Here is a 144,179-nt window from a genome sequence, read left to right on the forward strand (position 1 = left end):
ATGCGGGTTTGCCTTCAAGCCCCAAGGCCTTTTCGGCTAGCCGTCGGCAAGGGGAAAGATTTCCAGAGATTTCCCGTCCGAACGAGTCCGGTCCCCACAGATCAGCAGTGATTTACAGTGCGCCGCGACATCTGCAAAGCCTTTCCACATTGCTCTCTCTCCCCTTCCCTCTTTCTTTCTTTCTCTCTCTCTCTCTCATTCACTCATGTCTGTCTGTCTGTCTGTCTGTCTATCTGTCTCGTCCTCTCGCTCCCCCTCTCCCCCCCACCCTTTTGTGCCCATGGCTGTATGAGCCTGCCGTCAGCTTTGACCACAGATGCAGCCTTTCACTCTCCCGTCCTGCCTGTCCCTCAGCAGTGTGGCTCATGCCGTCTCCTCGTTGTCGTTACGCACTCTTTGTCTCTCTGTCTGACTGTCTGTCGGCTCCCACTGACCGCAGACGCCTCGCTCTTTCTCTCCCTCCTTCTATCTCTCTCTTTCTTTCTTTCTTTCTTTCTTTTTCTCTCTCTTTCTCTACCCTCGTCTTCAGCATGTTCATTCTATTTATCTGTCTTTCATGGTTTTCTCTCTAACTCTCTTACGTATTCTGCATACTATTTTGTGTATGTCTCCCTCTAAAAATTCTAGTGTCTTTCTAACTAAATTCTCACTCTAGTCATTAAATCATACTTGCTGTCTGTATTAATAGGTACTGGATATCGTTAAATGCATGTTTTTGAAATGCAGTAACCATGTACTTGGCTGGGCTCCCCACAATGGCTTTTCCCTTTTCTTCCCCTTAGCCCCAATTGCTCTTGCATGCCTTAGTCTCTCTGTCTCTCTGTCTCTCCCCTTCCACTGGAGTCTTTCTGTTTTCTCTGAGGCAACATCACATTAAAACAGATGAAGAATGAGTCACCTCCAAGCTACACTTTCTTCTTCTTTCTAAGTGCTCAGGAAATATACCTACAATGTATTATTTCTCTCTGTTACTGTCTCTCACACACTCTTTCATTCTCTCGTTCTGTCGTTCTTTCCCATCTCCACCCGGTTTTCTGGCTTCCCCAGTTCATTCCTTATTTATTCTCCCTCCTGGGTTTCCACCAACTCCTCCGTCATCCCTCCTTCTTTTCTCCAGCCTTCTTTTTGCTTTTTTAACATCCCATCTTCCCTCTCTCAGTCGCTTCTTCTCCTTCCAGCTGGACTCGTCAATCTCCGTGACAGCTGGCAGGACTTCATCAGTATTTTGGGAGTTTGGCTGTGGTTCAGGGGCACAGCCAAGGAGAGGGATATCTGTATTTATTGATTTTTGGGCTTTCTAATGGAATCCCTCTGGGTGCTTTAAACCCTCGGCCCAATTCATCAGTACATGACTCCTTCAGGATGTCTGTCTGTCTGTCTCTCTTCGTGTGTGTGTGTGTGGTGGGGGTGGTTGTGATTCCTTAACATCCACCAGCTTTGGTTTGTTTGTTTGTTACACCATAGCCTTTACTAGAGAGCATGCAGTTATTCATGCACAGGCATGAGAGAGCATGATTATAAAGGCTAGGTTGGGGTGAGGTGGGGGGACTTTGACTAGTAAAAGCTTATTTGGCTTCAGTGTATGACCACATGAACTTGTAGCAGCCTAATAAATTGTTGCTTGACCAAATGAGTTAAAGTGCATCCAATGCAGTATTACACGATAAGCAATTCAGACTACGCATTCAGCCTGCTGGCCTTTAATAGTGTAGATTTATCAAATTGTGATAAAAAAAAAAACAGGCCCACAGTATAGGCACAAAACTACTATTACACTATCATTTTAAAACCACCATTTTACCACCACACAATTTTCAGTGATAGTCGTCATTTATGTATTTGTAATAAAGTGATGAGAAATGGCAGGGCATTCCCATGACTGTCGTATGATGTCTAACTTGGGCTTGGTTGTCTTAATAGCCTCTGTGGATATCCCACTGGTTTGATGTTCTTGCCAGTTGCATGGGGGTTTGCAGTTTGCTGTGCTATATTGAGGATACAGTAGACCCTTTTAAGTTGCTGTAGTTTAAGTATATACAGTTTGCGTGCTACCTTCTTGCACAGAAAATGGGACCAGATTAGATTCGATTTTGCCTGGATAAAATGCTGCCCTTAACTAGCTCCGCTATGGATGAGAAATAAAACAACAAAAACAATGATTAAAAAAGAAGGATCCCTTAAAGTTTATAGACTAATTAATGTAAACCGTCTAGGACAAATAAATGAAATACAAGCAGTCCGTTCACAGCCGATGCCGCTCTCCTCCTTGTGTTTTCACATCACCACAGACCAAAACCAAAACCTACAAAATGTTTGTAACTGGAGCGATGACTTAAAGGCACATCACCCATTTCACAACAAGGTAGACTGAGAAGCTAGGTTCCACATGTGCAAATAGAGAGCTTTATTTTAACATAGGTGAACCCTACATCTTTTCCACAGTATTTGTCATACAGATTTGATGAGAATAGCAGCAAAGGGACTACAATGGTCATATTGGTTAAATCATTGATATACTTGAGTTTCTTGAAGGTGTCGTCTTTTTCATATGTCGGCAAGCATCATATATTTTGAATAAAATCATTTAAAGTTGAAACAAAACTTTAGCTCTTTCGTCTTTATACTTGAATTTGTATTTGTTTTGTATTTATTAATCTAACTTCCTGTAGAGAAGACCATTTCTGAACTCTAAATCCCATCTGCCTCCTTGGACATTTTGACATCATGATAATGTAGGCTGGTGGATACTCTTATATTCTTTGTTCACTGTTTTCATGGTCATTAGAAGAATGTGTTGTCATGAGCGTCATAAATACTGTGATTATATTATATAATTAAATAAATGTTAAAATGCAGTTCACCAGTCTGCATGTCATTGTTACCCAATCCAATTCTATAGGTTTCTCCCTTGCTTCAACAGAATAGAACAAACAGAAATCTCAAAAGTACAAATCTCTAAATATGTAGGGCCCCTTCTGATCTGTGAGTGTCCTGACTACCACTATGCTGGACACGGTCTTCGCTTTGCTGTTAATTTATTGCTATTAATCCTATTTATTCTTCATGACATTGCGTATGCAGACTCCGATCTTAATCTTATTGCACTTGTGTAATGAAAGTAAAACTATTCTGTTCTGTTCTGTTCTGTTCTGTTCTGTTCTGTTCTGTTCTATCCTATTCTATCCTATTCTATTCTATTCTATTCTATTCTATTCTATTCTTTGTTATTCTGACTGACTTAATGAGGCAAACCGTTTTTAATTTTCCTAAAATACTTCAATGTTTTTTCATATTGGAATATTGCGATGTTTTTTCAATCAATGTTCAGTATTTTAATAAGTGTGTTTTATAGGGAGAGCTGTTAGAAAATGTAATCATGCTGGGGAGACGTGTTAGTTGTGAGCATGCGTGGCTGTGGCCTACACCAGAGCAGTGTGTACAACGAGCCACATTCTTTCCAGGTTTGAGGGACTATTAGCTTACCCCTGAAATAATTGTGAATAAGCTTTATAGTCTACTGTATTTCTCCTGTCCTTGTCCTATGCAAGCATCCTTTGTTTATCCTTGAATTCAATGAAAGCCTGTCTAGAGGCCTTTTGCCAGGCCTCTGAGGAACTTCCCAGGAAAGGGGGTAGTTTTAATTAAAAGACAATAGAAGCTGACCAGACCTGATGAAGGCCTAATCCTCATCCTCCCTTTCTATTGCATATTCAAACTGGGTTGGACCTAGAGGTCACTCCTTCTTTTGTTTGTAACATAAAGTTAGTATACACCTCTGTAGTTGAATACTGGTGAAACTCATGATGGGGTGACACAAACATGCCATCTCTCCCTTGAGGGGCACTGGCCCCTCATTGAAAAGAATAAAGCCTGGATCCTGATTTTCCATCGTCCTGACTGAGTCTTAAGAGAAATATGGTAGTAAAAATATCACCCCTCATCTCATCTGTAATTGCCATAATATCAAAATGTCCATCTATATATATGAAACTTTAAGAGTTTCAAAAACGTTGTTGCATAATCATTGCACAGGCTTCATGAGTAATAAACGAGTTTTGGTATGTGTGAAGTTTACATGGCTCATTGCCTTAGATTTTCCCCACAATTCTTAACTCGGAGAGATTCAGAGAAAAACATTGGAAGATTGGAGCAATGATCACAAGCTGATCAATGTCTTCTCAAAATGTTATATATAGAACAATCAAAGAAATAATGGTCATCATACACTGATAAGAATTTACCAGGTCATAATTTGAAACTTTCTTGAACCGACCAATAATTTGAAGGCAGAGGATATTGGACCAGATCCTGACAGATTCTGGCAAACATGTTTTATTATCCTACTAGGAATGAGTCCAAGAAGTCACTCCATTTGAACAAACCAAATAAAATGTAAAATGCTTATATGGTCGCTTAAAGTTGCACCATGTTGTTTGACCTACTACAAGATACTGTACTACTGTAATGCTCTGAATCAGGGGTCCCCAACCTTTTATTTACCATGGACCGGTTTGATTCCTATTTTTTTTTCACGGACCGGCGGGGGGGGGGGGGTTTCCATGTTCCATATGTGTTGTGCATGCATTACTTGAAAAGAACTAGCTTTAGTTATGTATGAACAGTGAAGGTAACGATCTCTTGTGAAAAACGTGAACTTGAAGAAGTGAAAATTGAACAATATGAACTATGAATATTGAACAACTTGAAGCTACATCTATAAGTGTGAACATGCTTAACAAAATATGGGAACAAAACATGGGAACTAAACGTGCATTACGAATATAATCAGTGGGAGCCCTGCTTGTTTCCCTACAACAAGAAGCTTCCATCTGGGGGTGATGGAAGACAGTGACACCCTCAGTGTTTTTTAAATGTCCAGTCGATTGCGCAATTTGGTCTTAGTTGCAGTCATTGCCCAAAACCCGGCCTCGCATAGATACGTGGTGGGAAACGTTTTCAGCGCTTTTACGGCTATCTCGGGATATTCTGCTTTGGTTTTGATCCAAAAACCCGCCAGAGAGGTTTCCTTATACACACTCTTAAGACCACAGTCATTTGCAATTTCGATCAACTGCTCTTCCTCCTGCGCTGACAAGTTAGGACTATTCGGGATCTTGACAAATGGGTTGCGGACCCACTCATTGGTTTGCTGTGGATCTTTGGAGGATGGGAAGTAACGCTCAAACTCATTTGAAAGCGCAACAAGGTGATCGCGCACCAGCTGCGAGAGAAAGGGCCCTGCCTCAGTCTCTCCCAAAACCCCCAATACTGTTTGGAACTTATCTGGTCCACTCGTCGTCCCCACAAATCAAGCTTGGCTTTAAATGCAGCGACTTTATCTGCCAGTTTAAAGACAGTCGTCATTGAGTGACAGGTTGAGGTCATTAAGCAACCCGAATATGTCACACAGGTAAGCGAGTTTTGACACCCAGTCCTCATCACTAAAATGTGCAGCTAACGGTGACTTTTTTTCTGTAAGAAATCTCTGCAGCGGCTCTCGCAACTCAAACACTCTGGCCAGTGACCTGCTAAAGATGCTTGTTTTTTGTTGCTGTTTTTGTTCGCCAAGAGCTGATCAAGTGAAGTGAGCTGACCTGAGGCTGCGCAGCGCTGAAGGCAATATGTAAAAGTGTTGAAGGCGGGACAGACAGACGTAAGAAAATAGACCTTGCAAAATGCAAACATGCGTGCAATCAAACAACTGCATATAGGCCTATGCCATGTAAAAACGTGACATTATTGCGAATTAAATTTAGTTTAGTTTGCATGCATTTTTTTTAAACTCATGTCGTAGGCTACGGCCCGGTTAGGAATGTCCTGCGGCCCGGTGGTTGGGGACCGCTGCTCTAAATCACACTGTAATACCAAAAAAAACACTCAGACGGTTCAGGTCAGATTTGGTGAATATTTAGCATGGTTTATCATACCTCCATATGGATTGACAAACAAAGTTTAATGCAACTGGGAACATTCTGTGTTGGCACAGAATACTGAGAAATGGCACAAAACTGTCATTCAAGGCCAAAAGCAAATTGCCCACATTGTGTAACATGAAATCAGTGTGTGTGACATGAAATCAATGGTCAAATTTCAGGTAGCGATATGCAGTGTTTCCCACAGTACTGAATTCTATTTGTGGGGGTATTAGCATAGCGTGGTTATGATGAACCAGATTTAAGCACAATTTAGTACAACCTGGAAAATCATTGTGTGGTGGTCAATGTTGATATAGTGGTGGGCCGCCACAAATAAGTCAATGTGTGGGAAACACTGGATATGGCTATGTTATCTGAGACTACAAGTCAAGTCAAGTCAAGTCAAGTCAAGTTTATTTATATAGCGCATTTCATACACAGAGGTCATTCAATGTGCTTTACATAAACAAAACCAAACAATAATAACAAATAAAAGCATAGAAGGGCAATATAGTCAAAGAATAGTTAGAAGGTAAAGATCATAATAAAAAGAAAACATAAAACACAAGGTAAAATCATTTAAAAATTAAGAATAATTAGGAAGCAAAAACAAAGGCAAAAGTAGTAAAAAAAAAAGTAATAAAAGACAAGGTAGAATAATTATCAAGGCAGATTCAGAATTTGTAACTCGGCGCAGAAAGCATCTGAGAACAGTTTGGTCCTAAGTCTAGATTTAAAACTGGCTACAGTTGGGGCCTTTTTGATGTCATCTGAAAGTTGGTTCCAGAGCTGAGCCGCATAGCAGCTAAAAGCTGCTTCACCATTTTTAGTTCTAACAGTAGGTTTTACCAAAGTCCTTTTAGGCAAGTCCCTCCACTCGGCGGCCATATACCAACGTTTTATGGGCACTCATCGGGCACAGTCTTTGGGTTGAACTGCGTGTGCTCAAGGCTTCACGACACCAATCTTGCTCCAGCGGCATGATTCAACACATAATTGGCACGATGTCTTCACAACACACCATATGATTGGCTCAATGTATTCACATGTCAACGTTTTGCCGAGGAAGGGGTGGGATATGTGTAGACAACGGCCATATTGGCGTGACAAACAAGCCCCATGCATTTCTATGGAGTATTTTTTGAGTGCTGTGTCTCCACATTAGAAAGTCTCTGGTTTTACTAATAGATTTTTTCACCTGGGACCTGAGAGGACGAGAAGGTGTGTACTGCTGAAGCATGTCTGACAGGTATTTAGGTCCTGCTCCATTTACTGATTTATAAACAAGCAATAGTGCTCAATTCTATGACTTACTGGAAGCCAATGCATGGACTTAAGAATTGGAGTAATGTGGTCAGTTCTTTTAGTTTTTGTTAGAATCCTAGCTACTGCATTTTGGATCACCTGAAGCTGTTTAATAGTCTTCTTAGGAAGGCCTGTGAACAGTCCATTGCAGTAATCAACCCTGCTGGAGATAAATGCATGAATACGTTTTTCTAAGTCATGTTTTGACATCAGCCCTCTGAGTTTGGCACTATTTTTGAGGTGGTAAAAAGCTGATTTAGTTATCGCTTTCATGTGGCTGTTGAAATTGACACCAAGATTTTTAACAGTATCCTTTGCCTTCAACCCTTTGTGTCAAGGAGAGTGGCAACCCTACGTCTTTCCTCCTTTTTACCAAATATAATTACTTCAGTTTTTTCTTTGTTCAGCTCAAGAAAATTTGGAGACATCCAGGTGTTGATTTGTTCTATACCAGGGTTTCCATTGGCCGGAAAAAAAATGAAATGTCCGACAAAATTAAATCTCTCCGGTCAAATTGTCCGATTGAAATTGGCTAATAATCCCGTCCCCTAACGCAATCTGAATTTGAGAATAAGCCTTAATACGTAAGCCTATATTATACGTCCTCTGTCTATGTTTTTAAATGAACAGGCTCTACCGTTTGAAAAGTAAGCTATTAAACAACACGCATAGCTATATGCTGCATTTCAAATAGGAAGCGCACGCTTAAATCGTCCATGTTAAACAACGAACAAATGAGTGAGGGGGTTCAAACATGGCCAGGCCCAGGCAGACTAGCCTTAAAAGTTTTTTCAGAGACCAGACGCGATGGATGATGATAAATTGGTAACGTCTGGAGCCTCAGGTGTCCGGTCAACTCCACCACCACCAGATAAAAAGCAGAAGTGTCGGGCGTATCTGTCGGAATCAGTGATTGGAAGTGGAGTTGCGGGGGATGCGGCCGCTCCAAGACACTGTCATTCTCCGTGTAGCCTACACTGGACATGCAAAGTGTTCTTTACCCAAAGCATACAGTAGGCCTATGCGTTCTCTGTCTATGATCTGCAGGGTTAGGGCCTCCTCAACGAGGAGATTAGGCTACTGGTCCGCGGATAATTTCTGGCACAATTAAACGGTATCATTGAACCGCGGCCGAAAGAAAAAGAAACTAAACATTTCCCAGAATAGGAAACATTTCTTAATTTATTGTTATCAAATAAAGAGGCATAGTATTAGGGGGTAGTGGTGTGAGCGCTCATTCTTGTATTTGCGCATCTGTGTAAGTTAAACAGTCACCACTGGAGATGTGGAGAACGTGGGTAGCAGCAACAAACAACGTAGCCTTTTTAAAACAACGAACGAAGCGGACTCTTGCTGTCCATGAAAAGATACTGGCTAGATCTTGTTAGGCATGTTTAAGTTAGGCTAATAAACATGTTGCATTCTAGCTTGATTATGTCATTCTTTAAGTAGCCTGTCTCCAGTTTTCCTCAATTTGACTAATTAAGAAGCGATAATATATTTGACCGGCATATCATAAAAATGTCCGGAAAACGAAACCTCTGCCGGTCACTTTGACCAGCACCATTTTTTTCTAGCGGAAACTCTGTTCTATACACTGACACATAGATTCAAGAGGACCATAGTCGTTTGGTGACAGAGCTACAGTAAGTAAATTTGTGTGTCATCTACATAGCTATGATAGATCAAATTATTTTGGATGATTTGTCCAAGTGGGAGCATATGAATAATAGTGGCCCCAAGATCGACCCCTGGGGAACACCACAGGTCAAGGACGCTGGTGTTGAGGTACAGTGTACGATGGCAACAAAGAAGCTCCTTTCTTGTAGATATGATTTTAGCCAGCTGATAACTATGCCTGTAAATCAAACCCAGTGTTCTAGTCTGTGTAGTAAAATATTGTGATCAACAGTGTCAAATGCTGCACTAAGGTCCAGTAGCACTAGGACTGATGTTTTACCTGAATCTGTGTTGAGGCGTATGTCATTGGAAACTTTAATGAGAGCTGTTTCAGTGCTGTGATTTGCCCGAAAACCAGACTGAAAGTAATCAAAATACCCATTTGACGTTAGGAAGGTGGTTAATTGATTAACTCATTGAGTGCCAAAAACGTAATATTACGTTTTTCCCTCCCATGCGTTGAGTGCCAAAAACGTAATATTACGTTTTTAGCTTTTTTTTTTTAAATTACGAAACTAGACACTCTAACACACCTTATATGTGATTTTGGGAACTCTGTGATGAATGGAAATGAAATATGTGACGATCGTGAAACTCATGAAAACGCACAATCTGGACATTTTATCTGGACATTTTATCATAACTCGGTTGCCGCTTTGGGTCGAATCAGTGACGCATGCACGTCAGGTCAAAACCAGGCCATTTCCGTGGGTCTATCACTAGGTGGCAGTCTCGCCAGGTCTCGCTGATCACTTCCCGGAAAGTTTACACAAGTAAGTAACAGGCAACACTTCATATTTCATGAAAGACGTTATATCTCCATTTCTAGAAAAAAACAGCGATTTTGATGAAAACTAGCCACTGTTTAGCTTGGGATTTCTCAGGAATAGAGGCGTGTAGAAATACACGGTTTGCACCCACCGAGAGCTTAAAGTCTTTTAATCAAGCTATTGTATGTGTTCATAGCTATAACACAGAATATGCCGTGGCTGTACAAAAATCATCAACAATGGTCTAGATTGCTGGCACTCTAGGACAAAGCTCCCAAAAACAGCTTGGCATTCAATGAGTTAAAGACTACTTTTTTAATAATTTTGCCAATAAAAGGTAGATTGGATATGGAACAGCTGTTTTCAGTGACTTAGGAAAAGTGCCAGACAGCAGTGATACATTTACAAATTCAAGGACATCTGCCGCTATGAGGTGAAAAACAGTTTTGAAGAAATTGGTAGGCAGAGTGTCTAAAACACATGTGGAAGAGCTGAGATTCTGTACCGTTTTTTCAAGTGTTTCGTAGTCTATCAAGCTGAACTCTGACATCAAGTTAAGTTTCAGTTCAGTTGGAAGTTCAGGTTGTTGAATTATTTATTGAGCAGATATGTTGAGTCTGATTTTGTCAATTTTACCTTTAAAAAAAGATGAAAACTCATTGCATTTATTAGTTGAGAGAAGTTCAGGCGCTAATTGTGAGGGGGGATTTGTTAACTTATCAACAGTTGAAAATAGAATACGAGTGTTATTTGAACTTCTATTGATAATGTTAGAAATGAAAGACTGTCTTGCTTTGCATATTTCAGAGTTATATGTGCGGAGCATCTCTTTATGGATTTGATAGTGGATCTGAAGTATGTATTTACGCCATTTTCTTTCAGTCTTCCTACACTCTCTCTTTTTAGAAGTTTAACTGCTGGATTTTGCCTCCATGGTGCTTTCTGTTTGTACTTAACTTTCTTGAATTGTAATGGAGCAATGTCATCCATAATGTTTGCCATTTTTGCATTAAAGTGATCAAATAAGTCTTCTACAGAGTCTGACTGTTGACTTGACTTTAGTGAAAGTGCTTGCTCAAAGAGAGCACTTGTCTGATCATTTATGATTCTCCTTTTTACCATCATAGCCGTGTTTTGAGTGTGTGGGGACATAGACACATCAAAGAACACGCAGAAATTATCAGAAAAGGCCAGGTCTTTAACAGCTGTAGAGACGTCGAGACCCTTTGTGATAACAAGGTCGAGGGTATGGCCGAGAGTGTGTTGGCCCCTGTACATGCTGTGTTAGGGAGAAAGTATCGACTCACTAATGCAGACACACTCACACACTCACTCACTCACTCACACACACACATACGTAGACAAACACACACACACGCAGGCACTCACTCACTCTCTCTGTCTCTTACACACACACACTCACTCACTCACTCACTCACTCACTCACTCACTCACTCAGTCACTCAGTCACTCACTCACTCAATCACTCACGCAGACACACTCTCTCACTCACTCACTCAGACTCAGACACTCATTCACTCACTCACACGCACACACACTCATTCATTCACTCACTCACGCAGACACACTCACTCACTCACTCAGACTCACACACTCACTCACTCACACACACACACTTACTTACTCACTCATTCACTCAAACGCAGACTCACTCACGCAGACACACTCACGCAGACACACTCACTCACTCACTCAGACTTACACACTCACTCACTCACTCACACACACACCCACACTCACTCACTCACATGCACACACACTTACTCACTCACTCACTCATTCACTCAAACGCAGACTCACTCACTCAGTCACTCACACACACACATGCACACACATACACACATACTCATACACACATACACGCAGACATACTCACACAGACATACTCATACACACTCACACACTCACTCACACACATGCACACACACTCATTCACTCACAAGCACACTCACTCACTCACTCACTCATACACGTCGCACACACATACTCATGCACACATACACACAGACATACTCACACACATAGACATACTCACACGCAGATGCAGACATACTGGTACTCATACACACACACGCACACTCACACATACGCAGACATACTCACGCACACAGACGCACAAAGACACACACACACAAACATACTCACGTCACGCCCACAAACACATGCAAACATACTCACACACACGCAGACATACTCACGCACACAGACGCACACACAGACATACTCACACACATAGGGCTGCAGCTATCAATTCTTTTTGTAATCGATTAATCTAGCACTTTATCGATCGATTAATCGGATAATTATTTTTTTGCATTTTCAAACAACCAAAACACATAATGCATAACGAAAATGACATTGCTGTAAAATGATCAAGCAATTGGCACAGAGGTATTTATTCTAACTCCAAGATTAGGCTACAAAACTAAGCCCATTTATTGCAATTTACCCATTTAGTGTTTTTAAGTGCCAGTGCCATCAATTAAATAATGTTCAAAATGCTCTCTGTAAAATTGCAGCCTCTTGTGCATGACTTAGCTGGGCGAACAAAACTGTCCATACTATGTTGTGAAGTGCTGGGAGTATGGAAGCATATGGGTAGCTTTATTCAAATGAGAATGCAATCTGCAATATGCAATTCAAAAAGACATTACATTATGCAATTGACAATTCATTATGCAATTTAATATTGCAATTTGCAATAATATCCAACAAATTGTATTTTAATCTGCAAAGTGACAATGAAATCCTAAAATCAATTCCAATAATTTTGGTTAAAAAATAGAATAAACATGGATTGAATTGCATTCCATTTTGCCATGGTACTTCAGTCTCAAAATTCAAATGGCAATTCATTTTGTATTTTTTAATTTTCAATATTCAGTTTCATCATTTAACTGTCAATTCGTTTTGCAATTTAATATTTAAAGTGCAATGTAGGATTGCATTTTAAAAACATAATTGGCAAAACTGTCAATGCCAGCCTGAAAAGATTTTGGATTATTTTGGGCAAAACGTTTTGCCATCGTTTTGAGGCATTTTATTCAAATGGAAAAGAAATAGCGCCCCCCGTGATTGAATTGCACTTTAGTCACGCTCTTTGTGTTGCAAAATTCAAATGGCCATTCAATCTGCCAAACGCATTGGAATCTGTCAAGTCACTCGTCAAGGCGGGAACTACGTCACTTCCGTGTTAACGTCTTCTTACCCAGTTAGCGTTTGCAATGGAGGAGTTTGCAGTCTCTGGCCGACAGACCCGGCTGTAGAGTACAGTGACAGAGGGGGCATTTGCGATTTTCAAGGGGGCAAATTTTTTTTATTGGGGTGGGGGGGTGTTGGCGGCACAAACATATCTTGTCACAGTTGATGAATAATGTTAACCGTGACCGCGTAGGCCTAGTGTCTGCGAGACCCAGCTGTGTTCTTACATTATTAAGGCTCTTATGTTGCTGCTGATAACTTTGCCAACCAGCGGCATCTTTAGTAGCACCCCCTCCCCCCAGCAATCACCCCCAGCAATCAGTAGCCTACAAATAAGCATCGTATACAACAATTCAGCGAGATAGATTTGGCCAAACGTGGGCCCGGAGCAACCGCACCCCCCGGTCCGCTTATGAGGCTAGCCAGACCACGGAGGGGAGTCTCCGTTGTGTGTGTGTGTGTGTGTGAGAGAGAGAGAGAGCAGGGCAAGGAAAGGCTGTGTGAGTTTTAGCCTAACTAACGACAATGGACGACAGAATGGGCGATCTAGCCCTACTTGTCCTGTGAACTCCAAAGAGCTCCGCGATCTCCCTAATAGGAGAGGTAACCCTCTATTCCCTCCAGTGATATCCACAGAAGGTCTCCCCACCGGCTAGCGCCCATTAGCTGTAAGGCCTCAGAAATCTTTGAACAGACCAGGTTGACATCAAATCGTACAAGTAGGGCTAGATAGCCCACTCTGTCGTCCATTTTCAGTAATCTGTCCGTTGAGTCAGACTCGTTGACACGGTGGTGTTCTACATAATCAGCCAGAGACCTTAGTGCAGCTGCAAACTCCTCCATTGCAAGCGCTAACTGGGTAAGACGTAAACACGGAAGTGACGTAGCCTAGTTCCCGCCTTGACGAGTGACTTGACAGATTCCAATGCGTTTGAATAAAATGCCTCAAAACGATGGCAAAACGTTTTGCCCAAAATAATCCAAAATCTTTTCAGGCTGGCATTGACAGTTTTGCCAAATATGTTTTTAAAATGCAATCCTACATTGCACTTTAAATATTAAATTGCAAAACGAATTGACAGTTAAATGATGAAACTGAATATTGAAAATTGAAATGCAAAATGAATTGCCATTTGAATTTCCATGGCAAAATGGAATGCAATTCAATCCATGTTTATTCTATTTTTTAACCAAAATTATTGGAATTGATTTTAGGATTTCATTGTAGTTGTTTCATTGCAGATTAAAATACAATTTGTTGGATATTATTGCAAATTGCAATATTAAATTGCATAATGAATTGTCAATGGCATAATGTAATGTCTTTTTGAATTGCATATTGCAGATTGCATTCTCATTTGAATAAAGCTACTCATATGCTTCCATACTGGGAGGGAGAAGAGGTAAAGCAATTTAATGTATTAATATGTAGCCTACAAGTTTCATGCTGTAATCTAGACCTGATCAACATAAATATCTGTTTTATGTAGATTTCTACACCTGCAGCATTTACCATTAGGCTACTAACAAATAATTTTATCATTAGGCCACTAAAACATAGCCTACCATTAGGCTACTAACAAATAATTTTACCATTAGGCTACTAAAAAATCATTTCTGGGGTGAGCCTATTTGCTATGGTAACCTAGCAACCTGTGTGTGTGTGTGTGCACGCGTGCGGTGCGTGAGGAAAGATGAGGGTGCATGTGTGTGAGGGGTTCTTTTTTAGGCATACTGTCTTGCAATTGAACGTGAATAAGTTTACTTACTTAAAAACATCAAAGCTAAACAAGCCATCACGACATCGCTACAAATACAGTATGTGATTAAAATCAGCCAACATCAATGTAGGTAGATAGATGATAGATAGGCTAGATAGATTGATAAATAGCCTAGCCTACTTTATTGACGCTTGGTGAAACAGCATGGAGTGGATATTTAGGTTCAGATGCTTGTTCTTTTCCTTTTTGAGTATGTAATGATCCCAAAACTTTACTTGAAAACTTTAGACATTCTCTGCCATTTATGGATATCTTGACTCCGCCATCGCGCCAGCTATATTCAGAATGTATCACCAGAGAATGTCTAATAAGGGTAGACGGGCTCTGGTATCACGATTCACGCGCTAGTGGTGTGCTTCCTGAACAACGGTCCGTGTGGAACAATCAGATCCCTGCGCGTATAGTGCGCGTCATAGGAATTTAACGAGGCCTCGAGGCAGGGTTTTTGCCTCGAGTAATTTTTGTAATCGAGTTATTCGAGTAACTCGATGAATCGTTTCAGCCCTACACACACACACGCATACAGACACACACACACATAATCGTCTACACAGACAGATATATTGCATGTGTACACACACACACACAGGGACAATGGGATTTTATACAAGTTTTTAAAGATACATACACACACAAATGCACACGAACATACGCATACAGGTGCTCTAACGGACTGGCACAATGTAAGTGCACAAATGTTTGTACAGATGGACACAGGCACGCTTGCAGTGCACACAAGTTTGTACACACTGGCGTGCATGCACAGACAGACACACACAAACTCACTCACTGACACTCATATGAACACTGCTATATGAACACACACACACACACACACACACACACACACACACACACACACACACACACACACCATGTAAAAGTCTAGAGGTGCAGCGCTGCATTATGGCAGCAGTGTACTTGTGCAATGCAGATACAGAAGAATAATTGGAAGTATACTTTGCCTTTGCACTATGCGACAGTCATATGATGTACCGCTATGCATTACATCTAGGTTTAAGGGTGATGACGAAAGATCAGCCATTTCCATGTGTTCTGATTGGACAATCATGAGAATTTGCCTAATGATAATTGAAATTTTCTGGAAAATAATGGTTGGCCAAATTCAACAGGAACTCTCTGAAGTAGCTAGTGACTATTACTCAACCGCTATAGGCAGCTAGTGACCGTGGCTATAGTGACCCCCCCCCCCCCCAATCAACTTCCTGAATTTTTGGTCAACGATTCCCGGAACACCGAAACACTGGGGCACATGAAACTTGGTGGGCATGTTGCCCCACTTTTCGCTTTTAAATTCAGTAAAGGTAAACCGCATATTGATCCTGCATTTCCAGTAGGCCTATTGGCGTTATGTGATTTGTCCAGCAGATTGCACAGTGTTTTGCTGCAAGACACACATGCTTGACTTTGTTTAGGAAGTGAAGAGGAACAATCAACAATGGTAGCTTATGGTTTCACAGCTTCATGGCTTGTGTGTGTATTCATGGTAGGATCCTTTTCACATGAAATGTAATTCCTTTTTTTTCTTGAAGCTGAAATAAACTGGAGAATGTTCATTAGACATGCTTGTTTTTTACTGCAGTAATGTTAATCTTAGAGCCGTTTGTCACCAGCTTGATGTTATGTCCAAAGGTAAAATAACGTTAACGTTAGCATTGGTGGAGTGATGGAAGCTAGTTTCATTGTTATTTGTGAAACATAAACACGGTTATACCGAGTAACTTGATAACAGCACTGTTTTTGTTTCTTTCGACTGTCATCCCATTCATTTTCTGACCATATACTGACAAGTTGGTTAGCCACAACGCTAATGTTCGCTAATGCCATGGTTTGCTGATGGAGATGGCAGGAAATAGATGCCTGTCTATAATGGATCCTAAACACCCGTCTAGGACAGTTCTGTTTGCTGAAAATGTTTTTCCGCTGTTGACTTGCTCATACTGACCACCTAAAGTGCACACAGTTCTGAGCTTACATTAATTTCCAAACACCCTCAACTCCACCATTTCAGTCTTCAATTTCTTGCATTTCAGCAAAGGTGTTTACACCAACTAAGGAAGTGCATGGTTTACAAAGGCTAAAAATAAAGTACAGATCATACTTGTAATATGTTTTGCTTGCATAAAGGGATAGTTAAAGCATAAACTGCTCAGAATGTAGATTGTGGCAATGTGTTTATGGTATGCTGTTCTCAAGGGCCCGCATCAAACTAGCCTATAAACACTCATTTGTGATTTGCACCCCGTTAAAAAAATGAAAATTTAAGCGCCCCTATCTTCAGTTGAGATGTTCTGAACTGCACCAAATTTCATGTATATGATTAACCTGACATCCACTGGGGGTATGCCAAGTTTCGTGGAATTTCATCCATGGGGTGGGGCATAAAATAAATTCATTTATGTGTACATTTAGTGACTAGACCAATCGGCCTGTAAATGTGCTGGTAGAGCATGATGAGGAGTGGAGCTATAAAGCAGGACTGTCACACACACATATAAACACACACACACACACACACATGCATGCACGCACACACACACACACACATCCACACGCACCGACACACAGGCATGCACACATGTGCACGCACACAAACACACACAGGCACGCACACACTCACACACGCAATCACGCACGCATGCACACACACACACATTCACACGCGCAGACACACATGAAAAACATGACCAGATACAGAGTCAGTGTGGCAAAACGTGATGTCACTTATACCAGAGTCAAGTCAGCATCAAGTCACACCAGTGCAAATGTCATGACCATGCATCATTCGACAAAATGGTCTTTGTCTTCTCTATAATAAAGTTATTCAATTGGGCTAAACATATCTTTAACTCAAAACAGATGTTAAGCCTACTGTTTGACATTTTGATCTGTAAAAAATGTCACATGCAGCCATGCTTCATTTCTGCTTACTGCACGTTTATCATAATAACCCTATCATCCTATTTAAAGCAGACCTACCTACGGGCATATAATTGGTTTTCTACAGGAATAGCATATTTTGAACAGGCACTGCATTAGTTATCCAAATGTTCAACTGGTAATACCATTTCCTGTTTGATAATATTCTAAACCACCTACTCCCCGCTGTACTGGGGAGTTACAAGTGGATGGACAAACACAGAGAAACTCAAGGACGTCCCAAGACAAAAGTGGCATCAGTGAGTGTGTGTGCGCACATGTGACTGACTATGGAATGAGCAGGCAGAGTTAGAGGAAAAGCGTTAAAATATTGGTGCAGTGGTTTGATAAATAGTTGTATGTCCATTTAACACTCAACCACTAGGCACACTTTTTTTTCCTCACTATTTCCCCACTAGCAGCTTGCAAGGTACACTTCAAGAATATATTTCAGTTTCAGCACCAATGTGTTGTGCTGAAGAATTTTTCTTATTCTCATTTGGTGCCATCTTAATTTAGCATGAGCAAATTAAGTTTTAAGAGACTAAACTTTCTTTTCTGATGAGTTTTAGAATGGCATAATTTCCAGAAGCATACAGGTCATATTCACTGGTGCTACACATTTATGAGAAGTGTTACAGAAAATGCCCGAGTATATTGGGAAACCTTGCATGCATGCATTTATAAGTGGGTGTATTTCTAATGATCTTTGTGTGCTTGCGTGTCTGTATTTCATATGCACTCATGTGCTTTTGAGTATGAGTGTACGTCACTGTGTGTGTGTGTGTGTGTGTGTGTGTGTGTGTGTGTGTGTGTGTGTGTGTGTGTGTTTGTGTGTGTGTGTTACTTTGCCAATGACTGCAGCAGCGCTGACATTTGCTGTCTCTGCCTCGGCAGGCTGAAGCGCTCCCCAGGGCTGTGTACGGCATAAAACCCAATTACTGGTGTATGCGACAGAATCAAAGCCCAGAGCCAGGGAACCACATGGAACAGACGCACGGAGCGTCCAGGGAGTGGGTAAGCAGAAGAACGCTGGACTGCGGTCCAAACCCAAGAGCCGTGTGTAAAAAACACAACACAACACCATGACATGACGTGACTCATCCAGCCTGGCACTGTATGTAAATATTGCCCTGCGTCTGCCCACAAGGAGGTTTCTGGAAGAAAACGAAGGCCTTTGTGAGAGGCTTTCTTTTCTTCTTTCTTCCAGCTCCCTCCGGCCAATTAGACTATACTTAATCAGAGAGTGTGCTGTGTGGCTGTGTTTTCCAGCTAAAACTGGCTTTTTATGAGTCTTTTTTCCCCCCCAACACAACAATCCAGGCCTTGGACTCGAAGTGGGGTTTCATCCTGACCAGCCTTGGTAGCGGTAGCCATTATGTTTAGATTCCTATACAAATATGATGTCTTGAAGATATAAATATCATATAGATCTCATACTTAAGACATACTGTATAATATATATAAGATATCTGTGTAATATATTGCCATCTATATAACATCTGTCACAGTACTCCATGTCAAGTCATGAAATTGCGCATTCTTCTGCAGTGAGCACTAGTAAGTTAGAATCGTAGCGTACTGAAGATACTCACAGGGAAACTGCCTGAGCACTTGTGAGGACCAAAAAGTAAGACAATGAAGCCTCTCGGTTTAATGTGTCATTTATAAAGAAGTAATAACTGGTTAATAAATGTTTAAGGGTTTCATATTTACATAGTAAAAGTAATATTGCTTTTTTTATTGGGCATGCACAGTAATAATCACAGTTGGTATAAAACATTACTCTGAGTTGAACCGCATGTTATTTCATGTTAATATTTATTAGTAGTCCAAGGATTTAAAACAGTCTTTTATAGTTTATGAAATATTTTATCAACATTTTACAAATGACTGTTTGAGTTATACTGGCTCAAAAGTTCACGGGTCAGTATACCGACTTCTGGCTTCGTAAAATACCATGGCCGGCCAGGTGTTGAGAGACAAACTTGACAGCAAGTGGTTCCTCTGACCAGGGTAATTTGACTATTATGGTTTGACTTTGCAACCTAGAGTAAACTTCCTGGGTTGCACAATAACCACCGGTCCTCCCTGTGCTTTGGTAAATGGTCAGATCAGACTCTGGCCATACAGGGTTGTGGTGGCGTTCCTATTGTGTTTTCGGAGGCAGGTGGAGATCACCTAATAGCACTGAACATGTGGCAAGTGACTCATTCAAATGCCAACTTAGCCTGATATTTTAACAAACAGATGGTATTACTTGAATACGGTTGCGGAACACAAAGACCAGTCTGTTATAGTTGTTGGAGAAAGCGAAGTGGCATCATAAAAACTGATGTGTTTGGAAACCATTCTACAGATGTTTGGCAGCATCAGTGGCAGACAGACAAACCCCTGAATATTTTTGATGCACTGGTGTCTATCTATTTTTTTATTTACATTTTTTTTTGCAGATGGAACAAATTGACATTTAGTATAGAAAACAACCCAATCTGTATGGCTTTTCCTACATGTGTAGATGTGCTGTCACTTTTGAAGCTAAAACATTCGTTTTAAAAATATATAAGGTCTTCCTGTTATTTAACAAGATATGTGGCACCTGGGTGGACACACACATTTAACCAACCATCTTTTTAGTCAATGGGTGAACTCATTTTGGTGTCATTTTCACTCCATTTTCATTCCACTCTAAAGCTCAATACTCTGATAGTAAATGTATTTCTTAAGTGTCTGACCAATCTGGCACATTCATAGTTGTATGTCAGGTTTCACAGAGAAAACCTTAGTATTGTTTAGGTTTTTTTTTTTAGTTTTATTTATTTATTATTATTTTTATTTATTTATTTATTTATTCTTGCCATGACAAGAGGTCATTAATTCTCCCATTTTTTGGATGTGAGATAATTAAAGCTGACATTTTTGTAGTGTTTTAATGATGCGGTTATTTTTGAGAATATACTGGAACTACATGCAAGGCTGTAATTGAATGGAGAGTGTGTTTTTAATGGAAAAAATGCATTTTCTTATATTTATTGACGGAGTTAAGTATTTGGGAAGGATTCATTTCCATAACTATATACAGCTTTGTATTAAAGAGTATGTTGTGACTTTTTACTGTGCCCAAATGGCAATGGATGCTTTTTGCCCTGTATGTCTATGCCAAGTTTTCCTAGAGGGTAAATAGGGTATCATTTTGTAAGCACTAAATGGATTTGAGCTTAGATAGGCAAGGATGCTAAGAAGTGTGTGAGAGAGACTGGGGGGAGGGGGTGCTTAAAGGTTGGCAAAGGTGTTAAATTCTTGCACAGTTTTGTCATGGAGGGAATTCAACAAGATATGACCATGAACGTCACTTTTGTGGCCCTGGCTGGAAAAACAACATTGGGTTGCTATGGGCGCTCCACCCCACCGAAGCTCAATTACCATGAAGAGTTCCTTTTTGTCAGTGGGATGAAAGCGAACCAAGACCTCCACTCAACACAAACAGATGTCATTTTTGCCCTTGACTTAATGGATTCATGTCTTGCAAAACCTTTTCACACACACACACACACAGGCACATACACATGCGGCAAGGAAGTGTACCTAGAGTGACCGAGAAGACAGAATTGAGTGTAGAACCTGTGTGATGAGGGTGCCACTATTGATGGCACCTATTTTGTGCTTTTTGATCTGGATCCTTGGTCATGTCAGACCTACAGCAGTCTTTCCAGACACGCAGGCAGATGACTGGATCAGATATGGTGTGGATCAAAACCAGATTAGTTTGAGACCACTTTTTGTTGCTGTTTCCACCACTTTCTTATACATTCTCTGGAGCATAATTTCTCCAGCAGGATGTGTAGACATTGGATTGTGGGGCTCACCTTCTGATGCATAAAATCAATTGATCACTTGATGTCCTGATTCATTGTTTTGTCCTGTTTAAACATGGTGGCATGGACATGTTTCTATACCAAGTGTTTTTACCATTCTTTATATTTCTAATGAAAGGCCTCAATGCACATGTACTGGTCTGTAGTCCTGGCCCATTGAAAAGTCTAGCTCAGCAGAATATATTCCCATTAGAGCAACAAAACAGAAATATGTCAATATGGAACTTTAGATATCAAACGATCAGCAATAGTCAAACTGAGTTGTGCTGCTCCTAGCATTTTTAATCTAACCGCAGCATTCGCACAAATCATTGCGCTGCCTGCTGTTTCAAACGATCGTGAGTGATGTGAAACAGCAGGGCATGCGACACTGTCGTGAAGTACACATGGTTTGTGAACACCCAGTGAATATCCATCTCAATAATTTAACCCGTTTTTAAAACTCCAACTTTAACACATGTTCGGCCGTTTAATTAGCCACTGCACTCAGATGCGTTTCACTTGTGCGCTGGAGATCTTCGAGGAGAATATTATTTATATTCCGTTGTGGCTCTTTAAGTTCCCTGGGCAATAACTTGTATACAGTGCGGTTTCCCTGCTCATAAACTTTAAGTGTGATGGCATAAAGCTTTTGCTTCAGTTTACCTTTGTTTTAAATTTACTATATAAAAAAGCAGTGTGGGTAGCATCGCTTTTAACCATGCAATAGACTCGCTCGTCATGCACATTACGCAAGCTGTTAAACAAAAACTTGTTGGTGAATGTTGCCATCGTACTGGCAGAGAAAACAATTTAAGAAGTCTTTTATTTCGGATTTCATTGAGGACCTGTTTTGATGGTTTCTTCGGAGCAACAATAATCTATGCTCGCACTGCGGCGTTTCAATTAAAGCGCCAACCGAGACAAATACGAGCAATAAAATGCATTTTTTTAATTGGCTAATAGTAGCAGCATGGTACGAGAACCCTATTTGCAGATTATATCAAATTACTCAGTCACTATTTACTTTGGTTTGACACAAGCACTTTTCCACCCCTGTAAGCAAAGAGAGACGCAAGCGTAAATCAATGTTTTCAAGGGAGTCGCAGCAGACAGGCTCAACCCTTTGCGCAGCATAATTGACACTGCGTCGCCTGCCTTATATTACTTAAGTGTTTTTACATGCCAGTCGGGGTAAAATAGCTTAATTGGTGCGTGCTTATTGATAGTACTCTCTTGATACTAATGTCACAGGCACGAGATATATGAAAGGGATCACATGTTGGTAATATCTACAGCTTAAGGCCTGTACATTTCGAGGCTTCTTCAGGGACCATCTAAACATTTAATTTATTTTATGTTAAGGTAATGGGGAACACAGTTCCCGTACCTGCATCCGGGACACCACTTACAGCATACTTGAAGTTGCGCCTTTTGCACCATATTCCATGTTCTATCGCATAGATAAAGGTGTAGTGATTGTAATGTCCCCTATGTCTTAGTATGTTTGGGTATCATGAAGTTACTATTCATTGCGCTTATGCCCACTTCGGCTGCGTATCGGCCTTGGTATTTAAACACTGATAATAAAATTGAGTCACTATAGCAATACAGCTCAATGTGTATGTTATTCGCATATTTTATTGTTCCATCTTGCACCACGGATCCTTGCCTCTTATTAGACGTGTCGGGGTGTTTGCTACCACATACTTGCACACATAATTTTGCAGCGTAAAGAAGCCATAACATATTTTACCAGTTCAGTTTTCATCCGTAATGTTTTTATTAAACTTCAATTGTTTTGTCTCTACGACCTTGGCCTGCTTGAGTGAGTTTTAGATTGAGTCTTATTCAACGCTATTTCCATATTCGCTTTTTGTTGTATGAACACAGCCTATGTCTGAATGGTGGACGACTCTACTTCGTTGGTGTGCTTGACGATTTAGATGGGAACAGTAATTTTTGTTTGTGTGTGTGGTGGGGGTTGTCTTGTGGCGGTGTTCTTATGACTTCTAGGGAGTGAATCGTCTAGGTTCTTGTAAGGTAGACAGATGTGATGGATGGAGAGCAAGGAGCGATAGATTAAAAATAGCTGATTTGTCATAGTTTTGTATTCAACTAGGCATAAACTTCAACATTAAATAGCTTGTGTCGATGGTTGACATTGAGGTGTTTAAAACATCTAAACATTTTGTTTCTTTTCTGTTAAAGTAATGGGGAACACAGTTCCCGTACCTGCATCCGGGACACCACTTGCAGCATACTTGATGGGCAGTGATTGTAATACCCCCTATGTCTCAGTATGTTTGGTTGTCATGGAGTTACTGTTCATTGCGCGTATGCCCACTTCGGCTGCGTAACGGCCTTGGTATATGAGTCACTGGCATTGCAGTGGTATGTGTATATTCTGCGCATTCACAATGGTTCCATCTTATAAGCACCACAGATCTTTGCCTCTTATTAAACGTGCCGGGGTGTTGCTACCACAAACGGCAACAATAACTTGCATTTTATATAGCGCTTTATCAATGAACAAAAACACTTTACAGTGACGGAGGAACTCGCCAACCATACATATAATTACATTTTGTCATACAGCTTCACGATAATCTATTGACATTGTCTTTGAGAATGTGACATCCATAGCTCCCTTTGAGAATATGCTCGCTATTTCGCAGTATTCGCGCGGTGCATTTAGCTAGGCTATAGAAATGTCCACGTTATAATTAATGCATAAATTAGATTGGTATTGGATTCAACTTTGATGTACAGAGACAACGAAATCCAGTTTACCAGAAATGCAATAAAGCAGAACAGTGCAATGTGATATAGGCCTACACATAGGTGGCGCATACAGTCTAAGGTATAGTGTGTAGACATTAGTAGCCTATACAGTTAAGATGGTGGGATGGTTTACAGTAATATAAATTAACTATTAATATGTGCAGTGTATTAGCAGTAACCTTATAAGAGCAGAATAGATAGACAACATGCGCAGTGTAGTAGCAGTAACATAAGAGTAGTAAGAATAATATCGATATATGCAGTGTATTAACAGTAATATATTATAAGAAAAACAATAAATATAGATATTCAGTATGAACCGTAGACAGATATGTACAGTATGTACAGATATGTGCAGTGTAGTAACAGTACCGTTGCAGTGTAGTAATAGTAACATTATACGAGTAGTAAAAATAAGTGTATGTGCAGGATGAATAGTACAAAGATCAGTAGAATATGACTATGTATAAGTGTAATTACAGTGTGTACATGTATAAATAGAAATAGAACACTATAGGTTTTCTATGGTGCAAGTCCTTATTTTGTATCATTCGATACGACACATGTCTTACAGACATCCATTTACGATGAGGAACAATGCACAGAAGTACACCTTTCTGTGCTTTTCTCCTAGTCGAAAAGTTGTCCTTAAATTGTTTCGCAATACTTCGGATTATAATATAATAACTATATAATGTTAAACAAGTGACTCCAGGTTATCAATACAGAATATGTCAAGTACTGTTTTAAATATAGCTTGTTGAATAGATATTCCATGTTTGTTTAAGGCAAAGTAATATTATTCAAAATATCTTGAGAAAAAATGCCACACTGATGCCAAACATGCTAATGTGGTCAGTTAAAGAATCGGTCAAGTTGTTGTAGCCTATTCCATCTAGTGTTTAGTTGTGAAGAATTCTATAGGTTGTGTAGGCTACTTGGTGTCAAGAAAAAAAAAATACAGACACGATTCATTCGGTTTATTTGCCAAAAGAGACTGATCTCAGCAGCTCCATAGAACGCTTTACATGATTGAAATATGCAATATATATACGTTTATCATCACCTGTTTTTTTTATAAAAATGTTATGATTATAATGGCTTTTATTTGTAACAACGCATACGTGCGCATTAATGAAACAATAGGCTGCTACTTATTTTTTTAGCCCAAATATAGGCTGATTTGCACTCGATGGTCGAGGCAGACTTGTCAAAAATAATCGGGAATACTCAATGATTTTGAAGTGTTTTGATGACGTCCTGGATATTCGTGGTAATTCTTTAATTAACTTTCCTTCGATGATTGCAAGAAAATCCTTGTTTTACAGGCTACTGTAGTTGTTAAATTAGGCTATAGGTGATGTGACACTTTGTCAATGAATATGATGAACATTCGTGACGATATCAATTCAGTATTAAAAATGTAGACTGCAGTACGAGATTACAAATTTCAGTCTACATTTTTAATACTGAATTGATATCGTCAGGAATGTTCATCATATTCATTGACAAATTAGGCTACCGAATGATTTAATATTCAGTTTGGACTGCATCCGTCATATAGACTTGCAAAGATCGATAAAGCATAGCGTTTGTAGTGATGGAATAATGCTGCGGAATAGAAACTAGGACTCCGTTCTTTTATTTCGCCTTGTATGTGCTCTGTATAGTTTATAGTAGTTTTATCGAAAGAAGGGCTGGATTTTTAGTCGGCTAACAGCGACTGTTTTTTTCCCCTACCCTGTGCCGCATGCGCCTTTAGCTCTGTCTGGAATGGATCAATCTTGAACTTGAACTTTGATCCCTGAGAACTCTAATTTGAATATTTAGCAGGCGCCTGAGACGCCTGTAGACCGCAATACTGAATCTCTATGCCATGATATCCTTATTTACATGTTAACTTGCCTCCGTAGGACAAAAAGGGAGAAGAAGGAAATTTGTTTTATTCTTTATCTTTTTTGGGGTGTTTTCAGCTATGTTTGATTGTTAGTCGGGTAAGGTGTAAGCGGTTAATTCTACTACATTATATATGTTTTACTAAAGCGGTTAAATCTTTGGGCATATCCCAAATTGCTCGATTTATCAGATGTCATGGTCCTGTTTCGATTCTGACTATCAATCTGAAATCTGACATGTTTTAATCTTTTATCTGCATCTTTTATATCACATTTAAATACAATTCAGTTTCATCGTCAGTCTTGAGCTAATGCTTAGGCTGCTAGCTCTGCTGTATGACCTTGTTGGGAATGTTGAAGGTGAAAATGGGCTCTTCTCTTCAAACAGCTGAAATCTCAACATACCAACAACACTAGCCTCAAGACATTTGCAATGGCCCCAAGTCAACAGCATGTTTGAGTCTTCACAGTGGACAGCATTCGACTTCATATATAGTGATTAAAGCCGAACATTCTGCAGTCAAATAAGGTGATGAATGATTCAAATCAAAGTGAGAAAGATGATGAGATTATCAAATTACCCAAAGTCCAAGGCAATAAGGACATATGAATAAATGATAAAAAGGGAGTGATAGCGTGGGGAGGGAGAGTTGACAGGATGAAACCATTGTGCTAAAACAGCACTGTGAAACAAAACCACAAGAAAGCTGCAGTCACCACAGTAACTCCCACTTCATCTTTATCACCATTATCAGCTCCAGCAGTATTGGGCTTAATCCCAACTCTCCAAACTGCCTTACCACCCCTTTTTTAAAATATAAATATTCTTTGGGCTTTTCACTGGTGTTTCACCAGTGATTCATCTAATTGAAGTTAGAAGCCAGCCTTTGCTCATTAGTGTAATTACTTGAGGTAAAGCGTTTGGCTTGATCAGGAGGGAAACAAAATGGGAGGGTATAAGGCAGGGTACAACAAAGAGCTTTAATCCTGTGGACTATTGCTAACAGATTTTCAGTGCACGTTTTCATGAGCTGGATTCGTAGAGTTCCTATCCCTGTCTGTCAGTAAGACAGAATCAGGGCCCTTGGGAGCCTGACTCTGGATTTTTCCATGATGGAAGTCTTGCTCTCTAAGGCCTTAACCATCTCAGTTTGAAATGCCTATTCCCGTTTAGGTATATGTGCCAGGGTTTCATATTACGTTACTTAGTAATGTTGCTGTCCTGCAGTGCTTTTTTGTAGGGTGTAAGCAGCTTTCTAGAGATTCACCGTATCGCCCATTTCTTTTGTGCGCCCTGCATAACATTTACTATGCCCTGGTACATTTATGTGTAGCCTAAAGTCATTTTTACTTCCCCCCTTTCACATGAAGGTTTGGTGTCATGGACAGTAATAATAGCATGTTTTTGAACAAAAGCCAGTGATCTTCTCACACACACACACATTTGCACTGCAGCACCCTTGTAGTCCCCATCCTTCTTCAACTTTTTTATCAGATGACTGCTTAAGATGAGCCTTGGTCCACTTTAATTATTGTGCTCTCTTGGACTTGGAGGCCACGCTTTGCGAGCGATCAATTGACACACTTGGATCAGGCGCGTCACTCGGATCCTTAAAGTCAAACTACACCCTGACATTAACTTCCAATTCACTTCCCTAAGCGGCTCCTAAAAAATAACCATAAGCCTACTTTTAAATGTTTAACAAGCTTCCATTGCAGGTTAGAAGTGAAGCTCTGGGCCAGGGCTTCGCCACTTAAACAAATGTATCCTCGCGTTTTATGAAATCTGTTTCTTTCCACAAGCGTGGAGCGGTACGACTCCAAACATACCCCTTAGGAAATGTTTTATATCGCTTTAATGTTGACATGGGTTGTAATGATATCGTCCCATTGGCTGTTTTTTTACACACCAGGGTTACACTGTGGATCTTCCGCATTCCTGTGCAGTTTAAGCGTCCTTGCACACCGTTATTGCATCACTGATTTCCCGATAGTTTATTCATGTTTTCGTAATTATATTATACTAGACCAGACCATACCTTGTTCATTTTTAGATCATTTGAAAAGCGCTCTGTCCTTCACGGGCGTGACTTAGAAACAATATTGTTAAGAATAGGGAAAATGCTAACCACCAGAGAACTTTTCATCCTTGACGTAACTTTAAGTCTGTTAGATATTTGTGTGTATTGATGTATGACAATTTGATAAATGTTAACCATATTCGAGTCTGCCATTCTGTGTGCATTAGGCTACATATAACTTCGTAAAGGATATTTGCAGGCCCGAGAATAATTCATGATTAAAGGAGATGGGACAGAACCTAATTTGTTTTTTGCTGCAGTGTTTGCAAACCCTGTCTTCAAATGTGACGAAACGTATATCAAATTCAAATGTTGTTTTGTAGGGTATTATTGCTCATTGCGTCCCTCTGCAACTGCTCTTCCTTGTCGTGTATTACCGGTGGAATTGCTAGATTCTATCGGTTAGATATATTGTTTACAAAAGGCAAATATGTTATCAAAAACTCATAATCTCCGCAATCTCTCCTGTAGCCTGCGATGTTCATTAACGAATTCAGTATTATGCAATTACCTCAATGGTCTGGAGTCTCCGCGTTCCATCTCGGTCAAATAACAATTAATTATAAAGATTCAAAAATAAAAACAGGATTATAGCTATGTGCAACCTATGGACTATTTGCCAGTAGCGAGAGTTGCTTGTATTCAGTGCAATTCATAGAACTGGAATGGGTCTATGCAGGCGATGGACTAATTGAAAAGGGCTGGCGAGTGCCCAAGCGTCTGGACAGACGGCCGCTTTAACTTGAACTTGGACTTCTGCTGTTGAGACAGGTCTGCAGGCGAGACGACGCGCCATTTTCACCAATGCACCATTAAAGCCGACAGTCAAGACCCTGAATAAACCGTTCGGTGTTTTATATTCAATATGTGTAAACTCCTATTTCAGTCCACAGAAATCAGCAAATCACTTAAGAAACGTCAATTTCATTTATTTCGCAATTTGACTCATATTTTGTTTATATGTAGACTATATAGATAGCTACATCTTCAGTCTGGCGATATGGAAATTATTCAGCCTTGCTCACCTTGTAATTGGCATTCTTTTTTCTCCATGAGTAGCTGTTTTTAACAAAAGCGTCTACTAAGCAAATACATGCAAATAGGCTATTTGTGGAAGGATGTCCTTGGATGCAAAGCACATCACACACAGGGTTGCTGTACTGCTAATGGTGTCATACAGATGTTTAATACGTTTGATTAAAGTGTACATTACTGTAATGGTTGATATGAAGTGACATTATTATTATTATTATTATTATTATTATTATTATTATTAGCCTATTATGCATTGATTGTATCCCCGTGCTCAAGATACAGTTGAATTCCATGTCGCATCTGCCGAACATATTCAGTCTCTCCATTCAACTGTGGTATGTGGCAAGGAATAGTGAGTTAAGGCAGAGTTATCGAATACCATAACCCGCCTGTATGCCTTCAGCTATATTTAACTGAATGCGTATCAAGTAGGCTACTACTAAGTAAACTAGCATCTTCCATGATGTTTGTGCTCTATCCTTGTATCCCCTTGCGTGGCGGGATGGAGTGAAATGCGCTATATCTGTGTGTATATTAGGCTCGCCAGGTTTTTGGCACTATTCTGATTGAAGTAATACCTGCTCATGTTTTAATGGGCCTATATATTACACATATGTGGAGTGGCCCCCTGAACTGCCATGTTACCCAAGTGCATACCAACAACTTGATCCTTCTGCTACCACTGCTGCCGTTTCTGCTGTTTTCACGACGCCAGACGTTCCTTCATTTATAGAGTATTTACTTTATAACAGTCACGGTAAATATGAGCGTATCCGCACTATGACAATATTCTTGGAGAAAAAAACAGTGTACAGTGGTATCATTATTGCACTTTTAATTGTCCTTGACCAAATTAAAACACAGCCCTTATGTCTACACAGTAGGCTACTCGATACACATTTAGATTGACAAAATCACTTGCAGGGTTAAAGGCACTACTATTATGCTAAATGGCATTCTAAAGATTCCCCAAACGTGTAATGTGTTTATCGGAATTATACAACGATTTGAGATGACTGATAGAACGGAACAACAATTTGGTTTACAAAATTATTCGCTATATTTTGCTGATGTGTGCATTGCGCAATTAATTGACTACAGTTGGGTTTTCTATTATACTTAGTCTTACTTAGTCCAAAGGTGCAAACAATTAAGATTGACTAGGTTCTGTCACCACGCACCAGCACTAGATCAGTACTAGATTTGGCTCTGTGTGTGACCCATTTCGCACTTGCATTTGTTTTAGCTCTGTTTTGAGTACCCTGCCCATTGTCGCTCAAGGATGTGGTCATGCTTACGGTTGAGAATTTACCATTCTAAATTCACTTGCTGTAATTCCCAACAATAGTTCCCCATGCAAATGGCAGACTACAGTAATAAGATTTTGTGTATTGATTGATTTTGTGTATTAACTTCTCATTGTTTATGGTTGTCAGTATGTTTATTCAATGCCTCAAGTTCGAACCAGAGTTATATCAAGGCAAAATTAGACTAGGCATACAAACGTCCTAACCCACACATATTATACGTCTTTCTTATACAGGTAGAGTGTCTTGCATTCAGGAAAATGCTAGTCACGCTCACGATATGAACATAAGGTATTCATATCCCGTTCCTCATTCTCTCTTAAAAGTTACTTTTCTTGTGCGTCAAGGCTTTTGACAGCATGACTAGCTTGTAGTCATATATTCACTCCCATGCTAAGAGCGGTTGGCTGATAAATTGGAATGCAAAATTTGGTGGGTTGGAGCCTACTTATGGAGCCGCAGAACTATGAACGCCCAACTAACTGAGCTCCGGGAAAAAATCTCTCATGAGATGAGGAGCCTGGTCCATTCCTGCCGCCCACGTGTTATTTGCAGTGTTGGCATTAAACGTGCGTCTTTGCTTTTCTCGTGTTTCGATGGAAAACTAGACTGCACTTTCTTCTTCTCCAACCACAAGACAAGCCCCCCCTGAAAATGTCCATTGTGCCAGACAGCTTCTTGCACCTTGACCTTGAAGAGACCCACAGACGGCCTACCCCACAACAAAACGCAAGCCAACAACAGTGTATGTTGTTGCATTCATCGGTATTAGTGTCTGAAGCGGTCAACATCTCATCCCAATGTCAAATCACAAGTGCATGGTCCAATAGATAGGCTACGTGAACCTATTGCATCCAAAATGACAAATTACGGTTGATGGGGTTGTAGCAAAAGGGGGGGGGGGGGGTGGGGGTTGCTATATGACTGGATAGCACTAACGAAGTGTCATGGCTTTCTGCCATGACCTGAAATCTAACTAAACTAAATGTTTGCTCAGTGGCCACAGTGCTCTTAGGTGCGTCTTCCCATTTTATATGGATGTTTTTCGACTACTGTTGAATATTTAAAGAAAATTCAACTCCTTTTGATGTCGGCATTTAGTGTTATTTATACCTCTTGTGTCAGCCGGATAATATTTAGGTAGATATACACGCGCATACTGAAATATGTAGCCTACAGAGAGAGGGGGCACCCTTCTATTAGGGTTCCATAGCCTACTGTTGCGCACAGATATAGGTGCACCTGAGCTGATTCTGTACAGCAAATAACAGCAGCGTCCCTTGTACACAACTAAAATACGTTCTGTGTCCTCTGAGTTACTTGATCCAAACATTTGGCAGATCGTACAACTATCCTGAATTGGAACAAAAAAAAAACTATTATAATGGATCTTATATACAAATATATATCTATGAATAGTAATATGGATATGAATATGGTTTTCACTAGAAGCTGAATGTCATCTGAGGCCCAATGGATTTTGTTTGCATCTAAAGGATCTATACACATGTCGATGAATGCAAATATGCTAAAGTGTCAAATGAGGGTTCTTACCACAGATCAATTCAGCGTGCGTTATAAACACTGCTGTATTTAGTGTTGTACCATTCCGAATGTTTGCTTTTAGCGACGGACAGACACAAGTAGGCAATTTATAAAGAGTGTTCTTAATTACGTTAATCCCAGCACTGGAGTATGCAGTCGTGTGGTGTCAGTGCATAGCAGCAAGATGAAGTGCCAGGTATGCAGTCTGAATCTGAGTTTTTATACAGCAATTGACAGCCGCTTTATCTGAACACAAACAAAAACGTTCTCCCCTTTAGTAATTTATTCTCAACATGTTGATCTTACAACAAGCCTGAATTGGGAAAACACCAACTTTGGTAGAAATGTTGGAATCTATCTTACCAGTTGTAATTTTCACTATGAATAATGGGATCTGAACTGCAGTTGATGATTTTAGACATTTGGATAAATGTAAATGCACGCTAAAGAGCAAAGTGGGATATTCAAATAGAGGATTTTTTTTTTGCCACAGATCAATACAAGTTATAAATACTACTGCACGTAATATCTGCATAGAATATTCAGAATTCGATTTGTTTTGCATCGGACAGACGCGAGGTTATATACCGGTTATATTTCGAGTGTCCCTAATAATATTAATCTTGTCATGCAAATATGCAGCCTTGTTATGTCTAATGTAGCCTGTAGCACAAAATGATACATTATTAGGTATGCATTCTGAACCTGTGCAGAGTCCTTCTAACCCTAAATCAGAATTGTTGTTGGTGTGGGAGGGGGATGGTCATTACTGCAATGGTCCAAGTACTAAGTCTGATTATGGAAATAGTTTAGTTATTGTAAGTTGTCTTCTGTTTGCTTTTTTTGAGACATGAACATGCATTTGGTTATAGTATATATTTATATAGACTACTACATTGCACACGTAGGCCTATTTCAAATATGCTATGGGAAGTGCTAAATAGGAGAGCTTATGTTGCACAGTTTGGGCCCAAATCTACTGGACCCTTTGGATTTATGATTTATTTTCAGGTGTCATTGTAATATTTTTGACGGTGAAAAACAAAACTTGTGTGTTTGTTGGTTGGTCTGGGCGAGTCAGCAAAAAAATATTTCCGTGAATATTCTTACAGTGAGGGTCTTAAAGTGAAAGTTAGTTTGGATGGTGTCATTGTCAGAGATCTGTAGGCTATGCTGAATACTTTTCATCAAACCTGTTTTAACATTAGTTATGACTGGCATCTCTTTTTGGCGTTATACCCCACACTATGAGGCGCTTTTCTGTGCTCTGAGTCAGTATATTATTACTATCGCCAAAGAATGCGTTTTTAACAATGGACATTGCTACTTAGACGCCATTAAAATATAGTACAAAAACGTAACTTCTCACATAGATGGTCTTGTAGCAGTATAAGATATTCTAAAAACTAGACGACGATATACACACGATATACGAATAGTCATTGTTGGTTATTAACTTTTTTAGGTAGCAAACACATTTTGTTTTAGTCAAGTTTTCTCTCTCTTGCTCTCGGAAGCACAATTGAAAGCCCTCTCTAATTACACTGAGTTTGCACGTAAACTCGACAATGCGAGTGTGAAGTTCATTCTTGTCTGTCTAGACTGATTACGACCCTGTTTGTCTGCGTTTCTACCTTGACCTTGGACTTCCTGGCAGATGCCATTTGGGCGAATGGTCAATATTTGTGAGCTGTTTACACTACTGGCCGAAAATGGCTGCTTTTCCTTTGGTCGTACAAGTGCGATCCTAGTTAATAGTTATAGTGCATTATTGTATTTTTATATCCAGTAGTTAGAGAAATATTCAAAAGCGGCGGGGCTACTCAACCTACGCCCTGCATTTATCCTAAGATGACTAAAATGGCCTGTAATTTTACTCATGAAGTGATTAGAAAACGTAGCCTACTAAGGTTTACGAAATTATAAATGAGCAGAATGTGTGTTCCATATGATAATCTGTAGGCTACGCATTGTAGTTTTAACTTAATTTGATGAAGAAAATGTCCCAATCTTCTAGTAGTCTATTTCTGACCTCGAATTATTGTTCCATTATTGTAATGTGTTTCCTCAAACCTATATTTCTCCTCGGCCTATATTTTTACGTACCAAACTATGCCAGTATGTCAGGCAGCCTTAGGTCTATCCGCAAGTTTCAGACATGTAGCCTATCTGATGATTCTGAAATCAAGTTTTTAAATATGGTATTTCACAGATTTCCACCGACGCAGTGTCACCTGAAAATTACTGTATTTCATATGCTCCCAGTTTGATATAAGCTGCATTTTTACTCATTCTTGTGCATACATATATAGATATTTATCTTGCCCCACATCGAAGCAATGGGCGTCTAACGTTATGGTTGTTTCCGATAACAATTGCATTTGCCTACATACATTTCTCTCTCGTTTTAGTTAAAAAATATTGATGCAATTGCCGTTCATCTGAAAAATATGTTTGTATCATCACTGAAAAGGGCATAACAGCCTACCTTGTATCAAACAGGATCATAGTGCCTTTACAAGGAATTCTTGCGGGACTGAACACGTTTCACCTGATTTTGTAGAGAGCATTTTGAGAAGTCGCCCCATTTTCTTGTAGGCTATGTGTTTATTGGAGCAACTTGGATTTAATTTAATCCCAAATCACGTTCGAGCTTGTTTAAAATGTCATGTATTATTATCTTATAATTACTTGGTAATTAAGACGAATGAAGTCCATAGGCCCATCAAGGCGATTTTAATGAAAACCTATATCAAACATTCGTATGTTTTTGTTTTTAACTTTCCCTCAGATTCGACAAATGTGACGAGCACTTGGCCTCCTTCCGCAGGCTATTGCAGGTTTTACACGTTCCCTTTAAGGACATACGCGTCTTTATACCTTAGCCAATGAATGGGCTCACAACACTTGGAAGTGCAGTTGCTAATGTGGTTCTAAATGTGATTTAAAGGGATGATTCGCTGCCCTGGCCCCCACCCCCTAACGTAGGCTCACGTTGGTCTTGTTATCTCACATGTCGGCCGAATACCTAGTCTTAATAATGAACTGGACACTTCCAAGAGCTTCGGCTGCGCATGCGTGTAGCGTGAAAAAATGAGCTTGGAAGTGAGGTGTCCGTCTTGGAGTAGTCGACTTTTAAAAAGCATCGGCAGCCCGTGATATGACGACTTCGCTGGTCCTGCATCCATGCTGGGCGGACACCTTGATGTACGTGTATGAAAAAAGTCCGAATGAAAATAATCCACATAAAAACCAATCCATGGAGGGACTGAGCGGGAATTGCCCTGCGACCCACTGCAGGGATCTCATCTCGCACCCGGCACTTGGCCGTCACTCCGGGAGCATTGCTACCCACCAGGGCTCCGTGTACCCCGACCTACCTTCGCAAGACGCCGGGCGACAGTGCCCTGCCCCACAAACTTCGTCGAGCGCCTCGCTGGGCTATGGCTATCCATTTGGAAGCCCTTACTACGGGTGCCGATTGTCTCACTCGCACAACGTCAACCTGCAGCAGAAGCCATGCTCTTATCACCCTGCCGAAAAGTACACGGAGCCGAGCGCAGCACTGCCCACAGAGGAGCTCTCCAGCCGAGCCAAGGAATTCGCCTTTTACCCGAGCTTCGCCAGCTCTTACCAAACTGTCCCGGGTTATTTGGACGTGTCAGTTGTTCCGGGAATCAGCACGCACCCAGAGCCGAGACATGAAACTTTGATTCCTATGGACGGTTACCAACATTGGGCTCTGTCGAACGGATGGGATGGCCAGGTGTATTGTTCCAAGGAGCAAACTCAGTCGACCCATCTCTGGAAGTCTCCATTTCCAGGTAGGCAACAAAAGCTAAATATTCAGTGTTCAATGTTACATACACACTATAATTGCTAGTTTGTTGTTGTCAAATAATGTTATCGATAGAGTACTGAGTAAACAAATAATATGGGTGGATATGTGTGCGTAAATGCATCATACTAACGCGTTTTCATGCATTTGTGTACATGTATATTCATGCATCACAAATTCTCGGGCGGCCTCGGTAACGTCACTTTATCTTTAACGCCAGTAATTTATGTAATTGTAGAGATTCATGTTAAGTTAATAGTGCAAAGTCTCTTTTCTATATGATCTTTAGTTGTCAGTTACAGAATGTGTGCCAAAATACAGTATTGGCCATTATCATTTGTACACGCATTTTTCTTATTTATGTCGCGAGCAGGGAAGGGTAACAGTGTTTTCCGTGGCCTAATACGCATGGAAGGGGTATCGACCACAACAGTTCCAGCTGAATGTTACAAAACTGTATTTTAATAGAGAGCCCTCGTGGTCAGACTAACTTAGCAAAAAAGGGGACTTTGTATAAAGGTGGACAGCTGAGTTCTCGTATTTGTTTAATCACAAGCCCATTGTAATAAACAAGAGGATCAGTTGGTCAATAATCTGTCACTGTAGTACTGAAATGTAATACCATATTCACAGCCTCGTCATTATATTGATAATAACCTTCTGGTATTTGGACAGCCCGTGAGAATACGATGGCATAGCGTTGCCCTAGCAGGTAATATTGCGAGCACTGTTTGCTCAGGCTCAGTAAATCTCTGTGTGCGGACTGTCATGTCTCTGGGAGTGGTGGCAGAAAGCCATCCACAGTCCCTTCAGCTCTCAGCTGCAGATGTAATCGTTCAGCGGAGGCCACAGATCTCCTTTGATGCATTTTACGTAATTTTATCATTTGTTTTTGTTCAACGTCACCACCAGTCTCCGTGCGTATGGCAAGATTTGTCCACATGCCCATGGCTATTGGGGTAGCCTATTATTGAAACTGCAGTATATGCGAGTCTTCTCTGTAGAGGTACATATGTGAATTGTGTGTGCGCGTGTACGCGAGCGCGTGCATGTGTGCGTGTCCCTATACGACTGTGTGTGTATGTGCGCGTATGAGCGCGCGCGCATACAGTGTAAATGCATAGGTTGTCACAGAATGAAAGTATTTTGCATAGGTCTTCAGTCAGTCACCCACATCAGCTGAATGTTTCCACCATGCGGCTAACGCAGGAGCTTCCCATGCAATGAATGCAAAGGCCATTTGGTCCTATTGGATGACAAATTCTATTTCAGAATATCGGTTTCACGTTCCATCTTGTTAAGAATAGCTCCCAGATTCCAGGGTTGATTGGCTTATCACTCATGATCTAGTTAACGTTTAAGACACGTCAGCTTTGCTCCTGTTAGTCGTCTTCAGTTCCACAAGGAATAATAATGCACATATTAATAGTAATAAACACATTCAATAATTGTCCGTTTAATAACGTTTCATATCAACACGTATCACACAAATAATATCCTGGATAACATTCTTGATAGATGTTGAAAGTAATCAAATCTCAGTTTTTTAAATTGGACCCTTTCCAAATACTAGAGCATTCCCCGCGGTCGGTCGTCATTTTAATAGGCTATAGTTTTCTTCTCCATTGTCTTCAGTAAGACTGTCCTATTAACGGTTGTACATGCCCTCATAAACAATGCCAGTTAATTTCCCCTGCTCCGCTGATCCACTCTTTAACTGACTGAAATATATACTTTTAATGATTGCAGTAAGGATAGCAAATAAAGAAGAATCAGTAGTTCTTGCACATAATAAGCATTGTTTTATAAACACTGGTGATAATCGTGACCTTAGTTTGTTCAAAATAACGTGATGGTGCGTAATAGCAACTAGGTATATTAATGTATAGGAACTCAATACTCTTAGCATGTACACCCATATTTATTAGAATAAGCGGAATTTAGATTAGAACCGATTTCTGTCAACTGTAGGCCATAGATGTAGGTAGGTCTATGGTGTGTAGGCCTGGAAGTCCTATTGCGACCTATTTGTGTATTCAAATGAATGCATGATTTCCATTGATTGGCGTCAGCAAGGCTAAGAAAATACCCCTCAGTGAAATATTTTTGGATGATGAAGGCGGCACGTTGAATAACTGTATAACCCGTGTGTAGGCCTGCTGCCTTGTAACCTGTGAATCCATATCTTGAGACCAAATTTAGTAGATTATTTGAATGATACCACACAAAGGATAATTTGTTGATCTTATGATCTAAGTAATTATATGGTTAGTATGTCTGCGTCAAACTTTAGTATTGACGTCAACTAGTTTACCGCCACCTGCCTCCACCCTCCTCGTCTCGACATCACCCCAAAAGCGTTGTGCGTTTTCAACATCGCTATCAATCATAGAAGTTCACAGTGAATCACTTCCATACTCCCTGTTTGCTTCGAGGCACATTATTAGCCTAGTTTAAAACGTTAATGTAAGGAATATATATACAGCCGTTCTTTTGATAAATACTGACTTCATACCAATGTCAGGCCAAATAGTGATTTTGCCTTCATTTGATAATCATTAAATTGGCCAATGCCAGCCACATAATATAAGAACCTTTCAGATGGCCTTAATAGTGAGGTATTCTGTCTATTTATCGTTATATCACATACATTGTTAGTTGTTTATTTATTGTGGTTAAGTAGATGGTTATTTCACTTGTTTTTTTTGTTTGTTCACTTGTTTAATGGCCAAACATGCATTAATATCTCTTGCGCTTTCCTCCTGCAGACGTGGTGCCACTTCAGCCTGAAGTCAGCAGCTACCGCCGAGGCCGCAAGAAGCGAGTCCCCTACACCAAACTCCAGCTAAAGGAGCTGGAGAAAGAGTATGCGGCCAGCAAGTTCATTACCAAAGACAAACGACGGCGGATCTCTGCAACCACCAACCTCTCTGAGCGACAGGTTACCATCTGGTTCCAAAACCGTCGCGTCAAAGAGAAGAAATTCATCTGTAAATCCAAGACAAATGCCCACATGCATGCCACCTGATCATTCTTTACCAGCGGCCATGACGACTCACGCCCATGTTTATTACCCACACGAACTAAATATTTATATTTTATCCGAAATCTGATGCGCATCAGTCGCTTGCGTCAGTTAATCATCTGGATTTCATGTTCATAATCGAAGTGTGTTGATAACAAGGACAAAACTAGAGAAGGTTGACTGTATGACGCAGCGTTGGATGCCCCCAAACCCTCTGGTGCTTCGAATTAATATTTTCCCCAGAAAGAAGAGTTTGAGAATTATGTAGCCTACTGGATTTCTTCTCAGATCCGGGAATAGAACTGCCAGTGTTTGTGTGGAGAATTCTAGTGCTGTTCTCGATATTGTGCAAGCCATTTCTGGTTACAGGACACTTCAACTTTAAACAGACCTTCTCTTCAGTGATCGTCTTTTGTTTGGTACCAAGGGTGGAGGGAGGCTGCTAATGTGGAATTGTACAGTTACGTGCATTTATTATTTAAATAAGATTCTCGAATGGCAGGGGTTGTAAATTGCTTATATTTTATGGTTCTCATAATTTGTTCTTTGTCAGTGAAGGATATGTCTGTCATGCAACTGGAATGATTATCAATTAATGAATATTAAAAGAGAACTACGTATTAATGCACAATCTCTTAGTTGGTTTATATATAGCGAGTTCGCTCCCATTGCATTCGAGCCGACGACTTTCATTGTACGCGTTTTTCATTGGTTCAGTACAGTATGTGAACAGTGATGTGGTGTGTGTTAAAAAGTTAACCTAATGGAAATGTTTCATAAATAAAAAGCAATGACTACATAGTAATAGTGGTACTGTTTTTCTTATTTTGATTGCTTCCCTCTCTATCTCTCTCTCTCTCTCTCTCTCTCTCTCTCTCTCTCTCTCTCTCTCTCTCTCTCTCTGTGTGTGTGTATGTGTATTTATTTCTCAGACCAGAACTGCAAATATACATTTGCCTTAATTTTGCTTATGCTATTGAGTGGCATTAATAGCCTACCTCGTTTAAACCGTTTATACAGCATGATCGCTGCGCAATTATAGTCCGTGATCTCCATCTCCTGGAGTCTTAGCTGTGAAGTCGCATTAGAAAGTTACTGTAACTCACCATTGGTATATCAATTTCTTCTTTCACAAATACGTCTGAATTATGCCTGGCTGTCATAGTTAGATGTTAGGCAAAGAGGCATAACGACAAGACAACTTTGAGTATACAATCTGGGAATTATATGAACTCAGATTTAGCCTACTGTATGTTGAAATGAACACTGATTTACGCTAAACATTCATTTGTAGACGCATTTACAAATGGCGCCTTAGTGTCGTGTCATGCGTCAAGAGAGATGGGATATGAATGCGATTATTATTTTCGCCCCAGGCAAAGGCATACGCATAGTCATTCAAAATACCATCCATGAAAGCCAGACATGTGAAAAATAAACAAAGGATTTTATTCATGGGTGAAACTGGAAGCTGAAGTGTCACTTTAGGCTATGCCAATGCCACCAATATAACTGTCTTATCACCGGAAACAACTTATTGTTTTGATCCAGTTTTGAAACAATTACTCATCTGCGCGCCATTGTGTAAGGTTAGTCACGAATAGTAGTTGTACACAAGTAATTATTTTTGTTGTCTATTTACTCAATTTATCACACAATCTATTTTGGTTAACTGAATCAGTCACCAGCAACGCTTAAGACTGTTTCACAATTCTTGTGATATAGGCTACGAGTAATACCATCTAGGCTACATGAACGTTTTCGCCCTTTGATGGACGTTGAGGACGAGAATTAGCTACACTCTTGTAAACAAGACAGGGTTTATGTTTTTGTTTATATCTCTTATGACTGCGAAGAAGACGATATGTAGACCTGTTTTTGTAAATGAACATTAAGCTATAGACAATGTTGGCGATTTAGCAAATACAGTGCTCTGCAATGTAAAAAAAATTCCAAAAAGGTGGAATGAATGTACCCCGACTACCTCGCATTTGTCCCACTTCTCTTACATCTGGCCTTCAATCTGAGTCCTCTAGACTGCCAGATAAACACTAAACGAATTAAGAACGTAAAATTGCACACAAGTTTCCGCAGTAAGGTACAATGCAAATCAATGCGAAAATGGACTTTGAACAAAAATGGTGTTTTTCGTTTCTCACTTTGTGTTGATGTGCGAAAACAAACTAAAATATGATTACCAGCATATAGCAACAAGTTTGTCGTGCTTGTTTCCTTTGCTTTATTTTTGTTTACTTTATTTGCCAAAATGTAGTAAAATGATAGCGTGGTTCGAAATGTGAGGGCTTCTGGTGCTTTCCAAGACCACAGGTGTCTGCGATAATCTATGTAGCATACCTCATCCAGATTACGTTATTTTGAGATATTTTGGACATTTCTATAGAAATACAAAAACTCATACTGTTGTATGTGATGCATAGTGCGTAGGCCGAACATATAAGTAATTTGGAGTATAGCAGAGGCCTAATGCATATGCAATATAGAGTATACTGTAGAGGCCTAATATAGGCTATAAGCTATATAGTATGTGGTATATACGCAGTGTACGCCTGTGTATCTTAAAGTTCAACATATTTTATATGGCTGGGTTATACATCTGTCATAATTACACCACTAATGAGTCATAGCTTGAACGCTGTATACAGTCTTTCCAGGGTGAGCGGTAGAAAGTCTATACGGTGTCTATACGGACACTTTTGGGGAGCAGTAGAAGGGAATGTCAGGGCTAAAATGCATCTTTGATCCAGCATTATTTACAGAACGGATATTTACATAAGATCGGTCCCTACCTCCGAAACCACTCTGGTTTTAGGCCTTCACTATCGTTTCTGGAAAAAGAGGGAATTGATAAAAGGTAAGGATAGGATAATTATGTAACTCAATCTTTCTTTTACCTTTGCAATTATGCCTCTGATGCAGAGGGCTGTGGGTAATTTCACAAATATTGGCGAGTATACTCGCAATTGTTTGTTTCCCTCGTCTGCTGTATCGCCTAGCAGTCTGAGTTGCACAGAAAATCTATTGTGTCCTTACGTCACTTCTTGGCTACCCTTGACCATGACTATGCAGTCGCTTTGACCTTGACACAACGGCAGCTCGTGCATAGCAAACAAGGAAAGGGTGGGCTTCCTCCCAGAGATGGCGCGAGGGACTGAGGGGGGTCACTATCTGCAGACGAGGCAGTGCTTTTTTTTTAGTTTAGAGGCAATGTGAGTAGGTAAATTATATACATGTAATTATATAATATATGATCATCGATATGATCATCCCCCATACTGTCAATGTTGTGGTAGTCAACAAACTAGGCCTATATCCCCACAAACTCGTATTTTTCATTCTAAACTTTGGACATTCGTATTTCCATAATATCCTGTCTTCTGACTGACATCCAGAGTATTTTCTCTCCAGCTTGCGAAACCTTAAATTATCTCGCACACTTACACAGTCATCAGTGGAGTTGTGTGGTATTTGGACCGTGGATAACAGGTAGACCATTGACGTCTCTGCATAGCCCGTCACGTTGACACGGACAAGTTGGAGCCATGTAGCGCTCTTTTTCATGTCGAGATTTAAGGTGCATCCTGGCAGATGAGCGGTGAAGCTGCCTTTAGGAAAACAGACGTCGGCAATAAAATCATTTTCAAGGTATGTAAGCTGTTTTTTATGTTGTGTGCGAGTTGACGGCGGCGTGAGGATACGGCGATGCCATATATCAATAACTTGGAGCGGGTGCCTCATTGATGAGTTACGGCAACTTGCCTTCATTATGATGCACAAGTCTGGACATTAGGGATGATCTGAAGCTGCGACGTCATGTGATGTTAGCCACTAACCTTGAGATTGATGCGGAGCCATGTCTTGAATTCTTACAGATCCGAGAGTTAGTATTTCTGAATCAATTTTCGGATTATCATTAATTAAAGTCACTGATTTTTAATGCAATACGCTGTTTTCTTTTCTGCACCTTAATATGGTGGGCTATAGCCTATTGTACGAATGCTCCCCATAGTCCTTAACGTTTTGCGCCGTAACATGAAAATAAATTCAATGTTTCAGAATAAATAGGGCGAAGTTTAGTAATGCGACTTACATGAATGCAAACAACATGCCTCCAGACTTTCTTTAGAATTAATTATTGATTTCTAAATTACTTTAGTTGTTTTAGGTAAACAATTTTATGAAGTCTGCAGCTGTTTAAAATGTAAGATCGTCTAGAAATTAGAAATGTTAGATCGTTTATAAAATATATTTTTAAACATAAACATGCATACGTTCATATTACACACAATAGTCTACATGCATAGGGCCTCCATCAAGGACTAAATTTATATTTTTTGTCTTTACGATGTGAAGTAATTCACAGCATTCGAAAAGACAATGTTCTGAACCGCTGAACTTTTAAGAAAGGCCTGCTGTGGCGTGTGTAATTTATTTAAAATGTGTGTGTGTGTTTTAAAGTTTTAAAAGAATTGAACAGGTTTAATAATTTGAACCTATCTCCACATTTTCTGCTGACTACATATTTAAACCTAAAGTGCTGAAATATGCCTTAAAGTATACCAAATTATTTTATTTTATTTTTATTTGTTTTATTCCCTCTAGAAAGCAATGTATGGCTTCCTATATAGTAGATTAATGATGTAAGCATTGCATTCTTTTTTTAACAATGCACTTTAATTCAGATTGTACTAACTGGTGACAATTGGGTAATGGAAGTACAATTAATTCTGCTTGTAGTCTTTACTCAAAATTCTTTACTCAGAAATACTACAGAATTTTAGGATATGGGGAAATAATTATTGCAATTAGGCTAATATTATTTTTGTTACTTTCATTGCATTCATTTCTATTCGTAGGCTACCTTATAATGCAGGGAAGCATGTTGGCCTATACCTACTTGCAACCTGGCAGCACAGTCGGAATGTGAACACTTGTCAAAACAATCAAACGGTCAGGGACTGTGTGTGTGTGTGTGTGTGTGTGTGTGTGTGTGTGTGTGTGTGTGTGTGTGTATGCGTGTGAGCGCGCGCTCGTGTGTGTGAGCGCGTGGTAAAAGTGATAAGAAGGCGCCTGACAGCCTCTGGTGGTGAATCAATGTAACACCAGGCAACATTGTGAAAAGGGATGGATTATTCCAAATCTAGCACACTGCAACTTGAATATATGTGAAATTATTCATTTGAGATTGATATCTTAATTATCTTTCATATTATGACTTCCCATAACATATTAAGCATTGGTAGCCCTCAAGATGGAATGTTAAGTCTGTATAATATGAAGCAGCCTTTCTGTTGCATTTACTTGCATACAACCGATGGCTTGCTTCTGATCTGTAACAGCTGAGAATGAGTGTGTGTGGAGTTGACATGGCATAAAGAAATAATTGCTGCCATACTTTCCTGGTGATGTCAGACGCGGTAAGATTCAGAGGATATTGCATATGCTTTACATGGTTCAGACTCCAGGCGCATGTTGCATACATGCAAACCAGTAAAAAAAAGGTCTTGCACAAAATTCGTCTGCAGGTAATTGACTGGTTTGACTTTCTCTATGGGTTGACGCCAAAACATTAAGTCAAAATCATATGGCAATTGATACACTTTTTAATACACACTAATGGAATATACTAAAACGCATGTCCACGTGCGCACTCTCTCTCTCACACACACACACACACACACACACACACACACACACACACACACACTTGTGAGCTGTATTAATTTTGTTAGACTCAGGGTAAATGAGATTTAGCTAACCGCTATTTTTATCGGTTATTGATCAGTCATCAGCCTACATTACGTGTATTTGTTCCTAAACACTTCTGTTCAATTTACTGGAGTTTGGAGAACGCATTTATTGTTCCAGCACGTTTAAAAGTATTATTACTTGTATTTAACAATGCCAATACATCTCAAATTGATATGTCTTTTCTCCAGACATAACGGGCTAGGCATAGATGACGGTAACTCGTAGGCTACTCGATTATTTCCTTCGTTTTCTAAATGGAGAATTTCTAAAGATTTCTCAATTATATATTTCACCTCTTTACTTTGCGTAAGACGTAGCACACATTCTTATGTGTTTGGCACATTTGTATGCTTGGTGTTTGGTACTTTTTTATTCTTGTTTTATTAAATGTGATTTTGAAAATTCTGCATTGTGGCTATATATGCTGGACATTTTCTTATAGCCTAGGAACCAGCTTATCTGTTTCAAGACGAATAACTCGTTGTTCACATTGTATGTCATTGATTAGGGCATATCGTAGACTTGAGTGTTTGTATTGAAGGCAACGTACTACTTAGACAAACACATGAAGACATTACCGCTACTTTTGCACACCTTCGCAGTTTTCGTTGTATATTGTGAGCAGGCCTAACATTGTTTTCCATCCTAATGTTTTTATTGCAGTGAATAAAATAATAGAGATTCAAATTATCCATCTTCAATTCTTCACGAGAATTTCACAACTGGGAAGTGAGTCTGACAACATGTTGTAACAAAGCCTACGGAAGGGAAGACTCTTTGTTTACGTTATTGCCCTGTCTGGACAGGGAGCAGAATTCCAAGACGGTCGTTTCGATTCGCCGCAAACATCAATGCACTAGACAGTGACCTTGAACTGCAGAGCGCCAATTGGTAGCGCCCTTCTCCAAAAACATAGCCAGGAAGAAGTTTGGTGAGGTTAGGAAGAGCCCACGTTTCTCTACATAATTGCAACTTCATGTTACAATTGGGTTCTCTGAGTTATTTGACTGGCCCACAATTTGCAGTCTACATTCAAAAGAGTCACTTGGACGAGTAATGATGCATGTTTACGGCGTCATGGAGGAACAGGAGCCCACTTACGTCCCCTGCTCTCGGAGAATGTTGGTGCGCCGCCTGTAAGATATGTTTTATTTTTGTTTTTGTTGTCAATGTGTTCTGATGACTCTCATGCCGATTGGGAGTACATATCTGTTTCAGTGACGTGGACCCATACTGTCTCATATGCTGTTAAAGAGAGTTATGAAGAGGCCCGTTTTTCCAGTCATTGTGACACAAAGATAATAACTGTGTGCCTGAAAATACTCCATATATCACCACTTAGATTATTGACTGTTTGGCAAGAGGTTGGCACGGTAGCATTTGAGTATTTCGAATTTTGCATGTCTATATTTTGTAGCGTCATTTATATGATTCCTAAATACACCAAAGACGTTCATTGGTTTATACCTTTTAAAATGAACATGTTATGTTTACGGATAGTGCAAGGTCCACGTTGCTATTCTTGTTCCAAATCCTAAAAGACTTAAAACAATTTAAGTTTGTCTCATATGGTCAGCGCTAACTAGTGTGTTTTGGCGCTCGGCGTCATTTTTGCCCCACAACCTACTTCAAACGCTCTAGATTAGCATATTTGTGGTAATGTCAAGCAAGTCACATTTGCAAACTTTTGTGTAGCTATGTCACAATGTGCCGCAATGCGATCGCGTGATCCAGCAGCTAAGTGTGGGTTAATTCTATTACTACATTGAGGATGTTGGAATGGAGGACTTGATAGGAGGAGCGTAGCAATCCATTTAAGAGATTAGCTTTTAACTTTGCCACCTTTCTTTTTTTTTGAGGCCGAGAAAGCAGTTATCCTAAAGCTAGAATTCTTCAAACCCACTTGTTCTTAGCAAGGACGTATTTATTAGTTACAAATTCCTCTTTCCAAACCTTGATTATGAAGAAACGACGTATTTTGTTATAAATTCCTCTTTCCAAACCTTGATTATGAATAAGTATTTATGATTTGAATACTTGTAAAGGTATTTGAGAAAGTGCCTCTCCATGCGCACCTGCAAACATGGGAATTTTTTTGAAGAGATATTAATGAAAGTGTCAGAGCTTTTGGTGTGAGACAGTATTTCTATCACTAATCTAGTTAGTGGATTCGCAGTTCAGCATTAAATTCCAATAATGATCTTTGCCATCATTATCGAGGAGAATGGAATGCTATTGCTAATCAAGCATTCATTTAGTCGTGGTATCACACCCCATAGACAAAAATGAGATTTGTAGCTTCATTTACGCATATCTTCAGAGAAGGAGAAGTGATTACGCACATTTATTCACAAATTTGAATACCCATATTCATATTGAAACTACATATTACACATATTTAAACACATGGGCAGTAGGTATGGACACATTCTTACATATATGCATGTACTATACATACATAGGTCTAGAATATACAGGGAAACTGGGCAACCCTCTGCAATTACAAACTTTCCTAAAGAAATGTCCGTTTTTCACCCTTTTTCGCAAACCCCTCATTATTGACATGTTTAATAATACATATTGCTTTGCATGTTATGCATTTTTGTCCCTGGTAGCCAACAAAGCCTCATAGTAATGTAGGTGTAATATCAGTTGAATTGGTGTCGTATATCAAAAATCCAATTTAGGGGACATGTTCTTCACCTCTCTTTCCATCTTCCTCAGGAAGAATTAGAGATGAAATAGAAAGACGAAATACATTACAGCATGGCCGTGCCATCCTACTATTTTGACGTCCACTATAAAACTGGTGTTATATATTGCCCAGAAGGGCACCCCCTCGCTCCCACCGTGGCTGGAAGGGCACCCTCCATCGTTCATCTCCCTGTCTCTCGTCTGTAGTCGAATATGAATACCTCCATCCTTTTTTACCATCATTCCCTTTTGCCGCATAGCAGCAGAGAGGGTTGATGGTGAAAGTGGTGCGAAGGAACAGCTAGTCCCACTCCAAATTAACATAGCAACACCCTGTACAGCATATAACCTGGTATGAATTTAACCTTGGCCTGCATGCGTGTGTGTACGTATCAAACCACAACCAAGGTTAACATGCCCAATAGTATACATGGCGATAATGTACAATAGTATGTGTTGAATTGTTAATTTGGCTAATATTGTAATGCTTCAGACTCAGAGTTCTATCATAACTACGCCTATGCCATATATAAAAACTAATTTGGACAAGGCCTAAATACGATAGCAAACTATTCATCTCACAAGATCCATTGCAGTCACAAACGGTACTGTATATTAGATTCCAGGTTTTGCCTGATAAATTATTAATATTCTTGTATAGCTACAAAGTCATTGTAATATACCGTTACAATGGCCTACTGTCCGGAATATACCTTCTGATGATGTGCTGGAACTGACAGTGAAAATCAATTAACTTATTACCCTGGCATTAACTTGATGAAATAGTTTTACACTACTTCTAGGTCTTTGTAAAACCCGAATATAGGAACTGAGGAGTTTCCTTTCTAACGAGTCCACCATACAGTTACCAACGTTTCATAGGATGTCTGTTTAAGTTGTTCCTGAGAGGTGAGCGAGATATTATTTGAAATATACGCTCTTAAAATGAATCTTATTGCGAAGCGTCTTTTTTAACAGAGCCAGTGGTTTCAACCCGCTGACCTCGTTACTGTAAATACGAGTGGAGTATGGCGGTGAGCATCACTCTTTCCTTAAAACGGGCCCGTAAAAGGGGCGTATCACAGCTTTATATGACATTCAATTCATTTGTAATTTGCTCTAAAACAAAGACATCGGTGCGCCTTCCCTGTTGGAATTGAAAACATACTTGTTGAAGCTAAATAACCCAACATTTTTGCGTGCGTAAAGTCTGCCCATTCATCCAGAACGGCATGTTTTCTTTCAGAAAGGAATATTTTTGTTTACAAATCCAAGTCATTAAAGGAGGTGCAGGGAAATCAGTGGAGTGTGGGGGGTCCTTAAACACTTGAAACTGTGTAAGGCACAGGGAGAAAAACGTAACAGGGTTTTCTATTTTTTCATAAAATGTTTATAGTATTTTTAAAAAGCTTATAAAACCCGTAATACAGAAGTTAATGTTTTGTTTTGTCAGACTTGGACCTGGTGGGTGGCACCTTCGTAACGCAAGTTGGCTGTGGTCACGTGATGTATGTGGAGCCAATCAGACGCAGCGTACGGTTTAACTATGTTAAATGTCAGATTGCTATAAACTAGAAGCTCTTGGTCGGGCCCGCCGAAATGGGCGAGCATAATCTTCTTAATCCCGGTTTTGTGGGACCTTTGGTAAACATCCACACCGGAGATACATTTTACCTTCCCAATTTCCGAGCATCCGGGGGACAACTGGCGGGTCTACCCTCTCTTCCCTACCCTAGGAGGGACAATGTGTGCTCCTTGCCGTGGACCCCATCGGAGCCATGCAACGGATACCCTCAGTCTTATTTCAGCAGCCCCGTGTCCCTTAACCCCAGTTTTAACCGTGCATGCGAAATAACGCGACAAGACCAAGGCAAATGTTTCTACAGCAACAGCGGCGGAGGAGGCGGCGGCGGGGTGAACCGAGAAAACTGTGTTGAGAGTGTGAACCTCAAGCGTGAGGACAGGGCACGGGGAGATCCCTCCGTGTCCATAGTGGGAGAGCAAGGACTGCACAGCCACAATGCAAATGCAATGGTCAACGGCGGAAACTTCTCCAAATACGACTATGGAACGGCTGGCGAGCAGCTGACCCAAGATCCTCCGTCCTGCCAGTCGCTAGAGTCCGACTCCGGGTCGTCTCTGCTCAACGAAGGGGGCAAAACACCATCAGGCATCGCGCACACATTGACGTCCCCTGGCACACACACGCATGCAGGCAGCGCAACTCCAGGCAGTGGTGAGTGTGAGTATGTTTATGTGACAATGCATTGCGCTTATTGGACGTTAACAATAACTGGCGCGTTAGCCTCGTTTAGTCATCGATGCCTTATTTCTTGATTTGTTGTTGTTCTTGCTTATCGGAACGACGCAGATAATGATTGCAAGTATTGACTGACTCAGAAGTTGCACGTCGAGATGAGCACCACTAGGGGAAGCATTGGAAAAACAGGGTTCACGTTTTCGTTTACACCCAGTTCTTTACACAACTGTAAAGCCTTACTGCGCAGTAAAAAGAGGATATTGTTTGTGGTAAAAAGAAATATGTCTAAATCACAACTGCAGAAGTGCTTTATATTTGCTCCAAATACATAGGATTCTGCTAGTAGTATTTGGCTACACTCGCTAAACGTGTTATTTTATCAAAACCCATAGAGCTGAGCCAGAGTTGTAGGTTATGCAGAGCGTTTTAACGAGGATTTACGCACTTGTAAAACAAAAAGTAATATCACCATTCACACGGAGAGGAATCGTTTGCATGCCATTGAAATACAAGCCATCTATACTGTGCGTGGACAGGGTGAGAATCTGTGCTGAATACACCTGTGACTACTAGTAACCTATGACAAAATGGCATGGATTGTCGCAGTGTCAGAGCAGAGGAAATTTATCCATTCTCTTCCACCATGATCCTAGCTCGACTTTACTCTCTCCGCAGTTCAATTTGAAGATTGCCATGTCTATTAGCGTTAGGGATGTCACCAGTATGAAAGGTTTACCCACGTACTATGATGCATATGCAGGGCCTGTATTTAGCATATCCCTTTTCTAGGATTATCTCATAGTTACAGCTGCCTTGTATTCACTGGCCCTTACTATGCTCCCTATACAGATTCGAATTATTAAGTATTAGAGTTTGTGCAAAAGTATGTATTGATATTTCGTCAATTTGCCTCTAAAGTTGTGATTTTACAGACATCCTCACCGACTAACCAACTCAACTGTGCTCACCTTCCCCCAGGTGCCCCGTGGTACCCCATGCACACAAGAACCCGCAAGAAACGGAAGCCCTACTCCAAGCTCCAGCTGGCAGAGCTCGAGGGCGAGTTCATGCTCAACGAATTCATCACCCGCCAGCGGCGGAGGGAGCTCTCTGACCGGCTGAACCTGAGCGACCAACAGGTCAAGATTTGGTTCCAAAACCGCCGCATGAAGAAGAAAAGACTGTTGTTGCGAGAGCAAGCGCTGTCCTTCTTCTAGAAATAAAACTTTCTGAGACTAGGCGTGAGAGAATTCGGTGAGGTTGATTCACCACCAGTAAGAGATGTGACTTTAGTGTGGGACATGTTTTTTAGTTTTCGTCAATTGTGAAAATGCATGTTTTTAAAAAGAGCCTGGGATTCTTCTCTTCCGGTTAGGTCTATGAAAAAGCAACTCCAGATATACTAATATGTTAAGCAGACAAGCGACCAAATACGTTGACCTAGATGCTTTGACGAGTTGATTTGTTTCGGTTGGAATGGATAACAGTACACCTGTAATTACAGATAATCGTGAAAATGTTAGATTATCTCTTGCTTTCACTATTTGGTTCTTCCCTTCTTAGTCGATTTGCCCAAAATACGAGTCTATACGTTTGATAAAACAAGGGGAAATACATTTGGCCCACCCGCTAAAACACTTATCTTTCATAAAAGAATGAAAGGTTATTGCCAACCTTTCCAATTGCTCTTTATGCTGGAGAAAAAATAGAAGAATGGTTACGCATTCGTATAAACTAGAACATGCTGTGAGCCAAGGATAGAGGTCAATGTCAATGCAAAGCGCCAAATTTCTTGGAGAAATTTGTCTGTTGGTGCTGCATGATATAATAACGTGCGCGTCCTAATGCTGGATAAAAGAACAGAACAGCTCTGCAGAAATCAGATGTTACTTGGGTAGCACTGTGTGAAAAGCCACTTTAATGTCAGAGGGTATATTGGCTCTTTGGCAATTTCTTAATCTTTGTGCATAACATTAGCTTACCCTCTCTCCCTAATGAGAGAAACGTGTCCGTACCTTTCACTCACTCTCTGATTAATGCCACGTGCTGCGGAGGATGTTCACGGTCAAGGACAAAATTGTCGCCTACACCTCAAGCATCGCCCACTGGGTCATGCTCGACACGGGCACCAATGAGCAGACATTGACAGAAGGAAATATGTATCTCATGTATCTCAACATTTAGATGCAGTTTAGGTATCGATAGCTTCTTCAGTAGAGAATGAGACGATATCTTTTTGGGTGGGGAGGGCATCGATTTCTGCTGCTATTTTGGGATTACGATCCGCAGAGTCTCGGCGCTTGGGTGTGAAGTATTAGTGGACTGTCGTGACACTTTAGCGACAGAGATCGTTTACTGCAATAATATGCGACACCCAATGTAATGTTTATTTCTCATAGGCTACATAGATACACATACACAAACACGCACCCAGCCACGTGGGCGCTTTCAGATACACTCAAACAAAATAAATTAAGTTGGCCTATTCTGTTGCTATTCGTTTAAGATATTAAAATTAGGCCTTCTCTTTTGGCGTTTTTGCAAGGCCGGATTTTAGTTAAAAGTAGGCTGCGCTGTTGCGCTCCATACATGGCCAGGAATGAGAGCTGGGCTGCGTGCTACAGCCTCTGCCATCTAATTGACATGAGTTATGAACGTCGAGCTTCACCACCTTTGATTGGCGTGATGATAGAAAAAAAAACTTAGCGAAAAGTCTATGTGTAATGGAAATATTCTTTAAAAGGACAATTCTGATTAGGAAAAATATATAAGTAAAATATATATAAAACGGACAGAACCTTCTATTTGGCGTGTCTAATTATATCTTTTTGTTTTTGTTATTTTTGTAATCTGTTAGTTTCGTCAAAAACCCGCAGATACGCATTTCATGCATGGGTAATTGTTATTTGTGTGTTGCTGCTTTTAATTTCAAAATTTAAATCTGTATTTGCTTTCTCACTTTATGTTGGTGCCGCATTGCATCCATGTCAGTCGCTCAGTAGGCTAGTGCGTTAGGCCAATAGTAGGCTAATAGAGATTGCGTTATCATACGAGAAGCTCTGTATAAGCTCGTCCAGATAGCCAACAGTATTTGTATAGAACTTGAATGAATTCTTCCTCCAGGTTTTTACCTCTGAAATGTATTGATGTTTAAACGTTTTGCTGCTCTTTCTATCATTTTCACCTCTCTCGGGTGATACGTTGTCTCAAAGCAAGCAAGTTTAGTTGTGTCTTTGCTATATTTGTATAATAAGCGACAAATGTGTATTATACTGATATTGCCGTCCTAAATTGATCAATGTGACATGAATGTTTTCATTTTGTCTGTGTTTTCTGTTCAATACCTCCTATTTTTTCCTCTGTCTATGATAATCTCCGTTTACAAAACGTTGTGTTCTACCAGTATGCATAATATGAATGTATTGATGTATGTGTACGTTTATGATATCTATTAAAATCTATAAACTTTTATATTACTATCATGATCATGATATGCACGGCTGTGTTTGTAATTGTTACTTGTTGTTACTTGAATATTAGTGATGATTTCATAGGGGCATAAGTCAATCAAATTAATCAAAAACAAAACACTGAATACAACCGTTTGATGAATGGCATAATTATGAACGGTACCCTTCCTAATATGACAAAAGAAAGAAAACTTTTATAATCATAATTAACTGATATTCCGGACTGGATGCTCCCCTTGCCTAATACAAATCCCCATCCGCTTCCTGGCTTGTTTCGAACAATCATTTTATAAGGCACTAGTAAGAAAAATGATAACAATAAATCCAGTTATATTTCCTTTTTACGCAAGCTGGCCAGAGCAAGCTATTCATTTACAAGACTGCTAAGAGGATGCAATAAAACAATATATTTGCAATGAAAATCTTTACCCGCTGCCCGAACCACATTTTAATCCCGTACCGCGTGGCATCTGTGGCAAAGGATGGAGCGCACTGCTTAGGGATGTAAAGCTTGTCTTACACAAACCTTTTAGTATTTCTGAGTATTTCGGAGACACAATCTCTTATAAATGGGGTTTCAAAAAGGAAACCTTTGATGATGTCACTCTACCCAGTTATTTGCACTGTGTTATGCGCTGAGGCTCACTCTTGGGCCAAAAACAATACCTCGCTCCAATGTGTCTCGAAATAAAATGGCTATCACAGCATGGCCGTGCCGCTTCACAGCAGGACGTGTCAGTCTCAAATCCAGTTAAGGCTCAAGCCCTCCCTTTTTATCCTTGATTACAGTATCACAGAAATTCTCGCTGACATTGGCCATTATTAAAACAGGAATCTTGGTACTCATTGTCTCCAAGGCTCCTTCAGGGGCACGATCAGGTAGTGACAGAGATGCAACTCCTTAATACCACAATCAGAATAATGACGCACAGAGTGTCATTTCTTGTCTGGGTTCAAAGCAGGATAAGCCACAATTGTATGGGAAATATTTTAACATGTCTCGTGGTAGCTTTACGGCGCAGACTCAAATAATTTCCCAGTCCCCGTTCTCTTTGACTGGTGTTAAAATACAGGAGAGACGAGACTAAAGATCTGCCTTAGCTATTAAGAATTTACGTGGAATATTTTTGCTGCTGTTCAAATCCAGCTAAAATCGTTCCACCAACCTAATTTGGTCTTTCATCTATGCTAACTTCAGCAAGGCCAAATATGTTATATTTAGAACATGGCATAGCTGTGATGCATAATAGGCCTTTGTACATGAATGCACAAGAGTGGTTTTGCAAGTAAGTTTATATGAACCAATGATCCAACTAGGAGTTGCGTTAGGCTATTTGCCTCATTTTCAGAACCAGACATTGTTCCACTAAAGCACTAACTGAGATGTAGAACAGTGCAGCAAAATGTTGAGTCTGTCTACATGAATAGACATAGAGTTCTTTGCCGGATAGGACCTGGCTGGCTCTTTTTCTGCAGACACGTCATTACTTCCCTTTGTCAACAAACGTAGGCATTCGCCAAGGCCGCTGTCCCAACAGAATGCGGGTTTGCATCCTCAAGGTCAAATGCAGAACTTACAACGTGACAAAGGGCTTTTATAGTGACGAATATGGGGGGCTTTGGGTGCGCCATGGATTGTAAAGCATTGTGTTTTAAGTTGTGGCGTCTGCATCCTCTTTGCTCAGTTTGACTAACCCACTTGCATTGATTACCAAATCCCCCGAAAAATGTTTGCATTTTACAGCGACAAATCATATTTCTGTGGTATTTCAGTAAAGAGAATAGATTCAAAAAGTAGAGACGTGGGCAGATAAAGGGTTTGCCATTACTCCTGAAATGGCGGAATCTGGGCCCATCTGGGACTGGGTGTGTATCCACGTACATTTTAGCATGCAATTGACAGGGACTGGATAGTAAATGGAATACAATTTGAAGTGGTTGGCTTTTATCACGGTTTAACCAACTAACTCGGTTTTGACTTTGAGACGGACCAGGGTCTTTTTTATGGCGGCCTGTCTACCAGGCGCAAAGGTCAGTGATCTGCGGCGTTGACGCAGACCTTGAATGTGAAGCTGCAGTCTCCCCATGCCATGGGGGGAGACCCGACCTGGCGGAATTGGGAGGGACAAGTAGAGGACCATCACTTTGTTTTGCTGTGGACTAAGTAGCCTTGAACTATAGGCTGTCATGCGGTGACATTTAAAGTAGCAGTTACACAAGTGATTTTGATAAACAAAAAAAACACACAAAAAAAAGTTTTTGTCGCGGCTTTGTTGTTTCTACCATCTCTTCTTTAATGAGATGAAACTGATCGGCTCATCTATACTGTATGCTTTTTGTCAAGATCGAGTACTCGCATCACACTCAAATTGCATGCGAGTGGGAGCAAGGATCAAGTCAGCTAGCGTGTGGGCATTGTGTCTTTTCTAGTCATTTCTTATCCTGCACCTTGCAGAGCGCTTGGTTTGCAGAGGTCCTGTCATTACATCTATTTTTGCAAGCACTGACGCCTGGTATTTGGGCTCTCTGTGGATGGGTAAACACACGTAGATGCTCAGTCACAAGAGCATACAGGCATATGCTTTGTCACACACACACATACATACACACATAGACACACACACACACACACACACACACAGACACACCCACACACACACACACACACACACACACACACACACACACACAGTACAAAGAGACAGAGAGGAATAGTCCCAGTCTGATGTCCTTCATTCTACTTTGCAATATGGAATTGCTAACATGTTCATCATTAAGCACGTTTCCGTATGACCATAGACGGATATTTTCATAATATGTTTGTGAAATTTAGGCATTGCAGTTCTTATTATTGAGGTTAAGATTTAGTAGTGAATCAGGTTTGCTTTTTTTATATATATCGAAACATGCCTCGGTTTGTAGTTTAAGTAAACGGTGTCGCATGCGTGTTCTTGTATAAGGATGGATATATAGATACTTAAGTTGTTTTCCAATTCACAGAAATGCATAGTCGCATGATGCTTTTCAGAAGGTTACTCACAAGAAACGTCTTTCATATATTGACGCTATTTCAATTCGCGGATAGTTTGTTGTATTGCATTGACACAAATGTAAAATATGTATCTCTTTATGCAGTGGAACGACAGAAAGTAGGCCTATATTCTTGTGGCTAGTTAAAATAGTAAATTGTTTAGCACATTTTAAAGAACTGGAAAGGCACCTCCATCTTTCTTTATTACGATATTTATCTCAGAAAATGTATTTGCTGTTGTATTAAACTAAATTCACTATTTTACTCCTTCAAAGTTCATACAAAAATTAATACATAAAGCAAAATGAATCAAATTAAATTCAAAACGTGTATAATTTTAAACTTAGAAGTATATATTTAAATATGTAATAATTCTTAATTACATCTATTATTTTTAATGTTGCATTTTATTATTATATTTAATTTTGAGGACTATGTCTGTCTGTCTGTCTGTCTGTCACGCACACACACAGACATATGCACACACAAACATTTGCACACACGCATACGTGCACTGTGTGTGTGTGCGCGTGCCTGCCTGTGTGAACCAAGTGTTTCGGTTGCTCAGGCGAGTGTGTGTTTTTGTGCCGCTATCCATATTTATGTTAACATATGGAATTCGTAAGCTTGTACATTTGTATGTGTGCCAATTAATCCACTATTGTGGATGTGTCGTGGGCCTAATTCAATGAAACGCCTATGATGGAACGTGCCTGCTTGATAACCCCAGTGAAACGCTCTTGAAGGCTGTTCTGTTGGTGATGTTTTTGTTAGTGATTTTGGCTTAACGGTAGATTGGCCGCTGTGTGAAATCCTACCTGTAAGCACGAGCAATTTAACATATCTCCTGTGTATGTTTGAAATTGTGGACTCCCTTTGTATTTGTAACCCCTCTGTCTATTTAGCCTATCCATGGTTTTGTTCGACTTCTAGAGCTGTAAGCTCAGAGTGTGTATTTATCTAATGACTATAGTGCACTTGTAATCCCTCTTCATACATGCATGCAATGCAATATGTATAGATGATTGTTTTCACTATTTGCATGTAACCTTTCAATCTGTTCGGGTATTGGAACACGCGCTAACGGGCCTTTGTGTGTGCGTAAAGTCAGAGCAACAAAGTCCTCTCAAATTCATTGAAGTGATCCGTTTGTGTTTGCCATTATTATTGGACTGTCAAACACACAGTTGTGTCTGTATTAAACAGTTTAACTGAACGTAAACAGGTCTATATTATTTTCATTGGCGGACTGGGCGTGAAGGTCTCCACGGGAACCCAGAGCTGGTTTTAATGCGTATTTACAGACTGCTGTTCATTGGCCTCTGTCGATCAATGCGTGAAATTTCCAACGCGGAAATTTCTTTTTAAAAAGATCCAATTCTGTGTAATAGCTGAAATGGATGAGACGAAGACACTGGGATCAATATCATATAAACGTATGCATTTGGTTCTAATTTTTGTTTATTGTACATAATAAGAATTAGAAATGTTTCTCTTTTTTTGTTCAGTTTTTGTTTGTCTGTATTGTCTCCGACACAAAAGGTTTAATTTCATTACCTTTCCTTGAAAGTTAATAACGTCACAGGTTCTGTAGTAAAGCCAATAAAAATTTAAATGTGTACAAAATAATAGGAATGTGTTCAGATCTTGAATGTTGATGCCTCATCCATAAATCCGATGGTTTGTGTAAAAGCCTTTCCCGCTGTGGAATTTGTTCATGCGCCAAACCCTTGGTCTTAACCTTGCCCTTGACTTCAAAATAAGTAGGCCTAGTTTAATTTCTGTATTTTTCATAGTAAAGTGCATGAATGAATGAATGAATGAATGAATGAATGAATGAATGCATGCATGAATGAATGGAGTGGCAAAACTTCACCTTCTTTTGTGTTTGTTTAATTCTATATTATATAAATATCACACTAACACACACACACACACATACCCTACAAACACACACATGCTTTTTGTAGTTGCACGCACGTAAAGACAGTTAGACCTATCGTATGTTTTGCAGGCTTATGCTGGGCAGGAATTGGGGTTTTGTACCGTCCACTGGTAAAGCCGACGTTTTATGACATTGCACAGTGCAGACAACGTCAGAAAATCAGTGTTTTGGCCTACATACGTTAAAGTTAAGTGTGCTGTGAACATCTTAGCAATTGAATATCTCGTTTAATTTTGGTGTCCGTGCAAAAAGGCTAGACCAGTCCACTGGTGAGAATTGATGTGACCCGCACTTTGTAGCCCATTGTTCACTTGCAACTTAATAACAGTGCTTCGCCTAGTGCCCATCATCTGTCCTTCTGCGCGCTAATTGACTGATCGCGTGCAGGCAGCGGAAACAACTAGGATAACTTAACAATAATATGGAGCAAGTAGCTAGCACGCACATTGATTACTTTTGCCCTTCTGTCTGGGATGCTGATCTTGATGTGGCGTTCCCAGGCCTACGTGGATGCCTTCTTCATCTGTCCCCAGCGGAGTGTGAGCGAAATCTACCCCGTGTTTCCTGCTGTCTATGTGGGCGGGAACCCATACAAATTGAAGGTCAAGTTAGTAAGCGCCTTATATGGGGTTCAGGAGTCCACCAACAATGTTTTGGAAAAGGGCAAAGACGACCAGGGCCTGAGGAGTTTGTTGGATGAAAAAAAAAGTTTTTTATTCTCCCTGTCAGTCGTATTTTATCCTTAAATTGTGGTAGGTATAAAGTAAGACTTAGCACTCGGCTAGATGGAAAGGGACAAGAAAGTTAAAAGGAACGGAGCCGCATTTTCGGGCGATGAAAATTGGTTTACAATAAGACTAGAAGATGTAATATATCCAAGTGATCGGGATGCCGACTTCAAAAACAGCAGTCTCCTCTAGTTCTTAAGGTATCAGTGTCTAGAGTCGGAGAGGAAATTAAACGTCATAAAGAGAGGGACTCAATTAGGGCCCGAGGTTTAGCGCTACCGAATCCTGTAGGAAACAAAGACGGATTTTCGGTAAGAAAACACAGGTACTATTTCCTCTATCGTAAATCTATTTTATATTTGAGATACCTCTGGAGGAAAAACACACCTTTACGTTATTTTAAAATGTGCCTTATATAACCCAATGCCAAATGTGTTCTCAAGTCACAAAGAGTTCATTGTGTCCTAAGCTAAAGGGTAGCTATGGGAAGGGTCGTCTACTACTATGTTTAGTAACCTAGCGCGTCAGTTTGCAGCTTGTCATTCATTAACAAGACGGATAATCTCTCTCCCAATTTACAAAATTTTGGCTGAATTGTATATAGCGTCTGAAACTCTATTTTTCTTTATGATGTAGCCTAGCACATAGTTATTGTTTGGTGAGCTGAATTAGTTCAATTTATTCCATATTTATTTGATCAACGTTATAACCTAGCATACATTGCAATGTATGGCACCATAATCATTTGTCAGCAAAAATAAGAAAATAGCTTATGTGCATTACATATAAAATAGTTAGTGTCGAAAAGTCAATGTCAAAATAGGATGTGTATAGCCTAATCCTCGTTTAAAATAGCATGTGTATAGCCTAATCCTCGTTCCAGTGATTTAATGCGAAGGTAATGCGTCATCCAGACTAATATTTCTCAACCGGGAAAAACGATTGGTTGACTATCCAAAAAACGCAAAGGCAAACCAAATATGAGTAGATATGCAGTTGTTGCTTTTAGTATGCTACTGGGAAACCAGTTGGAAATGGTAGCTCCATTGGTAGCCTAGTGGTAGCTGCATCAAAAACAAGTTAAAGTTGAAAATGTGCATCATAAGAACGGGTGTACCTGTACGGGAGGTTGTTTCCTAATGCTTGTTGATTTCGTGTTTTATGTGTTTATCCTTTATTTGTAAAAATGATTTTTAAAATGCGCCTGTTTGTAGTTAATATAGAGTGAATAAAGAATCGCAGTACTATTGCCTATATCTTTTTTGTTTTATTCAGTAGTGTGTGACCGCATAGCACTTGTCATTGGGCTACCTAGCCTATTATTAAATCCAATTAAGCAGTAATTATTTTTAGAAAATGCAGCACCTTTAAACGCCTTGCAAAACATGAGTAGTCTTTAATTTTATTCATCCTTGTATTAATTCATTCGTTATTTTGGTCATCCTTGTAACTGCACACAACCTCCTTCCTCCATCTCCGATCCGTGTTCATACAAGACGCGAAGGACATTGACTCTAACGGATGGGCCTCCATGAACTTGTGGATACTCTGTGTGCATGTGGTCTATGGCTGCACACGTATAAACGATCGGATTGCACAGCAGGATCGCCCACAGAAATACTCATAGGCAAGAAACCGCTATGTGTACACTCCACCTACAAAGACTCAAACCACTTAGAATTATTGGATGTGTGTCAGCATTAAGAGAAAAAAAAGGCATTTTTAGTGTTCCCTCATTTTACAAGACGTAGGATGACTCCTGTATTTATAAATCTGTGTGTCGGTTCTTTTGATGTGTTTTACACTATATAAATGTTAAACAAATGCTTATCATTAAGGTGGATTATTGTCAACACCGATTCACTGCAGTGGTCAGACCACACCTTAGCTTGTGGCTATTAAATGTTTCTTTCAGCACCAGACGTCGTTTTGCCTTGTGCTATTATGACCAACCAATGTAGCCCAGTGAATTGTCCCTATGATCTAAAGTGTAGGTGACTTTTCTTTTAGGTGTGCAATACTAACAAGCAGAATTTAAACTAAACCATCTAGTTTGCTATTGCTAATATGCGTTGCATTTTACACCCATACACATTAGTCGGGACATTTGTATTCACAATTTATTCTTAATTGTTCAATTTATTCTTAATTGTTAAATAGTGCATTCAGTGTATGGCACAGTTGCTGACAATTAGACACATCAAATGGCAGATATAATATTACGTTCATCGCCTAATTCAAATGACATGTATGTTATTTAGCTGCTCTGCGGTTTGCTAGGCCCATCTCTTCTTTTATGAATACTACTCTGTTTGGCCCATTGCATTTAGGTATAGGCTATTTAATAGTTCGCATGCAGAGGACACAGTGGGCTTCAAGTGGTGTTTGCATGCATGGGGGCTTTGTGTTTAAAATCTGAGTCCTGCTTACAGGCATTGCTGCTCGGTAGGTTGCCCAGGACCTCAGTGTTATCGAGGGGCTTTTTTCTGACGCTTGAAACTGTTCACAGCTCAGACAAGCGAGTTTAATAGCCTGGCTTACATCCAATTAAAATGATCTGAGCCATGAGGGGACGATAATGTTATTCCACACGCTTGCCACGTTCAGCGCTTGTTTCTAGGCCGATTTATGTGCAAAGGGCTGCAATGGACGCCTACACTTGACCATTGCCTTGAGAGAGAATCGGCTGCGTTCACCCCTTTTTGATCTCTTACAGGGATTTCATTTTTGTGGGGTTTAAGAAGCAGTCTGTAATTCTCACAGTTTTTACTGGTATAGTAAAGAGTGTCGAGGCGTTGCTTAGATTCCGCAGACAGACACATGTCGTAAAGTCTGCTCCCCAACAGTGTTGTTTTCAAACAGAGAATGGGAAATATTTACAACAGCGCTTGCGTTCTTACAACCGCCGGGACCCGAGCCTATACTGAAGCTGCACAGCTACATCTTACCTGTGCTAACCTCAAATTTATCTGTGCTGTTTTTTTCTTATTCACCAGCAAGGAGAAATACAGCATGCAGTGATTGACAACTCTAGAAAATGCAACACTCAGCAATTTGGTTGACAAAAAATGACTTTATTTGAGGAAGGTCTAAGATCCACTTTTCATCCCCTGGGTCCTATTGCTAGTAGGCTTCGATGATGGGGAAATGTTTAGGCATTTCACAATGATATGCGTCCATCGTGAACACACGCACACAACTCGCATGATGGCTGGTTTGGAGAGGCGTCATCTTCTGATAAAATCAAAACATTTAGCATGATTAAATGAAAATGACTACCCGGAGCCACTGCTGCAATTGCAAACGCTTGAGTGATAGAAAGAGGGTCGCTTAATGGTCATATACGGTAGACTGTCCCAGGAAGAAGATATAATTTTTCATGTCAGGCTATTTGTTTATTAGTTCTACTGCTCCCCATATACAATTTATGCACTCTCATCCAATCTAATACTTTTTGCAAATATGACAAGAGGAAGACGCATATTGCTGATATAAACCGTATTTGTACCACACACTCAAATTATAGTGTTGTGTTACTTTCTTTACTCACATTAAGATACATTTATTCAATACTTAAAGATACTTTGTGCGCAATTTGGGTGGGTATCTTGGATAGGTGATAAATACAGAAGCGCCTAATATCCAACATCGATTCAATAGTCGTGAATGAAGCAAACATTATTAGTCCAGAATTGTCAAATGTAGGATATTTTCTGTCTCATGCTCTCTCTCTCTAAACGTGTGACTACTTGTGTCGCGCTGTTGCTATTCGACGTTTTATGGCAGGCGAGTCGCTTGGAGGATTTTAGTGGTCAAATTCAAGTGCTGTCTGGACAGCTGTCTGCTTTCTTTGTACTTGATTGAAGGCGTCTTACACTTCAACCTTTTATCTGTGGAAAAGGAGGCTTTTGAACCAACTGTCCGACGTTAATACCTCGACCACATACCTTCCTATGAAACGGATACTGACCTCAGTCTGTTAGGCCTTTCTGTTTTACGCGGAAATACGTGCGCAGTTCTTGGTCAGCAAGATTTAAAAGATTCAAAACATATCGTGGATTATGTGAAAAACATATCGCGCATTCATGCCATGGCTATCACCAAAGCAGGATGTTGATTGGTGGTGATGTTAATTTTTAACCTTTTGTTTTATTTGGTAGCCAGTGTAGCCTATGTGTTGCACAATATTTAGATCAATAATTACATTTACTGGAAAATATTCTGACGATTGCGAACAAGGACACCCCTGTGACACGGCCTGTGAATTACCAAGGAGTAGCCTATATTTTGTAATTTAGGCGAATTAAACCAACGGTTCTCTCAAAGAAAAAAATTGAAGAAGAGCTGTGGCATTTGCTATTTTATGTATGCATGGCCTATGCCAGGGAATACCCATACACGTGTATGGGACATGTTATGGCAAAGGCATTTTATTGGCGGTTTTTTATCTCGAATGTAAATCAGACAATAAATTCATAAGAATGAAGCGATTACAGTCACAACATTTAAGTGGACATCTTATATTTGTATATTCAAATGCTATTGAGTATGCTAGTCTCACACAATTTGTCAATCAAACACAAATCCTATTCTGTTTAGTCTAAAAAAAATCTCCATCTGTAGGGCTAACGCGATGACGAACGGGGTTAATGTCTAAAAAAACTTTTTGCATAGGCAAGCGACTGTGATTATACATTCAAATACATATAGTCCCTCTGTCCTCATCCGTCCCCCCCCCCCCCCCTCTATCTCTCTCTCACACACACACACACACGTGAGCGCGCGAACACACACACACACACAAACGCACACACACACACACACACACACTCTCTCAGATTATAAGAGTTTCTTTGCTGTTGCCCATATACATTTTGCAGGGTCCAAAACTGGCTTTGGGTCTGGTTGTTTTCATCGTACTTACAGACATAAAAAGTGTCCGTTTAAGCGATGCGGCTGCCTCACATTACCATTAAAACTCTTGGCTAGATTATTAGCCATATTGTTGTGTTTACTGCCAAATCCGAGCAATTGTAATTACACTCTTCTTATGTGGGGTAAATAAATTCTGATAATTCATCAAGTGTTTTAATACAGATGATGGAAATGCTCACACAGGCATCCGACTCTGGAAACTGAAAAAAGATATGAATTCATGGGAGAGAAATCATTGACCTGATCTTTATTGCCCTATATAAAGTACGTAATTATGTTTTGTTAAATGGGTCGTTAGATATGTTTAATTGATCATTTTGATACCTCCGTACTGTCCATTCGAAAAAATAAAGTATGCTATATATGCCTTCATTATTTTACTGAAAGTCGCTCATACTGTGCTGTTGTTGTCAACCTTCGTCATTTTTGTATGAATAAGAGTAAAACTACGAGTTAAGAACGACAAAGAGAATATGAAGAGTATAAATAGCATCGCAAGTGAGGGTGTAACACACTAGCCTATACTTTGGTGTGGTGCGCATGTGCCATAACATATTCATAATTTGATTGAAGTGTTTATGTGTGTATAGCAGAGACAACGATGCAATGTCTGTCACCAAATTTCATAATGTCCATGCGATCTTTGAAAACCAATCGTTTCAACCTCCTATATCTTACCTAAGTGAACCACTCCTACGCATGTAAGTGTTCCAAATTGATATATGACAATATCTACTTTCGATCACGTGTCTAAGGGTGACTTAGACGGATAGCGCGTCATCTCGCCTTCCCAAATTTTCCCCTTCTGCAGTTCGAATCCAAAACATCTATCTATAGAGCGAGTGAACGGGGAGAACGATGTTTAACTCGGTCAATCTGGGCAACTTCTGCTCCCAGACGCGAAAAGACAGGACTTCCGAGTTCGGGGAGCGAGCGGGCTGCGCCTCCAACCTCTACCTCCCCAGCTGCACCTACTACGTGCCTGAATTTTCCGCCGTCTCCTCGTTTCTGCCACAGGCCCCGTCGCGGCAGATTACCTACCCTTATTCCACGAACCTCTCACAAGTGCAACCGGTTCGGGACGTATCGTACGGTTTGGATCCCTCGGGTAAATGGCACCATAGAGGAAACTATGCATCCTGCTACTCAGGGGAGGACCTGGTGCACAGAGACTGCCTTCCGCCATCATCCACCATGACAGAAATGCTGATGAAGAACGAGAGCGTATACAACCACCACCACCACCATCACCACCCGACCTCCAACCACCCGTCAACAGGCTTCTACTCCGGCGTGGGGAAGAACAATGTACTGCCCCAAGGTTTTGACCGCTTTTTCGACAGCGCCCACTGCGGAACGGAAAACAGCTCCATGGAGAACTGCTCGCAGAAGGGGAACGTAGGCAAGCCGGACTCGGCGTCTCAAGCGCCCAACACCTCGCATGGCGCAGCGGACCCGGAAAAAGATCCAGAGGATGAAGAAGAAAACACAAACTCGGGTTCATGCGCCTCTTCCTCGGGCACGAAAGACGACAGCAGCGCTAGCAAAAGCAGCCACTCCAGTAGGTACCCGAAGCTGTAAATGGGGGAGAAAAAAGGTTAAGGGACTAGCCCGGTGTTTTGTCGGTCAGATTTTATGTGGAGTTTTATAAGCATTCAAAGGATTTTATTATAACCTACAAAGCTCTTTCTTCCAACACGAAGAATTTTTACGATGGGAAAGCGCTTTGGAAAAACGATATGTTACACACAGGCACTGCTATCTTCAAGTCTGTGAAATTTTAAGAGCACGCTATTGTGACAAATGCTAACTTTGATCATGAACTTGCGCTGGGCATTTTAAGGGTTGTTTTGCGGGGCCGTCGAGGGTAAAAAGCAATTGGGCAGAACACTGCTTTTGGCGAATGGCGAATTTTAGCAGCCTGCATGCAAAGTAGCCTACTGTCAAACTCTCAAATATAACAGTGGTTGAGTTCATGGAACTTAGGGTAGAATGTAAAATAACTACTGATTGCCCTGTTGGTTAATGAATAGCATGTATACTGACACCAATCTTGTTCCTCTGAGAAAATATAATGTGCGCAAATAATGCTCTCCTTGGCCACCTAATTGTAGTATTACAACTGTTGCAGCCTATAGTGATAAATGTTAAGGTAAGGTAACTTTATTTTTACCCAAGGGTTGATTTGGTTGCTACTTTAATGGATATTGCTACTCAATATTAAAACCCTCCTGTCAAAACTGAACAACATGGTTAACGGATCCCCTGAAATAGCTCAATATTTGTGCGTGATTTGTTATTCATATTTGAAAGTGTTCCCTAAAACATTAGTCAGTGTTTCATTCTTTTGTAGAGAAAATTGATTACACAGGCCACACTCTGCAGAAGGGCGCTATTTGTTCCCATTCATTAGCCTGTGTGTGTGTGTGTGTGTGTGTGTGTTAGTGACCCATGCTACCCATGAAATGCCTTCGTTACCCATTTGCTGCTGTGTCCCGAAAATGCAAAGAAATACCTGTAATGACCAGTTTGCTCGATGTTTGTGCCACTGAACTGCAATGGCAGAAATTCAGATTACAAGACTAGAAAACAATGTTTTTGATATATTCTGTATAATTAGCATCTGAAGCCACGGGTTATTTGATAACATGAAAAGTCGTACAAATGAACTTAATCCATGGTGCACTATGACTTGGGCCTAGGCTTGACAGGACTTATTACTATTTCATGTTCCATGATTGTTACAGTCATTGAATAGACTTTGAAATGGGCTGTAGAATACTTCTGTGAGGCAGTGGTGTGAATCATCTGGTATGGTTAGAATGTGTGTAACAGTGTTCTTTTTCCATTCATCCCCTAGTAATTTGGTAGCCTACTTGGCGTAGTCGTTATTTAGATATCGTTTAGCCTTGAACATGTCGCGTATGGTGCGTTTGTGTCACATCACATCAGAGATGTTGTTGACCTTGCCTTCTCTGTTTTCTCTTTCTCCCATATCTCCGTTTCTTTTTGCTCTGGTTTATTGTCTCAAGGTACCCCTCGGACGAGGAAGAAGAGATGTCCATACAGCAAGTTTCAGATCCGCGAACTTGAGCGAGAGTTCTTCTTTAATGTGTATATCAACAAGGAGAAACGACTGCAGCTTTCCAGAATGCTTAATCTGACCGACCGGCAAGTCAAAATCTGGTTCCAGAACCGCAGGATGAAAGAGAAGAAATTGAGCCGAGATCGCTTGCAGTACTTTTCCGGCAACCCCTTATTGTGAACCGTTATGTCGAATTAGCTATGGAGAATCGTATTCATCATCATTGATTGTTCAGATGAATTCGTCCTTGGATAAAGCTAGCGCCGACTTCAGCTAAAAAGCCATGTATGGTTGAATGAGGGGACTGGAGGTGGTAAACAAGCCAATCGATTTAAGTTGTATTTGTCGGCATGTCTTTTGCTACAAACTTCAGGATCCTATTGGTCTTGCCTCTTGTATTGAAAGATCTTTAGACATACGATAGTAGGAAGACTGGTTGGTTGCGCGCAGGCATTTTTCAGTGGGAGAATTTGTGTATAAACCTAGGCCTCTGTTATAGTTGGCATAACGGGTGAAAAGATCGTTTAAGACGTGTCCAACTATGTGAACAGTTTCTTGTTATTTACCGTATTGTATGTCTCAATTTTCTCTTCAAAATGTAAAATAAGACCATTGTCTTCTACGAGCACACAGCCCTTTTCGTGTTTTTGTGGATAATTTCTACAAAAATGAGGTGTGTTAGAGAGCCACAGATTCAGCAGTGGCTCTTGTCAAATTCCTCGCAGGACTGTGATGACATACTTTACGCTGTAATGGTAAAGAGACTATGCAATTGTGTAGTTTTGATTGTAAATATGTATTTTAATTTCATAATTACTTTTTATCTCGTTGCCGAATTGCTATTTCTGCAAGAACTGAACATTTGTTTGGAAGAATGTAGGGCTTATTGTTCGGCGCCATTGTAAGCTAATTGTGTAATGCTTGCTGTTTACATGTTATGCGATTGATGGGAGGATAAAGTCGTTGCATATATGCATCAAAATAAGAATGTATAATACAAAATAAACAAATATGCGATTCTTAAATTAAGATGATTCCAGCATTCTGTATGAATTATTTTGACATTAGTGTTTTTATACATGCATTCAATTATTTGTAGGGGGTTATTTAGTTCATTCTGAAATGTATTGTAGTGCATTTAATAGTTTGTTTCATCCTGTTGGAATGTGTGCATGTATCACATATTGGCATTTTAGTGAACACCCCCGGGCCTACTGACTGTCACTATTTAAACTGCTTGGATTAAGTCACTCCAGTCTCACGTAGACCTAGAGGTGAACAGTGAAAAGAACGGATTAAATCGTCACCTGTGAACAAATAGCGTATAACCTTTACACTAAATTTATTCCCGGGGGGTCGAGAGCAGTAATTCCTTGACGAGCTGCCATTAAAGTATTTTAACAGTAAAATTCAGAAATCAGTCTAATCACAATTCACCTACATCGTCAAAAGCCTTAATGCTCTTGTTGTGTCTAGCAGAAGTTTTAGGGGAAGATTGATGGGAAACATAGGTCCTATATGGCCTTTGAAATCGCTACATTGTAATTGGCAAATCAGAAGTGTTTCCTCTCGCAAATCACTAATAGTGAAAAAGCCATGTTGTTCTTAATATACCTCTCCGAGCTTTTAGAAAACAGTTAACAACTATTAGGGCAATGTTTTATAATTTGTCACGGCAGTGAAGTCCATCGCTCTTTCTTAATCATTTGGGGATGTTTTTTCTTCAAGAAATGTCTGCAAAGAGTTAGAAGAGCTTTGTAATGCTGAATTGGTTTTCGTCCAGGTATGACCTACGTGTAAAGGAAACCACATTTGTGTGTGTGTGTGTGTGTGTGTGTGTGTGTGTGTGTGTGTGTGTGTGTGTGTGTGTGTATGTGTGTATGTGTATGTGTATGTGTGTGTATGTGTATGTATGTGTATGTGCGCGCGTGTGTGTGTGTTTGAGGTGGGAGCTGGGCACTAAAGGAAATATCCAGCGGTCATTTGAAAACTCGTCCAGTCTAGACACTGTCGTAAAGACCAAGGCACTAAATAGCCATTTTTCTCTTAATTGCACCCTCTGCCAAGAGGAGTGAGATTCCTTCCGCCGTAAACAAGCATAAGTCGAACACATAGTCCATGCACAAATATGGTTAACGATTTTGCGCGCAGATATTCCTGTAATTTTACAGCTTTGTCTTTTAAATAATAATACAATTGTCTCATTGGTTGTCATGGGGAAAGTCAGGGATTTAACTTTTAAACACAAACTGGCGTGGACCGACCGAACATATTTGATGTGGTTTTAAAATTAGTGCGTTCGCAGGACAAAGGTAACAGACGCCTATTTATAAATGCATACACTGCTATTTCAATCCCTGTCGAGTTCACCTACTGCTTATATGGTTGCATGCAGAGGGGAGATATTGTCTTTGAACTTCCGTGAAGTCAAGGCCATCACCTTTAACCCTGCGCAATAAAGCTCCATCTGAGAGTGGCTTTACCTCCGGAAATGTGGGGACCGAGGGTAAAGCGGGCCAATCAGGACTTGGCGAGAGCCGAGAGGTGGGGGCTGTTGAGAAAATCCAATATTGCCTTGGTAACATTGTGAAAGGGTTGCAGGTAATGACCTTCTGACCAACCTAGGTCCAAGATAACTGTGCTGCAATGTTGAGGCCTTCGCCTTGGCTGGAAAAAATTATTCAAGTTTAGCTGATATCTCTGGACTGCATATTGATTCATCGGCCCACTTGAATTAATATACTTATCAAAATGAAAAAGACTATCTATTAATACAAACTGAATAATTCAGACCATGTTATACTTAAACCTATCCCAAGTAGGTTATTCTAAAGTTAAGGTGGATCACAAATCCATGCAATCAAAAGGGCACGCACAGCAACATAGGGAAGGCGAGATATCAAATAAATATATAATTATATATATATATATATATATATAGCAATGGTAAAGTGTATTTTCTCTCAGTTAATGCGTCGCCAAGTGTCCCGTATCCTCTTGTTGTAATTATGATATATTGTAATTGCGTTACAAAGCGTCTTGCGCCAATACTGACTTTACGGGTGTCTGCAACTCTGCGCATAAATTCGAGTCAAATCGCCCCCTATTGTTTGGACCGTTTAGACTCGCGCATTGTACCAATGTTGTCATGTAAGGTCTCTAGACTCTAGAGTATTTAGTATTAACTTACCCAAGGTATCTTTGTTTTGGCATAGAGGTTTAACAGGCCTACCAAGTTCAAAATCGACCTATATATGTCCATTTAAGATCGAAGGTGCGCAAAGTAGGCTAAACCATTCTCATATTGATATATTTAGACGATTATGTCAAGGTGCGCTCTCCCTCCCTCTCTCTCTCTCTCTCTCTCTCTCTCTCTCTCTCTCTGTGTGTGTGTGTGTGTGTGTGTGTGTGAGAGAGAGTGTGTGAGTGAGAGTCGAAGAACTACTATGGGGTTGGGGGGCCATCAAGAATCTTGAGCCACTGCGCTTAAATCTCGCCAGGAGTTCTTAGACCTGGCCCACAGATTTTCACGACCACGGACCATTTTCCCTGGCATCATATTGCAGGGCCCCCTCCTCCCCAAGTCCCGCCTCCTTGCCCTTTTTAATGTTCTGTCTGCCTATGAAGCTGGCGTGTTTGGACTAAAAGCTGAGGTAAGCTTCCACATGTGGAGGGCGCTTACGCCACTCAAAGTGGAGAGGAATGCTCTCCATCCTTCTGCAGTGACGTCATAAAACGGAGTTATTCGAATTGTTATCAGGGAGGGGCTATTCCCAACATACAATTAAATGAATGATTATACTTGGCCTCAGAGGACGGTTTGCCTTGCTTTGAAATGTGTGATGTGTCACTTTTGGTTTGTTGCTACAAGGCGAGGTTTCCGCACAGAGAAAACAACATTTTGAAGCCAAGTGGATACAAGAAACCATATGCTGGCTGTAGAAGAAAGTCATGATACGGGAACAGATATGCGAGTACCATCTGAAGCAAATAGCTTAACATGCCGTTGATTGAACAGTAGAACGAATGTCTGAGCGGAATTCATTTCTTCCGATGTCCCTGTAGATAATACATTTTATGGTTGTACAAAACGCGTTTTACTTCACAGAGGACGCTGTGTACATAACATGCATCACAGCTCCAGATTCTTAATCGCACAGAGGGCGTTGTAATTGTTCTACACGTTTTTGAAACTAACAAGAACAAGCGCTCGTGACCTGAGATGCATATACTCTCGTAATGTACAATTGCCAGCAGACTGCCGAAGCTTATCTCCAAGTGCGTTAAGGTGCGCTCCAAATTTGGTCTTACGAAGGCCTTTACAACTGAACGATATGTGTAAACTTTAGGTTATATACATGTGCACGGTTCTATGTCCACTTAAAATAAATAACAAAAAATAATGGTGTACTTTCAACTAGGCCTATGGTAACTATGCTTTGGTTTGTTTTGCAGTGCCGTAATTCAGAATGCCTAAAAAGATGACAAAGAAATACATACAGAAGTAAAAATAGATAAATTACCAAGAAATAATTAAATTAGATTTTATTTAATTTCAGCAGCGTACATGGGGACATAAGCTAGTACGTTATTGGAACGCACGCGTGTCTTTGCAATCACACAACAGGCGGAATTGTTATTATATTTAACTGAACAAGTTATCATACACTGCAAATTTCTGATGTCGAGCCATTCATTTGTAGCTACCAGTTCAGCTGTTTTATGATTTGATGTTTGTCGGCGAGATGTGGGCTTTCTCCAGCCAATGAAGACTATTTTAACCCTTACCCAGGAGCTATTTCGAGGCACAGATTGCTGAGGTCTGCCTTGTAGTCTTCTCAGAAAGTATATCTGTCAATGCTGAGCTTGATTAAACATACTGCAATCACATGATACTTTCCCCAGACAACATGATTACTTAGCTGCAGTGAAATGGCTTCACATGACCATACATGTTCACCGAACAAAACGCATAAGCTTACATTAGGCTATGCTCGATAACAATGCTTAAAAACGAATGTTTTTTTCCAACACTAAGTTTCGTCGCTGTAATGAATCAGTAATTAAAACGGAGTTCAGATGAAGACCTTAACTCCACCAACACATGCACACTTGGTAGCAAGAGATGATATTATGTTTTTTTTTATATTAGTTGACTGTTCAGAAGTCTGAGTTAGCATATATTCTACTAGAGGAACCTGATGCGTTGGTGGATAAAACACACAATGTCCAACAGTGAAGAAAAATAGTGTTTATTTATTCATCTATTTTTTACAAAATGCAATATATAAAAAACACACCATTTTTGGTGGCTTTAGAAAGAGTGATCAGACGTTTTAGACACACTGGTCTAAGGCGGTTCTGCAACAATGTTTTTTTTCTTTCATAAATGGGCAGTTGGGCAAAGCCAATCCGATCACAAGGATGAGGCAGAGAGAGTCTGTGTATACCCTGATGTTTTGATTCCTGTGGATGCGTAGACACGTAGCTCTTGATTTAATTGTTAAATTGTTGCATGTTCTTGAATTAAGGCCAGCTTCAGAACAGGTAGCCTACTGCTAGGTAGGACACACTAGCACTCAAACACACACATTGAAGACTTTCATCCGAAGAACCCTTGTAAGTTAAGACAAAACATACGGAATAATCAATAAAGTCAGCATAAACGAGACTAAAGTTTCAGCCGTCAAAAAGGTCAATGGCACGCACAGGTCAGTCTATCCTCCAATACTTCACCATGTCTGCACTGTGCTGAATTAAACGAACCCAATTGTCCAGTTTGTCATAAGACACCAGGTTTTAGGCTACTAGTTTTTCAGGACCCATCACACAAAGCCTGTAATGCTACAATATGTATCTACATCAAGCTTTTCATTTTAGTGTATTCGACTGGCATTATAATATAGTAGGCTACTAGTCTCTGTGTAAGTCTTGACTGAATAATAACCAAATTATCAAAGTGATTTGAATGCATTTTTCCATACCGCAGGCTACAGAATGTTTGTTTTAGAGAAAGCAATAACAATGTTATTGGGTTATAATAACAATATTACAAGGCCATTTAAAACATTCATTATTTGTCGGAGAAATGTAATCTGTGCATAGTGTGTTCGGTTGTTCTTTTTTAAAAAGGAGAGCTAAAACCTGATAGTTCAATTTAGAACTGAACGAAAAGCCTAAATAATGAGTTTAAAATAACAAATTGCACCTGCTTGCACATGTAAATATTTTAGTAATCTATGTAAATTGTGCTTGTGATTAATTATCAAACATATTCCATCTCAATCCTAATGTGTTGTAAGCTATCTGTAACCTAGTCTATTAGGAAGAGTAAACGTAGCTGAAATGTAAAACATTGCTTTATGTCGGCTTAAAAAATGCTATACTGACGTGCTTGTATTTTTTCAAGTCACCCTATTTTTACCCATTTCAGTGCTAGCCTGATCTCAAAAGATTTTCAACCGGTAAACAAAATATGAATGCTTGATTAGAACATTTGAACACTTGATTAAAACAAACAAACGCACACGCACACGCAGAGAGAGAGAGAGAGAGAGAGAGAGAGAGAGAGAGAGAGAGACCACGCACACACACGCGTGCGCGCGCAGATAGACGGATACGCAAATTAACTCTCTCACACAGATAAACACATGGTTCCACCGCGACTCTTTGTGATCACAGAAAATCTATCTGAATCGAACTTAAGTCTTACTAAATCCTACACATGTAATCAGAATACACCATTCCAACAAAAGACCTCTAGGAGGGGAGGGGGTTTGTGCAGTTTGTGTTGGAATGGCGGGGTCAGTGTTATTGACCTCCGTGTCGGCGCCATTGAAAGCGAGCCTGCACCTTTAGTTACTGAAACCCAAGGACATGAACCAAATAAAGTTACAGTGTTAGAACTTTTGTCGGGAAATCATACACCATAACCAAGTACATTCTTCGTCTCAATGTATTTGTTGTAGAGGAGAGTGGGTTTCCATAAGCGTTTAAAACTATAAAGACGCCTTTTTGTATTTTATATATTATTACATTTTTACTTTCACCCGTTTATTAGGAGTAACAGACTTGTTAAACAAGTGTCTGTGGTTCTAGTATTAGTAGAAGATTTTATAGCCTGTATTTGTGTTCCCTATTTGCCTACCTTTTTTCTTATTTTCACTGAGTGTAGCATAAATTGAATGTGGGAAGGAATTATTATATATATATATATATGTTTATCTTTTTTTAATTTAAATAAATAGCTCATTCACATTTTCTGGCGTAGCTGATATTTTCCATTGATTAGTTCGGACTAATCACTATTAGAAAAAATAGCTGTATTTGTAGCCTAAAGAGCTGATCCTCTGAACTGCTCAAAATAATAAAATACAATGCAGAGAAACAGCGTTTAAAAGGAGTTCCGAGAAGATATGTCTTCGGCGAAAACTCTTCAGCACCTCAGTAGCTTTTTAGTTAATAACAGAGTAATCTTCAAATAGAATAAACCACTGAACAAGACTAGTTGGCATGCGCACCATAAAAAAACATATAGAAATAGAACATTTGTTCCGAAAAAAAAGTCCTAGTAAACGGTCAATCCCACAATTACTATCATAGTAATAACTTGTGGTAATGATGCAATAACATAATTACAAGGCGATCTTAGGGTAGAGTTTTTTCACCCATGTATTGTAAACAAAATATAGATAACCTTGATTTAGGTAGCACATGCGGTTACTCAATTCTAGCGTTTAAACAATTATTAAGGCAATCACGCGTCATGCATTCTTTTATGTCCATCCAGTCACGACACATTAACATTTACATTTCAATACAACTTATACATAGACGAACATTATCTTAACCTATTTTCACTTTTTCGTAATATTAATGGTGTTATGAAATTGTAAGCTTTGTTGCATTTTTGCGACATCCAAAGATGCTTACAGTTCATTTGCTAACTGTTGTATAAATTAGACTGTATTATAACATTTTAATTGGTTGCAACTTACAAAACTGCAGAATATTGCAAAAACTGAAACCATAATCTCGAATGAATAGGTCTAGGTCGTTTTCATCATCTTCGCAAGACTAAGAGTACATTGCACCAGGACATCTGTCTAATTAACCTCATTCTTCATTTGAATATCAAATATGAACTAAAAATAATGAACTCATGCTCTTCTATTAGGAGAAGATGTCAGAATGCCTTGCAAGAACAGAGTGAAATATTCTATCCTAATTTCAACATTTAGGGAAAAAAGGAACCGTTTGATATTCATATTTTATATCTATATTGTAGTAGTTTTAGGTAGTTTTTGTTTGTTGAGATTTACCATTCCTCCTTGAGCTTGAATTGGAACAACACCATCGACTATTTCTTTGTTCTCTGGCCTGCATGCAGTTACTACATTTGGCCTGGAAGATGGCACCCTTGCTCCGCGCAACATCACAACGCGCAACAACTTGACCCCTTTGACGTCACCTCCGTCTGGCGCATCAAGGCCACTTTCAAGCTCCTATTGGTCTGACAGTCACGTGGCATGGCCATATCTTCATAATTATGTCGCTGATGTTTTTTTGACGTCCTGCTCCTTACCCCTCCCTCCTCCCTTCTCTCATTCTTCCCCTCCCTTCATCCAACTCAAATATGTCACCCTCTAACTATCATAATCCTCTTGGAAGCATCTGCGGCGTTGTATCAAAATAAGAGCTGTAGGGTGATAAAATGGAATGCCCGAACGGCATGTCCGCTGCCAGCGCTTCCCTCCGCATGAACACCCCCGTAGAAGGACCCGCCGCCTGCAGAGGTGATAGCTATTTCGGCAGTTCCGGAATGTTCGTGCAAAGCGCCGAGTATGACTGCTCCTTGGTGAGAAATTATGGAATCGCGTCTCTCGCTAAACGGAGTCACCAGTCCCAGAGCGCACTGGTGGGCGCATATCCACATCAGCACTATGTATTGCCAATGGACACTTTAAGAGAAGATCAAAAAAGTTGCCTATCCGAGCAGCCTGTTGCCCGACCTTCGTTTCTAAGTCCTTTGTCATCGGGCGGTGAAGTCTCCATGAATCCCCACTACCGTCCAGACAGTATCGGATGTAAAGAGACTGTGGAATCCTGCACGTACACTCAGATGACAGACATCAGTCGCTCCAACCGACTCCAAGATCCCGAAGAGGACATGCCAAGTTCGCGCCTTCAGTACGCGGGCGAAAACACACTCCAAATCAGCGGGTTAAAGTCGGGGTTTCCATCCGTCCATGTACCTGACCATGAGACGCTGGTTGCGCAATCTATCACCAACACCTGCAAAGTCAGCTTGAACTCCAGTTCACACGAATTTAAAAACGGCGATAGTGACTCGCCTAAAAGACTATCAGAGAAGGAGAATGTTCTCAAGACGGACTGTAACACAGATAATTCAGACAGCGAGGTGAAAGGTAATAACATGACACACACTCAGACATACTAAGACGAATTAGACGCACATAAACACTCAGACTCACACACACAAACAGTACACACTGATCCTGTTACCCTTTACAGTTACCCAACTCTTTTGTAAATACACACACTCGCACCCCTCCCTCTTTCTTACACATAAAACATGCACGCACACACACGCACACACACACACACACACACACACACACGCCAGCATGCACACAAATGTATAGACACACAACTACGTTTCCTTCTCAAATCTGTATTTGCCATTTCGTTTCCTGCCTTTTCTTTTAGGTCTTAACTAATAAGAAATTAAAATAATACCAAACACACACAAACACACGCAACAGATTAAGTAATTACGTTTATATTTCAAACATACACACGCAAACCCAGGACTATAGCCTATATATAGTCAGATATAATATATATCTGACTAGTTTGTTTATTTCACTATCAGGCACTACTTCAAAATGTTTTGTGTGTATGTGGAACCCTTGTCACTCTAAAGGTGAGATCGATAACATGCAGAGACAAAAACAAAACTGGCCTTTCATAAAAAAAATAGCCAGAAAATGTCTAGACAACCTTTTTCTTTCACTTCGTCCGTTTTACGAGTAGTCTAATGGGTGTATGTGTGCCACGACAAGCAAATGAGCTAGTCAGGCTACGAATAAAGATTCCCATGTTTGTATCATCTTACCATGGCTCCATACCAGTGCCGTGTTTTGCGTTCAAGCGCATGATAACGAGGACATATAGTAGCTAACAAGTATATTCGACTCCTTAACAGTTTACAGCCCTAGAGATATAATTAAATGCAATTTTGTAGAGATATGACACCTGACATTTATTTACACGGATATATTAGGTTACACAAATGTTGATATTACCAAGTAGGCTAAGCTAGTAGCCATTTTAGTGGCCTCCTAGAATCCGAAATAATAATAAAAAGAATGATACTATCACTTTTCGTTAATGATAAATGACACATGCCTGCAACATATTTTGCACATTATAATGTTTTATAAGAAGGTAATTTCTACTACGAAAAATAGCAAAAATAGTGTGGGCTTCAGGTATGAAGAATAGTGTGGGCTTCAGGTATGCTTCCAGCTTACCTTTATTTTGGGTTAGGCCTACCTCAAAATGTAAAACCAGTCACGTCAATTTCCCCATCCTTACTCTTTAAGTATACGATTGAATAAAACAACTTTGATTTTGGCCATTTTAGAAGAATTAAAACGTGTAATTTCTTCGCGATTTCTTGTCCATGAGAACAGTGACCGTTGTTTTAATACTGTGATCGGACACAATATTAAAGCAGCACGGCGTTACAAATGTCAAAAGTTATGTGGCCTTATGGCTTCCCAAGGCTAGGCTCATTTGAACATGTATTCGTTAAAATTGTATGTTTCTATATGAGAGCTTGACCTTGGCTATGTCGTTTTATTTGCACGTCGCGAAAAACTGTGAATAGGTTTTGTAGTCTACTACTGTCTCCTTTTACTTCAGATCACACTGTTCAATGATAAGTCAGTGTAATTGTAATTGATAAAAAAGGTAGTGCAATTGAAAAACATTATTATTATTATTATTATTATTATTATTATTATTATTATTATTATTATAAGTGGTAAGATGGTTAATTGTAGTAGTAGTAGTAGCAGTAATAGTAGTAGTAGTAGTGGTAGTAGTAGTAGGCTGTTGCTATTGCTTTTGTTATTGTTGTTATTACAGGCCTACTATTCTATTGTTAAAGGCCTAGCCTACTACAACAGTTTATGCATGACCATTTACAGCTCTAGAAATATTAATGACATCAAAGAGTAGCTTCTAAAAGAAATATTGACTTTGACCAATGCCAACAGACATGAGGCTAAAGGATAATCATTTTTTTCTTAGAACGTGTGTGGGTTGGATCAGAAAGTAATAATGCGTTTTTTTTGTTTGTTATTTCTCATTTTGAGTGGCATGATCTTGGATAGACAATCTATTGAGAATTGTCTTATTTTTTAATGGTTGAATAGACTGTAAGCACAACGTGAAACAGTCGGAATCTAGGTTTGGGACATTGAACATCTTTGTTCCGTCCAAATAATAGTGTTTCCTGTTTTTTCTCTCTTCCCTGTGAATGGAATGACTCTTTTTATTATTCGTCCTGCTGAGCCATGTAATTCAGGCGGAAGTCAATAACGTTTGGATAAGAATCTTTTTCGCTTGCGTTTATGGCTCGCACAACGGGACACACAGACATTGCACATAAGACCACTGCACTGTAGGCTAATATTTACAGACATTCAATACCCCTTCTCATTGAATATAGCCTGTGTCCATTCATTAACATAAAAGCTAAAGCCTCTCAAACTACCAGACTATTTTTAACAGCACCGGTTGTGATCGTCTACCTATTTTATATATATATATATAAAATGAACTTTAAACAATAGTTTCCCGAAAGAGTGTGTGTGTGTGGGGGGGGGGGTGAATGTAGGCTATTGTGGAACTAGAAAATACACGGTTATGTTTCAGTGTATTTGTTTTTTTTTTTCTTTTCTTTTACATTTTAACAGATGAATCAAAACCGGAGATGATCGCAAGTAATTGGCTCACAGCGAAAAGTGGGCGAAAGAAGAGATGTCCATACACCAAATATCAGACACTGGAGCTTGAAAAAGAGTTTCTCTTCAACATGTATCTTACTCGTGAGCGCCGCCTGGAGATCAGCAAGAATATCTCACTCTCCGACCGGCAGGTTAAGATTTGGTTCCAGAACCGACGTATGAAGCTGAAGAAATTCCACCGGGAGAGCAGGGTGCGAGAGCTAACATCGGGTTATGACTACACCTGAGCAGCACTCTCAAACACACCTATGCATTTATATATGTTCACATAGCTCCCTGCAGGAAATTGTGCAAACAGAAACCGTCACAGCAACCCAAGAGAAATAAAGTTACCACATTGTCTACAACTGAGTTTTCCCTCTTTTCATAGCTAGAATATGGCGCTTCCTGTAATATACATATATGTGCATAATATCATGCGTTTTGTATTTGCCTGATGTGTGGTGTGTGAAACCAGACAGGCCTGTTTGCTCTGGATAAACCTGGGCCTCGTGAATGTTTAAATATTTGTCGGCATGTAGTTTAAGATGTATAGTATACATTGCACGATTTTAATCTTAATGTTCATATGTGTCTGTTTTACGATTAGGTGTTATGGTTTCATATAGTCTTTGTTGCTTGCATATCTGGCATAGAAATTTGAGTATCCCCCTGTGTACTTTGAATGAAATGCATGCATGCACTTCTTTGGCACATCTCCTACATGATTCAAATATTTGAAACGATGAGGGGCCTGTTTGACAAGAAAAAAATAATAAAACGCGTTTTGGAGCATTATCTCTCCCTTCTGTCCTTCTACTCGGTGTCGTTTATGGTCGACTTGAAGACAGTAAGAAAGGAATGAAAGTGAGGGAGAGAGAGAGAGATCCTGGTAGTTTCAATGGAAGTGGATGAGCGACCATAACGTTGATTTAAATATTAGCCAGGTGACCACAATAAGTCAAGGTCATAAAATAGTAATGTCAGTATGGTCGGAGAGCGCCCGAGCAGGATTTTATGATCTGCAAATATAATGTGCAGCCGCCGCAGTAAAGATGCGTTTTAAAGGTGAGGAGGACGGGCTTAGCCACGGAGAACAGGCTGGGGATGGCGCTCTGTATTACGGCACACAAAGCTATGGACTCTCCGGTTGCTGAGAGTACGGTGTTCATCCTTAGACGAGGAACAAAAATCCACGGGGATATGACATTAAGGGAATGGATACGATGGAACACAAGCGACGGGAGGAGGAACACGGGAACGCGGTCAACGCTCGCCAGGGAGACGGACGGCGAGTAAGGTAGGACCAAATGCTGGCACTACTTTTCTTTGGTTTGGATGCGAGCACGTTTGGCTGTGTTTGTTTGGCACCATCGTCGCTGGCGGTGAATACATTTTCATAATGTTGTGTATAATTTCGGAATAGCTTCAGGTACATGCTCTCCTTTTTCACGGAGAAGGCAGTCTAAGCATGGTCGCTATTTCCCTGTCCTATAGTTAAATTAAAAACTAGCAATGGACTTTGGAATATGATGTGTGCTGTGACTGACGGCAGCTATGTCTTGCGAAAAAAAATCGTAGCATTGCGTGGATTGCAAAGCATTGTGAGGGCAGTGTGTATGCAGTTAGCTGGGAAACTGCATTGTGCGTGTTTAATGTTATGTTTGAAAGTAACGTAGCCTATTTCTATGGTGCTCAGTGCAGCCATTGTAGACGGATTTGTCTGTGTGCTTGCACAAAGGCTAAGAGTACTACATACAGTAGTGAATGATTGTCATGTGGCTGTGAACATATTGTGTAGGACAATAACCATGTAGAATTGCTTAGGATGTGTTCGCACATTAGCCTATTCTATTTTGCTGTTGCGTAGAGTATCGATTGTACGACGCAGTTGATATCGCTTTGCTGTGAGAGCTATTTCTTTCATCAGAACGAATGCTCTCCTCGGTGGACTACCCGTTACAAACAGCTGATACGTGGTTTAGGTAGTTTCATGTTGTTGGGGTTGACTTCCTGGCTCGGCAACAAGAAACTGCCTTGATTACGTCAGTTTGCCTTCATCAAGGGCGTCCATTTCCGCCAGATTACCCTCGCAGTCTCCGCAAATGGCATTGTAAATGAACCACCGCCGCCTTTCGTGTGCGGCACTGTCCCTTTTCTTCCCTTCTCCCTCTTCCTGGTTTTATGTGACGGTCACTAAAAGGGTCTATAGCCTCCAGCCAGTGAATTGGGGCTGTAAACGACATGGGGTTTGTGGGAGAGATCGCCTCTCCTTCCTTTGTAGTTGTGGCTCGCGGGCCTTGAGATCTAGACTCACGTCCGGGATTGTCTACAGGAGATGCCCTTAAGATGGTTGAAGCATTTCTGTCTGTCAGGTGCGAAAACCCATAGAACACCCAGACACATCACACAGAATACACCACATCTGATGACTATGCATTCACATATTCTCCCCTTAAAGATATATCTGACAAAATAATTCACAACTGTATCTATCTATCTATCCTATCTATCTATCTATCTATATATCTATCTATATATCTATCTATCTGAAGTGAGGTTGAGGCTAATGTATTAAAACAAATACAGAAGTTCTTCCATAAAGTAGTTAGGAAGTGTGCAGCAAAAATTGTTTTGTACAGTTTAAGTGTGGGCTATGCCTCTGCATACACTTTGCACAAATCCTGAAACCAATTTTCATGGCTGGACCTCATTCCACTGCATGCGCAAACGTTTTTGGGCATCGCGCAAAAAAGAAAGTGTTCCCAAATTATCTTTCTTGTGAATATCGTTGTGAATAGTGCATATCAATTACTTTTAAAAACACTAAACTGTTTATACGAATAAGTCATGTAATGGTTGTTGATGCCAATGAGACTGTAGACAATGCATAGGTAAATTGTTCAGCTTTAACGATAAGGTCGGGTATATTATGCGTTTTAATATTATTTGCTAGGCCAGTTATTTCTAACTCGCCACTCACGCACTACTTATAAACTTACATTAATTGCCTTGCTTGCTGTAGAACAGACTCGGTGCAGGGTTGAAATATTAGTGTTGAAATAATATCCAGCGCCCGGTTGCTGGTGAGGAATTGCCACATTTAAACAAATCATCTCACACTTAAAACAAACAAGTGAATGTCTAATTAAACTTCAGTAGGCCTAAGAAACATTTCCTGTCATATTTTGACGTTGTGGTTCTTGTTGTTTAATGCTGTTAGGCTTTAGCACTGCGATTGTAATATTTGCCGTGTCCGTGATGTAGTTTATAGAGTATGGGTAGTTTCACATTTAAAACAACTCACACGGTGCTTGCTATTTATATTAATTATTGGCAACTATTTCTCTCATGTAACAGTTCAGACATCATTCAGTGCAGCATCAGGCTATTCTGATCTGTCTGGTCTGTCTTCCTTAACGTCGAACTTGAAGGCCCACGGAAGCATTCCGCATTTGCCGTCTTGTTCAGATAAAAGAACGGCTCATTTCTGTTTGAGTTAGAAATGAAATTACGACTTCTAATAGTCTCTTCCAATTGTCTTCGTCTAAGGCTGAAATGTGGTGGACCTGAGTGGGTGTGCATATGTACTACGGTGCGATGTCAGCATTTTGGGGCTTATTTCCTACCCGAGGTTTGACATTATTTAACAAAGTGTATTCCGTTTCAAAATATTATATTTACCAAATGTGTGTGCAGTGTTCTAAACCTAAAGTTTTTTTTATTGTTTTTTTTTATGCAAAACAACATAATATTTACTCTGGACATTAACACTGGAAATGTAATGAAAATTCAAAATAAGTCCGGATCAGAATTACCGTCATAATGGTACACTAGTAAGGTGTCAGTCTCTGGAATGCAAAGGTTTATTCATGTTTATGTTGTGCTTTAGCCTTGTAATATGTATTTCAGAAATGTTTTCTGCAGTTGGAGCAGTACACTTCACTTTGACTGGGGACTGCTTTTAAGATAGTACGCTCACATACACTTTAGGCCTCCCAAGATGGTTCACTTGTGGCTGTAAATAGCATCTCTTTTTAAAGCAAGGCCTACTTGAACTTTTACGGTATAGCACATTGGTAGTGTTCAAGGGTTTAGTTACAGAAGCAAGTTGCCTTACGAAATGTATCCCCAAAAGTATCACCTAAACGCAGCCTTTAAAATTGGCAACACTCATTTAATTAGGCTACTATGCTAATAACTGTACAAAGGGAGTTTTATTTGATCAATATGTTGGTCAGATAGCAAATTGCTTTATTTAACCAAACAGTAGTGGCATTATTTCACTAGTATCTGGTTCATGATGTGAATTAGGCTAATGAATACGGCATGTAGAAGTTCCTTATACGTGATACAAATTGATTGCCACAAAGTTGAAGGGAAATGGCTTAGAAACGCAGAAAGTCAGGGAGAATCTCTCATGCTTTAAATTGAGACAATGGCCTAAACCACATGAGACAACGGGGATTATGGTGTCCTCATTACGATAAACCTGTCTGAACTTCATGTCTTCATTTTGGGTGGTTTGTTTACGCAGATCATGTCTCTCCTTTTTTCGTTTCTCCTACATATCTGGGCGGCAAGACTCGATTGCTGTCATAATATGAATAGCTTTACAACAAGAAGCTTTCTTCTCTATGCGCCCAGGCCTACCTTTTCTGTCAGCCAGACTTTAAAGCGACGGCTTTCAATGTGTTTATGAGTTCACAGTACTACCCCAGCTCGACGCAATCAGCTCAAGTAATAAACAAGATTCTTTAAACTCCTGAAGCTGTGCGTTTATCCAGTCACATATTAAAGTCATGGCGCATTAATATGTGATCGTGAAAAATAAGTGTGAATATTCCTGTTCATAGATTAGGCTACTGTTAATTACGAGACTTTGTTACGAGTTTTGTCAAGGTACTTGCATTCATTGACTGGACCAAATAGGTATATAATTTCATCCAATCTATAGAAATACAGATTTAGAAATGGTTTACATTTAGATACAATTTTCTTGATATGATAGATATTGTCACAATAATGACAACACTAGGCTGTTCTGCTTTCAGGATTTGTCAGGTAGGCCTATAGACACTATGCGCTCTCTCTCAGCCTTTGGCTACTATCGTTGTGGACACACGCCATTTCTTGTGATTCTGATTATCGATAGAGAAGCACGGTCATTGCAGCATTTATAGTCTATACTTTCAGTGCTTACCTTGGGCATTTTCATATGTGTGAAGGAAGTAATATAAAGTGGTTTATTTCCCCCTAACGAAGTTTCACCGAGCATGGCTTGTGACGTCTACCGGCTCTAATGATTTGTTGCTGATCCAAAATGGGCTCCAGCCTTGTGCCACTGGTGTGCTTTGAAACTGCGGCAGAATGCTTCAGTCGATGTCTAGACAGCAGTCAAACTCACCTTGAAGTGCATCGGTGATCCTTCTTCCAGTAACACCACATCCATAGTTTATTAGTTCAATATGGTTGATTTCAAGTGGCTATATGTCATTATAGGCTATAGGTTACAGTGTGTTTGTTTGTGCGCACTGCATATGTATTAGATGTACCTAGAAAAGGTTTAAATGCCCCCGCCCTTCATTCAGTGAGGGGTTTCAGTGATAGAACGTCCACTCTAGACATTCACCATTTAGGCTACATGGCACATAGCGCCTGAAATGCTACATGCATCTTTAGTTGGGCACCTGTTTGGAAACGTGATCAGTTGCAGAGACATTTCCTCTAGGTTGTCAGATGTGTCCTCTTCACGTAGAACAACCATACAAAACACAAACATGTTTAAACATGTCGGTTACATTTTATACTGATTAGGCTACACTGTGCGTTCCTTTGTAAAATGTTTGTCTGAAGAAATATTCTCTCTATTCAATTGTGTTTTCCTTTCAGCTCAATGAACTACATTGCGGGCACTGGAATGGGATTTGACCCATTATTAATATTTTGTTATTGCAAAATAGTAAAATTATGAATTGTTCTTTAAGAAAACACCAATTTATCATCAACAATAACTTCAATTCGTGTGAGTCCTCCTACTTTTATCACCAGTGAACTTAAAAGCAATTTCTGTCTTAATAGTCCATTACTTCCCAATTACGCCAGAGAGCAGGATGTGATGGGTTCATGGTTAAATGGCAGTTAAATATGGCTTTGGAAACAACTGATGGGTGGCAGTAATGGGTGACGTAATGCAAAAAAATACCCGATTCTCGGGTGTCTTCTCCACAAATTTTCAGTCTGGTCGTGTTAAATGTTATGGTGACAATTTGTGGTGACCACGAACACAAGCCATTTTCAGTGTCACCGGCCTACTGTCACAGCACAGACTCGGAGAGCGTGTTCAATGTATTAGCATATGCTATGCTAGCACCCAAGTGCAAAGGCCAGTGGTGCAATTCTCGTGCTTTGCTATGATGAAAACCCATGAGTATTATAAAAAATAACCACTTTCATGAATCATTTCTTTTCATAAATCATCATGATATTATTTAACCTACAGCAAGCTTGAATGTGATTTGAAAAGAAAACACATAGGCAATGCAAGTTACATTGTATTATTCTTTATTAATTCATTAATCAAGGAAATAATTGAAACGAATCACAAGTGTATTAAGATTAAATGTATTCATTATCATCAATAACATACATTTGTGGGTATCCACGTAGGCTATTTGATTGTATGATGTCAGTACTACTGGCCTGAGCTACTCTCGCATGCTTGCAAAAACCATTTTGTCAGTAAAAAATAGCCAACTCTCTCAATATCAAATTATTATTATTTTTTTGTTATCAGAATATAGTGCGTTGAAATCAACCTACAGATATGACTGTGATAGAACTGTAATATTTCACAGTGGAAGTCATACATGGGCTAAATAGCATATGCCAATTTACTCTCGTATAAATTGTGAGTTGTGTCTTGTGAAATCCAAAATGATTTAATGATCACGTAGTCTTTGCTATAAAATGGGTGCAGTTGCGGTTGGTGAGTCGGTCCATAAGAGGCTATAGCGATGAAAGTAATGGCACACAAATGGCTCCACTATTCTTATGGGGTTCACCAGTAAACCACAAAATAACTTTTGTAGATTGGATGTTTTGTAATTCCCGCGCGACCGCATGGTTAGGGTGCAATGCAATAGGCCACTGGAAAACAATAACAGGACGAAAAATGGGGACAAGGGCATAAAGCTAAACATTGACCGACTAGCATTTGAGCATTTTCATACAGAGAAATCGTTAATTCATTTGAGATTGTATATGAATTTTACACATGGCTGTGCGTAAAATTTGAGTGAGTTTTGGACAGAGATCTGTAGCGTACAAATATAGAGTTGACATGTCACATTGTCGTAATAGGTCGAGAACCGGTCATATCACTTTTTCACGATGTTGTAATACACTGAATTCTGGGCTACAGTTGACAACACCTATTGATAAAAGGCAATTAGTTTAGTCCTCCATACAAGCCATCTATTAGCCATTCTTATTTTAGAAAAAAATAATAACTTCGGAAGGCCTGGAATTATGTCTATATGGCAACTCATTAAGAATATTCTTGCCATTTTACAACAGTGCAGAGACACTTTTTATTCTCCCCTGGCCTCATAATCAACAGAAAAACGCATGCGTTTTTTTAAGGCTAGCCTACTCTTTGAACCTCGTTTATCTTAATCACAAGGCCTCGGCTCGTCTGCGTTTCACGCGCGCGCACACACACACACACACACACACACACACACACACAAACAAACAGCAGTGCCATTCCCAAAGCCAGTGTCGCTTTCTGAGTCAGAAGGACAGCTATGCAATACGAAATGAATATGGACCAAACCCTTTCGAAAACATAGCCAATAAGGAAATTGTAACTATTACATTTCAAACCAAAGTAATGGCACGCACTTGAGCGCCGAATGATTTGATATTTTCTTATGTTAGAAACTCATGCATCCCACACACACCCACATCTGCGAAAAGATGAGCGATCGTTCATTAAGTCATTAACTGTCTTGTCATTAATTATTTAGAACACATTTAGGCTGCACAGCTAGGCCTGCTGAAGCCGGACTATGTAATGGAGCGTAGTAAGCTACTTCCTATAGTTCCTAAGACACGTAGCTTATGCCTTTAATTGCATATTTATTATATGTGCCTATAGTTTATTGTTAGAGCATGGAATATCCTCCACGATTATTTTGTTTGTAGTCATTCATCATCGTTTGATATTTTAGTGATAGTTTGATTTCAGAATAGCACTGTCACTAGGGATTGTTGGTCTGTCTGTCTAAATGCGTTGGAAAATATTGACCTATGGACTACTTGTTATGGATTTTCGTTGTATTCTGTTGCAACTGGTTTGATTATATGAAAAACTTCAATATTACTTATCCTCAATGCATGGAGACGAATGAATGTTCGACAAACCTAAAGTCAAACGAATCTTTACAGGAAATAGGCCTTCTGATTAGTATTATTTTATTTTAGACAGGGTATAGGCGACAAGAGAGCATATGAAAAGTATAAATGAACATATAACTTGGACGTGGGTTATATTATTTGAATTAGTTTCATTTAAAGGGTTAATAGACATAGCCGAAACGCCTGGCACACTGACAGGATTGACTAACATAAAGGTTGCCACATTACTGAATATGAGGTTTATTGTTTCCACTTTTTTAGGTAAACGTGTATATAATTTTGATCTGGGATATCTTGTCGTCAGTAAACTGCAAGATAGTGACTGGATTTGCCTGACCAGGACGTCAAAATAAACATGGCTGTTGATCGCTATCGATCCATCGATTAGTATCTAATACAATTTAGTTATTTACCCAGTTTGCCATCACTAGCGCATAAACGCACATTCCCAGCAAATAATCACAATGCTGACCAAATTAATTCACAAGGTCTGTACTGTGTTCACTATCTGGATCTATTTTATTGTTCCAACTCGCAGTCCTTTTTAATTAAGGTTTGGGAATGAACATGCTCTTGTTTTCCACGCTAATGAGAGATGGGTGCACCTAATGTGACAGTCTATTGTGAGACCAATATCAGCATAACCACAATGAACTAGACGACTGTCATGAAAAAGCAATTTTCTATACCTCATGACCGTTATTTTGGAGATGGGGCTTGCATACTGCCTGGTAATTTGCGTTGTTGCATTATTGTGTAGCCTATTCTGTACAACTGGACAGCACCTACTTTCCGCATTGGCAGAGATGGTGGAAAAATATTACAGAAAAGACTAGATCCAAAAAGGGCGTACAGCATGTCATCCTCTCGAAACTTCTGGTGAGTTGTTATTACAGAGAGGTGGGGGATTGGCTGCAATCCTGCGGCAGGAGGATATTGGGCCTAGCAGTGTACCCGAGTGACAACGACTGTTCATCAAGAGACCTCGATACCGCAGTGCGGTGTGTCTGCCTTCTATCTCCCTCCAGATGAAGACACCGGAAGAACTTCCTTAGCAACAAAATGTGCTATTTTAGAACGTCTTGGAAATATGTGATAGGCTATAACGTATTTACAATTGGCACTGGACGGTCCAAATCATAGTCTTAATGATGAAATTTAAAGCATAGCACAACATGAACTTTAAACGTTGTAGTCCTCATTGTTGGTCCTGACACAATTATCTAGACTGTGGAGGGAGCGGAGGGGGGGGGGGGCCTGCACACATCGTTTAGTCGTATAAGGGACTGTAAAACGAGCAGCTGCAATGTCAACACACGAGAGACAATCACCCCCTGCACTATATACACTAACAACAGCATAGATTTCGCCCACATTGTTTAGATTGTTTACATTGTTAAGATCTCCTCTATACTAATATAATTAGAATTGTTGCAGATGTTTTGTACATAAGCATCCAGCTTTAGGCTAATTTCTTTAGTAGGCCAAGGACTCTTTTGAAGAAAAGCAATACATTGGCCCTCAAAAATGTCATATTTATCGACGCTCATTTGCTTGTTATCGATTGGACATAGATTGAAGACCTTGGTGGCTCTAATTTGCACGGTTGGTCATAATAGATGTTTCTGTAACTGTTGTGGTTTTTGCAATGCTCCCTGTGTAAAGTGTTGGTTTTATGTTTGTCATACGATGAACTCAGCTGAGTTTTTTTTTAATGATTATTAACGACACGTTTATGAACAATCAAATGGTCCTCGTAAAAATTTATTGAGGGACATAAAAACATGCATGGCCTCTTTCCCAATTTAGCCCCAGTAGTGGGCAGGTCTTCTCAATTCCAGTCAAAAGTTATAAAGTTCGTTTAGCCCAATACCCAATGCAATATAAGTTTGTGCAACTGAATATTCCAGTAAAACCGATTCACATCAGCCTCAACCCAAGTAATCTTATTTTCACATGGAAAAGAGTCCGACCGCTAAAATAAACTATCGATTGCTGTGGATAATGCATAAGATCATGATATAAATGGTAATACTGAAATCGAGTAGTTCTAGTGGATATGTCAAAGATTTTTTGTTTCAAACGACATTTTGTCGACAAAGACAAATTACACGAGGAAATAGTGCGTTCTTTAGAGCGGTCAACGTACCTCCGTAGTCCAATAACTGGGGCGCAGCTCTTCATTGTTTATGACAACAGCTTAAAACTAAGGCATGATGGGTGGTTATTCCAGTCTAATGATTGGTCATAGAATGGAAATCCTTTTCATAAAGAGCATTTTAAGATCTGAAGTACATCACTGTCCCAAGGATTGCGTGCGCATTAATCGACTGTATAATTTTGGAGTAAATATGATCACGTGTCTTCCACCAGCCAATGAGAGCTCAAAAGCCCCGGGAGAAATAATTACCTGACTTGATTGTTCTATGGGCAGATAAAAAAGTACACATACACTCCATATAATAATCTGATGCATGTAAAAGAGGAGAGAGGCATCACATCGTCATGTCGACCACGGGTCCTATAAGCAATTATTATGTGGATTCGTTGATAAACCACGAGAGCGAGGAGGTATTAGCGTCGCGTTTCTCCGCGCCGGAGCTGCTCCCTGCCGGTTCACGACCATCTCCGCTTGTCCCGGAGTGCTCGGATTTTCCTTCTTGCAGCTTTGCGCCCAAACCTCCAGTCTTTACCTCGTCTTGGGGCCCAGTGCACTCACAATCCTCCGTGGTGTACCATCCCTACACCCACCAGCCACACATAGGCACAGACTCGAGGTATGTGCGGTCGTGGTTGGAGCCCATCTCTGGAACAGTCTCTTTCCCAGGCTACCCAGCTAACAGCAGACACTACGGACTGAAGCCCGACGGTATCCCCGAACGCAGACCCGGGGAATGCATCGCCGCCAACGGACGCGGCTATCCGGATTACTATTATGGTTCTTCACCTGATCTCCGGGATAAGGCACAGCATATCATCCCTTCGCCCGAAGCGGATGCATTAGTTTCCGGCAAGCTCAAGGAAGACAAGCCAGAGTTAGATCCAAGTAAGTATACGCTACGCCACCATCCCTGTTTACGGTCCGTGTGATGGCGGTGTGAGGGGGTTGTTCTGCCATTGAGGGATTTTGGCTCAATGTTGTCCGTTGGCCCCTACTATAAAACGAAATTATCGTCCCTTTTCAGTTCCCTTTGAACGCGGGTTCTTCTGGAGGGCTGTTAGACAGCGCTAGACAGGACAAACGCCAATGGCTTTAAGGTTGTAAAGTAAGCAGCAGCCATAAACCGGCTATAAAATGGGGAATCTCAGCAAACAAGCTTTTCATTGGCGCGATGAGAATCAAGACCAAAGCTCATATAGGCCGTTTCCTTCTCTTTAAACCTCTGTTTGAGAAGCATAACCTTTAAATCGTGGTTAACCAGCAATTAAATTTTTCTTATGGGCATAAATAACACCACAACATTCCTCGTTTGGACTAGTTGAGAATTTCATGGCGGAAACAACTCTTAGTGGACAGCTACTTATACATTGAAATCATGACCATAGCTTGTATAAATAATTTGTTATAGGCTACCGAGTTGTATCATTGAAACGACAATAACCTCTCCATCGGAGTCCATGACATAGTATAGTAGGTGCTCTGAGGCCTGTCAACATGGCGCTCTTTTAATCCATTATTCAGGGAATTTCAATTTGCTTTTAAGGTCTGTATTTACAGCACTCTCAAAATAACATGTCAATATTAATTATAACCATATGATTCATGGATTTAATGGATCTGTAAAGTACTTTTCAAAGCAGGTGTGCCATTGGCATTACAAAGAGATTAGTTCAAATAATGAAGTATTTCCTTTAGGTAATTTAACATGATTGTTCAAAAGCAAAGGAAAAGCTATAGTAGTTTTGATGTGTTGAAGTGTTTCCTGTTGGGAAATAAGTGACTAAAGCAGTCTGAACCAGACAAACCTCGGAGCTCCACCATTAGGAATGCGAATGGCCCAAACACACTGAGCAGCCTTCGCTGCAGATCCTGCCGAGACTTGAAACTACAGGCTTTTAAAAATCTTTTATGGGCCAATAAAGCAAATGGGCGCACTCACTTCTTTACGACTGGATCCTTTTTTTAGCAGTGTAGACCGTCTTAAAAAGGAAATATTTTTAGGGGGGGGGGACTACTACGTAGAATTCACCCTTTGATTTTTACCCTTCGCTTTGAAAGCTACAATGTCCTTGGGACAAATTGATATTGTCATCTTATGTGCAATCTATTGTGTTTTCAAACTATGACGAAATCAGACCATGAGGGTTGTTCTTTACACCCAGAAGACGTTGTGGGCCTAGTTGGGATTAAAACCACTGATGTCTATTTAAATTTTTGAACATTGTGTGTGTGTTGTTTTTTCCAGATAATCCAGTGGCGAATTGGATCCATGCGCGCTCCACCAGGAAGAAACGGTGTCCTTATACCAAATATCAAACACTTGAACTCGAGAAAGAGTTTTTGTTCAATATGTACCTTACAAGGGACCGTCGATACGAGGTCGCTCGTGTCCTAAATCTCACCGAGCGACAGGTCAAAATTTGGTTCCAGAATCGACGGATGAAGATGAAGAAAATGAATAAGGAGAAGACCGAGAGTAATGAGCAGTAGCGCAAAATGACACAGAAGATCACATAAGCCTGCGTCAACATTGAAATAATTAAAATGGACAAATAATGACTGAAACTTTGGACTTCATTTTCAAAAACAATTCAGTCACTCTTCTCATGATTTCTACATGTGTTGCACTTCAAGCTATCTCACTGCTCAAGATCTGTGGATGACTTCTGAGCGGCTTACTTTGGCTGTTTTTGTTTGTTTTGTTATATGTGACATACAGCTTGTTTGGTCACATACTTTTTTATTTTTGTATACCATGCGTCCATGAAACGCGACTTAAGACATTGTACATTAAAAACAAAAACATGGGAGAGAGTTAAGACGAGGAATTATACTCAGTAGTGTTTGTGTGTTCACGTGTAATTTAATACCTGTGTATTTTTCTAGGTGTTGCATCTTATGTGTACACTATGAGTAGAACGTTTTGTACAAGAAAAGACAACCACAATTACAAGGGGATTGTTTGTGTTCTCGTCACTGTGGATATGTTGCAACTGCCGTATGCGTTATTTCCTCTTGATTCTGAAAGTTTATGTTATATTGTAGATTGTGATTATATTAAAATATATCTGACATCTCAGTCGACTGTGTTTCAGGATTAATCGTAATGGACTGCTTGCATTCATAGTTCTGTCCCTCGACATATAGCAAACCAAGAGAAGAACATTCCTTATGGGCCTAATGGCGTGCGCTAACACAGTGCGTGAGCGAACACTTGTCATGGAGGAAAAGCTAAACAATTCTCTCACGACAATGCACGCCAGAACGAGCATGCTAATCTTTATTGAAAGCAGCTGTAGGTATAGGTCGTTGTTCTCCTCTAATCCACTTCCTCGGTAATGAACGTTTCCTGGCCACTTCCGTCCACGGTAGCAAAACATGCTAGTGATCTGAATTAGACTGCAAAAGGGTGACATTTTGAGGCCCACTGCGAAGGCACCACTACTGCACTAGGCTACTACATTGGATGCAGGCAGGGGCCATGCTCATGTGAGAATGTAGGCCTACGAAATGTCTGTCATGAGTGCTATTTCCATGATATACATCTTTCTCAAATTAAAAATGGAAACGATATTATTCGACTGTTTACAATAACATGTTATTGAGAGAATTCATAGACATTGTTAGCGGCTAAATGTGCAGAATATGACCAAAAAACATATCTGAAATAAAGAACTACTATTCATAATATTCAAGGCGATTTCATTTATAATGTGTGACATAGGCCTGTACAGTATGTGAAAACATAAAGTTAACAAATAAAAGATGCGTGCTATTTTGAAGTTGATACCTTTAACTAACCAATTTAAACCAACTTTGTATTGGTCTGTAAATAAATAGGCTACAGTTTTTACACGAAATGAATTAATGTCTGCTATGGAGAAATACCATTTGTACAGAGTAATTTTTTTCTGATTATTTGATAGCATTTTATTTAGTAAAAGAGATTAAGCTAAATCGAAAAGGATATTAAATAGCTCGCACTTTCCTGTAAGTGTGTAATTTTACATTTCCTCCTATACTGTACCAGCAAATCCAACTGGTGTTTTCCAGTGCTGGTGTAGACGTCACTTTGTTGAAAGCGTGAGAGGTCTGGAGTTTTGGCTCCTCGAGCATGTCTGAAACTGTCTCTTTTCTAGAAGGTGCCACAAACATTATTGACAGGATGCAGCGTTTTTAAAGCCCAATCAAGCTGGACATTTCCGCCGCAGAGCACAGAGTATACAGGTTTTACAACTCTGCTTGCGGCTGCACTGTTTGCTTCGATCGCAATTGAACAAAGCCAAGCCGGGGAGATGGCTAGACGTCTGGGCTAAATCACTTTATTGCTCTTATTGGATGCAATGCTGGGCCTTATTTCAAAGCAAGCTTATTGCACTTGTTTTGTCTGCACTGTCCACTACAAACGAGTCGATCCCCTTTGCCTTTCCTCTTTATTATCTTCACTGCTATAAGAAGAAGGGGGTTTGCAGAGTAAAGGCCTGCTTTAAAGATCCAAATTGCATACCCCTTGCAACTACACAACCACACCAGTGTCCAGCCATTAATATCTGAATGGTTGCTTAGCTACCCTTAAATGCAATTTCGCTTCCGGAAATCTGTTCATTCAATGGATAGTGTGTCTGTTGTAGCCCATGAGTAGCCTAACCAAAATAAAGTCGAAACCACTGGCAGTGAAATCGTGTGGATGATGATAATGATACTACTACTACTACTGCTACTACTACTACTACTACTACTAATAATAATAATAATAATAAATGTTATTTATAATAATATTGTTATTTATTTGTTATTATTTATTACAACGTGGTGTAATTAGGCCTATTCTTCGTAGGCTAGCCTATATAGGCCTTTGAGTTTGGCGCAGGCATAACAGATCTTGGTCATATGATTTGACGTTTCACTGGGATCATCAGGGGCCTTGAGAGGCCCATCCACATATGGCTTTTTCCATTGGTGACTCCAAACGTTTCTGCCACGCTAAGATCTCCCAGCTGAAAGAAAGAGTGATGAAGCATTGTGACCAAACACAAAATGTAACGCTAGATGACGCTGTTGATCTATCTTTAAGATCATTGCAGACGCATCCTGTTCTACACCCTGTGCTTCTGAGCAGAGTAGACCGTTCTTTAATCATCGAAGACCTCAGGTAGCCTTTATCAATAGACTACAGATAGGCTACAAGCACTTACACTGTATCCTAACACACTTTTTTTAATTGTGGAAAACTGAAAATAACACAGCCTATATTTAGGCCTATATCATAACAAATCTAATTGGGACTATATAGCCTAACTCAAGCTAAGGGTTCATACCTTTTAATATACAACTTTCAGCAATATCATTATGAAATATATGTATTTAAAATATTAGGCTACATTATGCATTTCTACTGATGTTCACTAGGCCTATCCCTTTCCATGCATAGCAAAATAGCTCTGAGGTTCATTTGCAAAGTGCTTACCAGTGCTTAAAGTGAGAATTGATTAATTCGGCTGAATTAAATAGCCTAGTTGAATCCTCATTTACTTCCCTGAGTTGTTAAACCATAAATACTCACTTTATAGCTAAAAGTCTCGATGAAAAGGTGTTGTCAACAAAACAAGGCTTGTGAGACGTGCAGTGCATTTCTGTGTAGCATCCGGTAGGGTGCACCATTTACCTCCAACCTTGTGGACTTCTCATGTGGCATCTTTGATCTCCACACATTGTATACCGTGAGAGAGTTTATGCAATAAACAGAAACGTGCCCAGTCCCTCATTGAAAGTTAGAACCCTTGCTTATTGTCGATGTAGTGTGCCTGTGTAAAAGCCTTGGGTAGGCCTACGCTTCCACGAGTCGTTCCGGCATATTATTTAAGCCTTTTTATGATCTGAACTGATGCATTATCCGTTTGTTCTTGAATTTATGCAAGCCTACATTTGTAGTAACAAGTACGTGGTGTTTTAAAAACTTAATTTCATGAAATTCCATGGTTGACAAACAGCTTTCCAGCTACCATCGCCATTTAGTCTTGTTTGACGTAGTCTTTTACAATATCTTGCTAACAGAGACAATTATTCTGTCCTAGAGTTCTAACAATGACAATGACTACGTGTTTTCATTGAATCTCTCATTAGGCTATGCTTAAAATACTACAAACGTAGTAGTCTAATATGTGCACTGCTCCAGAGCATAGCCCATGCGTCGAAAGCAAACCTTCACAATGTGGGTACATGATTAGTGGTCTTTCTTCATTGGGAGGCTTTCACAAAGGCAATAATCTGTAGCCTATGCAAAATTTGAAAGGCTCCACATAGACAATGCAAGGTCACTTGTGTTACGTGGTTTGTAGTGATGCCTACAGTTTGATGAGAGGATCATCGCTTTATTTCCTTAAATAAATGAATGCGACAATTACAATTTAATTGACACAATTTTATTCACAGTTCATACAAACATGTATCCAGAAACATAACTTAATGAAATGCAAAGCCAGTAGGCTAATAGATAATTCAGGTGATTTTCCTGTTGATTATATTCCCATTTAATATGATGTCCCATTTAATATGATGTCATATTTTTAACATCTGCAGACCCAATCGGATGTAGCATTGTTGGGAGATTTTGTCGTGTAAAGCAAAATAACATTCAATATTCACCAAAGCGTTGCCTCGGCTACTCATAAACGTCATTTTTGGATACTTTTTTTCAGTATGGTAGTGCAGACCATGACCATCTTTTGAAATGCACACACGCATTCAGACAATTGTTTTGCCAGAATATAGCAGTTTCACTGCAGTTTTGTCATTATAGGCTACACATTATTATTATACGAGCTACTGTTACTGTTATAATAACCAGATAATAACTAGGCCTGTACTGACTACACAATCCAGGGCCTTGGTAGGCTACACACGTGAAATCAAGCACAAAATGAAGGGCAAAATCGAAATGTGCGTCATGAAGAGCGTCGATTTGCCTTTCCATGTACAATAGTACAAACAGTCTAAAGGCGAGTAGTGCTGCTCAAGGTAGACGTCTAGGAACGCAAAGAAGGGGAGGGGGATTGAGGCTGGTAGGTTGGTGTGTGGAGAAGGGAGGGGGTCTATGTCATGGGAAGGGGGGCGCGCAAAAACGCTTGTGACTGTGTCGGAGGAGCTAGCCAGCCTAGCACACATCAACCATTCACGACATAAGTCCTATTAGCCGCGGCAAATACAGAAAAGGGTAAAAACGAGCAGCCCTCAGTGGAGAAGGAGGGAGGCAGTGAGGAAAGGAAGAAAACGGTGATACCTGGAGTTGGACATTAAAAGTGTCAGTATTTTCTCCAGCCAGTCTCTATGGTTGTATGGTTCCGGCGGTTATATGCATGGGCTCTGGAAAAGAACTAAGGTAATACCGAATTGTCCACTACTCTACTCACCCAACAACAACACTGAACAGGAAGGGGAAAGGCAATATGAGCTCCTACTTTGTGAACCCGTTATTTTCCAAGTACAAAGGCGCTGAAACATTGGAGCCAACTTACTACGACTGCAGGTTTCCCCAAACCGTCACCCGGACCCATGGGCTGGTTTACGGGGCTGGAGCAACGGCACCGGGCTTCCAACCCACGCCCCATCACGTCCAAGACTTCTTTCACCATGGAACGCCTGGGATCTCCACTCCTGGATACCAACAGAACCCCTGCGCTTTAGCGTGCCACGGAGATGCCACGAAATTTTACGGCTACGACGCTCTTCCGAGACAATCACTTTATGGCGCCCAGCAAGAGGCGAGTGTGGCGCAATACCCAGACTGTAAATCGTCGAATGCCACTAACCTCGGAGACGGACAAGGCCATCTAAATCAAAACCCGTCGCCTGGTCTTATGTTTCCTTGGATGAGACCCCACGGTCAGCTCCTGCTTTTACGTTTAATACCTCAGTTTACATTGTTAAAAATACATCAACTGTTTTGTTGTGTATATGTGGTACGTGTATGATTCTATGTGTGTGCTTGTATATCTGAGTGTACGTGTTTGTTTTGTTTGCATTGAGCCGAGACATTCTCCGTGTGTGATGGCATTACACAGTTGGTTGTTGACTCACCGTATTGTCGATCTTGGGTAATTATCCACGGCGGTGTCTTTCACATAGTCAGGATCGATCATTTATTTAAAAATGCTGTCAAGTAAATAATACAGTTCAACCGTAGAAAGACGTTTATTTGGCCGCGAGTGAAGACGTGCCAGCTAACAATAAAAGAGAGGAACGCATTATATCAACAAGATATAATTCAGAGTACAGTTAACAGAACTTGGCCTGGATTTTTTACTCTTCCTTCAATCTGCTGAGATTTAATGGTGAAGGTGTATACAGGCGCATATTGTGGAAGTCGTCTCACCAAATAAATACTAGCTGAATGTGTGGTGTGTCATCACCCTAGTCATAACACAAGCAAGTATCATAAAAAAAAACTTTCTTAAATCAGGTTCAACGCTAGGTTACAACCAGCTGCTATATGCACGAATGCAAACAGTATCACATGTTTTATGTGAGTGTGTGTGTGTGTGCGCGCGCGTTTGTATGCTTAAACATCTACCCACTGATTCTCTTAGCTCCCGGAAGGCGCAGCGGTCGACAGACGTACAGTCGTTACCAAACACTGGAGCTGGAGAAGGAGTTCCTGTTCAACCCTTACCTCACACGCAAGCGACGTATCGAAGTCTCCCATGCATTGAGTCTAACAGAGCGACAGGTGAAGATCTGGTTTCAGAACCGGCGTATGAAATGGAAAAAAGAGAACAACAAAGACAAATTCCCGGGCCAGCGAGGGGAGGCCGAAGCCGAGGGAGAGGGAGAAGGCGAGGAAGAAACCAACGAAGAGGGAGAAACAGAGGAAGGAGAGAAAAAAGAGACGAGAGAGGAAGAGGGGACGAAAGAGTGATTTTATTGCCTCTTTTATGGTTATACGACTTAAAGTTGAAAGATAGAGGAGGGGAGGGAGAGAGAGGCTAGAGAGAGAGTAGAGATCCCGTTTACGACCACCGTTTTATTGAGTCAACAAGTGAGGAAATCCTTTAGAGAGGCAATTGTGACACTGCTTCCTCTCTACACAATAATCCCCAAATGAGGAGAGGCATCCAATAAGAACCCATGCTTTATAAAGCTGGATCTCCCTGAAAAAGGTCCGTGTTTATTTCCAGATCTCACACTTTTTGTGTTCCTCAACCGCGTCTCATAGGCCTTGATATCAAAAGAACCCATAAAACACAAGAATGAAATATACAATTACTTCACAATGTTCTTTTTCATCAGCTCTTTCTTCCATATGACCAACATTTCTGTGTGGTGAAAATGAGGAGAACATAGTCTTCAGTAAAAAACACCGTAGACAACTTTAGAGAAGGACAACTTTATTGGGGTGCTTGGATAGGGCTCAATAATTATAGCATTTATTGCGAACATATGCTTTTATATTATCAATGTGTGTTTTTTTTTCAGTAGTCTATTATTTATGTAATTTGGGTGGAGTAAAATTAAGAGAATCCATGTAATCATGACGCAAATTTTTAAATTTGGAGTCGATACGATGCTACCTAGTGTGAGGAAACTGCAACTTTATTTTATTTTATTTCAATGTCAGTTTCCTCTCGCCCTTCAATTCAAAATTGATTATAGCTAATCGCAATTATATTGATATCACAGACAATTTGTAATGCATATTTTGTACGATTTGTGACATTTTTGCTGAAACTGAATATGATCCTTGGTTAGGCTACTCAATCAAATGCTAAAGGAAACAATTGAATCATTCGACTTAATGACATCAATGTAGCCTATTGACACACACTCTGCAATACAAGTAGGCCTAGAAAGCCTGCTTTTCTACATTAAGGCTGCCTACCTGACTAGACCTACACTCGAATGAGTATTCAAGGGCATCTAACTACCTAGGCCTCGATAAGACTTGGCGGTATTGACATCTATTAGTTGTAAACTTTAGAAGCCATGATTTTGTCTGGAAATACTTTTTTTTTTAAAAAACAGAAGGAGAAAGCACTATCCACGGGAATGTATGGTGCCTGGCGATAGCTAAAGCGGGTTTGTATACCTCTATTGAAGAAATTAATTTCGAAACTCCATCTCGAACAAAGGCATTACTTAACATTAACTGGTCCTGATTTTAAGTAAATTGCTACAGTGTACAGCTTCATATTAACTTGAAATTGGGCTTGAGCTGAGGGGTTTCTGACAGATGTCTATAACACGAAGTCTTGAGAGGCAATGTCGATATATGTAAAAGTTCTGACATACAACGCAGTAAAATAATAAAAGTTAATATTAAAGTCCCCAACAACTTAAACTGCCTAAACCGACGCACTTTTGTGTGACAATTGTTCTACCAGTTGAAGAACTGTAATGTTTCTGATCATGCATCAGTTATTATCATATGTCTGTTCTGGTGTTCTAGAGTAGAATTTTTATTGCACTGAACATGTATGTCTTCGTAAACATTGTGCCACAAAGGCTTGAGTTCTTATATTTCAGAGGGAAAAAAGTAACTTTTTCTGTATGCACATGTGTTGCCATGTTGTAAAATAAATGGAAAAGACAAAAATCACTTGTTCTACATTTTCTGCGTGCACACACACACACACACACACACACACACACACACACACACACACACACACACACACACACACACAGTAATTTGTGCAAACTACATAATACAAACATTGCATACATTTATGCATTTGCTTGACAACTATAGCTCTAGAAATTGACACATTTGTCGACCTGTCTAGGCCTAAAAAACAATTGGTAACCTAAATATTCAACAGCTAACCTCGCTGTTTTATGCTGTTTTAGGTCAATCATACAGTATGTTTGTAAATGTGAGAGCCTGTATCCTCATAATTTCCTTTAAAAAGTCGCCGTTTCAAACGTATTTAGTTCAGCGTCATGCTATCAATAAACTGATACCAAAGGCTAGACTACAGTAGAACAAGCTCATGTTCATGTAACCTAGACTAGGGTAACTAACTTTAGACTTAGGACAAAGACAAAGTACTGTTCTTATGTCCCCGTATAATAAGACTAATAAGTCACCAGCAACTTAAATAGCTTAAGTAAATGAAGTATTTAGGCATCAAGACAGAAGAATACATGGGCTTTATATTAGGCTATGTGGCTTTATAGACAATTTAAGGACTCCTAATGACAACTCAATGATTACAACTGGTTTAAACGATGCAGTAAGAAACATGTTGTCCCAAATTCAGTGTAAATGCAAGGTGCATTAGACAACAAATGCCAGATCTTCTGTTTCTTTACAGATTTCATGTGATCTTTAAGTCTGTGTATGTATGTGTGTGTGCGTGCGTGCGCGTAAGCGTGCATTTAACGGAACAGGTGATTGTGTGCAATTTCTCACCTTAATAAACATAGTTTAACTGCGTGTTTTGAAATTACCTGAAATTTGAAAAGTAAACAAGCAAAATAGTGTAATGTTCTTTCAAAAGTTGATTATAAGATTTAGACGAATCGTTCCTATGATAAAAAAATAAAAACATGACGTGTATAGTATTTTCATGATGATGAAATATTATAAAGACAGTAACGAAAGAATATGCAGGAATAGTTCGCCGAATAGGCAACATTATACAATATTTGATAGGACTCTTTGTTGCTAATTCCTTTTAAACTGAAGGTAATACGGCTGGAAAGTTTTTAACGATCTCCGTGTTGTTATTTCATATTCTCTGCCGTCACTGTATTATGACTTTCTTTCACAGACTAAACCTTAAAATGGCTATAGAAGCAACATGCAATGGATATAAGACTGGGGAAACCTGCACTAAGACCACCCCAAACTAATTACTAGCCAAATTTGCACTAACAAATCTGAACCAATCAATTACAGTAAACAATCCAAGACATTTCGTAACGCTGTAAATGAAATCATCATATAAATATACTGTAGTTTTACGTTTATTAAACATTTAAGCACTTACTATTTAAATATTTAAAGGTTGCGCTTACCAGCCGTATGCCTCAACAAGAGTGGTGGACAGCTCTAGACAGTTGTGCAGTCTTCACAGAAGGAGAAAGCAGTATTCTGCTCAATCTTAAGTATTCTGCATCCTACAGGGTTTATAGACAGTGTTTCTGGCTTTCCGGTTTTCCTTGTGTGACAATTGTCTGTGACTATTGTCTAACCGTCTGGCCTTTGTACTTTATATTGCCCTTGTAGTAGCTACTTCCTGCGTGGCTGTAATCACCTGTTAAGTTTATTGGTGGCTCATAAACTCGCCAGTGTCTTTAAATCCATGCGAATGTTTTCAATTAAACATTGAACCGTTAGCTTTTCTGTTGTTACCCAGCATTTAAATCTTCCTAGTTTATTCTTGCTAATTAATTCTGGCTAAGGCAACGAATTACCTTATTGCCGAATTATGACCATTCCTCCAACATATCATATTAATAATAGTCTATGTTTTCAACAAATCGAACATTAAAGTTGTATGAAGAAAACTAACAACATTATACAAATACACTCACTTTGAGTAAGTCAATGCCTGAAAACTTAACATTTCTTCATATGATCTGAAATAACAGCATTGGTGCGCGCATTGTAGCTAGACAGAAAGCCCTACGACTGGTTGTAAAGAAGGCTAACCCTATGCATGTTTTACTGCAGGGTAAGATACAGCCAGGGAATATTCTATATCTACCCTTTAAAATATTACTTCGCATTACAGCACAGCACTACAGTCCAACATAACTAGGCCTTGACAAGGACAGGCTATACTCATGGAAAAAAAAACATGCGGTGCTTGGATGCAAGGTGAAACAAAAAAGAATGCAAGGTAGTTGTACACGTTTTTATTCTTATTTATTCATATTCCATGAATGTACTGCCAATGGACATACAATTTTGGCCTACACAGACAAGAGTAAAAGCTAATACACCATTCTTACTCTCTCGCTATATTTGTTAGGCAACATTTCAGAAAATTAAATTGCTTGTATTACATTTCAAATTACATTTCAAGTCTTATTGAAAACAGAATGGCATTTCAAGAGCAAGTTATTCATAAATCAGTTGGCGTTCCTGTGGCGTGCAAGTGCGGCGCTCTGAGATATCCCCAGGTTCCTCGTTTCCAAGCAAGGCGTCAAAAGCATTTACTCATACAAACACTTCAGGATATTTCCATACTCCAAGAGTGCATCCATTGACAGTCATCTAGCTAATTCACGTGTCTGGATTACAGTCACTTTCTTGGGCACAGTTGGGCCCAAAATCGTTGTGACAGTAGTCAGTTGGAGTTAACACGATGGGTAGCCTATGGTACCGGTGCTAACTGTGTTTATAAACAACAATACTCCACTACTAACTGCACTACTAAAATTATTCTTTTTAATAAGGCAAATTCACTAGTGCCCTTTTGACCAGCAGCCCATACAATCTCATGCTAGAATGAATAACATAGCCGACAATCAAGGATGTTCAAACAGTAGCAATAAGTGGTGATGCCAACCGTGTTTGGAAATATACAGACTACAACACTACACTATTAACTATTATGCTTTTTATTATGGTGAGCACATCAGTAGCCTAGTTCTGACTAATAGCCCTGAGATATTACATAGGAATGAATGAAATAATCGGCAATGCAGAATGAAAACTGTAGCAATAAGAAAGAAATAGACTATCCTAATGCGGTTTGAGGGACTTATTTGTAGGGAAAACGATAAAGAATAGAACTGAGGGTGCGGAGGGGGCTCAACGCATTCCTGGTTGTTTGGTGGGAAATTTACAGCTAAGTAATAAAAGTTTACGACTTAGGTACTATTTGGATTGGCTGCAGCAGGTCACATGATGCGCCCTCCGTGAACGTGAACTTTGTACTGTTGTCTTTCCTGCTATCATATGCTCACCCATTCGCGTAAGGCAGACCAAGAGCTCCATTTTTTTTTTTTTGTCTTTAATTTAGGATTTACTAAGTCGCTTGGGCAGAATGCTGGTACTTTCATTTGACTACCTTTACCCACCCCTTCCCATTCTCCTTCCTCCGTTTCCTCCTCCTCCTTTCGCTCCTGTTCGCCGTCACTCGCTCTCCCTCTCTGTCACTCCTACAATGAGGTAGGACTATAGGTAGGATGGCCTGCTTAGTTCCTTGTTTCGGACGCACAATATCAGATACTGAAGACGTTCAGTCTCACCTCTGAAAAGCCGAACGGAATTGCTACAGGCTCTTGGATATTTACTGATACCGCATTAGGCACGACGCGGGCTCTCCCTCTTGCGCCGCTAACCGCTGGACCAGTCAGCGTGCGTCACAGCAAAGGGCGCGGAGAACGTGGGTAAGTTTGTGAATCTGCGTTCCTTATTGGTTTACATTTTTATCTAATAGTACTCATTGGGAAGTAATCTCATGATGTAACAACTTATCCATCCTGATTTAACCCTCGGTTGTCAAAGTACGTTGGTTTCCTATTCATAAAAAGGACACGCAGTTGTGATCAGTGAGTCTGGGTGTGCGCAAGGCTTCTGTTGTACAACTATGTAAGGGATGATGGATGTGAAGACGCTTAATTGTTGTTCTAATGTGTCATTTACAAGCAGTCCGGCAAACAGATTTTTCCACATCTGTGGCCTCTTGTCGGTGTTATTGATGTGTAGTTGGGGCCTGTGTTACCTGTGCCTGTGCCATTCATCCATCAATACATTACAGGAAACGGAAAGCTTGATACAGCAACCGCTTGATGTCTGCTGGATGATTAGTTGCATGTGAGAAGCAAATGTAGCAAATTGTTTACCTCATAGTAGTTACATGTATTTAACGTGTATTTGGTATAGAAGTTAAATGTAGTGCTTTTGTTTCCTACTAGCATAACCTATTTCGTGCCAGCCAATCTATGAATGCTGACCACGTGGGCAAATTAATATGACACTTAATTTTACTTTCCCTTTAAGCTGCAATACCATATCAGGTCATCATGTGATTAGGTAGCCTACTTCATGAGTTCCCTCTTTGTTCGGTAGTTCACTGCTCAAGCTATTTAAGTTAGCATGTTACTTTGAGCTATTTCCTTTTTTATGGTTTAATTCGTTATGATATTCCAGCAATGGTGAAGTCTTGGGCATGCAGTTTACGTGAGAAACTCTTTAATGACTATGGGATAATGTTATGTTTGCAGATGTGTTTGTCAGAATGAACCTACTTGTTATCTAGTTTCTTAGTTTGTGTAATTTGTTTAATCCATTAACGGAACTAAAATCAAACCAGTAAAGATGGGAGTACATGGTGATGCAGTAATCATAAGTGAATGTTGATTAGATTATGGTTGTTGCGGTAGACCTGTTATGTAAATATGTTGGCATTAATATTAAAAATGGACTGCTTTAATGCCAATACATTTATAAACTGCCCCAATCAGTTTATGACTGTATGCAGTGAATCTCAGGCTTCGGGAGCATCTTGTCAAAATCAACACCGCCACCTAGTGTTTACTTCAGGAAACATGTTGACTGCATCAGTAGTTGGCCCATTAGGCTACCATTGCAAAATATATAGTTCAATCATCAGGGGTTGTGTCTGTGGTAGTGAATGAAGGAAAAATAGAAGGATAAGTGGCTAGAAGATAAACAAATCACCCATCTGTAAGCTGAGCTGGTATGGGGAGATTTTATGACACTGAAAGGGACTGTGTACCCACCTTTTACGAGCTGGCAGACACGTGGCATGCACCACGTGACTATCTCAATTCTTCTTGAGACTTCTGATTTATCTAGCTGTATCACGATTTAATTATAGACACACACAATGCGCCTGCCATACGTGTAGGCAGTGTATGTGGAATAAGTTAGGCCTAGATATTATATTCCAGTATGTTGGTTACCTTCTTGAATGACATCGTTTACAGGCCTAACCAATGGTAACCTTGTCTTAATACCTTTTATTATCCAGATACGAGATCAAAGTTTACCCTCATTTAACAATTCACTTTGTAATAATAATGTATGTCTCAGACCGATGTGTTATTTACTCATTTGTCATTAATGCAGGATGCTTTCTCACAAAAGCAGCAATAATAATGACGATGATGATGATGATGATGATGATGATAATAATATGAATATTAATTGATAATGATGATAATGCTTTGGGCTTGTATTAATTTGCTTAATTTTATTTTCTATCTATTCATATGCAAAAAAGTTACAATTCCAAGATTAGCAGTAACATATATCCATGTAGCAAGATTAGCAGTAACATATGTAGCCTATATGTTCTGTTTGGTGAGAAGACAACCAAACCAACAACAGACATTCTCCATTACAAATGTAAGAAAAACATACTATGTCCTTGTCCAAACGTACAAAAATGAGCCTACTAAGCAGTTACATCATGCTAGGACAGTTAAACATTAAATGCACCCAATCGGTCGGTCTTGAGGATGGAATTATAATGTAACGTGTCATATTTGCATGGGTAGGCCTATATCATGTTACTTTATCTTTACAATATGAAACGGGATAGAAATCTGATTTATTTCCACGGTGCGTGCTTTGGCGGTTGCATCAGCAGACATTCTTAAGTTGTTTCCAACAGTAGGACAAGCAGTGTTTAAATAGTTTTTTTCACGGAGACCTGTGTTCAACAGCGGGACTGGCTGATATTGAGCTATCGTCCTGGAATTCTGCATGTTCGCTTAGGGTTTATTCAAGGACACGTACGATCAGATAGTCCTTCCGTCCGGGCCTGCGCCTGAGGAGCAAAAAGAAAGAGGGCGAGAGAGAGAAAATGGGGGAGTGAAAAGGGAGTAAAGGGAGGTTATTAAACTTTATGACCGCTTAGTCTTTGTACAGAAAGTCCAAAAAAGCCTTCTTGCCTTGGTAGTAGCTATCCACAGCGCAAAAGATACCAATTTAAACTCTTTTTATATCAAATATATGACATGATTAAATTCATTATTTCTTAAAATAAAAAAATCAAATGATCCTCTACGCGCCCAAATGTATGCTACTAAAAGTATGAGTGGCCCTATTAAATATGTGAAGTAGGCCTAGCCTACTAACTCTGTGCAGCGAAAACCAATTTACAGAAGGGTTTTAATTTATTTTTCATTTAATTTTTAATTAAATATATCTTTAAAACATACTGTCTTTTGTCGAGTCTTTAAGCCTAGTAAATGATATCAAATCAAAACGTGGATGTATTAAAAAAAAAAAATAGTAGGATAATGTTTTGTGTTTCTACGTCAATACAAGTGGGTCCAAGTTATATGGCTGCTATATTATAATGACTTGAGGTGGGAAATTAAGCTGTTTTGGCACGCGTCTCGGCACCATCAGCAACACCTCATAATGACGTCCTGAATCAAAACTTTACTCTAAAAATGAAACCCAGACTTTGACAGACGGCGCCTCGGCTTTGAGGGTCTACATGCGTAGAGGAGCTTCAAGGGGCTTTTGGTTGGACAGGCCTATACGATATGTGTCCGGGATTATGAGCTTGTAGAGTGTAAACAGTACTTGAGGAAAAGGGAACTTACAAAATGAACCGTTTGGCTGGCTGGCTGGATGGCAGTTGTCATCATTAGATCAGATGCTTAGCCTACCCACGAGTGGAAAACAATATTTAAAAAACGTAATTAAACAGGACACAATACCGAGGGTCAAAATACTATTTATCTTGGTTCAATTCATGATCGGAAATGTAGTAATCAATGTCTAGTTTGCTTTGTACAACAGAAAAAAATCCAGTTGCCACTAGGCTTTACATCACATTTACATGATTCCATCACAGAGGCAGTGACGAAATGTTTACACACAGCCAATAGTAATGCTAATAAAAAAGGTACATTACCTGCATGATCAAATTAACTTGTGTGAAGTGTGTTAAAGTGTGTAAATCTCCATTTGTGTAGGCTACTTTGACTTACACAATAATCGCGTATTTACCATGATGATCACGCGTTCATGAGAATGTAATGTCAAAATAGGCTAAAAATGGCGAAACGCAACTACTACTACAACTTGTGGGGAGGCATTACACAGCAGATTGTCTTTGCCCCAGCTCAACCAGTCGTCCACAAAAGGATGCAATAAAACACTTCCTCGTGCACTTCCACTTTCAGCTACCAATAAAACAGTTCTCGCGCTCTCCCCCACACCAATTCACATTGACTTCACAGCCACCACCATGACAGCAGATGTCTTGTCGGGTGCTTTGCTTCTTCTGAGATTTCAACAACTATACGGAGTTGTCGCTTCCAGCCAGTTTTGATGAATCTAATTATTTATGATTGCCCTTAGCGCTTGATTTCCTTATCAACCATGCAACCCTACAAACCACCCCGTTTTGTAAAAAAAAAGGTCCTTGTGCAAGATTTGGCGGCCATTATCTGGGAAGACAATAAAGAAGTGTGTTGCCTTAAGACACGAGGCTGTGGGTGCTCAGCGATAACATCCTGCTGCATACGAGCCTGACAGCAAGACTCATATGGCCTACATTAAAGTAATAGCTCTTTAAAAGCATTTGCTTTTTTAGATCAAAGTCGCTTTGAGAAACACCACGTTTGTATCCGACATAAAGGCTTGAGGGCCCGAGCTTTCCCAGACCTTCAGAATGAACTGCGGGGCAGAGGGAAATAATTGCTTTGGCTGAAATTTAAGGATGAATTGCGGTGCCTTGATTTTTATTTTATTTTTTTACAAGGCATATATGACATTTGGTTATCACAAAGGCTAACAGACACGTATTAAATATTTTCATTATTCAACATCCAGTGTTTTAATTGCTGTTATTATAACTATCAATACTAGCCAATAATTCTGACTGGTTGTTCACAGATATTATTCATGACGTTCTCTTACTTGTCACTAGTACATGAATTATCTAATGACATAATTTCCCCATTAGTGTTAAATCATAGCCTACTTTATTTGTTTGGAAGACAGTGCCATATGTGGTTTGCTAAACCATAATTCATGAATAAATAATAAAAGTATTGTTTGAATGCTTTGTCACTTTATGGTGTGAAGTTTACTATATGAAATACGCTTTAATGGTGTGATTCACAGCCTTTCAATCTGATTTTGTGGTTTTGAACAGTTTGGAGAACAGACTACCATGGTGTAGGTGTGCATAGATGTACACAAATACACAAAACCTCAATTGCTCGCCCCAACTCATGCCCTGCCGTTTGCGTGGTAAACAAATGCACACGCGTAAACAAATGATTGCTCCCATATCTTTGAGCGACCGGACGGAATTCCGGCATGTAGATCTGTGGCGCATGCACAGGGGTGTCACGAGCGGTCGGCTAAAACCTGTCATTTGTCTGGTTTTATGACTTCTGCGGCTGCACAGGCGTTAAGACATTCTTTCGCAGTAAAAACGGCCATAAACCCCCCCTCCTTTTGCTCAAGGAATTCCCTCTGAACAAAGACGAGAAAGCGCTGCAGAAAGAGCTTACCCAACATCACACTCGCTTTATCGACTATTAATCTGTCCCGCGTCGCTCTGGTGGAGTAACCATCTATAAGTACGGGGAAAGGTGTGTTTCAAAGCTAAATTGGCAGCATCCTTTTGCACTAGCCCAATTTTTGCCATTTAAGTTGTTGGTTACTAGGCAACATGAAAGCACAATTCATACATTCCCTCCGCCACATATTGATATCCCCAATCGTACATGGACTGAAAGGGAATTAGTGTGTGTGTGCGCGTGTGTGTGTGTGTGTGCGCGCGAGTGTGTGTGTGTGTGTGCGTGTGTGTGAGTGAGTGAGAGAGAGAGAGAAATAACTTTTCTCTTCCTACAAGAAACATATAAAAACGTAAAGGCAAGTAGGCCCATCATGCGATAATAATACAACTGTTAGCCTCATTCGAGAAAGAGTGGAAACTCATGACTGAGTACATGTCTTATGTCAATACAATCATTTAACTTATATTTTCTTTAAATAAAGAATGATGCTAAGCAATACAATCTCACCAGAAGAGAATGTATCTACTGCCTCTGTGCATATTTGTTCGACTGTTCACAGTTTGCTTAATTATATTAACTCGGAGTCTATACCATGCATCACAGATATAAATTGTAGCCAATGATGTCACCCGCTCTCAGAAACAAATATGTTTATCGATTTTACAGACACTGTATTGGCAAGTTTATTTTATGACTGAATAATTCGATTACTGTAAGCTCTATGTGTGGGCAAAGCTGCTTTTATCTCCGCATAATGAACGCATATTTTTGTTTTGAGGAGTAGCATGTTTCGCAGACCACTGGGAAAAGGAAATCTTAACAAACTTGAGAAATTAAACTAATAACTGATTCATATTATTAGTAGCATTACTAATATTATTATGCTACTATACTATTGTTTTCTTTTATATTCCTTTTGAACGCGTGTAGTATAACGAGTAAATAGAAGTCCTTTATGTTTAATGAGATTGTATCAAAACTACTTTTCGTGTAGTTTTCTTATAGCTTAGCCTAGGGTTAACTTAACCTACATTACACAACTGAATTAGGATAATTCAGGTGTGTGTGTGTGTGTGTGTGTGTGTGTGTGTGTGTGTGTGTGCGCGCGCGCGCGCGCTCCAACGTGTGTATGTTCATACATGCATTTCGTGCGCCTGCGTGTGTAAGTGTGTGTATGTCTGTGCGCATGTGTGTATGAGAGCATGTGTCAGGGCAAGAATAAAAAATCTACTTTGGCGTTTTTTCCTGCTTTCCCTCTACCCCTGGCTTTTTATTGGAGGAAATGTGGTCAGCTGACATTGTCATCTTGTCCATCTTGGAGCGAAGCTTCAGAAACAACATTCGGTTGTGTGCACAGTGTCTTTATTGGCGCCCGGAAATAAATTATAAAGAAATCATATAGCTCGAGCACTTCCATTAAAAGATAGACTGACACAACGAAAGTGAGTGAGTGAGTGAGTGACTGCAAGAGAGAGACCAGAGAGAGAGCAGAGAGAGTAAGGGAGGGAGGGAGAGAGAAAGAGTGGGAGCAAGGGATAGAGGGTTAGAGGAAAGGTATGAATTCCTATTTCGCAAACCCGTCGCTCTCATGCCATTTAGCTGGTGGCCAGGAGGTTCTACCCAACGTGGCCCTAAATTCAACCACCTATGACCCGGTTCGGCACTTCTCGTCGTACGGCGCGGCTGTGGCGCAGAACCGGATATACTCATCGCCTTTCTACTCTCCTCAAGACAACGTAGTTTTCGGCTCTGGTCGGGGACCATACGATTATGGATCAAATGTATTCTACCAGGACAAGGACGTCCTTCCCAGCTGCCGGCAGAGTAGTCTGGGCCAGGGTGCACAGAGTTCGCTAGGACAAGACTATTCCACGGAGCAAGGCAGAAGTGTGACTCAGGACCCGAAGGGCAGCATTCAGATTTACCCGTGGATGCAGCGCATGAACTCTCACAGTGGTGAGTATTACAACTCCGAGAGATAAATTAAGCAAGGGTCGGTCTGGTTTTACGACCGGGGAAGCTACTTTTTATCACCCCATAAACCATTACTGCAGCGCCCTGTCGCCCAGCAATAAAGGCCTTTTATCTTTGGAGGATATCCCTTTTGGCCGTACTATACGGTCAGCTACGAACCTCCTCCATTTAGACAAAAACAAAAGATACTCCAACTTTTATTGGAGCACATTTGTTCCTAGCTTAAATATTGTAAGGAAAGAAAGTACGCACTGACCCCAACATTATTGTGTTTATGTGCTGCCCATTTTCGTGTCTGTATGTTGAGATACTTTTAACAAAACTTGATCATTTCAAAGTTAAGTTATGTGTGTAAACAGTACAGTAACGTGGGAGTGTCGGTGAATTGATGTGCGTTGTTAATGATTATCTCCAACATTACATCCACGACTCACCATGTGTGTACTTTCTCGCAGGAGTTGGATACGGGTCAGACAGACGAAGAGGACGTCAGATCTACTCCCGATACCAAACTCTCGAACTCGAAAAGGAATTCCATTTCAATCGTTACCTGACGAGACGTAGGCGCATCGAAATTGCAAACATGCTCTGCCTCACTGAGCGCCAGATCAAAATCTGGTTCCAAAATCGCCGTATGAAATGGAAAAAGGAAAGCAACCTGACCACCACCGTCACAGACACATCGGGGACCGGCCAGGAGACGGGCAAGGAGGACGCTGACGAGGCGACAGACGAGAAGAAGGAGTAAGCGTCGCCTTCGACAAGCATTAGTGCAGTACAGTCAACAATCGTGATGTACGGATAACGTAAACTACCTATTGACTACCTTTCGTTTGGCACAACTCATTGACATGAAAGAAGACATGGAGTGCTTTAAAATCCGATGCGTACTCATCAGCCTATGCTCTACCATTCCTCCTCAGTTCAAGATGAACAACAGACTGTGCGTAAAGAAAACTGATTTATTCCAGACTTGCCATTCCTTTGCATACTTTTGTGAGTTCGTTGCTGTAAAGCCACATTTGTTTTTACTGTATTTTGTCTTGAAATAACGAACACCTACCAGGACATCTGGCCATGTGGAGAAATAGTCACAGGTGAGCGGATCATGGAGACAATTGTGAAGGAAAGAACTACATTCGCTTTAACTTTTTTATGCTTTGATATCATATATTTCTTATTTTGTTGTAAACCAAAATTGTATGCTGAACTGAATATTCACTGAGCGATCCATACTACCTGAGTTGTGAATATGTTTGTAAATATGACATATTTCAAGCCTTGCTCCTGTAGGAGAATCAAGGAACGCATCCCGAAGTTATTACTGTAATGTTAGGTACTATATTTATGTTTAGAAAGATACCATCACATATATGGTCATATCGAAATGTGTCTTTCAAGTAGTGTTAGATTACTTAATTCAGTAAGTGTTGTATGAAAAGTATGTCACACCATATGTAATAAAAACTTGTTATGAAAACTTCGACTCATGTAATTTTCTCACTTTCATGTTATATTCTCCCTCCGTTCTCGATAAAATGTCATTGAAATTCTGATGATCAGCAGGGTTAGATTTCCATTGATATCACTTTTTTTTTCAGAAAGGCAACTTCTGCTTAACAATTACGGTTCAGATCATAAGAAAAGGATAGGTAAATACGTAAATAGACATTGGATTCCAACAGACGTCTATCCAAGCTGCTGCACAATCGCAACCTTCCCTTCCAAAACCAGATTTAGCCTCCGAGCACTGATGGCCTACTCAAAGGGCAAAAACGAAACAATGCCCCTCAAACTGAGAAGACTGCTAAAGAAACTAATGATTAAAACATTACCGCAAAATTTGCCAGTCTTCCTGGCTATAAGCAATATTTCCAACTGATTTTCATAATGAAACTACATCTGTAATAAAATAAAATCGTAACAGTTAGACGGTGTTAGACGGTGTGTGTGTGTGTGTGTGTGTGTGTGTGTGTGTGTGTGTTTGTGCAGTCTGTTAAACGCGCTTTACGCACAGTTGCTGAACTTTTTGTTTGATATTGTGACCAGAAAAGGTGACCGAAAACAAATGTTATGTTGTGTATAGGGATACTTAAGCAATATTCAAAATCCCCCATTTCATATACGAAGTCGCACTATATGGCCTACTATTAACAGTACATGTGTGTAGAGGCCTACACCACAACTGCAATGCAATAGATCCACAAAACATAAACTATTTCCACATTAATGAAAAAGCAAATGTTCAACAAAGAACAAAACCTTTTTTGAAATGCAACGCGTAGCCTAGACAGAATACACTTGTGGACCAGTGTTGCATAGCAAATTGTATTATTATTATTTGTTGTTTCTTACGATAATTAGGCTATGCCTGTAAGCCAATGAACCAATGCTGGATAAAAGTTCGCGATGGTCTTTTTAAAAGTAGCCTAATGATTCAGATATTTTAAGTGTCTCCGTGGTTTAGTCTGTAGGACATAGTAGTAATGATTAAAAATTATCTCATTTAGATCCATGTCTAAACGTACCTGTAGGCCTACGGCTAACACGTAGGCCTACTTTGAAGAATTTCAATACAACCATAATGCTACATCCAGAATATATAAAAAAATAAGTAGGACGAGTAAATGGACTTCCACTCATGTTACTTGTGTTTGGTTTCGATATAAATGCCGTTTTAGACCAAAGACAGTCGTGAAATACAAAGCACTGGTTAGGTGAAGGTGGACTGTGTCATTTGAATACGTCTGACGTTTCACAACTTCTGAATACCAGGCGCAGGGCAATTGTCCTGATTCATTATACTTTCATTTCACCATGAAGATCAATTTATTGAAAACTTAATTTGTCTATACAGATTCATTTCCAAAGCTGGGTCAAATTTTAATATTAATCCATTTCAAATATTAAAGAAACTAAACATTCAGCTATACTACATAAATGCCTTTATCTCCACGATTCTACTCCACCTTGGATATGGCAGCCATATTCTGAGCTTGTGTAGCCTATGTGCGCATGACTTTATACGTTTCTCTTTTTTTAATTTGTGTTGCCAGGTAGATCCCGAGAACTGTTGAGGTCGTAAGCAGAGGTGGCCTATGCACAAGCTGTGCTCTTTTCCGTCTTCAGCACCAGGTGACGCTCTCGGCCTTCTGTCCGGCTCTCCCCCTCTGGTGCCCTCCACCCCCTTCTCCGTGTCCCTCCTAACAACTTATCAGACGTTTCTCCTACTTCCATCAATAACCTCCTGGTGTGATCTAGCCAAATTTATGACTGGCCGATAGGAGCACGTGATACGTCTTAAACAACCCATATTTGGGCAATAGAGAACAAAAAAATAAAAGAATCCCCCCACCTATAAATCGTGGTCATTTTTAGGATAAAAACCCTCATGAACTTCAAAAAGAGCCACAAATCAAACGCAATAACAATAACAAAACGTTATAACAGTTCTCGGCGCTCGTAGAATAGAATTATCGTGTTATGTTAGAACTTTAATGTAATAATTTACTCGGTATAAATGCTTCTAGTCGGTGTTTGCTACGTTTTCTCTTGAAATGAGCTCTTACGTAGCCAACTCGTTGTTCAAGCAAACAAGTCATGAAGCGTCCGCCTTCACTTTGCACAACCATGGTTACGGTTCCGTGCCCGAGCTCCACGTACCGTCGGGCTACTGTTACGGAGGGCTCGACCATCAACATCGAGGTTCCTTCGCGTGCCCATCCTCCTCTAACTCGCTCCGTGCGGGGGAGATGAGCTCCGGTCCGCGTGGCAGTCCGGATAACCACACACCACGAGCAGAGTCATCCACTGGCTCGCCCAGAGGCCGCCTTAACACAACCGGTCACGGCTCCCTAAATCTTGGACTTTACGGTCGCAAAAGTGAGGGGGCAACGGAACCCTGCGAAATGCCCACAGGCAAAACGAAAGGCGCCGACGAGACCAAAGTTGGAACTTTGCAAGCCGTTCAGCCGGTGGGACAAGCCGGCCACCCAAGTCAAACCCAAGGCAGTGAGCAGCCGCCGCAAATCTATCCCTGGATGACTAAACTACATATGAGCCACGGTAAAGTTTAAGAGCCTTCCCTCTTGTCTGATAGTGCTCGAGAAGTGTTACTTTGTCACTTTTACTCCTCCATGTGCTCTCCGTTTTTCCTACCCCTCTTGAGTTCATTCACAGTTTTCCCAGAGTTTTATAGGCCGTATTCGGAAATAATAAAACTCACAGTCGTAAATTTTATGACAAAGGCATGAATTGCTCGTAAAACTGTCCCGTTACGCCGAAGAGGCGATCTACGTCCAAATTTACGACAATGAAACTGGATACAGGAAACAAAACTCTGCTCAAAACAATGTGTGTTCCCCAAACAATTAATTGAGAAAAATGCTATAATTTGGGGAGAAATATAATTTTAGGAACTTCTGATTATTTCAGCCAATTGAATTTGTTTGTATCACATTTCTACGCATAATAACCCACCATAGTTAAGGAACATGGCCTTAAAATGATGAACTTATTACAACGTGTTTTGTTAAGTCAGTTTATGTAAATTAATTTTGTTGTTTGTATGTGTACCTAATCATAACTATCATGGCATCGATTGCATGGAAAAAAGAGAGAAATAAAAGTAATTCTGAGAGCATAATAATTATAAAACTCCAAGGCAACGTTTAAGTCAAATTACTTTTACAAGTTCACACCACTAACCTGTTAAGGATGTATTGATCTTTGAAAGCTTTTGTTTACCCTTGCATCTCTTTTACTTCATTTCATACAAACTGTTTATGTTATACAGTACTACAGTATTCTCACCAATACGTGTCAATGTATGAGCTTTTCGTTTATGTTAGTTATGAAGTTAAATTATTGATTATTGATGGCCTATCTGAAATGAAATGTGCCAAGGTATGCCTGATTCAGTTTACTATGATCCCTTTGGTAACATGGTTGTTGCAAACCTGTTATCGAATTCAAATTAACCTGGTGACCTAATTCTAAACCAAGACATGAGGCCGCCCAGGGAAATATCTATGACGAGGGCGTACTAACCCTCAATTGACCCGAAATCGATTTCTTCCGACAGTCATATCCAGTTTGAGTGAAAGGGATTCTTTGTAAAGTTTATGTAATTGGCACCATCATTTCCTAAATGAAGCAGTGCATGCAAAGGCTCATTATTTCAAAATAGTTCTAGAGTAACCAGTCTGGAGAGTAACCAGTCCCTAAAATGATTCCACCGAACAAATTTTAGTTTTAGGCAGGCCTACTTGGGACTGTTTGTGTAGCATACAATTGCTCTGCCTGCCAAATGTTTCAAGAGGACTGTCTATTGTAGTGATTTTTTAATTTATTTTATTTATACATTATTTTTTTTTATTTTTTTGTGATGCCACTCCAGAACCGGATGGGAAACGTTCAAGGACGAGTTACACCCGCTATCAAACTTTGGAGTTGGAAAAAGAGTTCCATTTCAACCGCTATCTGACGCGTCGAAGGCGCATCGAGATCGCCCATACCCTATGTCTGAACGAGCGACAGATCAAAATCTGGTTCCAGAATCGGCGAATGAAGTGGAAGAAGGATTCCAAGCTCAAACTTAAAGATCCATTCTAGAGCCCCCATTTCACTCGGAGCCAAGAGTCTATTCAGAGGATGGCGTTCAAAAACTTTTAACCCCACCGGTGTTTCCAAACTGTGACCTACATGTAAATGCGATGTTATAGTGTGATATGTGAAAGTATTATTCAACTTACGATATGGATATGAGTGTAATTCAATTGTCATGTTTATTTAATATTGTGCGCATTTGTTCTTGTAGAAAGGCCTGTGCCTACATAGGTCATAGAATACCCTAATCGTGTTATTAGACGCAATCAGAACGCCCAATACCATTTTCAAAGTGAAAATATTTCTAAGTTGCATCAGTGTAAGCAGTGAATTATTCATAACTTCTGTTTTCATAATGATACTTGGTCAACTGGTAATGCTACAGTTGTATTATTAAAATGACAATTGTAATCGTTTGAATTTCATAGATTTCTATAATATTAAGATGATTGTCTTGTTTAGTTTAAGTTTTACATTAAGGTTATTTGTACCATGGCATTCATCATGTTGGCCCACAGGCCTGAATGGTTTACTACTTGCATTTCTCCACTTATAATTCACCAAGTGAGTTAGCTTTTCACCAGAAACAGGTGAGGTGGCGGAAGTGGATAAAATACAAGTGTATTGATTTGTTTACATCTTCGTGTTGTATATAGATTCTATGTGATGGTAGACTGAAGAATGTTGCACCATCTAGCTTGATTTACAGACAGCTATTTCACCTTATTTTGCTCTTGTTAAAACCAGAAGAATTCTTACAATATTGACATTTTTACACTCGCCTTACTTATGTTCATATGCGTTGTGACGTTATTTTAAACGCTGAGATGTATTTTGGATGAATGGTTATTGTTAAATTTCAATCGATTACAAAATAAAAAATAATCAATGCATGTTGTCTGTCACCCAGACAAATATGATGCATGTGATCTTTGAGTGAAGGACCAAGACGTCTTGGATTTCTCAGGTGCTCTAACCTAATGTCAGAACAAAAGATATTTTGAATGCCCAATGCACATAGGCCTACACAAATTCCCTAAATGGGACCAAATAATAAGCACATATCTAGATTGCGCATTTGGACCTTACGAAACCTACGAAACGACCTGCCCTTTCTCTTGAGCGCAAAGAAGACAACTCTCGTTGAGAAAAGTCCTAATATGTTAGTTGCTGTAAAGCAAAGCTCAATGTAAAGCAATTAAGCTCAGTAGCACTCGTTTTCGTATCCGGCACCTGTCACCTGTCCAAATGGGTAGTGTCATATCCGCCCTTAGCCAAGTTTGTCTCTCCACATGGATACGATTACTCCAGCCAGAGGCATAGACATTTGTGTTAAGTCACCATATGCAGTCGAGTCTGATACCGGTCCTCTTTGGTACAATACCTGAATCTCGACTTAACTTGCTGACCACCTCAACTTCACTCAAAAATCTCAAGGTTTCTCAAACAAGATGTCTTTGGTTTTATACATTCCAGACTGTGCTGGGGTGCAAACGCTAACTCAAGACTGTCCATGCCAATTCCTGGTGGCTGCTAAATTGGGTTTACCATTTTGTGGACTATCTTGCTTGTGAACACGAAATAAAGTACCGATGAAAGCAGAAATATCTGTCTTTTTCGTAACCCACACTTATTGCAGGGTGTGCTGCAGTTTGTCCAGTGCAGCAGCCTCTTGATTGTTTAACGAATCAGTAAGTATTTGCTGACTTTTCCCTGTTAACAGTTCTCCGCTGGCCGCGCTTTGATGCCGACTTTCTGTCAGCCGCCGTTTCCTCTCCTGTTATTTACAGTACAGACGGAGGCCTGTGAAACTTTATGACCCTATCGCGTCATAAAACTTTACAGCTTTGCCTAGCACCTCCCAAACGACAATTGTTTCCTGTCTAACGAAACAGATGCGAACGACAGAAAGCTCTAAATACAACAGATTCCCACCCCACCTTTGAAGTGTCCAACTCATTGGATTGAGGACAAACCCTATTAATCATAACGTTTTGATACCAGCATTCCAAACATATTTTTCAGAGCTATTTTAAAAAGAGAGATACTTTCTAGTGTTTTAGAGCATAAGGACGAGTGCCTATTTAGACTCTTCACAATAATGTGTCACATTTGTGTCACCTTTGCACGTATTCATGTAGGCCTATTATAACTATTAATTTATGCAAGCATATTAGTGTAATATGAAGCACTTACATGAGATGGGCGTGACTACAATATGAAAACAGAAAACATATCAACAAAATATAAGACTTACATAAATGCAATCCTGTGCTGATGAGGTTTCGGTGGCCCAATTTATTTATTTATTTATTTAAAACATGATTTTACTTAGTACAACTTTAACATGCTGGGAAAGAGGGTCAATAGAACTTTCAATTGCACAGCAGGCCACAAAGCTGTTACCCAAACAAAACACGTGCCTGTCTCGAATCCCCTTATGATAGCCATCACAGCAGAAAGTTTTCAGAACTGAGCAGTATGCCAAATGAAAGATGCTTGGGGAACCCCCCGGCGCAGCCATCCGAAATATGTCAGATCACTGCGTCGGAGCAGCTAAGCTCCCCGAAGAGACGTGTGTCTACTTCGGTTGGCCCCTCCTGCTTTGCCTAGCTTCATTCAACAAAAAACGGCGTTTTATAAAAGATAATGTTAACTTTTATGTTGCTGCCGGCAAGGTATTTGACCACTTCCGCGTCATAAAGAAAGAGAATGAACATCATTACTCACCCCTTGTTAGTGTGGATAGTCTTCCTGAAGAAGTTCCTCAACATAGTAAGAATGTTTTATATACAAGATAACTGAATAGCCTATGTCAACTTTAAAGAACAGCTAGCATGTAGAGTAAGAGAGTCTGTTTTTGGCAGAAACTCCCTTTATGTTTCAGTCAACGTGTGTTTTTTTTTTACTTAGAAACTTTTGGAGGTTATGTATGCCAAAGGGCCTTAGGCACTGACCCTGAGTGGCTCGTGGGGGACACGTGACACCATTAAAGTAAGTTTTATGGTTCGGCAGGGCTGACAAACCCCTCAATATATTTACATCATACATAATGTTAACTGTCGTGAATCGCAGCTGTTGGCCGCTCTTATCTGGCTGGACGGAAGGGCGCAGGGCGTTTAGTGAGGATTAGCTCGTTCCCTAAGCTCCCGCAGTCTCCTCGTTCGACACCGGCAAATGGCTCCCAGACGGTGCAGTAAGTTAATAATCTTGTTTCTAGAGCTTGTAATGAAATAGACACCTGCCCTTCTGCCACCCAAGGGGCATTAATTAATATCGTAATTTAATGTTTCTTTGAGAAATGCTTGGGTGTTCTTTGCGCTAATGGTGGTCAATTAGTTTCTTAACATGTTGACATTACTTCCCCCTGCCTCACTTTGGAGAGTCTCGTTAATACGTTGAATATCTGTAGAATAAGTAGTTTGAGGACCCCTTAGCTCTTCTTTCTGTCCCTCCCTCTCTCGCTCTTCGGCTATGTGTGTGTGTGTGTGTGTGTGTGTGTGTGTGTGTGGTTGTGTTTGTACGCACGCGCGCGTACATGTGCGGATGCAGGAGAAGGCGATTTGGTTTATGTACCTTTACACACACATTAGCTGTTGCTCTGGTGTGCCAAATGATTATTATCATTTTAAATACTTGTTTTGCGCAATGTAAAGATATTAACCTTGTATTTGAGCCATTTCATGAAACCAAGCATTCGTGGCCTGGCCCTTGCTGTAGCATTCAGCTTGTTAGAACGCATCGTGGAGGGGCTAGTGGATGCATCTCATGCATATGTACGTTGCTACATCATCCAACATACAAAACCTTAACATGGTACCCACAACAACTATATGCTGAATTCTGTGTTGAGTGAAGTGTCGATTAATTGTCACATAGTAAAACATATGTTAAGCATTTGACAGAGAAGCACGAATTAAATGGATGTATTTACTGCATGTGTTGTAGGCTACTTCATAGGACTGTACAGCCAAATATTGGATAGTACATATAGGTATGCTCATTGAAATAGCATCGTCTGTCGTTGTCCATCAGCCTTAGTGCAGCAGGCTGAACCATAAACTGTGGTGTGAATGGGAAAAATGAACCTTGTTAATTAATTACCCCAAGTCTTTACTGAACGCTGTGGAACAGATTGCGCAGCTCTGCTATTTTCCGGCCACTGATTTTAACTTATGCAGTCTCAGCTGGATAGTACATTATCTGTTTTTAGTGAGTTGGGAAACACGCTGTTCATAAAATTAGCCGACTACATAATGCTAGAACATTCCCAATTAAGTCCTTGAAGTGGCGCCTTTGCTTAGTCTATGTGTAAGAGAAAAGAATAGGAAGTTTTGATGATAATAGTTTGCTGTACTCTGAGTTGCATGGGCAGGTGCTTAGTATTAGAGTGTGAGAGAGAGAGAGTGTGTGTGTTTGTGTGAGTGAGTGAGTGAGAGAGGGGGGTGCGTGTGTGTGTGTGTGTGTGTGTATGTGTGTGTGTGTGAGAGAGAGAGAGAAAGAGGAAAGAATGGACAGTGTGTATTTGTGGTTATAGGGGCGTGGGGATAGGAAGCAGTGCAAACTCCCTGACTACGATCCCTGGACCAGCGCTATCTAAATACAGCTCAGCTGTAAGCAGGGCCATTGCAATACGCTGTTTCTTGTCTTTCTGACCTAATTTCTCAATTACCAACTCCAACATTATGACAATTTCCACTTAACTTAAAAATAAGCATTTCATTCCTTTTATGGAGTATAGTCGATTCAATACAAATCTATAAACACAAAAGAGAGACCATCATCATGGTAATTTTCTGCATCATGCTGGTCTTTGAATGAAATGGTGAAACTACAGCTTATATGATAAACTTTACAAAATACATATATGACTGACTGCATCAAATTACATGAAATCATTGAACACATTTCACCAGTCATAACTCTATTTCGCTATTTTAAATGGACAAAGGTTCGGAATTAAGGTCAAGTGATCTCCCAGTCTTACTGCACTCTACGTGCCTTCAGTAGGCTAGTGTTCCATTAATTCTCCTGACGAGATAGGCGCACTCGAAATTGCTATATTATTATCTACAATACCGTAATATGGCAGTATATATTATGATAATCGTTATTAATACAGACTCAGCTCAAACGTGCCCTTTCCTAACCATTATATTACCACGTGTCAGTACCAATAATTAGCCTCAAAAGGACATGGCCTAGGATTAGGCTCACATCTCCTGCTTTTAATCATACTAAAAGACTTGGGGAAAGAGAGCCGCGCAAAAGCAGTATTAAATAATATCTTACATGTTAACTGCCCATGACGTTTCTTAAATGGTGGTATACCTGTCGTCCTGTCGGACACACAGACAAAGCCGTGTTAATGTTATAGTGAGTTATTATTAAGGTGAAGCGTAAAGTGCACTGAGAGGACCGTTTAATACGGTAAGCGATGTTGACGACTGTGTGACGCATCTTAGACCACTTGCATGAGACTGGAAAAGTTACTTTGCAGAATCAAATATGATCATTAATGTATTACAGAATATTAAAATAACAAAAATGCTCCAACTTCAGTTTTCGACATTGTGTGTTTACTGGGGCCCATCTTTCAGACGGCTTAATTGTGAAGTCAAGCTTCCACTCACTAACGAACTTCCAAATACCACAGACCACTTAGCCTATCTTAATTATGAAGTGTATCTACAAAAGTCATATAGGCTAGGTTTCATATTCGTCATAGTCTACCTCCAAGTCTATTATGGCCCACCAAAATTAAGGCTTAATATCAGAAAAGTCAGTGTCATAACATATTTAAAGAAAGAACCCTTCAACCACGTCCAAATACACAAACACACGTTATTACAATTGATTGGATTTACTTATCAACAAACTGCATGGGTAACTCCTGCACAGCCTGTAGCCTATTGTAGGCCCTATAGGCTACTTGTGGTTCACATTTGATTATGTTTGGGATCTTGTGGCCGTATACATGCGTTGCAGTCACTTTTGGGAGATGTAGGCTCCTGATAAGGTGTATTGATCAGGGAAGGCAAATCCATGAATATTTACAAAAATGCTCCTTTTAACCTACTGTGGTCAAGTGCGGTTGAACTGGCCATCGTTGGATGCTTGAGACGGCCAAGATCAAGTAGGACAGATGTTAAACTTGGTAGGCTACATTTGTAAATATAGCTTTAAACCAAACTGCTGTGTGACCGTATTAGCAACATTCTGGTTTTGACAAAAATATCTCAACGAATGTATCTAAGTACCCTCTGTCTTTGAATAAATACAATCAAAGAAAATTCATTTACATTCGTATAGACATAGGTAAAAGCAATAGCAACATTTATTTAAAGTTGATCACTGATACACATAATTGCAATTATAGCTTACTATAAGACTGATATAATAATTGGGTACATTAGAAAATTACGTGGTAACTGAATAAATAACAGGCCTATCATCAGTAAGGAAATTCTTCTTATTACAATGCTCAGCGGAAATCCATACAAAGTAGCAGTTCCTAATTGGTCAAAAGCTTCGTCATTGATGGCTGTAGGGCTATTGAAGCGTTTTTGAGTCGGGCTGATGTATAGGGTGTGTGTTTTTTATTCATGCAGGGGCCTATGTTAAAGAAAAATTCCAAAATAGTGGGAAAGGTTTACATAACTCCATGTAAACTGAATACTTAGACCTAACTCGGGACAGATGCATGATGTCTTTTTTTTATATTTTGTCCTGAGAAAATGTGAAAATAAATGTAAAATGTGTTTCCTGGATGGCTTCATTTTTCCGGTTTGCATTATAACTAGTTATTGAACGAGGGGAAAAGATCTAAATGACATTTGTAAAGACAAATTCCATTGACGATTTTTCATCAATAATTCCTTGGCAGTGAACTATTGGAAGTAGTCAAACGCAGAAGGTGAAACGCCGGTCAAGCTGTCTAACTAATATTAAAATGTTCTCTCAGAGGGCGAGAGAGAGAGGGTGAGAGAAAAAAGGAGAGAGAAAGAGAGGAATGGTATGATGGGGGATGGGAATGTGATGCTCTTCCAAACAAATGACTTAACTTAGAGCATAAAAGAGATCAAATGTTAAATAAAAAATACAACAATAAGTATAAAGAAGAATCAGAGAAATGTGTCAAGGCTGTAAGAACACAACCTTATTTTGTGATCATGAAAGCGAATACAGAACACCAGCCTTCCCTTATCTGGGCCTTGTTCAATGTTTGTTCTGTCTCGATAAACGGCAGTTTACCAATAACATGGTATTATAGTATGGTGCAAACCAGGGTTCCCCTTGCTCTTCTCTTCCATTCCAAAGGCCACGCTCTTCCCTGCGATGCACAGGTTATCCAGCGGTCAGTGGTATGGTAATGACGAACAGAATAAAAAACCCTGGGGGACAAAAGAAAGTTATTTTTCATCTCCTGTCACATGGCTGCTTTTGTATCTTCCGTTTTATTGAATATTTATAATATGTTGAGGTACCCAGGGTTACGTTTAGGGCAAGTGTGAGAGATATGACGTTTTGTTATTTCGTCATACTATTTCAGTTAGTTATAAAAGGTGCTCAGTGATCTTCCATTTTTAGTTGTGGTTGGACACATTTCCGAAGGTTTGTGAATAAAGTGGGTGGTTGGAACTGTGTCTGGTGGTTTGGTCTGGTCTGAACAACCCTGATGGAGAGAGTGGGTTCTTAAACCATTTTGTAATTTACGAGCTCTTTAGCTGACCCTAACGACGTCTCATAATGTTTGCGGAATTTCTCAAATATTTGGCATGTCTTTTCTCTCAACCTTTGGCCTAGTCTACGGAAATAGCAGTAAGCAGCATTTTCAGATGAAATCAAAATAGTGGAAAATATGACAGTAGTATTTCCAGTAGATCGTTCAACAAAGTTCAAATACGTTGGCATAACGTGCAATTAGGCTATATCTGTATAATTTCTAATTTATTTCCAAATCAGATTACCCAAATAAAAAATGACACGTTGAGTTTGTAAGTTGTAGGCTAAGTGTGTGTGTGTGTATGTGTTGAGAGAGAGGGGGAGAGATACAGAAAGAAAGAGAGGGAGAGGGAGGTGTTTGAGTCTCATTTGGCATTTACAGCTATGGACGCTGTGCTCCAAGTCGTCTATATGCACCCTGTAGAACCGAATTTGTGTGAGCAATCAACAACCGCAAATTCGCGTCTACGGGAATACATGGACGATTCCAATACCACCGCTTTGTTAAGCTGTGCTCCATCATATGACTTCTGATATGAGATATGTCTTAGCAGTCAAACAAATTTAACCAGTGCTGAAGACGAGACTGGCGAAGGAGAAAGAGGAGGTGAGAGCGAGGAAAGGGGAAGACTGGTCGAGGAAACCGTAAAGCATGGGAGCGCGTGGGGATCATTGGAGGCGATTGATTTACGGCGTTTTACAGCCCAATAAAACTTAGACAACATTCAACCAGAGGCCTTCGACGTTGCTGGCCGCGCGCGATTCCAATAAATAAGACATGCTAACGTTATGTGTCGTTTTTATTCTTATCCCATAAAAACTGACAAAGCAATGATATCCATTATTTAAGAAGTAGTCTAGTGATGCTGTAGGTCTGCTTTTGAGACTCGTCAATTACAGATGCTAGAGGGATACAGTCTGCAGTCCATCGCGCTGCTATTGATCACGTCCTGCTAACACAACTGCCTCTGCTCTTGTAAGGGTAGCTCTTCTGTGGCAATAGACTCACTGACTGTTGTTGCCCCAAAAGATTTCAGTGATTTTCCTTATTTACGGCCTCTTGAACAACCACTTAGCGGTATATAGCCTTTAACTTAACTTTCTAATTAATAGCAGCATAGCCTACAATTGGTATCCCAATTTAAGTTGATAATGGTAGAATACTAAGGCTTTCCTTTAAGACTTTCTGCTGTGATTAATAACTGCAATCATATTGTCAGTTTTGCCACCTTGTGTCACCATGGCATTTTGGTTTATTTAACTAGGTCAGTTTATTGTGCCTTTGTAAATATTATGTTGTTTTGTCCCACATTCTTGTATAGGGATTATGTATTATCCTTAGCCTTATTTTTGTAATTCTACCAGCTGCATCAGTATAAAGATATCCTGAACTCTATCATCTCTAAGCTCAGGTCGAGTGATCCGTCTCTCAGTGGTTACGCAGTTGATTTTCCCACGCTATGGTATGTCGATTGTGCCACTTTCTATTATTTCTTTCCAGCACATTTTTCGAGCCATCTCTGGTTACCTGTGTCCCACAGCTAGGTCCACTCCAGCACATGGGCGCAACCAGCGATGGCTACTTAACCCTTGTGTGCTTTCGGCGATATGCAGAAGCAGGGTCATCGATATACCGGGCCTCCATTTCATCAAACACTCTCGCACACCTACACAAAGGGGTTCATAAAGATTCGAATAAACATTTGGTTCCTTATCCGGGGACTACCTCGTTGGCTGCCATTGGACTGCAGCGTCACGTGGTAAAAGTAACTTTACAGGGTAGCTCGCTAGTAGGAGGGCTTTATGGACCAGAAAAACGACAAAGGTAGAAAAATTATTTTCCACTCCAGAAATTAATGATCATGAGCTCGTATTTGATGGACTCTAACTACATCGATCCGAAATTTCCTCCTTGCGAGGAATATTCACAAAATAGCTACATCCCCGAACACAGCCCTGAGTATTACAGCCGCACGAGGGACACCGGCTACCAGCATCACCATCAGGACTTGTATCCTCCGCGCGTGACCTATCCGGAGCGCCCGTATAACTGTGCAAGCATACCCGAGCCGGAGCCCCAGCGAGGGCATGGGCTCACGCACTCAGGGAGCCTGCTGGCGGCGGGGAAGGCGCAGACTGCTCCACGTGAGCCCCCGCCACCTTTACCCACATCCCCCACAACCCCACCGACAGCACCTCCCGCCTGCATCCAAGCCGCCCCGGAGCTCCCCACCAGCACAGCCGCGACTAAGCAGCCCGTGGTCTACCCCTGGATGAAGAAAATCCACGTCAGTACCGGTAGGCATCAAAATCCCTGTGTTGTTGTTTCCCCTTGCTCTCTCACTCCCTCCTTCACGTGCGTTTCCCCCTTCCCCTTCTCTTATTTTACCTCGGGAGTCTGCTTGAACCAGCCCCGTGCAACGTACGTTGTGAGAGAAGCCCTTTGAAACGACGCATATGAGGCGGATTTACGACTCAGCATTGGCAATTACACCCGCCATAAATTTTATAGCGGAGGCAGTAGTCTGGACAGCCGTATTGCCATGTGGCTTTTTCTGTTATGTATGTGTCGGAGGAAAGAGAGAGAGGGAGGATGAGAGAGAGAGGGAGTAAAAGAGGAGGCAAAAATATCTTAGATTTGTAATGTTGAATTAATAATTTAGCTGCACTCTAAGTGTGAAACGACCGCTCATTATATAGACCAGGCCAAGTCTTTCAGGAAGTGGTTAAATGAAAATAAAGTTGATACCCATTTCACTTTAGATACTTTTCACATTTCACTTCACTCAGAATTTACTATCCTCTTTTTCTTCTTTGTTTTCCCTCCTTTTCCTCTGTTTCTTTCCTTTCCCCACCTTACCCCTTTCTAGTGAATCCCAATTACACTGGAGGAGAGCCCAAGCGGTCCAGGACTGCTTACACTCGCCAGCAGGTCTTAGAATTGGAGAAGGAGTTCCACTATAATCGCTATCTAACTCGGCGACGACGCATCGAAATCGCCCACTCCTTGGTGCTCTCGGAGCGGCAGATCAAAATTTGGTTTCAGAATCGCAGGATGAAGTGGAAAAAAGACCATAGGCTACCCAACACCAAAGTCAGATCTTCCTCCTCTTCGTCGTCTACTTCAGGCGCGACCACCGGGGCCAACACAGCTACCACAGCCGGCAATGTATCTAACAGCGCGGGCTCCAGCACCGTAGCAGTTCCCGAGCAACTCTCTCGGGTTCCCGGGGTCGATCGAGATCAGGATATAACAAGGTTATAGACACGAGAATATTTCAACTTGCGGAAAGAGAACAATGGAATATTTATGGAAATATATTCTTTTTATATGTATATTAAGATATGTTCTTCGTAGTGTTCTTGTGCGTAAAACTGGGTGTCCTCTGAGTCCATAGTTATATAAATATGCATGTTATATAGCATGGATTACTGCGAATACCTAGTGATTTTTTCGGCTATCAGGGTTTATTTATTAAACATAGTAATTATGCCATTTTAATAAATTGTGTTGACTGATACTTAAATGGACATTTTGAACAAAAGAGTGTGAGGGATACTATCCGTCTGCTCAATGGCCTACATGCACAATCCTTTTATTTATTTTGCAAACAAAATTGTAGATATTTCTATTGTTCCCCCATGTGAAAGATGGTTACACGTCTTGCAGGGCTGAACGTACGTAGTTAGTAGCCTATTCATGTAAAAAAAGTAAAATGTTGTGAGTTTGTTTTGTTTCTGCGCAACCTCCAAAATAAGGCCTCTAGTACTGAATAAAAAGGGTAGTGCGTTTTGTGATACTAGTACTGTGATTTAGACTGAATAAAAGTTGTTATTGTTAAACAAATGCAATAAAATAAGTTTAAATGTATTTGTGATAATCGTAGTGGTAAATAAAACTGTGAGTGTCAATTAGTTTAGAGTACGCCTGGTCGTCTATTCTTTACATATATATTTTTGCATTTGACCTATATGTGTACACAGACCTTGGACCATGTAACATCTTCTACAAGGGCATCAAAACAGCAGAACAAAATACTTTCGAAACCTGAAGTGCTCAATGGCATCGGGAAATTGATTGATGGCTTTTCTAACAATAATTCTATTCTTCTACAAGTGAGGGGGCTCCTCACAAGGGCTAAGGGTTTTACAAGTCATCTCACATGAATAGAAGTTTTGGGGTTCAAGTAAAGGTTAGTAAGTCCCCCCTTGCAATAGCTGATAACCTCTGCACCCCTCCTTTGCCAGTTGTGTAAGCATAAATGTGACTTGCGACGTAATACCAAATTAGAAAAAATATATAGAGAAAATATTATTTGGTCTTGGGGTTTTAAAATAAAATAAGCCATATGTTTATTATGAAATGTTTGGGCATGTTAATGTAAGTTCATATTGCCTATTTCAAATTAAAGTAGGTTGTGGCTTGGCTACATTTACAAATACAAACAAGCCCACCCAGTGTGTTTGTTTCCTGTCCCTGTTTAACACCTACTTTGTCCAGGTGTAGGTTGTCTCTCTCTCTCTCTCTCTCTCTCTCTCTCTGACAGTTTGCAATAAACTAGTGTAGACTATCTTTACAGACCAGGTGTTTGTATTGTTGTTGTGTGTATTGTGATGCATTAGAATAATTTCCACAAATCAAATGTATGACGGTCTTGGAGGCCGGGTGACAGTAAACCACGGAATTAGTAAACCACGTCATTTAAGATTATGACAACTCTATTTTCTAACAGGGTTGCACACAAACTTACAACTGCATTGGGCCATGTGAGAAAGCTTTGTAGGCGCAGTTTTAAAAATATGGACGATTAATATGATTAATGATGACTAATGACGAAACTACAAATGATTTAGATGTTTTAAGATCGAAACATAAAAACCTGTACAGCTTCTCAAAGGAACTTTCAACAACTTTCAGGCTTGAGTGGCAGAAAATGAAGTTAATCGAACTGTATAATTTAGGAGTATTTTTGATCCCCTGTTTGCACACCTTGGCTTGACCACTTTCCATGAGCCTAAATCTGACTTCTAAATGTTATATTTAGCCTACTTACAACATGTTTCAAACTGTAATTTGTACGACTGTCCCACTGAAACTTTTGTCTGTGGCTGGGGGAAAACATTCGTTTTGTTTTGGAAACAGATGCAATAGTTTGTCTTTGCTAAAAAAAAAAAATCTACTGCCTAAAACAACACAACAAACTGTAGCAGGGATTGGCGGAGCCACTCTAACGCGTTTATTAACTAAATATTGAATGGCACTGACTTTCAGGTGTAAGTAGTCTACAGTCCCCAGCCTGACATAAAAGAGAGACATCGTGACCGCATAATCTGACCCCTCAACTTAAACTTCTCCCTACCAACGCCCAGCCTTCCACTCGAGGTTTGGGACGATATGGCTGTATCGGGAAGAGGCTCACTTCCCTTTGCAGAAAGCAAATATACTCAGCTTTGTTAAAATAGAAACAATCTGACTAGCTACTTTCTCTTGCTCCCAAACACCGCTTTCTCGCCCAGAAAGAAGGGATGCTTTGGATTTTTTTGAACAGGCGATAAAGAGGGCAAAGAGTTCACTTGGAGGGCAAGTCCTTTGTTCTATTTGATGTCATCCTTTGCTCGACCTTTACAACGTCGCGACACACTCACTAAGCGCTCTCGACTTCGACCGTCAGGGTGCGTGCATGTGGGAGGGTGTATTTATGAATGCGAGTGTGTGTGTGTTTGTGTTTATGTTGCAATGTCAGTATGGCCTTTGGGTTGTTTTGAGGATATCCCATCTTATGTTAATTATGGATACATTTGTCATATGGTTCATCAGTTGGATCTGTCTTTAGTAGGCCTAAGTCAAATATATCAGTGTATAAACTGCATTTAGACATTCAGTAATTCCATAATATTGCACCTTAAATTGTAATATGCAAGACAAAAATATATTTATTTAAAGTAATATATTAGGCCACATAGACTGAGGCCGAAATGATTTCACCAGCATCATTGCATTGACTGCTGAGGTGGTTAACTTGGATGTTCTCTTGCATCTCTCATCAGACTTTTATCTTCATGATATTCATCAGTGTATGATAAGGAGCAGTAAGTGCAGCTTAATAGAATGTAATGCCAGAATGCTATTGCCCACAAGAGAGCCGTTTCATACGTGTGGGCCATCAGATATGCTCTATAACTTACTGAATGGCCTAGATGCAAGCAGCCCTACTTGATATCTCCAACAGCAGTCGGTTAGTTTGTAAACATACATATTTGCATTATGTTTGTTGTCTTTGGGAATCACCGTCCTGTGTTGTGATCGTAGACACCCTCGCGCCGCTTTGACGTCCCTAGCTAATGGCCAGTTAATGTCCTGCTGGTGCGTTTAATTGTGGTAATTTCACATAGGAGCCTGATTGAGACCTGACATGTCACACTCCACGAATTGCCCGTCACAGGTAGCAGTTGAGTACCAGTTGAGCTATTATAACTGTACATGGCAAAGTAAAGGTAGACGCTTTTCATATCTGGAGCTAACAAGTGGAGTTTTTTTTGCCAGGCTACACAGTGCAGTCGTTCTCTCTGCATGCATCTCTCTTCTCTCTCGCCACCTCTGTCTTTCACACAAACAGAGAGAGAGAGAAGGAAAGAGAGAGAGTTAGAGTCAGAGTTTATCATTAACTGAGCTTGTGATCGATGCTAATATAAGTCAACTGTTTTCATATAGGGAAAATAATCAATAACTATAACCACCGTACCTGCATTTACTAATGAAAAACAGGACTTACCAAGTTACCAAGATAATTGATGATGCCTACGATACATAAAGTGTCCATATCACAATACGCAAACAGTTGTCAATGGATTGGAATACATCTTTATCACCGTCCAAAGCGGCATCTAAGTTAATCAATTTAAGTTTGCAGAGGCGCATCAGTAAATACCCTTCAACCAGGACGCAGCTAAAAGGCAGAAATGGCTATTTGTCATCTAACTGTGGTCTTTTAATAGATAGACTACAAATGAGACTGTGGTTACATTTGGATCATGCACATAGTAAAATATAAATTGGGCAGCAGGGGCAAGGGCAAGAAAACATTTTTATTTTCTGAGACATACGTAAACAGATATAGCTAGCCTACATATTAGAGTAATGATAAAACAAAACATTTGAAAATATATATATATTTTGTCTTCACGTGTTTTTAGTTTGAAGGGTTGTGAGCTTTCTAAGAAACTAAAATGAGAACTTGAGGCTCTAGTTGTTGACATCGGTTTGCTCATGCAGATTTATTTACTTCTTAGCTTCCCAAATGTTGTGTCGTGTGTGTGTGTGTGTGTGTGTGTGTGTGTGTGTGTGTGTGTTTGACTTGCCGTATTAGGTTAAGTGCAAGTCTTGCGATTTTCTCCGTTTGCAAGACAACGATAAATATTTGTAGAACCAATGAAGTGTTTACTTGTGAGCTGGTGTCTGGCGACCGGGAAGGTCACGACCCTACTTGAGATAGGAGGGACACTTAAAGCGAGAGGAAACAGAAGAAGCGCTAGAGACCCCTTTAATGGTGACATCGACCTCCACTGCACTGTAGGTGTAGTGACTTTACTAGTGTCTGGTGTTTAGTTGCAACGTTGTTTTTTTGTTTTGTTTGTTTTGTTTTTTGGTCTTTTGTTTTTTTACTTTATATTTATGTAGTAAAAAGAATTCTGAACGTATGTTGTTGAATAAAACGTGCGTCAACATGACAAAAAATGCATGCGAAAATGCTCATTTGTAAATCAGGCCATATCTGGAATCGTTTCAAGTACAACATTCCTTTGCAACACTTTGATTTATGACATCGTTTTAAAGCACGTTTTAAGTTCTTCAGCCCTTCCCAATCTTGCACAGCGCTAGGAAGAGTCTCCAAGGAGAGGGGGAGAAAACTTTAAAATATAAACAGCTTTTAATACGCCTTTTTTCTTTGTCTATTTTTAAGTGTTGTATTTCCACAACCCCATTAAAAAAGTAATAATCCTGGTAAAATGCGTTAATTTGGTCTTTTTGTTTTCGTTTTAACAAAAAAGAAAACCGTGAGCATTAGAACTCGTACAGGAAGGCCTAAGCGTATGTGGTGCATATGTATCAACGCCCATGGTAGAAGCCTCGCAGAGTTGAAACAGAGGTCGCCCGACTATTGAACAGAGGAGGGAGGGCATTCTCAATGGCGAACCGCTATAAATCTAGTCGCTCTCGTATTCAAACTCTGGAGAACAGCAGATGTTCCCCTCTCGCCAATGGGTGCGCGCGTGTATGCTTGCTTGAGTCTCTATGTGTGGATATACATGCGCGCGTCTGACAGTCTTTAAGGGGGGAAAAAATCAACGTGTGCGTGTGTGTGTGGGGGAAAGAGAGAGAGAGAGATTCGTGCCACATTTGGCCACGGGCTTCTAAATGCATCGGTTTTAACATGACAGAACCTGCACAGAGAACTACATGTCTGTACCTCCATGAAGGTGGCTCTCACTTGTTATGCATTCACAGTAAAACAATGTTTTCTATAAACATTACTATTTATAGCTATTCATGATATTGCTGAAAATGCATTTGTCACTAATGGAAGACGTTGGTTTTAATATATAACAAAAGGATGAATATTAAAACACAATGCAGAAGGCCTGCAGTTATCTAATGCCCTGTGATTTGCAGCAGAATTTGAAATTATGCTTTTATGAACAGATGACAGACATGTTGGTTTCAAGAGGCCTCGAGTAGACAGAGGTCTAGGGTTAGCCATTTTCATGGTGTCTTCGACAGCGCATGCATTGCGGGTGGCCGTCTGGGCCCAACCAAGGAGGTGTGGGTGCATACAGGTTATGCCAAGCACACGGTTCCTTTCACCTTCACTCACGATCAAGGGCAATACATTTTTTGTGCTAAATTTTGTAAAAAGACACCATATTTGGGTGGCTGAACTGCTGATTCTTTGTTTTGTGACCTAGTTGCAGTCCTTTTCATATGGACCACAGAGTAGCCTAACGCTAGTTACGTAATCTGTTCGGGAGGAGAAAACTTTAACTACTAATCCATGAGAGATTATTGCATTTAATAATAAAGGTGAAATGACGCTTTGGTCCAAAGTTATTCACAAGGATGGACAACATTGAAAGTACAGTGCAACAGGAAGCCTTAGTATAACAATGAATGCTATAACAATAAATACAGTGGAGGAGGAGTTGAACTGATTAATACAAAATAGTATAGACATACTATATTAGAATAAGATCAAGAAATGCAACACTTCACACAATTAATAGAAAATACTATAAATTATAAATAAATTGCATTATTTGAGTGGGAAGTTTGACGGAAAAGCTCATTAAAATCCTTATGATGTACAATTATGTTTGATCATTGAACTCAAATAATTATGTAGGTATAAGATACGCCTAATTATCAAATTAAGTATGATTCATATTCCTGAATTATGGGATGCAGCAATGTCGACTCTACCATCAAATTTCAAAATTTGTATGTATTTATTTATTTATCTTGCAAATGTGATCGCATGTAAATTTGTAAACAGAAACGTGCTCAACCAGCGAAAATTTTCCTCTACGCTGATGTAGGAATCGTCTATGCTCTGTCGACTCCATCTTTTCTTTTCTTTCTCTTTTTTTAAAACTCGGCGTTGTTTACAGCAACAGAAGGCAATGGAGTCATAAATCTTGAGCTGACTCCGCCGAGACGAGGCCATTTGTATGCATGGATCCTACCCCAGCCTGTACCTTACCCATTCACATGTCCCCAGCTCCCTGCCTCTCCCAGTCTCCCCTTCATCTGATCTGCCCTCTGAAAGTCATCAGATATGGCTCGGTTTAGGGGGAGTATAGAGCTAATTACGGATCTGAGACTAAATTAGCACGGCTGCAAAAGGATAGTATGGGTATAGACTACGTGCATCTGCAACACGGGTTAGAATTTCAACAGTAGATTAATTTTGCTTTATGTTTTTACTTTTTCTGAAATTGTGTAGTGCTTGGAACATGGCGTTGCTAGCCCCGTGTGTGTGATTTTAAAAACCACCTCCTTAATCGTGTGCAGCCTCTTCTCTTCCCTTCATTTTTTTCCGTGTATTGATGCTTCTGCTTGGCTCTGCCGAGACGGCCTCCTCCTCACAGAGAGACATTGTAATGGTTTGACAGGGAGAGCTAACGGTGCGCGCGTTGCGAGCGAGGAGAGTAAAAATTGATTTATTGCCGTCGCCGCGGTTCATCCAGAGTTCACGAGGAGCTGCCTGCTCGCTAGAAGTGCAGCAGCCGGGAGCTGTAGTCTTGGTGCAGGAGAAAGCAGGCAGAGAAACGAAGCTACATGCAATACACTGTCTACTTTGTTGTGACACGATTTAACAGTGACTCAATTAAATAAATAAATAAATAAATACACAAAACAATTATTATTATTATTACTATTATTATTATTATATAGTAGGACCTATTGGTAGTAGAAGTTAACATTTGTCTCTTAGCTAGCTCACCAACACGATATATTTCAGCAGCATTACTAATTAATGTTAGTTTATAATAGCCTATTATGTAGTAATATTAGTAGTGGTAGTACAAGTACAACTATAGTAGTAGTTGTTGTAACCTTGTCCAACAGTGTTAATTGATTTGTGGTTGGATTATTTGGACCCATATTTTGCAAAGGGCACTGGTGAATCAAAGTTTTAGGCTGCCACAACTCTAAGATTTGGTCCAGGAAGAAATTATTCAGACCGGTATCAATATCAAACCACCTGACGCTTGTGAGAGCACATATCAAACAAAACAAATTGTATTGCATAAAAAGTAAAAGTTTTGCATTGGACGGGTATCCCACAGAGAGACACCTGTAGGAGAAGGGTGCTTAGATTCCTCTTGAATGCGGAGAGGTTTACTACCTAAAGATGTGAAGAAGAAACTTTTACTGGATCCTCAAATCATGTGAAATGCATGCATCTGAGATTTGTAAGGATAATGAAAGATTGTGAAAACCCATATGGTTATTAGCTCTAGTCTCAGCACCTGGCCTTTCCATCCACTAGATTTTTATGCTAATGCTCATCATCAAAGACACACACATTATACATAATGTATTTTGCCATTTTATATGGAAGACACATTTGACGTATTTCTTATCTTCTACTGTCTTTATTGTACAGTGGAGTTTAGTTATATGTTTATACTTATACTTATGTTTACCATTTCTGCTGTAAGTGCATGTTGTGTGTGATGTCTGTATGCTACTGAGACCCTTGAATTTCCCCATGGGGATCAATAAAGTATCTATCTATCTATCTATCTATCTATCTATCTATTTCACAAAACTTGCAAGCACATATTTTTAAACCACAAAGTATAATGTGTTCTTGTAAAATACAATATGTTCTTGGCTTAACTAGACCATCAGTATCATGGGTCCAGTACCCAGGAAGAAGGCATAGGCTGATTAAAATATGTACCTGGATAAAATCATTCTCTAAATCAATACCTGTGCATTTGATCACTAATTGTATATCACAACACCACAGATGCAAACACCATGACAACATTTACATTCATTCATTTTACTGACGGTTTTATCCAAAGTCACTTACAAAATAGTGACTGTACAACTTTCAGACTCCTCAGAAAATATGGGGATTCACATATGTTGGTGTTCCTTGATACCAATTACAGACATTATGCACTGTTGTACTTATTATTATCAGTAGTTCATTTTAGAATTGACCCATGCAGTGTGTCACGGGCGGTAGCAGATAAGCTTGATTTAACAGGGAGTGTGCTATGGAATACAGTGTCATTATCTATTATGAAGTCAAACCTGTTGCATACCTTTGTATTGCATAAAAAGTAAAAGTTTTGCATTGGACGGGTATCCCACAGAGAGACACCTGTAGGAGAAGGGTGCTTAGATTCCTCTTGAATGCGGAGAGGTTTACTACCTAAAGATGTGAAGAAGAAACTTTTACTGGATCCTCAAATCATGTGAAATGCATGCATCTGAGATTTGTAAGGATAATGAAAGATTGTGAAAACCCATATGGTTATTAGCTCTAGTCTCAGCACCTGGCCTTTCCATCCACTAGATTTTTATGCTAATGCTCATCATCAAAGACACACACATTATACATAATGTATTTTGCCATTTTATATGGAAGACACATTTGACGTATTTCTTATCTTCTACTGTCTTTATTGTACAGTGGAGTTTAGTTATATGTTTATACTTATACTTATGTTTACCATTTCTGCTGTAAGTGCATGTTGTGTGTGATGTCTGTATGCTACTGAGACCCTTGAATTTCCCCATGGGGATCAATAAAGTATCTATCTATCTATCTATCTATCTATCTATCTATTTCACAAAACTTGCAAGCACATATTTTTAAACCACAAAGTATAATGTGTTCTTGTAAAATACAATATGTTCTTGGCTTAACTAGACCATCAGTATCATGGGTCCAGTACCCAGGAAGAAGGCATAGGCTGATTAAAATATGTACCTGGATAAAATCATTCTCTAAATCAATACCTGTGAATTTGATCACTAATTGTATATCACAACACCACAGATGCAAACACCATGACAACATTTACATTCATTCATTTTACTGACGGTTTTATCCAAAGTCACTTACAAACGGACTTGCAAAAAATAGACCTTTTGTGACAAAATAGTGACTGTACAACTTTCAGACTCCTCAGAAAATATGGGGATTCACATATGTTGGTGTTCCTTGATACCAATTACAGATATTATGCACTGTTGTACTTATGTTTATCAGTAGTTCATTTTAGAATTGACCCATGCAGTGTGTCACGGGCGGTAGCAGATAAGCTTGATTTAACAGGGAGTGTGCTATGGAATACAGTGTCATTATCTATTATGAAGTCAAACCTGTTGCATACCTGCTGAGTAGTTCAACCACTAAACAGCAGTTCAAAAACTTTGTTTTAGTATAGATGCCTTTTTGCGGTTACTATTTAAATTTCAAACGCTGTAGAATAAAGATTGTAAATATGCTGAGATACTCATCTCGTCCAACAGGTCTAATTATCCCATTGCTACCCAATCATCTCAAACAAACTCGCTGCGCTCATTTACAAGTCAGTATCAGAACAGAAAAGCCTTCCAATCCATCTAATTCATTTACAAAAAAAGAAATATATATATCCACTACTCACAAAAAGAGATATTCGGCTTTCGGGTAAAATTTCAGGATGAACCTAATATCCACTGTAACCCTTACAGGTGAACTTAATGTGACTCCCTCTTCTCTAAACTTTTGAATACACATGTCCAACAGTTCAATGTTTCAGTACTTTCTGTACTGAAACATTAAATTTCACCCGAAAGCCAGATATCCCTAACTTTTTGTGAGTAGTGTATATATATATATATATATATATATATATATAGATACACACACTACTATATACAGTATATATACACAGGACTATAACTCATCATTTAACCCTCTGAAATGAAGCACACAGCATTGGACACTTGGACAAACGGGCGGACGGCAGACACAATATTTTATTGATCCCCAAAGGAAAAATAATCTATTGCAATTGCAAATTCCAAACATAATACATCACAAAAACACACTCAGTGAGGTAGGCTAGGTAAGAGAAACACATAAGGTAAAGAACACAGATAAAAATACACAAACACAAACAGGTTGCCACTAGTGCGATGCCATCTCGTCTCTGGCACTTACGTGGGTCGGTGTGGAGCTATGGGGACTGAAGCTGCCGGATCGCTGCATGGGCTTCATATTCACATCAAGTAAATATCATTAGGCTAAAAAAAATGGAAGCACACCAAAATGGGCAAGATAGATGGTTAACGGGATGTCACAGCCGACCCAGTTGCAGCTTATGAACGTAATATGGATTGAAACTGTAGCTGCTCTTTAATAATGTGAGTCTAAATGAGATTCTTTAAACCTCATTATAACACTTGGGCATATGTGGCATGTGCTCAGTCTGTGGGGTTAGCATCTCTCTCTCTCTACCCCCCCCCCACCCCCCAACCTCTTTTTTTTGTGTTGGAGAAGGCGAAAAGGCTTGAAGGGTAAATTAAATGGAGATCATATCTGCAGTGGAAGGCAGGGTCAACGTGGGGTTGACATTCTCCTGCACAACATCCATCACAGAGAACAGACACACTAGCAAGCACAAAGAAAGACAGAGAGAAAGAGAAGGGAGGGAGGGTAGGAGAAAGAGTGTGTGTCTGTAAGAGAGAGTGTGTGTGAGAGAGAGAGAGGTAGGCAGAAACAGAGAGAGAGAGAAAAAGAGAGAAAGAGGAGAAAAAACAATAGGAGAGAAAGACAGGTAGAGAGAGAATCGAAGGAGTGGTGTCGCATTGAAACCCATAAAACATGTTTGATTACTTTGTACATGTGCGTGTTTGTGTGTGTGAGTGAGTGAGTGAGAGTGTGTGTGTGTGTGTGTGTGTGTGTGTGTGTGATCGAGAGAGAGAGAGTGTGAGTGTGTGTGTGTTATGCATTTATGCTTTATATAAATTGCAACAAATCCATGTTCATCAATACCATGTTCAGACACTGCAATATAGAAATAATGTCAAAATACATTAGTTCTATCAAAAATGTGCATCACTTCAAAAGTGCTGAAGAGATTTATTTCAATTGGAACGCCTCTGCAATTATGGCATCTTTTTAAGTGTCTTTACAAGCCTTGCATGGCAACAGGCTGTGAGCCATGTCAGTTACAGCCATGACACCAGAAGAGCTGTGCACTTGCTCAGGACATAATAAGATAGCTGTGCCACACAATTTCCTAGTGAGCACAACATGTAATTATCCAGTTTTGATTATTTGATTGATCTGTAGGAAGGCAAAGTAACCACCAAAGAGATATATTTGAGTTAGTGAAGCAGAAGCACCCTACGCCTTGTCAACATGTCTAGTGCATGCCTGTAAATTGTGATTGATAACTAAGGACTTAATTTAATTTAAATATAATTATTTCTTAATACTTTTTCTCTTTATCTGACATGTACTAGCTACAACCTACAAATTAATTTAATCAAAACTTTTCATCCAGACAACAACAACAAAAAAACTTGCACTGAACCACATTTGCAAATGATTTCCCCACATTTCCTCGTACTTATGAAATTGATTATTATGGATGTATTGTTGTGCTCAAAGTTATAGGCTAACCTTGGTTTAACCAAATGTTTATTCAAATTCACACCTGTGGATAGTCATTTGTGGTTGGAAACCTTTTTAACTAAAGGTCTTCATACATGCCTTTAAAAATATAGCTAATGTTTTTCATTCAAATAAAATTCAAATAATGATTTACTTCATAAAGACAATATACAATTACATTATGCTAAGTGATACTTTTATGGAATTAATAAGATTATGAAAAAACATATATTTTGTATTCCAAACATCTTGAAATGACTTTTTTCATGTACAGTATTGGAGTTTGTCACCATCTACACAAGTAGCCACGTAGTCTCAAGGGGCAGTTTATGGCACATGTTTATAGTGAACAATGATTTGTAGTGTTCAACAAATCTGTATGTAGTTTCTTTACCAATGAAGTGTTCATTTTGTTTTCAACGTTTGTTTTATTAAGTATAATGTCTTGTTTTGAAACATTCAAAACATTATATGTGGTAAAATGTATTGTAGTATAGTCTGTGGTTTGTAAAACACTCACATTAGTTATTTTGTGCATTCATTAAACTTGACGAAGCTACCTCATCATAGCTCATATGTGCTTTGCTGATGGTTTACAGTCTGTTGCATTGAAAACCTCATGAAATCTTTGATACTGCGTTTAGGTAGGTGCTGAACTCAACCAGAAAACAATTTAGTACTGTATAAAAGTAAATGTAAAACTAAGATTAATATTGCAAATGAACCCTGCATGGATTCAAATTCTGTGTGACTGTTATCAGTCATTACACTGGCAAATTATGTGCCCTTAGAAATGTTTGCATATCTCTGTCTTCTACTTAAAGTTTAGCGCTTAAGCGCTCTATGATTCAAAACTCAATACTGATTACAGTGAATTTCCATATCAGATAATGTACCATAACTTGAGATCTGCCCAGGTTATTGACAGGAAATGGTTTTGTAATAGTTCCTCTTACCATAAATGCATTGCTTCCATCTCATTTATGCCTTACCTTTGAGAAAGGTCAAAACACAAGTCACTAAATGGGAAGTGTATGTAAATTGAGTTTCAGAGGTTCATATTTAACCCAAGAGAACACAAATCTCTCCACAGAAATTCAATTTGGTGCCCCAAAAAATGAAATTTGACATGAGCACTTAGGTGATCTGTGAGTGCCTGGAGAGTCTGTTTTAGCTCAGACAACAGGTAGCCGTCATCCGTTAAGATTACTTATGCCACATTCTGCCTTAGGACACTCCTTGAACCCTACAAATTTGAGGCAGAACTCACAAATGGAATGAAAACCTTTAGACAGGAGTCCCCACAGAAGATGAAATGATGATGGGAGAGTAAAAGTAAAATGTAATAAACGCGCTCTGCGGTTGGAGGGACATTTGTTTCTTGTTATGTGAATTGTGGGCAAATATGCAAAAATGTGGGTTTGAAGATTTACACGTCTTGTGTAACATGCCACATTATACATGTGCGAACACACACACACACACACACACACACACACACAGAGACACACACACATAGACTATTGAGGATGAAAATGATTCAGACCCTTTGTACTGGCTTCGGGTGCCTGTTTCTCCTCCGGCTCATCCTGTTTACATTCTACTTCTTCTAGTAGCGTTTCATTTACATTGCTCTCTATAGAAGCCTGAACACTGCCTGCTGTTGCCCTCGCCATGGTAAATGATACGTAATTGTTCTCTGCAGTTGACATTTGTATTTAGGCGAAAAAAGGAGTCTTGATCAGGTGCAATAATGATACATATATGAAGGTATAAATCTTGTGCTACACTTTTTGCCGTGACTTTTTGCTTTTTGAGTGCCAGTATGTGCGTGTGTGTTTTTTTTTATCACTATGTGCAATTAAATGCTGTTAAAGCAAAATCTAATCTGCTGATGCTTTATCATGGCAGATGAAAAATATCCTTTGAAATAGCTTTGGTATGCAGAATTCAGTCTGCCTGCGCATGTGGTCTTATGTCCTGTGTCTTATGTCTTCTTTTCTTCTCTCCACCTTTCTCTGCCTTTCTAGGTGAATGGTCTTCATCGGGAGCACTCACACTTGCCAACACGGACATAGGAAGACCCAGTTACCATTCAGAGCACCGCCCCCGGATGACACCGTCCTTGAGCGGGCAGGGCACTGACAACAAAAGGAGCAGGGAGAGAGAAAGCGAGAGGGCACAAGCCACCTTGTGCCAATGTCTTCCCTCTAGACGAATACTGTGCCAAACCACTTCATGAAATACTACAACTAAGGTCTTAAAGTTGTAGCGATGATCGATTGTGCAGGGTTTGTATATCAGTAGGCTTACTACACAGACCATTTAAGGGCACCTCGGGAGAAGACTCAAAATAGATGCATTTAATAGGGACTTAAAATAATGTGACATGAAATTCAAAATATTCCCAGAAGCATGGTCTAAACATGTTGTGAGAGGTTTTACTATCCCTGAGTGACATTATGCTTCTTGGCAACAGCAAATCTCCCAAAGAACACTGTAGACCCAATAACTCAATCAACTCTCACATGGGCAATTCAGACATTATTGATATTGCAATACTATTGATATTATTTACACTTTATGACACTAGCTGCAGAGGTCAAACTTGTATAGTTTAACAGTTGAGATGCCACAACTAGTCGATGGTTGCTCTGAGTCTGAGCACACAACACAACTCCGAATATATTTGAGTTGTAAATGCATATGGGTAAACTAAGCAAATAGTAAGCAAATATGAGTCATGATATCATCCCAAAATGATTTATACACACTTGGCTACAGCGTGCTTCACGGTAGCCTCGGATAAACCCCGCTTCTCGGGGCAGCACGCAGGGATGCTGGCTTGCTACAAGCTGTAAACTTCCTCTAGCAATATACTGAACAGTTATATAGCTTCCTGTAGTCTATATGGGTCACCCTTTAAAACTTTATTGGCTTGTAGGCTATTAGACAACATCTCATTTCAACTTGTTATGAGGACCCCTTTAAAATTAACGACAGAGTGTTGCATCACATTAGGTGAGTATTAGAGGCTGAAATTCACATGAAGTAGCACATTTAACATATTAGCCTAGGGTGTTTAATATGGGGTACACACTGATATTTCGTGTCAGACAGACTGACCTATTAATCAACCATTTCTGTCTGAAAGGCTAGTGAATACAACAGAACTGTTTTTTTTAGAGTAAAGAACTTCCTGCAAGTACTTTGACATTTCAAAACAGGCAGAGCACTTTGCAGACTAAATATGATAGAACCAATTTAGCAACATGTCGGGGAAATAAGTTTCTCAACTAAATATCTGTTATGCAGCAGATAACACTGGGGCCGTGATTATTATAGGCTTACCCAGTCCCTGGCTGAAAAAGCACTGGCCAGACCTAAGGTTTGGCTGATTAATCTCAGTCTTCTACATTAGATTTTCCACCTCAGAAGAACCTGCTAAAAGTTTATGTAAGAGGGCAAGTCAAATTTAACAACCACAACCACTGAAGTCTTATCCCTCATCAGTGACCACTTGAGTGAATGAGAATCTCAGGGGGGTGACAAATTACAGGACTTACTCTCAGCTTTCCACAGGGTGGACATGCACAGGCACAATGACATCTAAATGACACTTATGTAAATAGGGGAAAATGTGCACACAGTAAAACTTTACAACTGCTGCTGCATATTGCACTTTTCAATTGCACTCTTATGTGGCAATGTGATCACTACTGTTGCCACCTCATCTCTATATTGGCTGAGGAGGGATGCACCTGTTACTATGGTTACAAACATTTTGGTAGCTCGGAAAGCAGTGGGAGTGTAGCTGACGGAGAAAATGTCTGGAAGGTTACTATGGTTTCCTTTAATGAAATAAAGTTTACATGATTAACTTCAAGAAATCTGTTTTGGTGTTTCATTTTTATTTCTTTTAACTGCTCTGTGTTGCAAGTCCCTCACTCTCAGAATTAGCAATATCACTGCTGATGTCACCAAAGAAAGAGTTCCACAGTTTACTTCTTAATGTTTATATTTTGTCAAATTACATGTTTTTTCTGTTCTCCATATATTCAGCATCAGTGAGAAGCACTTTATGATTACATGATTAGAATTGGTAATTTATTGTAGGGCTGCATTTGGTAATACAATGGTTTCACAAACTTAATGATATACATGTTGAGACCCACAGATGCCCTGCTAATATGTTTTCTTCTATAATGCAGTGAAAGAGCTCCGCATTACATATAGCCTATTCTCTCTTACCAGTAAAATCTAATAAAGGTGTAGCTTTTAAAATAGCAATGATATTTCATCCAGAGCCTTAACAAATCTGACTTCAAAGTGAATGCTGCCTGCATGCACACAGAAAGCCATATATGTGGTCTGGTTTTAAACAGGCAGTCAATGTCTTGGGCATTAGATCTCACTCAAGCAAACTACCTTGGAGAATGTCTGATAACCTCCTCAGAGGAGAGGCGAGCTGAAAGACCATCTAATTCAGCAGGGGATTCAGGCAGAGATACTATGACAGTCATGTCAGCCAAATGATACTACATAACGGGCACACCTCCAGCCTTTTGAGCAATTATGTACATAAAGTTAATAACTGGTCACTGTTAAATTCTTACACCTGGTGGGAATATTGTGGCTCGTATCCACAACACCGCAGGCTACATGTCTGAAAGGTAGGTTACTACCAGTGATTCTCAGTAG

At 39.9% G+C, this 144,179-nt stretch overlaps 9 protein-coding genes across 10 annotated transcripts; all 9 read left to right on the forward strand.

Annotated features, from left to right (window-relative positions):
• The first annotated feature begins 35,274 nt into the window (after positions 1-35,274).
• LOC143103985 (homeobox protein Hox-C13a-like) lies at positions 35,275-38,980 on the forward strand. Its single transcript, XM_076267890.1, has 2 exons — positions 35,275-35,938; positions 38,721-38,980. Exons 1-2 carry the CDS (start codon positions 35,275-35,277, stop codon positions 38,978-38,980), a joined length of 924 nt encoding a protein of 307 aa, XP_076124005.1.
• Positions 38,981-49,039: 10,059 nt separating this feature from the next.
• Positions 49,040-50,917, forward strand: LOC143104199 (homeobox protein Hox-C12a-like). Its single transcript, XM_076268162.1, has 2 exons — positions 49,040-49,676; positions 50,679-50,917. The coding sequence occupies exons 1-2, from the start codon at positions 49,040-49,042 to the stop codon at positions 50,915-50,917; spliced, it is 876 nt and encodes a 291-aa protein (XP_076124277.1).
• A 13,750-nt stretch (positions 50,918-64,667) lies between these two features.
• hoxc11b (homeobox C11b) lies at positions 64,668-67,074 on the forward strand. The gene is made up of 2 exons (XM_076268032.1): positions 64,668-65,358; positions 66,842-67,074. Exons 1-2 carry the CDS (start codon positions 64,668-64,670, stop codon positions 67,072-67,074), a joined length of 924 nt encoding a protein of 307 aa, XP_076124147.1.
• An 8,533-nt stretch (positions 67,075-75,607) lies between these two features.
• On the forward strand, positions 75,608-79,180 carry LOC143104862 (homeobox protein Hox-C10-like). Its single transcript, XM_076269197.1, has 2 exons — positions 75,608-76,332; positions 78,916-79,180. Exons 1-2 carry the CDS (start codon positions 75,608-75,610, stop codon positions 79,178-79,180), a joined length of 990 nt encoding a protein of 329 aa, XP_076125312.1.
• Positions 79,181-89,858: 10,678 nt separating this feature from the next.
• On the forward strand, positions 89,859-92,497 carry LOC143103870 (homeobox protein Hox-C9a-like). The gene is made up of 2 exons (XM_076267727.1): positions 89,859-90,399; positions 91,760-92,497. Exons 1-2 carry the CDS (start codon positions 89,859-89,861, stop codon positions 92,002-92,004), a joined length of 786 nt encoding a protein of 261 aa, XP_076123842.1. The 3' UTR covers positions 92,005-92,497.
• A 4,462-nt stretch (positions 92,498-96,959) lies between these two features.
• Positions 96,960-98,428, forward strand: LOC143103966 (homeobox protein Hox-C8a-like). Its single transcript, XM_076267857.1, has 2 exons — positions 96,960-97,395; positions 98,100-98,428. Exons 1-2 carry the CDS (start codon positions 96,960-96,962, stop codon positions 98,426-98,428), a joined length of 765 nt encoding a protein of 254 aa, XP_076123972.1.
• A 12,112-nt stretch (positions 98,429-110,540) lies between these two features.
• On the forward strand, positions 110,541-111,706 carry hoxc6b (homeobox C6b). 2 transcript variants are annotated; one of them, XM_076267985.1, is made up of 2 exons: positions 110,541-110,940; positions 111,414-111,706. In XM_076267985.1, the coding sequence occupies exons 1-2, from the start codon at positions 110,541-110,543 to the stop codon at positions 111,704-111,706; spliced, it is 693 nt and encodes a 230-aa protein (XP_076124100.1). The 2 variants fall into 2 exon arrangements, with proteins under 2 accessions (XP_076124100.1, XP_076124101.1); XM_076267986.1 differs by having other exon boundaries at positions 110,541-110,937.
• Positions 111,707-114,434: 2,728 nt separating this feature from the next.
• LOC143104865 (homeobox protein Hox-C5-like) lies at positions 114,435-116,571 on the forward strand. The gene is made up of 2 exons (XM_076269198.1): positions 114,435-115,023; positions 116,357-116,571. Exons 1-2 carry the CDS (start codon positions 114,516-114,518, stop codon positions 116,569-116,571), a joined length of 723 nt encoding a protein of 240 aa, XP_076125313.1. The 5' UTR covers positions 114,435-114,515.
• Positions 116,572-126,146: 9,575 nt separating this feature from the next.
• LOC143103926 (homeobox protein Hox-C4a-like) lies at positions 126,147-127,555 on the forward strand. Its single transcript, XM_076267792.1, has 2 exons — positions 126,147-126,588; positions 127,161-127,555. The coding sequence occupies exons 1-2, from the start codon at positions 126,147-126,149 to the stop codon at positions 127,553-127,555; spliced, it is 837 nt and encodes a 278-aa protein (XP_076123907.1).
• Positions 127,556-144,179: the final 16,624 nt, after the last annotated feature.

Source organism: Alosa pseudoharengus, unplaced genomic scaffold (assembly GCF_046254945.1).
Source record: "Alosa pseudoharengus isolate Yale_2024_CS ecotype anadromous, Long Island Sound unplaced genomic scaffold, YU_APseudo_1.1 YU_APseudo_1.1_scf_5, whole genome shotgun sequence".
NCBI lineage: Eukaryota > Metazoa > Chordata > Actinopteri > Clupeiformes > Clupeidae > Alosa > Alosa pseudoharengus.

Bases quoted from the DNA above. Each gene is read 5' to 3' on its own strand.
- LOC143103985 (XM_076267890.1), top strand. From the start codon at position 35,275: ATGACGACTTCGCTGGTCCTGCATCCATGCTGGGCGGACACCTTGATG. The intron at 35,939-38,720 runs GTAGGCAACAAA...TTCCTCCTGCAG, and splicing joins CTGGAAGTCTCCATTTCCAG to ACGTGGTGCCACTTCAGCCT.
- LOC143104199 (XM_076268162.1), top strand. From the start codon at position 49,040: ATGGGCGAGCATAATCTTCTTAATCCCGGTTTTGTGGGACCTTTGGTA. The intron at 49,677-50,678 runs GTGAGTGTGAGT...ACCTTCCCCCAG, and splicing joins CAGCGCAACTCCAGGCAGTG to GTGCCCCGTGGTACCCCATG.
- hoxc11b (XM_076268032.1), top strand. From the start codon at position 64,668: ATGTTTAACTCGGTCAATCTGGGCAACTTCTGCTCCCAGACGCGAAAA. The intron at 65,359-66,841 runs GCAGCCACTCCA...TATTGTCTCAAG, and splicing joins CGACAGCAGCGCTAGCAAAA to GTACCCCTCGGACGAGGAAG.
- LOC143104862 (XM_076269197.1), top strand. From the start codon at position 75,608: ATGGAATGCCCGAACGGCATGTCCGCTGCCAGCGCTTCCCTCCGCATG. The intron at 76,333-78,915 runs GACACACACTCA...TGAATCAAAACC, and splicing joins GAGGTGAAAGGTAATAACAT to GGAGATGATCGCAAGTAATT.
- LOC143103870 (XM_076267727.1), top strand. From the start codon at position 89,859: ATGTCGACCACGGGTCCTATAAGCAATTATTATGTGGATTCGTTGATA. The intron at 90,400-91,759 runs GTAAGTATACGC...TGTTTTTTCCAG, and splicing joins CAAGCCAGAGTTAGATCCAA to ATAATCCAGTGGCGAATTGG.
- LOC143103966 (XM_076267857.1), top strand. From the start codon at position 96,960: ATGAGCTCCTACTTTGTGAACCCGTTATTTTCCAAGTACAAAGGCGCT. The intron at 97,396-98,099 runs GTCAGCTCCTGC...TGATTCTCTTAG, and splicing joins TCCTTGGATGAGACCCCACG to CTCCCGGAAGGCGCAGCGGT.
- hoxc6b (XM_076267985.1), top strand. From the start codon at position 110,541: ATGAATTCCTATTTCGCAAACCCGTCGCTCTCATGCCATTTAGCTGGT. The intron at 110,941-111,413 runs GTGAGTATTACA...ACTTTCTCGCAG, and splicing joins GCGCATGAACTCTCACAGTG to GAGTTGGATACGGGTCAGAC.
- LOC143104865 (XM_076269198.1), top strand. From the start codon at position 114,516: ATGAGCTCTTACGTAGCCAACTCGTTGTTCAAGCAAACAAGTCATGAA. The intron at 115,024-116,356 runs GTAAAGTTTAAG...ATGCCACTCCAG, and splicing joins TAAACTACATATGAGCCACG to AACCGGATGGGAAACGTTCA.
- LOC143103926 (XM_076267792.1), top strand. From the start codon at position 126,147: ATGATCATGAGCTCGTATTTGATGGACTCTAACTACATCGATCCGAAA. The intron at 126,589-127,160 runs GTAGGCATCAAA...ACCCCTTTCTAG, and splicing joins GAAAATCCACGTCAGTACCG to TGAATCCCAATTACACTGGA.